Genomic DNA, 122,514 nt, shown 5'->3' with positions numbered 1-122,514 from the left:
TCCAATGATTATTTACACTTTTAAATGTATAGATAAGAAATATATTAATTATCAGATGCCTGGAGAACGATGAGACACACGTTTTTAATTTTCACTGAATGTTTTTCTCAACCAGTGCCAACTTCTCAAATACTTTCTCCCTTCAAATCTAAAAAACCCTAAACAAATGTCTTCTTTTCTTGAGAAATGTTGGCCATAAAATGAGAATTTTCCACCATGCTTTTATGATAGGCACATAACAGACACCAGATAAATGCCAAATTTAATTCTTTTTTCTTATACATACTTTATTCTCCAGCATTTCCATCAGATGTTAAATTTTTATTATTTTTAATAAAAACTAGCATGTGAATAAAGACTGTGTGTACACAGAGGCAGGTACACATCTTCAACATGAATTCGTTTAAAAATTCGTTTAAAAATTCATTTAAAAAAGTGCTATTTCGTCATATTGAGATAAAAATCCAGCTGGTGTCAGATTTCTTCATCGTCATTTGCAACAAAAGTAACACCGTACCTTTGTTCTTTACAATTTCTACTTAGGTTATCTCATTTAATCGGTATCCTTTTAGTTGTAAATGACTGGATCTTTCTTTAAGAGGTAGTAAGCGGGGCGCCTGGGTGGCTCAGTCGGTTGGGCGGCCGACTTCGGCTCAGGTCATGATCTCGCGGTCCGTCCATTCATGCTCTGTCTCTGTCTCAAAAATAAAATAAATGTTAAAAAAAAAAATTAAAAAAAAAAAAAGAGGTAGTAAGCTTGCTGCAATTGCATTCCACCGGGATGAGCGAGTATACAGACTGGATGCTGATAGGATACTCAAGAGTTGTGTCAAGGGCAACTCAGTAGATTGGGCAAAGCTGTGCAGAATGCCTGCAGACCTTTGACACACATAGAGCATATTCCTGCTACACAAATGCTCTATTTCACCTTTTTTCAATTACTTAGTAATTTTTTTTTTTTTTTTTTATCTCCGAGTGTGGGAAGACAACTGAGAACAAGATGCTGTCCTTGTCCTTCAGGAATTTACAATCTACACGGGGGAGACAAAACATACACATGAAAAGTTAAAAAAACTGCTCAAGACTAAACTAACTGATCAAGGCATTAATCAAAGCGAAGTCATGGTATGTAAATCATTTTGACTACGAGAGAAAATTCAGAGGTGAGTGATATCCTTTGGGCTGGAGTAACCAGGAAGGGTTTTATAGATTTATCAGAGGAGATGGAATAGGAGTTATATCTTTTGAAATATCAGCAAAAGGACAGATTTTTTAAAAACTCAAACTGCCTAAGAATTAATGATGGAATTTAAGTTTTCCAACTTGTGACTCCACAGATCTCTTTCCAAAAGCAATCACCATTACTATTTGTCTTCTGTGTCTTTCCAATACATTTAACTACTTTTAAATTGCTTCTGAATTGATTTTTTTTTTAAATTTATTTATTTTGAGAGAGCGAGAGAGCAGGGGAGGGCCAGAGAGAGAGAGAGAAAGGGAAAGAGAACCCCACGCAGGCTCCATGCCGTCAGCACAGACCCCAATGTGGGGCTTGAACCCATGGACCGTGAGATCATGACGGGAGCTCAAACCAAGAGTCAGATGCTTAACCGCCTGAGCCACCTAGATGCCCCTGAATTGATTTTGCAATATCTATCCACATAAAAATAAGACTCAATACAATTTATACAATAGGGACCTACTGTTAGGTCTGTCTTGAGGTACCCCAGTGGATTTCCAAGCTGGTTGTTGCCACGACAATCTCTGCTCCATCTGCCTTTAGTTTCTGTCTTGACCCACTTTAGTTTAGATGCATTTCTGGCAGAGGGGACAGTAGGCATGCTCCCACTTCTAAGCCCTTTGGGGACATCATTGTAGTCAGGTTTCCCCTCCTCCCCTTTCCTCAATCCCAGAGGTCCTGAAAAGCTCCCTACAGGGAAGAGTTAGGAACCCAGATTTTGACACTTCGGAGAGATGGTCTAATGTAGACCTCAAGCATATTACCCATTTACTTAATGTACCCCAAAGCACCTGACTCCCATATTGGGAGCAGATTCTTCTGGAATCCCAGCCACCCTTGCTTTTGTTTCTACTCCTACTCACCCACGTGGACACCCAAGTGCACATCCGGGTCACAAAGGAGAAAATATTTGTGTGACCCAGGGTAGCTTTTTTTAAGTTATTTCATATTAAAACTGTTGGCTTGTGTCAGCAGGAAGAAGAACCAAAAATCAAACACAGCCTTCCTACTTCTAAATGGAACAGCCTTTGCCCTAGACTATCCTCCCTGCTGTCTCTGGGAAGTGGAAATAGAAATCTTAGGAGGTGGAACAGCTCCACCAATTGGCTTCCCGGGTCTGCTTCACAAGCTAATTTTTAAAAGGGGTGACTATAGCTGTCCCTAAACTGACAATGGTAGAATCCACCCTGGAGGTAAACTTGTGAAGAATTTCTGCCGAGTACGTTCATCTTAGCACAAACAGAAAGGAAGAAATGATAACGACTATTGACTTTCCTTCCACTTCAAAGCCCTATGCTCTTCATGGTCATATTTATTTTATTGAATCACCACGTAACTATTTTTATTTAAAAAAAATTTTTTTTAACGTTTTTTTTTTTTTTTTTTTAACGTTTATTTATTTTTGGGACAGAGAGAGACAGAGCATGAACGGGGGAGGGGCAGAGAGAGAGGGAGACACAGAATTGGAAACAGGCTCCAGGCTCTGAGCCATCAGCCCAGAGCCTGATGCGGGGCTCGAACTCACGGACCGCGAGATCATGACCTGGCTGAAGTCGGACGCTTAACCAACTGCGCCACCCAGGCGCCCCTTTAACGTTTATTTTTGAGACAGAGAGAGAGAGCATGAACAGGGGAGGGGCAGAGAGAGAGGGAGACACAGAATCTGAAGCAGGCTCCAGGTTCTGAGCTGTCAGCACAGAGCCCGACGCGGGGCTCGAACTCACAGACCACGAGATCATGACCTGAGCCGAAGTCGGACGCTTAACTGACCGAGCCACCCAGGCGCCCCATGACGTAACTATTTTTAAAGAGCCATCATTGCAGGTTAATTCCACTTGTCAAAGCTCACAGATTGGGAACACAGCAGCATTCAAAACTACAATTTGCTTAACTCCAGGGCTTCCATATTGGAGGAGGTGGTAGAAATGAACATCTTGATGGTCTGGAAAACCTGCAGGACACAGAGAATGGCCAACTATCTCTCCAAGTCCGTTTGAAGGCACGCTCTTCAGGGAAGCTTTCATTTCTGAAAAGAAAGAGTATGCTTCAAAACTCTTGCTGTTGAAAATGGTCACCTGGCCTGTTAGAAAACAGATGTGTACTACCAAGTGTCTCTTTCCTCGTTTGTCTTGAGCTCCCCGTTGAAGCCACAAAGTAAGGATGGAGGGGGATGAGTGCGGGCCACGGAGCCAAGAAAACTGAGTTCCGGTCTTGCTCTGGCACCAACTACCCGTGTAAGACCTGTTCCTCTTCGTCTTTGGCTCTGTGGTGCTCCCCGCCAAACGTAGTAGGTGCTTAATAAATACTTGATGTGATTAGCTGGGTTCAATGTTTCAGCATAGGCTTGGGTGTCCGTAGGGTACAAGCGACAAGATTACTGAAGTGCAGACACCCACCCACCAGCCTTGGACAGCCAGCAGCTTAGGGCCTTGTATCGCACATGTGCGAAGTTGGAGCCTAAGAACATCGCCTCATCAGTGGAGAATTGAAGAGGAAGGGAAGATAACCCAGCAATTAGGGAGCATCGTGCTAAGCGCTTATCTTTTAGACTTCGCAAGGATCTTTTAGAGCATGCATGACTAGCACCATTTTTAACGAAGACAGAACCAAGATTCCGGTTCTACCTAAATACCTGGCATCCCTTACCCTGGCTCCTAAACCCCGTAAAAATCCCCTCCTTGGGCTTATTTACATCTCGGACCCCGCCCCGTTTACCACCACGAGGGCCCCGCCCACTCGTTCGCCTCTGGGCGGGCCCAGGGTGGGTCGGGTCCTCGGGCTTCTGCGGACCCGTTTTCTGCCCCATCTCGTCCTGTCCCCGAGGCGGACCCCGGGCCCCCTCAAAAGATGAGCACGTGTCCACTCCCGGCTTGAGTACGGAAGGTGGACTAGGCGGCGGCCCCCACAGGCCCCACCCAATGGCGCTGGCAGGAGACCGGGGAGGGGCCCCGGGCCCAGGCGATGAGTGAGGGGTGGTCGGCAGCTCGGCGGGTTCCGTGCCTTCCCTTCCCCTGCTCATCTCTCCCCTCCCCTTCTCTTCCCAGAGCCTCGTGGGAATCGCGCCCCAGACGTAGTCAACCGAAACCGCGGGCGTCCCACTCCGCCTCATCGTCGGCCGCCCGGCAGCCCTCCCGCCCGGCCGCGCCTCGCCTCACGCTCTACGGGGGAGGCGGGACCAATCAGCGAGCGACGTCTCCCTTCCGATTCGAGGCCCCCGACGCGCGGCTCACACCCCGAGCACCGCGCGCGCTGATTGGCTGCGCGCGCCGCCGGTCCGGCCGGGAGGGCGGGGCGGCCAAAGGGAAAGAAGGTGGGGAGGTAGTGGCCCGCGACTCTCCGAACCCCGCTCGCGCCCCGACCCTTCCCGGGTGCTCGGCCTCCTTCCTTCCCTCCTCCGCTCACCCCGTCTTCCGTGCGCGCCGAGCGCTGCGCTCGGCCGGCGTGCCTCGCGCCCTAACGGGCGGCCGGGGGCGCCAATCAGCGGGCGGCAGGGTGCCAGCCCCGGGGCTGCGCCGGCGAATCGGCGGGGCTCGCGGCCCGGGGTGGGAGGCGGGTCTACCGCGCGGCCGCGGCGGCGGCGGAGCAGCTCCCAGCCAGCAGCCAGCGAGCGCCGAGCGAGCCGCCCGGAGGTGGGTGCGCCGCGCCGCTGCGGCCGGCGGCGGAGGGCGCAGGGCGGAAGCGGAGGTGGGCCGGCGGGAGCGGCGGGGGAGGGCTTGGCCGTCCGGGCGGCCCGAGGGGTGGGGGATGCGGACGGGCGCGCGCCTGAGGGGAGGAGGGGCGGCGGCGGCGGCGGCGGGACGCGCGTCCCCACCCCCTCCCTCCGGCGGGCGGTGGCCGAGCCCGCGCCCCCTCCCCGCGCGCCGGGCCGCGGGCCGGGCAGTGGCTGGGGGGCGGGGCGGGCCGGGCGGCCGCGAGAGTGTTTTCAGTTCCGCCTCCAATCGCCCCTTCCCCTCTCCCCGCCAGCCCCTCATCCCATTCGGAAGAGGAAGGAACAAAAGGTCCCGGACCCCCGGCTCTGACGGGGCGGGACCCGGAGCCTCGGCGCGCAGGTAAAGCGGCGGCGCCCGGCGGGCCCTCGGGGCTAGGGGTGTGTTTGTGTCGGGCTCGGGTCGGCGAGGCTCGCCGCGTCACATGGCCGCGGGGGCTGGGGGCCGGGGTGTGGCGGGGCCGGACGGCCCGGAGGGGAAGGGGTCGGTGCCCGAGCTGCTCCTCCGGGAGCTGGGGCCGGCCGGGGCCCGTCCCCTCCGCCGCGAACGCGCTTGGTAGTTTGTGGTTCTGATTTTCAAAGCCGGAGGGACGGAGCTCTCGTTTCGGGAGTTGTTGGCAAGCCGTGTTAGGAGCGTGCGATACTTCGCTTCCACTTTCCTCCCCCCGCCCTCGCCCCGTAACCTTTGTTAACCATTATAGTCCCGGGGTTCTGAATTGCTTGTGTGTACTCTCACAAGCACGCACACAGCTGATACTCTGCCGAGATCCTTCTGCATTCACTTGTGAAAGTTGCTCTGCGAGCGGAGCCCATTAGTTTTTATCACACGCCTTTAGGAAAGCACGCTAATTGATTCGCGTATTTCAAACTTGGTTTACAAATTGCAACTCTGTTTTGTTTTCTCTTGGGGGATACTGTCCTTGGGTTGGGTACTTTGGGCTTTTACTTAACCTTTTTGTGGTTATGGTTTCCTTTTGATCCCAAACAAAAGGAAAACAATACCTAGGTTGGTTTTGTTGTTCCTTCCTCTTGACCCCTTGAAAGTTAAATACTACCGGTTTCTTGTCAATTAAACCTTTAATTAGAAAGGCATCTCCAGGTGAAACGAGTTTGGAAGCATTTTTCCATCAAAATCGTGTCTTGTTTGTTACAGTTTGGAGTGTCCTAAATTTTGTTTTAAACTTCTGAAGTAACACATGTAAAGTAACTGTTAATGGATAAATAGGTGGCCACACAAACTTAACTTGGGAGTAATTACATCTTTCAAAAGTGCTCCTTGAAATTTGAATTAATTTATAGAATTCTTCATAATTCTGTAATCTTTGTTCCTTTTCATTTTTTTCCTGGTTTTATATGAATTGAACCTGTATCACTGATCGTAAGGATGTTTTTCCTTGAGCCACATAAGAATTAATTTGCTATTACTCTGAAAATACATTTGCTTTTCTAGTTTTGACCCCCTTTAAAATGTTTTCTTTAGATAGAAATGTAAGTTAAGTAGTTAAATGAAGTTTGAAGAGTTTTAATGTAAATACATAAATATGTGAAGCAGATATAACAGAGATGGGAGACATAATGTAAAATAGATTTCATAAATGTATACTAGTTTGAGGATTTTTCTCATTTGCTTTAAAAAACCATACAGGATATTGGAGGAATTTTCTCAACCAGAAGTTTATTTAGCAAACATTTATATTAAATTTGAAAAGTAACACTGATTTTTGTTTTCAAAGTTCCTTAATTTTTGCCATAAAATTAGTCGTGGTAATAAATAAGAATATGTTGAGTCTAAGTGCTCACTTAGTACTCTTAATGTTAAAATTGAGTTTAAAGTAGTTCATTGGCAAGTTTTAATCAATGTGATTGGAAATATCCATTTCTGGGCTTGTTTAGTAAGAAATTGCTCTCAGAACTTTGCTTTTATGCATTGTAGTTGTGTCTTCTAAAGTGCTTTTACATTGTAGGTGTTCAGCAAAAGTTTGCTTTTTCATGGTTGTAACTTACCTGTGCCTAGCCGAAAGTGATCAAATCTACACAATCTGTAAGGTTCGTGTAATAATAGTCCTGTAAGAAACCATGAGGGGTAATTTCCTGTTGTTTGTGGCTTGTCAGGCCTGGTATGTGTTTTAACTAAGTAGGAATTTGGGGTTGGTTTTGTATATTTCAGCAGTCACTCTTTAATAGGAGCAAAGGTTATTTCTACTTCAAGATGGCAAAAGGTCCCCTTTTCATTTTCATATTGTGAATATTAGAATCATATTGTTAGCATGTTCACGTTGGGGGGAGATATGTGGCTGCATAGCCTGCTGATCAAAGACCCATTTATTAAGTTTTTGTATTTAGGTGATATTTTCAGTTTTGGCTCTTATAAATGCCTGAATGCTCTCCTTATTCTATTGGTTTTGTACTTTAGGACTCCAAAGGCCTTGTTTTAGAACAGCTTTTTTTATACAGGTGTTTTTGTAATGCTTATAAAAGCTGTATTTGGCGCAGTCCGGCAGATGGGGGCTCATTCATGTTCTTGGGACGAGAGTCATTTTTAGAGGGTGGAGAGGGGCATGTCTTTTAGATCCCTTGTCTTTTGATGGGAGGAGAGGAACCGTTGTTAAGCTTTTAGTTTTTGTGAGATGAAAGCTGTTTTCCACTAAGTATTGCAAGGGTATGTCAGAAGTGAGAAATCCAAAGATTTCAAAACCAATTCAGGAGAGGTTATACATTTATTCAACAAATAACTTGTATTTATTGAACAAGTAGCATTTATTCAACAAGTAAAACAGGCTTTGCTGTGTGTCAGGCCCTGGACTCGGCAATAGAGTAACAGGGAACAAGTATACCCCTGTTCCTTAATGGAATTAGAAAAGTAGAAACTCCTTCTATCTCCTGCCTTGTCCTCCAGTCTTCAGAGTAAGGAAATCACTTTATTGTACAAATTGAGGGAGCTTGCGATATGTTACTGAGCCAGTTTCTAAAGTATGCTTGCATTGCATGCTTTACTGTAGAGGACATTACCAGGGAAGACAAGTGTTAACTCATAGTGTCACTGGGAACAGTCTGTAGTTTGGGGAGGAGCTTGTCATCAGTTTTTCACTATCTATACAACTGAGGATGTGGCCAGTGTTTCAGAAACACATCTGTTGCTGAACAGGTGAACACTTACAGAGCTAAACTTCCTTCGGCCTTAGTTTGACTATCCATTGCCCTTTAGTTATAGAAAGTGGCTGGAGAAAGGAAGCAAACCTGCATCAGACACATTCCAGTGAAAGAATTGGAAATAAAGTGCAAAGACAATGACCGACATCGAGAATAAGGATTGGGCTATAATCTCATGTAGTAGGACGGCCATGGGTTGTGGCATCAGAGAGACAGGCTAATAGTTGGTTTCTCAGTTACTATGTTGGGCAAATTGCTTAACTCCTGAGCCTTGTTTTTCTGGCTGAAAATGATTGTAAGGATACCTGCCTCTTCAGGTTATTACGAGGATTAAATGATTGTGGTTGAAGTACCTAGAACATTGCCTCAGACATAGGGTCCTCCCAGGTGATCTGTTGCTCTCTTGTAGCTTTCTTTTTTCTTTTCTTTTCTTTTCTTGAGTTTATTTTGAGAGAGTGAGAGGGGAAGCACAAGTTGGGTAGGGGCAGAAAGACTTCCAAGCAGGCTCCACCCTATCAGTGCAGAGCCCGACATGGGACTTGAACTCATGAACCCGGAGATCATGACCTTAGTGAGGTGAGATCAAGAGTTGGGCCCTTAACCAACTGAGCCACCCAGGCGCCATGTCTTCTGGTTGTAGCTTTCAGCAGTTCTTTTTAAGCTAAAGTTCTAGTGATAGGAGAGCCATCGAGACCCTTAATCGGAACCTGTTGGCATTTATTTCAGGTGTTTCTAACAAAGTTATCTAGCTTCTAAACCCACAGTAGATTAGAAACAAGTAGATTGTGAGTAATGTGGGAGGTTAAGAGGAGTTGGGGGGGGTGGTGGGGTAGGAGGATGGGGAACTGTTTTAGCCTATGTGTGTCTGGAAAGAAAAAAAACAGATAACAGCCTGGTGAGGATAATAGAGATAATCTACAGGACACAAAACAAATATTCAGAGCCTAACTAGCATGTCTGGGACCATTCAGTGCAGGACCAGACCTGAAAGCGTAGTAATGAATGTTCATCAATTAGCTTAAGCCATGTTTGGGAAAATCTTTTTAAGAGTGCAGTAATCTACATAATATGCTTTAGATTGTCATTTGGGATGATTAGCAAATATTCTTAAAGGGGTAGAACATTGTGCCATATAGAATGACTTGTTTTGTGAAAGATCCACAGGACCTACTATGAGCAAGATGTTTTTCATTTGTTTTGCTATTTAGAGCTCCACTGTTCGTGACTGAGAAGCCTTTCATGCTAGGCCAGTAGTAAAGAAAGGTGATCTAAGTGCTGTAGCACCCCATGCCACCCCCTTTTTTTGGAGTAGGTCATTCCTTGTCAGTCTGCAGGGGTGTCAGCTAAAACATTTCACTCAGGCTTCAAGATGGTGTGCTAGAGATTCCGAGGACTGAACAAGTATGGACAGTTGGCTAGCCTGTCTGTTGAGGGCTTCTTGCCTCTTATGTGTGACTTTGACCCAGTATTTAGCCTTAATAATTTTTTTTTTAGATTATTCTCCTTCCTACCCGGGAAGAGTTACTTTCTAAATCTACTCCGTTAAATGCTAATTGGTGACCTTGTAACACATAGCCTTAGCCTTTTTTTTTTTTTTTTCCCAGTAGTACACAAGTAATTCAATGTTACTCATTTAAAAATGAGTTTGAGGCTTATGGCTTGTCTCTGATCAATTTTGATCATTATTCCAGATTGTTATAATTGCAATGTATTCAATTAGGGCATATTTCAGTGCTGATTCTAGCTAGTCATGTCAAGGATAGCCCTCAGCTTCAGTTTCTGTAATTTCATGTGGGGAGAATATAATTTTGCCAAGCTAGATGGATTTAGACACTGCCTTTGATTTGGCCAGATAGCCAGAAATATTAAGCTAATTCTGTGACTTACATTCTAGAGTACACAGGGTGTACATTCCTCTTAGATGTAACTGAGCCACAGTAATAGGGCTGGTGCCTGGTAATTTAGATCTCTTTAAGTTTGGGCTCTTAAGAAAACAGAGATCCTAGTGAGTGACTTTAATCCCATTAAAATTTGTGAGTTTATTTCATTGTAATATGAAATGGTCACTAATTCTTCTAGCTAGTCCTGTGATTTTTCTTTTTCTTTCTTTCTTTCTTTCTTTCTTTTTTTTTTCTTTTTTTTTTTTTAGTCCTGTAATTTTTCAAAATCTGGAATTACTTTGGCCTGAGGATGAGAGCAGCGGAAAGTAAGTGTAGACTTTAGTTGCTATCTGTTCAGTACTTGTGCCCAGTTTGCGTCTGAAAACCTGCATTTCCTTAAATCTGGTGTCCTCCTAACTCCCTTCCATTTTGGGGGAGGGCATAGTTTCAGGCTTAATGTGTTCAGTTGATAAGGAAGAATAATCTTGGGGGGAGCCATTGGAAGTCCATCAAGTTCGTTACCTTGATTCAAAAAAGATGCCATCTGAGCAAGTAACATGGGAAATCTGTGATCTTGTAATTTGCCTGTGTCTAAGGTAAAGTGCATTTTCATATGCTGCTTCAGCTCTTCCAAAAATTCTATAAAGAGATAATGGTTAGGGGCGCCTGGGTGGCTCAGTCAGTTGAGCATCCTCCTTCTGCTCAGGTCATAATCTCGCGGTTTGTGAGTTCGGGCCCCCACGTTGGGCTCTCTGCTGACAGCTCGGAGCCTGTAGCCTGCTTCAGATTCTGTGTCTCCCTCTCTCTCTGCCCCCTCGTCTGCTCATACTGTGTCTCTGTCTCTCAAAAATAAATAAATGTTAAAAAAAAAAAAAAAAGATAATGGTTAAACTTTTGTGAATATTAAGGAAATGCTCTATTTTAATCTCATGCTTCTTTACAAAATATGGGGAGGCGAATCTGATTTGCAAAGTTCACAGAATAAACTCCTGATAAATGCTACAATGGAAGCAGGGCCGTGAGCTTTCTCCCTTGATTTGAATGACCTATGGAAACTTTTTTGTTGACTAGAGATGTTCTATCTGTGGCAGTGAATGCAAATTTTCCATGCTTAGACCAGCCTTTTACTTCACAGACAGGTGGTTAGGCAGTAGTTCATGTAAACTGGCCATTTAAACTTTTATTTATAAACTGTTTTAAGTATCAGAGGGTTCAGCTTTGGTCTGAGGTTTGTACGTCATTTCTGCTTTGAGCCAGTAGTTTTCAGACTTAACACGTGCACGCTCGCGTGCGCACGTACACACACCCACCCACCCCTGTATCCGCACAACAGCACCCAGAACGTACAAAACGTTATGCAGAATCTCAAAATGTAAGGGGGATGGGCGGTTGCGGAAGTCCTGCCTGCTCAGTTGTCCTCTCCCGGGGGGGGGGGGGGGGGGGGGGGGGGGGGAACCTGTGAAGCTCCCCCTGAGGACTGATAGATCGCGGAGAAAAACCTTGGCTGTAGACCCGAACTAATATGGTAGACACTAGCCACAGGTGGCTGCTTAGCACTTGAACTGTGACTGCAGTAACCGAGGAAATAAATGTTAAATTTAATTTTAATAGAAAGTTTTGTTGAACAAGCCTACTGCAGACTTTGCTTTGATTGCACTTGCACACCCTGAGGACTGTAAGCGGCTGCTTCAGCAGGTCAAGACTCTGGGAGTTGGAAGGGCATTTGGAGTACTGAATCTTCATGCTGATTTGAGTCTGGGCCAGTGTGGTCTTCTAATAGTTGGATATATATATATATATATATATATATATATATATATATATTTTTTTTTTTTTTTTTTTTTTAATCTGGGAATGATAAACCAGCATGTAATTTTATGTTTACAAGCTGCTTATAGACGTATAGATTCCATACAACTCTTTCAAGGAGAAAGGAATAGAACTCCAAGAATAGGTAGTCTCTTTACACAGCAGTCCGTATGTAATGTGGCCTTTCACTGAGCTAATGACCTGCTTTCAGGGTTAAATTCATGCTCTCACTTTAGGTTTTAACAGTCCATAAAATTGAACACATGAATGTTTTCTATTTGCTTTCATTTAAAAGACACCCATCGTTCTCTAGTGGGGCCACCTTATGTTTCCAATGGCAGGGTCTTTCCTTCCTGGCTTACAACTTTGGAAAAGAGCATAGTTACAGTGAGAATTGAGAAGTCTGTTTTTCAATGAGTTGTTGTCTATCTTTATATATATATTTTTAATACTTTTTTTATCCTCATTTCTTTGACTAAAACCATTGTCAAAATTCAGGTCATTAGTTGTTTTTTGTTTTTTGTTTTTGTCTACCTGTGTAGCACATGTTTGAACAGGATTGCCAAAAATCTTATGGTGATTTTGTACTCTTTCTGGAAGGACCTTAGGTGTTTGAGACAGCACTATTACATTTGAAGTATTTTATGTTGAAAAATCTAGCTTTCTTTTGAAATAAAAATTCATGTAGGTATTTGGGGAATATTTTGTATTTGTAATTTGAAGATATTTGAAACCTACATTTGCTTTCTATATTTAATCACTTCCTTTGTTCTACACTTGAACCTTGGAAACGTTTTTTGCCACTCTTTCATATTCGCTTCCTACCTCCCTTTCAGAAGTTACCAGTGAATTCTGAACAGCCAAGTTTAGCAGTCTTTTTTAGTTATCATACTACTTTTTCCAGTGTTTGTCATTATTGACTAAACTCTTCTTTACTTAGATTTCTTAAAATCACACAGACATGCCAAAGCAGACACAGATTAGGCCCATTCCACCTGCTATAAATGTTGAATTAGATGTAAGAGATTTCCTTGGGTATATATGTTTTTTCTCTTATGTATATAGTTGATCTAGAGAGGGAGGGGGAAAGGAAGGGAGGAGAGGGAGAGAGATGTTTCCAGGTACCAGAAACTTGGAAATCAGTCAGTGTTCAGGAAAAGCTGACTTTGGGGAGTTTACTAACGAATCCAGTTGCTAGGGATGAAGTTGTAATGATATGACTCTGGGAACTATGTGCTAAGTGTGTGTGTGTGTGTGTGTGTGTGTGTGTGTATAAAAACTACTTCAGTATCATTCAAGTATCTGGCCTCTGGGAAAAACAAGCCTCAACGCTCTCTATGAAGAAACTAGAAAAACACTAGTCTTTATAGATGAACTTACATATCACATGAAGACCAAACATGGTAAATAAAAAGATACCAGCTAGATGTAGAATGAGGAGCTTTTAAGATAGGTAATACATTATTACCATTCAAAATTCAAAAGGTGCAAAAGGATATATGGTGAAAAGTCTCTTTCTGAGCCTGTCCCTTGCCACCCAGTTGCCTTTCCAAAGGCTAGTAACGTTACTAGGTTTTTGTGTAATGTTCCAGTAATTCTGTCCATATATGAGCAACTTTGTGCATATATTACTTTTTAGGACAAAGGGTCACGTATTTTATATAATCATCTTATAGATTATTCCATGTCAGTACATAATGAGTACCCATTTACTTTGGTTTCAGAGTATTATTTTGTATGGGTGCTGTAGTGTATTTGACCAGTCTTCTGTTGACGGACATTTAGGTTATTTCCAGTCTCAGGGTATTAAAAACAGTGTCGCAACAAATAAACTTAGTTTATTCATCATTTTACACATACATGAGGTAGGTTTCTAGAAGTGGGTCAAAGGAGATCTACGTTTATGTATTTATTCTATGGAATGGACTTTATTCATGTTTTTGAGTAGGTAGTACATGAATATGGTGCAAAATTCAAAAGGAACAAAATAGTAAATCATGAAAAGTAAGTCTCCCTGAAAACTCCCACCTCCTACTCCCCAGTTCTACTTTCCAGAAAGGGAACCACTGTTATGAGCTTCTTTCTGGTGTATCATTCTAGAGCTGCTGTGTCCCAACATGTGGCCACCGAGCACTTGGAATATAGCGAGTCAGAACTGAGATGGGCAGCAAGTGGAAAATACACAGGAGATTTATAACATTTAGAACAAAAAATAGAATGTAAAGTATTTTACTTTTTAGTACTGATTGTGCATTGAAATAGTAATTTTGGATATAGTGGGATTAAATTATTAAATTATTTAAATGATTAATTTTATATTTTTACTTTAGTTTTTTAATGTGGCTAGTAGAAAATTTACAATTACGTGTGGATGGCATCCTATTTCTGTTGGGCAGCCCTGGTCTAAAGAAATTGCACGTGTATACAGACACGTATGAATACATGAGAATTTCTCAGGCAGTTTTTTTCTTTTGCATTGTAGTCTGTGGGAGCAGAAATCTCTTGCTAAGGTGACGGTTAAAAGAGAGGTATCGGAGGGGCGCCTGGGTGGCGTAGTCGGTTAAGCGTCCGACTTCAGCCAGGTCACGATCTCGCGGTCCGTGAGTTCGAGCCCCGCGTCGGGCTCTGGGCTGATGGCTCGGAGCCTGGAGCCTGTTTCGGATTCTGTGTCTCCCTCTCTCTCTGCCCCTCCCCCGTTCATGCTCTGTCTCTCTCTGTCCCAAAAATAAATAAAAAACGTTGAAAAAAAAGAAAAAAAAAATTAAAAAAAAAAAAAAGAGGTATCGGGTGGTTCTTTACTGTATCATTTACTCTTAATCATTTACGATGACCATTGTGGGTCTCATCACAACGCTTCCATTGACTTTTATGATGTTTGTGCACTTTGGAGAGAAGCCTGGCATTATTCTTGGCTGTATATTTTTGAACTTGCTCCAGTTGCATTGGTTGCCTGTATACCTAGGACACAGCAGTCATCCTGGGATCCCTCTTCATTCTTGGTCATCTTATGAGGTTCCTTCACCTTTTTTCTTTGTTAGATCCCTTATTCTTTTGGCTCTCCTTCCTTTTAATGAAACATGTCTGTCAAGACTCTCCTTGAGAGAGAACGTATTGGGTAAATATCTGGAGATGTTACATGTCGAAAATACCTTTATTCTACCCTGGTTGGGTAATAGAATTCTCGGTTGGAAGTAGTCCCCCTGCCCCGAATTATGAAGGCATTGCTCTGTTGACCTCACTTACACTGTTACTCTTGAGAAAACCAAAGCTGTTGTGATTCTTTTTAAAATAACTTGTTGTTTCTGCCAGGAGACTTCAGACTTTTCTTTGTCATTAGCATTCTGAAGTTTCACAGCCACCAACCTGGATGTATGTGGATGTGTTCTTTCCTATTGTCCTGAGGTCTTGATTGGCCCTTTAGGTCTTTCGGTTCAGGGAGTATTTCTTGATTTCTTTGATTGACCCCTGCCCCGCTGTTATCTCTAATGTCTTTCTGAAGTCCTCTTTGGACATTGGACCTCCTGAATTAAGTCCTTCAGTGCTCTTCACTTTTTCTACTATTTTTCATCCTACTGTTGTACTTTCTGGATTTCCTCTACCTTTCCATCCCTTCTATTGATGTCTGCCCTTTCTGCTGTCAAGAACTCTCAGGCTATCCAAAGCTCTTTAATTTTTTTAATGTTTCTTTTATAAAACATGCTGCACTTGCTTCAGGGTTGCTCTTGTCTTCCCTCGTTTCTCTAGCTATGTTGATGATTTTTACAATGATTTCCTCTCTCTGTATGGTCTCAAATTTCTTGAGTTGCGTTTTTCAGGTTTGGGCCATTTTTTCCTCAGATAATGAGAGTCATCCTTGATTACGAAGGTAGGGGTCCAAAAAGCCGATTGAAAACTGAGCCTGTGGGTGAGGCTTGTCTCCTTTCAGTTTCAGTGTAATCTGTGTGGGCTGTTTGTTGGTAAACTCTCAGTATTAGTATCTGTACGTCTTTTCTCCTCGGTCGGGTCAGGCACCCCAGAGAAGAGTCTTGATCTGACTAAATGGTAAAGGTTTGGCTGCTAGTATTTTGGGAGCCAGAACCCAGTGGAGGAAGGGATTGGGAGTCTGCGTTCAGCATGCAGTGTACTCGCGTTCATTTACTCCCTCTCTTTTCCCAGTGATCCCCAGGCCATCTCCTAGTCCAGTGAGACTGTTTTACTTTCTGCTGAGAATAAACATTTAGTCTTCTAGAGAGGGAGAGGAACAGGAACAGGTACTTAGTGACATAGATAGAGTTGGAGAGCAGATCTCAGGATCTAATTGCTTCTCAGATATCTCTCACCCAATCCTGCCTTTTTCATCTCCCCTCTCAGAGCCCTCAATTTTTGCTGTGACTAGTGCTGTCTTTTACTTAACCCTTTGAGGATTCTGCTGTGAAAATCAGGATGTTTCCCCATACCTCGCTTAGAGTTAGTAGAGTTAGTAGTCTCTGATCTGTTCATCCATTCATTTTCCAGTTATCAAAATTTTACTTGCTTTCTTTTTTACCCTTCTCTGCATGAGAGTGTCTTTTTCTAATTCCTTTATTATGGTTTTTTAGTAAGCTGTGTTTTCACCTGCAACTTACTGATGAAAGTTTTCCATTAAATTTTTAAGGGTATCTCCCCACCCTTCCCCCACCAAAAGATTTGGAATTGAAGGTATAACTCCAAATGAGGATGAGGGAGTGGAAATGAAGAAATTTGATCATTCCAACAGAAGGCAAAAAAGGAGGAAAAAGCAAAGAAAATGCAGAAGAATTACAAAACACAAAATAAGACGATAGAAAATTGGCCCAGGTATTTTAATAAAGCTTGCTGGTTAAAGGACAGTGGCAACTTAAAAAAAAAAAAAAAAAATTCAAATGCTTTTTATTAGTAGACACAACTAAAAGTATGATGACATAGTTTCAAAGTAAAGGAATAAAAAATATACACTAGGCGTTAGAATTTATGTCTGAATCCATTTTGGTCTGCTGTAACAATTCTATAGACTTGGGTGGCTTATAAAAACAAATTTATTTCTCACAGATCTGGAGGCTTGAAGTCCACGTTCAGGGCACCAGCAGATTTGGTGTCTGGTGGGGACCTGCTTCCTACTTCTTAGACCGCTGTCTTTGCTGTACCCTCATCTGGTGGAAGGGAACAAGGGGATTCCTAGGGTTTTGGTTTTTTTTCCCCCCAGGGCTTATTTTATAAGGACACTAATCACATTCACGAGGAAATGTTTGTTACTAAAGAACTAAAGATTAATGCGTTAACTATACAATGTGATGAGTTAGGAAAAGGAAGGAAATAAAGTTGAGAAACATTAATGAAAAAAAAAGTTATAATCGGATCGACTGAACCAAAGGTGCCAAGTTGAAAAGACTACGTTTGCCAAGATTGATAGAGGAGGAAAAAAAGGCACAAATGCATTAGAAATCAAAAGGGGATATGACTACAGACAAATTGAGATTTTAAAGCTGAGAACACTGTGAACAGCTTTTTGCCTTTAAATTTGAAAACAGAATGCACAATTTCTTGTAAAATAAATTACTAAAATTGGCTTAAGAATAAGAAACTTGACTAGATTATAATTTAAAAACTTAAATTAGACAACTACCTACACCAAAATAAAATTAAATAAAAACCCAAAACCAAGAAACCAAACCCCAAGTGAAAACCCCAGATGGGCAAGTTGTATAGAACATACAAAGAATCCATGATTTCAGTCTTACACGAAATGTTATAGGAAATAACAGAAAACATCATTTTGTTAGGCTACTGCAATCTAGATACCCCTGATGGGACGAATGTACTAGGCAAAGGGAAATGAATAGGCCACATCTCACTAATGAACATGGCAATACACATTTTAGGTAAAATATTAGTATTTGCTTAAAACAAAAAACCATAGCTAGTCAGGGTGTGTCACAGGAATGTAAAGATGATTAAACATAAGAAAACCCATAAATGAAATCACATCAAAGGAAAAAAGCCAAATGATAATCTTGATGGGTGAAGGGGAAAACAGCATATGATTAAATTCTGTACTGATTCTTAGAAAACTAGGAGTATAAGAGAACTTGCTTAATTTGAGCAAAGGGTGTTGGTTAAAAAAAAAAAACAGAAGTGTACATATGACATGATTCCATTTATATGAATTTCTAGAACCGGCACAATTACTTCGATAGAAATCAGATCAGTAACGGGTGAGGAGGGTAAATTGAAAAGGGACACAAGAAAACTTGATGAGATGGTGGAAATGGTTCTATATCTTGATTAGGATGCTGGTTATGTGGATGTATATATTTGTCAGAACTCCTCAAACTATACATTTAGCATCTGTGCATTTCATTGTATGCAAACTAAGCCTCAATAAAGTTGATTTTTAAAGCTAATACATAAATACCCTGCATTTCTATATACCAGCGACAATTTAAATTTTAAAAAGTCACCATTTAAAATGGCAACACAAATTGTAAAATACCTAGGAAAAAATAAAGCCAAAATGTGTGGGACCTTAATGGAGAAAATTTTAAGGCTCATATAATTATAGGGAGATGTATATACTTGTGTTTATGAATGGAAGACACTATTATATATGTCAGTTTTCTTTCTCGTATATTTGGTGTCATTCCAATTAAAATCCCAGGAGGTGAAAGAAGTCACTTTCTCCAATATCAAGAAAAATACTTTCACTTTAGTAGTTAAGACATGATGGTATTTGCCTTAAATATAGATTAATGGAAAAAAAAAAGAAAAGGACCCAGAAACACAAGTAGCATTGTAACTGCTAAGGAAGATTCAATATATAGTACTTGTATACTTGGTTATCTTTGTTGGGGAGGGAAAGATCCCTACCTCACAACATACGCCAAAATACGCAAAGCAAAACTTGAGACTTTATACCTCACAACATACACCAAAATACGCAAAGCAAAACTTGAGACTTTATGACTTTTAAAAGATGACAACATATGGAGGGATTTTTAAGAAGATACCCACGTAGGGGCACCTGTGTGGCTCAGTTTGTTGAGCATCCGACTTCAGCTCAGGTCATGATCTCGTATTTCGTGATTTCAAGTCCCACGTTGAGCTCTGCTCACAGACCGCTCAGAGCCTGGAGCCTGCTTCGGATTCTGTGTTTCCCTTTCTCTCTGTCCCTCCGCTGCTCGCTCGCTCTCGTGCTCTCTCTCTCTCTCTTTCTCTCTCAAACGTTAAAAAAAAAAAAAACCCACTTCATTTAAAAAAAAAAAAAGATACCCATTTATATGTAATATTTAAAATATTGATTAAATTTGAGCACATTAAAGTGAAATCTTAGTATAAAAAGCCACCAAAAGTCACTTGCTGAGTGAAGAGATGTGGCAAGTGTAATTAACAAAAGGTTGTTATCCAGACTCTATAAATCAATCCCGTGATTTAAGAAAAAGGTGGTGAGTATGAACAAATGATTCAAAGGAATTGAATCCTGAAAAGTCAATAAACATGAAAATATCCTGAGACTTCTTAGTAGTCAGGGAAGTGCAAAACATCAGCAACCCTCCGTGTCACACCCATCCTTTTGGCAAAAGTTCCAAGGGACTAAATAATGTCAAATGTTGGTGACGTGGGGCTAAAGAGGAACTCCTACTTCCCTGGTGGGAATGACAGTTGCTAGAACCCTGTTGACAGTATTCGTAGAGTCTGTGTGCATGGCCTCCTCTGCAGCCTTTCTGCTCCTCGGCATATGTCCCAAGGCAGTGGCTTTCGTATGTTTTTTACAGACCCTCTTGGAAAATGTATCTTACGTGTGATAAAAACAATTAAAATATTAAAATAATTAAGTGTACTGTTTTCTATTTTATTGTCTCTACTTTTTATACTTAATTTTTGTCTATTTTTTCTTTTGCTTTTTAAAAGGAATTTTTCAGAACCAACCAAATTGATTTCACGTTCACCAGTGGTTCACGACACTCAATTTAGAGAAATAGCAGAGGGTGACATACAGTAAAATGTCTGTTTTAATTGAGAGAGACTGATGTATTTCTCACTGCAGGTCTGCTCTTTTGATCAAGAAGTTTGAAAGTTTCTGCCCCTGAACAGCTCTCACATACGTGTAAGAAGGTATACAGACTACTCCTGGCAGCTTGTAAGAGTGGAGAATTGGAAACGATCTAAATAGGAATCAAAAGGAGAATGGACAGCTGTAATAGTGACACAGTGGCATGCTCTATGACAGCTGAAATGAGTGAGCTAGAGTTCAGGATTATATATGTATCAATGTGGATAGTAATAGTGCAAAAAGCAAAGTGACATGAGCGGTATTAATGTGTCATAGAAATTTATAAAATATGCAAGAATTTAGGGGTACAGTATGTACCCAAACCATTTAAGTGACAACAGGGGAAAATCAGGATGACGATGATCTCTGAGAAGCAAGGAGGAGGGGAATGGAAGTGGAAAGGGGTAGCTAGGGGGATTTGAGCTCTATCCATCTAGCATGTCTTATTTCTTCTATCTGGTCAGAATACCCCAGAATGCTAAGAGATGACAGAGCTGGGTGGGAGGCCCAAGGGTGTTTCCATATATTTTTGGTATGACTGAAATATTTAATTTTTTAGATAAGACACCCATTCACAATGAAACCCAAGATACTTGGAAGAATAAACAAATTAAACAAGATGTGTGAGACCTTTCCGGAGAAAATTCTGCAACTTACTGATGGATCATAAGTTCAAAATAAATAGAAATATCTCATTTGCATAAATAAGGATACTCAATATTATAAACATGTTGGTTCTCCACAAAGTGATGTAATCACAATCCTGTGGGACTTCACAAACTAAAGATAACTAACGTACGTTTGAAAAAGGAGAGAGGGACTCACCCTGCAGATGATCAGCTTCCTAGAGAGGGGAAGGAAGTAAAACATTGGGATTCTGGTGTAGGTGTGAACAAGTACAATAAATAGAATACAAAGCCTGCAGTCAGACGTTGGTTTCTAGGGATTTGCTTTGTGACAAGAGCCACGTGGATTATTAAAGGAAAGGTAAACTAACGGCCCTGATAAAGTAGGCTGTCCTTACAGGAGATGTTTGGTCATTATCTCACGCCTTAACCAAAAGCAAATTCTTGGTATGTTGGAAACTTAAACGTGAAAAGCAGTACTAAAACATCCACAAGAATATCTAGGGAGGGATATCTTTACATCAGGGGCCTTCACGCCTCAGATTCCTCATTCGTGAGCGATGGTAGGATGCTTAGAATTGAGTTAATGCTTAATTACCTGATTCCGAGACTAACCTATTGTGTCATAGAGTAAGCACTAGGTGCTTGGGGGCAGAAAGGAATTTCTTTAGAAAGAAGCAAAGTGTGTCCTAAAAGAGTCTAAAGTAAAAATTTGTGTACTCTAGAAGACAGTATAAGAAAATGAGAAAACATTCTCAGGATTTGGAGGTTTTTTAAAATCTATATTATGTGAGCAGGTTTATATCAGAATAAAAACAATAAGCAAAGAGCAGCGTTGAGGGCTCAAAGAAATGAACTATAGTTTAATAAAATATGTAGAGAGTCCTATTTGTAAAACTATGTTATACAGTGATTAATAACTTGAAGGCTTTATTTTTGAGTTCAGGATAATCAGACCTTTTACTTAACTGAAACTTTCCAGTGAGTAATCTTCGAATCCTAGTTTTACTGATCTATCACTTGATAAGGTTTCTTATTGAGCTGTACAGATAAAGCCTTCCTGTTGTAATGAATCCTGCTTTGTAAGTCTCACTTATTGCTGGAATTAGGAACAGAATTAGTATCTGAACTTGTTTTTCACTTCTTGCAGATGTTGAAAAAAAAATCTAATTTCAGTACAGAGCTCGCTGCCACACTATGGAAGGAAATCTGTATATTCCGTAAATGACTCATTTTTCAATAACTTGATCATAAATCTAGTTTTCTTATTCCGTTTTGTCTTCAACTTGGAGCACATTGACATGGATACCTTGTAAAAACCTAAATTCAGTCTGTTAACATTTCATTTCAAGACTGTTGGCTAAATATATCTTAGCTATTTAAAACGTGCAACCGGTTGAAATGTATTATCAGCATTACTGAAAAATATTTTACCGAATACTTTAAAAATTCTCTGGAGATAATTAGCCAGGTGTCAGCCAGCCCTGGTTACAAAGACATGACGACTGAAGGCTGTTAACGTTCGGTGGTTACATTGTTCCAAAGTGCTCATAACTGTTTTTCTAAGACATGGGACGCCGAGATTGTGTGGTTCTACTAGGCCATGAGGTCTCACAGATGACCCAGAATAGGCTTAAACTTTTCGGGTATTTATTCCCATGAAGAAATAAAACTAGAACGGTTTCACAGAAAACTTTTAGATTCCCAAGAATCCATCTGACCTCAGAAACATTTCTCCCAAAAGAAGTGTTTCTGTTACTACCTGTTACTACCACTGGGAATCCCTTTCAGTTTTGCTGATGATACAGTTTAATTTTTATTCATTTTCTTAGGCTGAATTCTCATAAGTGGATTAACCAAGTTCAAGTGGATTAACCTTGAACCAAAGGTATAGATCCTTTCGGACAAATTCTTGTTATATTTTGTTTGTTCTATCAGTTTTTCACAAGGAACAGGGACCCCCCCCCATGGAACTCAAGAGTTTTGTTCTAAGGATAAAATGGGTGTGGGGCTGGGACGGACCCGGAGAGTCTTCAGAAACCGACCCTCGAGACTGGCTGCATCTGCTTTTTTCAGCAGGGACGGTTGTCTGCCTTGCTTGGGCACACTCTTGTCTGTGTGCTGACTACCCTCTCCTGAGCCTCTGCGGTCTTCGGTGCTGCCTTCTGGTCACGTGGGGGGCACGGTGACTTACACTAAGGCCTGTGTAGTAGTGACCCCGTAAACCGTAGCCTTCAGACTTGCTTCTCTTTCTGGGTTCCAGACAGCGACTCGTGTGCCACTACACGCTCTTCAGTTTGGTTGGTCAGTGGCAGTTGTCTGAGTCCTCCTTTTCCGGGGAATGTCCTCATCGGGGTGGTGAATTGTCTTGGAAATACCTGAAGGAGGAGACTCTCTTTGGCTCTGTGCTCTGGGCTGGCCTTCCCCTCCCCTGCGGCGTGCCTACCACATTGTTTCCTTCTACCCCGTGTTGTAGCGATACCTACGGATTTTGTAACTCCTGGAAACTCTTTGGAAACATGCTGAACTTTCTGCCTGATGTTCTCTCTCTCCTCTTAGGCTTCTGCTCTGGTGTCCCTTCTGTGATCCCTCTCCCTTCTGAAGGTTGAATTAATCAGCATGTTCTCTGTGCTCCAAAAAGACTATGTCACATGGGTCTGAGGTTTACACAGCTGGCTCCCCTTTAGCATGCTTTGTGGCAGAGGAGGAATTCAGCAGAAGCCACAGATAGGCAGGTATACCTTTGGCTGCCCGGTAGTCCCAAACATCTGCTTCGGTGGATTATTACATGTGTTTGATGGAATTTTGTGTGTTTGCTTTATTTTTCAAGTTGTAGTTTTGTGTACTGGCTTGCTTATTTATGGGTAGTATATAGAGTCAACCACTGTAGACAGCTTAACCGTGCTACTCAAGTTCTCGCTGTGCTTTACTTACCTTACAAATCCCTAGCTCTGGGCAAACCTCACCTTCTCACCATGTCTGCTGTATTGCTAAAGAAAGTCACAGAATCCTGCTTATTGGCTCCCTTCACATTTTTAGTGTCTAAACCACAGCTGGACTTTGAAGAGTGCCAGGGCAGCATTGTTACATGGTTCCAGGAGATGTCCCTAAAGAAATGTACCCATTGGCCGGATAAATTTATGAAACGTGGCATATGGTATTGGCTCTTCTGGGAGACCCTTGGGACAGTGTCCTGAATTGGGGCTGGGGGCCTTAACCTCATTAATTTTTCTTCCCCTTTGAGGGAATGAGTAGGATTATTTATTAGGTTGTGACCATTATTTTCTAGCAAACTGTCCCAAGGCCCAAGTGTCTTCAGTTGGAAGACCATTTTGAGAATGGTCTTTTGAGAATCCAAAGTCCTTTTTTGAGAATTCTGTTTCTTTTTTTTAGCAAATGTATAGCTTTATCACAGCAACCTTACCACCATGCAGATTCCATGCAGTTTTCCATGGAGACAGTCATATCACCAGAGAATATGCTTCTTTCTTTCCAGTCTTTTATTTTATTTTATTTTATTTTATTTTATTTTATTTTATTTTATTTATTTTTGTCTCTTGCCTTACTGGGCTGGCGAGAACATCCAGGGCTTTATTAAATAGAAGTGGCAACAGTGGACGTCCTTGTCTTCTTTCCAGTCATAAGGAAAAGGGATTTAATGTTTCATCATTACATATGTTGCGAACTCTAGGTTTTTCATAGATGTCCTTTTTCAGAATAAAGAACTTCTTCCTCTTTTCTATTTCCAGTTTGCTGAAACTTTTTAATTGCGGATGGATATTAAATTAACATACCAAATGCTTTCTTTTTTTCTGCATCAGTTAAGAGAATCGTAAAGTTTTTCTTTTTTATTACAATAAATGAGGTGCTTTATTTGTTTATTATTTTACCGTTGAGCCAGTTTTGCTCCGTGCGGTAAACCCTGCATTGTAATGATGTGTTACCTTTTCTGTATGTATAACCGTATGTGACTTGCTGATATTTGTTACAGATTTCCCCATCTAGGAACAGCAGACCTTTGCTTTGTGTTAGTTCAGGATCTTGAGTCCCAGGCCAGTTTCTTGCTCCTGTGCCAGTGTCCGATAGCTTTTTCTTCTCCTTATTTCTCAGCATCAGTGTATCCTTGTCTGGGACTGGTGGTGACAGTGTTTCCTGCCTTCTTGTAGCACTAGACTGTGGTTATCGTTACAGGGGGAAAGGCTGGTGTGTGTGTAGCAGGTGGGCAAGTAGGTTCTGCCCCGTCCCCCAATAGTACCATGGCTTTTGCTCTGCTCTTCCCCTTGAGGCATGCTCTTTCCCTGGGCCCTAGGTGTGGGGGGTTTTCCTGATTCTCTCCTCCTAGTTGAAGGCTTTTGTTTCATTTGAGATGCTGCCAAGGCGGAAGAGCTCTCTCCCATCTTTTGCCCCATGCGAGTCTTTTTCAAGAGATCTCAGTTGAAGCCCTTGGAGAAGAGCTTATGAATGAGTGCAGGTTCCCCTTCTGTCTGGATCTTCAGTGAAGTTTTAGCTGTCATCCTAGCTGACACTCAGCCTTTATCTTTACTTCTGTCTTTAACATTCAGCCCGTTGACTGTGACTGTTTCCTTTGCACTTGTGGGTTGATATCTGCCATCATTTCCAATAAGTTCTTGACCATTATCTCTTCATGTATTTTTTTTCTGTCCCATTTTCTCTTTCATCTCCTTCTGGGACTCCAGTTAAACTCTAGTTAGTAGATATTTGGTCTCAGATATTCAGGGTTTTGCTTCCCCCCCCCCCCCCCCTTCTTTGATTTTCAATTTGGGTACTGTTTGGCCTGTTTTCAAGTTCACTGTTCATTACTGTCTTTTATTAAATTCATTTAAAGGAATCTTTAATTTCTGTTACTGTAGTTTTCATTTCTAACATTTCCCTGTGATTGTTTCTTTTCTAGCTTTAGTTCTGTAATGAAGTTCCCCGTTTCTTTAGTGTTTTTGTCATAGCCATTTTAGTCTATTTGATAATCCTAACATCTGGGCCCTGTCTAATCTGATTATATTAATAAATTCATCTTTTGCCTGTGGTTTGCTATTCCCTGGATCTTCTAATTTTTTTTTTTTAAGTTTATTTTTGAGAGAGAGAGAGAGAGTGTATGGGAGCAGGGGAGGGGCAGAGGGAGAGGGGGAGAGAGAATCCCAAGCAGACTCTGCACTGTCAGCGTGGAGCCTGATGTGGGGCTCCATACCACAACTGCAAGATCATGACCTGAGCTGAAGTCAAGAGCCAGACACTTAGCCACCGAGGCTAAGAGCCGACTGGGCCACCCAGGCACCCCTGTATCTTGTAATTTTTTACCGAAAGCTGAATATTTATGCAAAAACAGTACGGATTGAAGTAAATACTCTTTACTTCCAGAAAACTGCCTATTATTTCTCATGTTAGTTTAAGAGACAGTGAGGTTAAATCCAGAAGCTGTGTTGTCGGGCTAGTTCAGGGTTTTTTGCAACTTTAGTTTGTTCCAGTGTTTTGAGAGCAGGATTGAGACTTGACCTTCTGCAAGATTTGTTGTCTGAGTGTGATTTCAGTTATCTCTTTGTGCTTTATATATGAGCCTTCAGCTTTCTTGAACCTTGGGTGATTTCTCTGCTTTACAGCCCAATTGTCTGTCCCTTAGTCATTCTGGAGTTCTTTTTGCTCTCGTCCTGCCCCAGGCTTTTGTGCGTGGCGAGATATCTCCGTGCTGGTAACACCATTTCTTTTAGCAGTCCTTCCCCTGGTAGTTCAGTGTCCCGAGTATCTGGGTGGAACTTTTGGCCTTAGCTCTCCTGTCTCACCTCGGCCCTTGGCAGCTGAACGTCTGAAATCTCTGGGGTTGATTTCTCTCCTTTCTGTCCATTCTTTCCCCCTCCTTGTCAGAGGACAGATTACTTGCATTTGAGGGTATCTCTCAGCTTTCCAGGCCCGTCTCCCAGCCTTCAGCATAATTTGGCAAGCCTGCAGTGGGGCCCAGTGGGAGTGAGTGGCTGGGTGGTACAGGTTTGCTCTGTGAAATCCTTGGAATTTTTGTAGATCTTGTCAGCACACATGTTGCTGTTAAAATTTATGAAAGGGTAAGTTGGTTTCTCCTTACCCTCCTCTGTGGTGGGATGATTCCTCCTTAGCCACTCCACCAGGAAGGAAACCATTGCAGGGGGGGGGGGGTGCTCTCTTTCACGGCTCAACACTTTCTGGAATTTAGTTCCACTTAGGTGGAACTTTTTTTTTTTTTTTTTTGCATCCTGAGCTTTGACAGGTTCAGAAAAACCATGATTTTGTAGCTTTTATCTGGCTTGTTTTGCTTGTTAAGGTGAAAATGATCGTCTGTTGTCATTTCTTCATCCTGATTAGAAGTGGGGCTCCTCCGAAGGAATACTTTTACTGTGTAGCCTGGCAAATACCTGATCAAGTGTGCCGCCATCATTCTAGCTGGTTTTCTGTAGATGTTTCTTAGAGCTACGTTTCTAAATCTTCATTCTTCTCAAGTCCCAAGTCTCCAGTTCTGTCCTCAAGTGGTAAATGATCTTGTCTCTTATTTTGAGATTAAAGTCATCCGCATTAAAATTTAATTATGGGGCTTATGAGGAGTGTGGGGAGAATTTATGGCAGGTGCAGAGAAAAACTAAGCACATGACAAACTGAGATAAGAAAGAGTTGTACAAAAAGGGAAACATGATTATATAGTAGTTTACTACCGGTCTCATCAGGTGCTAAACTCCTTTGGGAGATAATTGTTAAGGCTGGAGGAAAGTGAGTGGTTGTGGTGTAAATCCTCACGTTCTGTAATCGGTAGATAATACCACCCTGGATGTTTCAGGGGATACCATCATGAGCCTATTACTTGAGATATAAATAGCAAGAATAAGAGGTAAAGATTTTGAGGAATTGTACCTCAGTGTGAGAAGAGGAAATGTATTTGATTTTAGTCACGACGCATATTGTTACTTAGACAAAAATGAAAAAATATTTTTACAAAGAGGCCTAATCGAAAGTCTTCTTAAGGGATGGTAAAAGTGAACCAGACCTTGTCTTCACAGACCCTGTTTACCTTTATTTTCTAATTCTTGTTGGTTTACTTCACACTTGATGCCTTTTCCCTTCTTACAACTTTAGGTTTTACTTTGTGATACTATGACGTTTTGTTTTTTTAAGTTTGTTTCTACCGTTCATTTAAAGTAGTAAAGACCTTTTCGTAGGAGAAAAAGATCACTTCTGAAAGTCCCTGATCTGATTTTCTGCCTCCTTTTCACGTTCGCTTTAGATACAACATTGAAATTATTACTGGAGTTTGAAGTTAGCCTCTAAACCATCCTTTCCGTATCTCTTCTAGGTTAGATAGAGAAGCGTCTTTTCTCAGTGTGGGTTGCGGTCTTTGGTAAGAGCATGTCGTCCATCTTGCCCTTCACTCCGCCAGTCGTGAAGAGACTGCTGGGATGGAAGAAATCAGCCGGTGGCTCTGGAGGAGCGGGTGGAGGAGAGCAGAACGGACAAGAAGAAAAGTGGTGTGAGAAAGCGGTTAAAAGTTTGGTGAAGAAGCTAAAGAAAACAGGACGATTAGATGAGCTTGAGAAAGCCATCACCACTCAGAATTGTAATACTAAATGTGTTACCATACCAAGGTAAGTGTCGTTAGAGCAGAAGTTCGATGGTCACACTGTTAAATTGCTTAGAGGAATCCGAAGGAACGTCACTGAAATTGTGTTACCTTCAAGTCCCCTGTAAATCGTGATTTTATTAAACGATGACAGCTATCTTTAACCTGTCATTTCAGTTTTGTGTGACTAGTTAAGACTGGTTTATTTTACAGATCTTTTTCTTGAACAATGAGGTTTGACCAAGCAAAATAAAATACTTAGTTGTAGTGTTTCAATCTTCACTGCGTTCATTGCCTAAATGCTTCACTGTAGCTTATCCTCGTGTCTGATTGAATGACATTTGAATAAAGAGTCAGAAAGCTTTTTCTCTCACTAGCGCAGCAGTGACTGACCGTTTTCTCTCCCCTTGGTCAAAAATTTGGTCAGTAAAGAGTTAACGGAAGCTGCTAACACAGTGATGAATTTTACTTCCATAATTTTTGCTTGAGTTGCAGCATGGCTTCTTAGAACGGTCTAGGAGGCAGCTTCTTAGATGTCTAGGGAGTCCAAACCTCACTCAGAGACCTACCTGCCTCTCGTACTGGAAGGGCCTGTTACCTAAGAGGGTGAAGTTTTATTAGCGTAAATCTAATTACTCGATAAGTACCACTGTCAGAAATACTGTTTCTTTAACAGAGAGGGTGTTTTTTAAGTGTTTCACTACACTCGTATGCCTTGCAGGGTTTGGGGAGTGGCAGCATACAGCATTTTCTAAAATGACTTGTGGCAGTGTCCTACGTGTAGGCTAGCATGAATAACGTGACCTCATTCTACTTCACAGGTTTCCCGTGAGCTGTGTGTGGCAAATGCAGTCAAATGCTTGTTGATAATAGATCCCAGTAACACCAGCCTCTCTACTTGCAGAATCTAACAGTAGGATGTTTCCTGCCTTATTTAGTCGATTAATTACCCGTTTCTTTTACTTTACCTGTTTCATGTATATCTTCCAAAGAGTCACTCTTTTGGTTTATGCTTCTGAGTGCCTGCTGAGTGCAGGGCACTGTTTCTGGACCCATGGGGATACGATACAGTATGACCAAAACAAAGTTCCTTCTCTTCTGAGGGATAGGTCCACGCAGAAAGCAAGTGGACAAATTGCACAACTTGACACGGTAGTGAGTGCAAAGAAGACAATGACTGAGGGATAAAAAGGCTGCTTTTGATTGGCTTGTGAGCCTCAAACCGGGCTTTGAGAAGTAGCATCTAGCTGGAGGAAGAGTCTTCTGGGAGAGGAAGGAGCCAGTGTAAAGACACCCAGCTGAGAAATAGCTGATTGTATTGGAGGATTTAAAAGGAGCCCTGTGGAAATGAAGGAATACAAAATGAGTACAAGACGTAGAAGGGGTCAGATTATATAGGGCATTGTAAGGCACGGTGGAAGTGTGGAGTTTAGTCTAAATACAACAGAAAGCAAATGAGGACTTTGAAGCCTGGTTTTTAATTTAAAGTGTGTGTGTGTGTGTGTGTGTGTGTGTGTGAGAGAGAGAGAGAGTGTGTGTGTGAGTGATTGGACAGTGGGTCTGGAAGGAAGGAGATCAAGAGGCTAGTAAAGTGGTCTAAATTCGAGATGCTGGCGGCTGAACTGGCATGGTGGCTGTGCCGATACGTGAAGTGGACAGATTTGGATGGAGTAGACCTGAAGGGACTTGGTAATGAATTGGCTGAGGGTAATTAGCCAGTTAGGACAAGTCAAGCTACATTTGTTAATTTTTCATCATATGGTGTCTGGTATTTGAGTTCAGTAAACATTTATTAAACAACCCACTACGTGTGTGATAGGCTCTTCCTCACCGGAGTAAAAATTCAGTCTTTGCTTTTGAGTTGTTTCTAGAAAGGGGGATAAACTTGACAAAATAAAGAAGATAATCTCATGAGGTGTCATAGGTGTTAAGAAAGATGTTTGCTCAGGGAGTTATGTCCAGAGGGGAGGAATTTTGCCTACTCTGCAGCTTGTGGAAGTTTCCTTCTGGACTAGCATCGGTGCCAGAGTTGAATCTTGATGGGTGTAAGGGAGGGATTTAGTCAAGAGAGGCCCGGTTTGTCCAGAGTGGCACTGTGGTCTTGAGAGGGACGGTAAGGGGGCTCTAGTTGAAGGATTTTGCGCCAACTAGTGAGTGTCCTGGGAGGCTCTAGATCGGGGGTGGGATGTGGTTGGGCTGAGGCTGTGTGAACCTGAACCTGCACCTGAACCTGAACCTGAGTGGGTGAGGGTGGAGTCGCCGAAGAGTCTTAGCACAGCATCGGGCTGCGGTGAGGAGAATGCTCGTGACACTGTCAGGAGTGGAGGCAGGGAGGCTGGTGAGTAGGTTCTCTTCCTCCTCCAAGGGAGCGTGTGTGCGGGAAGACCTGGCGCCATGGTTTTGTGCGCCATCACTGGAGGCTGAAGTGGCCGGTGTGGGGCAGTCTTGACAGGGCCGAGCCTGAGTAGAGCTCGCGCAGTCCCTTCCTTTCAGGAGATACGGTGGGTGGTAAGCTGGTGATTGAAATTGATTGAAATGTGTGGGGAGGTCACCTTGGAATTCTTTTCCTATTTCCCATTCTTCTTTTGATAGCCTCTTTGAAAGATCCTTCTAGGGTTCTTCTAGGGTTTATCATCATTAAAAAAAAACATTTATTTTACTCTTTTACCTGAATAGTGAAAGTGGAGTGGTGGTGGTTCATTGTCCTGTCTCTTTTACTGTCCAGAGTTCTTTGAAGCTCACAAATTTGACGTGTCTAATTTGGTGGCTTTTGGTTTTTGCTTTTGGAAGACATGTAGATTTGTTAATATCGGTTGTTGTCATCAAGAAGTCTAAGTTTCTAATACTGTGCTTTGGTTTCGTGTATTTTATAGAGTTTGCCTCATTTTTTAGTAGTAGAACACTTCGGTTGTATCAGATTATTAGCTATTTCTTAACGAAGTGTCCTTAAACGTTCAGGCAACTCTTTATTTATCTAGACTGTAATGTTTGAGGAATAGGAGTGAGAAAGTTCTATTATGGATAAATCCAAACCATAGTTTAGGCAGAATTATTGAAAATACGACACAAAATGGTTTTACCGTGTAAGTTGATGTACTTAAAATTGCAAGGAAATTGTTAACAAAAACATGAAGGTTTTACAAGCCTAAAAATACCAACAAGTTCCTCTGATGAACAGGAAAGAAATCCCTTAATTTTTAAAAACAGCAAATGTTTTCTGTTAAGATACCTGTTTTGTTGACTGTTCATACTTTTCCCCCTCGACCCCTCTTCTTTTAAAGTTAGAGTGGACCAAAGTTAGGGCGGAAACCGTCCTGGCTTCATGTCCCTCCCACCCCTCACGCAATTACTCTGCCTCCATGGCTTTGTCTCTGGAGGGATAGAAGCTGTGGTTAGGTATATATGTCACTGCCTCTTCCCTGTTGTTGAAGGTGGTGGTACAAAGCGATTCATTGGTAGAACGTCACCTTCCCAAGCTGCAAGGAGCTGAATAGTATAAAAGTAAAGTTTTGTGAGGTTTTTATATCTCAAACACTTTTGAGACCAAGGAATGGAAGACAACTCTGTTGTAAAATTAGAATGGCATTTGCTATTTGGGTAATGAATCAATCAGAAGAAGAAAAAAAAAAAAAAAGGCTTCCAATGCATATTCTCTACAATAAAGCAAAATCTAAACTGCTGTAGGGTTGGGAACTCTGAAGTTGAAGGAAAGGGGCTGTGAGGTCTAAAAGGGCCATTTTATAATATCCATTATATGTAAATGTGTAGGAATGAAGAATTCATTTTCATAGATGTGCGTTATAAGGCTTTCCTACGGTGGTGCTTTGACCATATAATCACATTTTTGATCTGTCATCCTAAGAAAATAGGAATATGGTCAGAGGTTGCTGGTGTTCGTTACAGTTTTGTTGGTAATAGCAAAGAATTAGAAAAATCCCAATCCTGATCCTTCATTTTCTTACCTCTGGTTGTAAAGGAAACTTACCAACCCATTTTTATACCAGAATTGAACATGAACAGTACAAGAAAGTTTATTATACCAGTGTTACTTATAAAAACAGTTGCAAAAATTGTAAATAAATATCAGAAACTAGAGTTATTGGGACGCCTGCGTGGCTCAGTTGGTTAAGCGTTCAACTTTGGCTCAGGTCATGATCTTGCGGTTTGTGGGTTCCGGCCCCGTATCAGGCTCTGTGGTGACAGCCCGGAGCCTGAGCCTGCTTGGGATTCTGTGTCTCTCTCCCTTTCTGTCCCCCCGCCCCCACCTCAAAAATAAGTAAACATTAAAAGAAAAAAGTAGGGTTACTAAAAACAAAATCACAAAATCATGACTAGGAAAGGTTTATTGCAGGAAGGCAAATACGATTCAACTGCAGGAAACCTATTAATATGAGATACTCCACAGTCATATTTAAGACTACTCTGGGGCACCTGGGTGGCTCAGTTGGTTAAGTGTCCAACTCTGTTTTGGTTCAGGTCATGATCTCATGGTTTGTGAGATCAAGCCCTGCGTTGGGCTCTGCACTGACAGCATGGAACCTGCTTGGGATTCTCTCTCTCTCTGTCTCTCTCTCTCTCTCTCTGTCCCTTTCCCCTCTCACACACATGCACACTCTCTCTCTAAATAAATAAATAAATAAATATTAAAAAAAAAAAAAGAATAACTCTGATCATCTTGATGGATCTAGAAAGAGATTTTTATCAAATTCTGTATTTATTCATGTTAACAAATTAGAAATAGGAATTTCCTTAACTTGATAAAGCATACTTGTAAAAGTGTTAACACTTAACCATGAATCTTTAGAGAGAATGTACCAAATTATATGGATACTCTAAAAAAAGGAATGTCCTATAATCTTTTCCTAATATTTATATATAAAAGTGTGTTTTATTTTTATAGCCAGCACAATGAAATGTTTAAATAGGACTTTTGGGCAATACATAAACTATTTACTCTTTTTTAGCCCTTAGAAGTCAATTTTTCTGTTAAAGGGTAATTGTATTTTTATTTTGTTAACAGTCTTTAGAAACATTTATATCTGTATTTTCCTTCAAAAAGTATGTTTCTTAAAAACAAAAAGTATGTTCCTAAAAAACAAAATATAAGGTGTACATGATTCAGAATTCACCCCTGTATGATAGGGTGGGAAAGGTCTCCCCTACTCAAGTGTCCCCATCTCCTCACCCACTTTCCCTCTTCAGAAATCATTGTATTACTGGCTCTCCTGTATCCTTCCAGGATAATGTGTTTCTTTTTAATGCTGTTATTGATTTTTGGTTTTGTTTTCCATCTTCTAAAGTTGTAAACATCAGAGTACTTTAAAGTAAATGTGGATTGTCAACTTTGATTTCTAACTTCGTATTCCTACCCTTTTACTTCTCTGTATAACCCAGGAAGAATTTTTAAAGAGCAGTCTTTTGAACCCGAGCAATGGGTTCTTCTTAAACTAGTTCTTCAGTTCTTCTTAAACTAGTTCCTTTTAATTTTTTAGAAGAGAGTAAGAATAACCCTCTTTCCCTCGTTCATACATAAGATATATGCAACTTGCCAGCGCGCGCGCGCGCGCGCGCCTGTGTGTGTGTATCAGCCATAATATGTGTGAGAGAACTCTGAATTTGAAGTCTGGTAACCCACTGAGTCGGCTTCAGTACTAGATGAATGTGGATCCTGAGGCATGTGACTTACTTTTTACTGTTTCTTCACCTGTGAAAAGGGGTGGTAGATACTACCTGAGTACTTCCTCAGTACTATTTTTGGGTCCTTTGAAATAATGTGAGTTTGGTTTGTGAATTGTGAAACACTGTAACCACATGAATGTGATTTATTTGTGATATTCACATATAATCCGCGTCTTCATTTTCCTTCCATTTTTTTCTAAGAGGACTTTACACTAAGTTGTAGACATTAACTTGTATTGTCTATACTTAGACGAAGTTTCTGCCAGGTGACATTGCATTATGTATAATTTAGTTTATTCACACTATAGCATTTAGTCGTAAAATCAATCAGTCAGAACAATGAAGCTTTTCATAGATGCGAATTAGAACTTGGAAATTATGGGTAATAGCTACCTTTTATCAGCCTCAGCATCCAATTTGTCATTTTCTATGTGTTCTGTGTCTAAGTTGTGAAAGCACTTCTGATGAGGTGCAGGGTCCTGTGAAACGCAGTTGGAAATATGCTTTGCCTAGACCCTGCGCCTTTATCCGGTACCTATGTTTACAGTTAGGAGTTTTGAGGGAGCTCCTGCTGCGGGACACTGGTATTCAGAGCTCTTTTGTGTACATGATATATTCTCACATGGACATTTTTATCACTTACCTTATCAGGGAAAACAGCCACCTGCTCTGGGACTTTTGTCTCTCCATAAAATCACTGAGTTGCACCCAGACTAATTAACGTCTGTAAATATAACATTTAACACCTGATGCAATAAGCATTCTCTCCACTTGTTTTTTGTCCCATTAATGTAATGGCTTGGCTTTAAAGAATACATTGATCAACCTGGCTAAAATAATAGGCATTTAAGAAATTACAACCACCTTTGGTTTTGCCGGCATCCTTGGTCTGTTTCCAGTTGTACCTGGAGCCGTTCCAGCTTTGCTCAGACCATTTCTGTGTTACTAACCACATTCTGGGAGGATTGTAATTATTGGGGATGTTTAACCATACTGTTTACTCCTTCTCTTTCCTGTCCTGTGGTAGAGTGTTTCCAGGCTGATGTGATCCCCACTAGTGGTACACAAGAAAACGTACGACCATCTAAGGGACCTGAAATAGAAAGCACCACACATGGACTGTGGAGATGGAAAATAATAGTAAAACGCCAGTTTAGGATATCCTGCAATCTTGTTTTAAATCCTCTCTGGTACTTGGGCTCAAACGACTAGATGCCACATATTTCTTATGCTCTGTTCTTTTCGTTCTTTTTTTTTTTCTTTTGTTTTCCCTTTTTCAGTTTGGATACTCTGTTGACCTGACTTTGTGTTTACTGATCCTGTTTTATGCTGTGTTTATTAGTCTGCTGTTAAACACATTTAATAAGTTCTTAATTTAAAATACCTTATTTTTCTGTTTTATTATATGTTCCTTTGATATTGTAAATTCCAACTCTCATTTGAAATTCTTCATCCATTTCTGTTTTTCTTAATCTTTAATATTATTTATAATTTTTAATTTTTTTTTTTTTGAGAGAGAGAGAGAGAGAGAGTGTGCAAGTGCACATGAGATCATAACCAGAGCTGAAGTCGGATGCTTAACCAACTGAGCCACCCGAGCGCCCCTGTATTATTTATAGTAGTTATTTTAAAGTTTGTTTGCCAGCTCTAATATCTGGATCATCTCTCGGTCTGCTTTCATCATTGTCTGTTCATTCTTGTGATTATTACATTTTCCGGCCTTTTACGTGCCGTGTAATTTTGACCGTGTGCCATATATTGCATGTCAGGGCATTATAGGTGCTGCAAATGATGGTTTTCACAAAAAGTATTTGACCTTTCCTATGTCAGGTGGATGGAGGGGCTGATCGCTTTAATCTGATCGGGGTTGAGCAGGGTTGGGGCTCAGTTGCCATTTATTTGGATTCAGTCTAGCACTGGCTCATACCTTTTCTTTGAATAGTGCTCTCCTGGGATTTTCATTGAAAGCCTGGCAGGTCTCTGTCACCTACTCCCTCCATCACTGCGGGAGATTCACATCTTTCTTCCATGGTTTGAGTTTGGCTAATGAGCCTCCTATTGATTGCATCTTTAAAATCTGGCAGACATCTTTGAGGGAGGAGAATCCTGTGACTGTCCAAAGTTCTGTTATTCAGTAGAGTTTCTCTTCCCAGACCGAGCCTGACCCTTACCCTATTCCTGGAATCTGCAGATGAGCCCTGGGAAGGGAATGGCTCACAGTCCTCAGCTCACTTAGATGGGTTTCTTCTTACAACTTTAGTTCCTCCCGATCTCGTTACTTCAGTAGCTTTCCAATGTCTTTGCACAATTTTTTGTGGTTGTGGTTATCTTTTTCCCCCTAGTTGTCGCAACAGTAACATTAGCCTTCTGTGACCTGCTTATATCTTAACTGGAAGTAGAATTGTAACAGTATGTTCAAATGAGAATTCTTTGGTATGTTTTCAGAGACTCCCAATCTGAGATCAATAGATTGGAAGTAACCTACGTTCAAAACTGAGGTGCTATCTACCATTCAGTTGTAGGACTTGCGCAAGGGGTTCCATGAGACAGGTGTTGCTCTGGTTAACCCATCACTCATCTCTAGGCGATATTCAAAAAATGCAGGAGCTTGTAAGAGGGATCCCATATGAGAACTTCTTTGGAGAGAATAGTAAGTGCTGTGGCATTCCCCCTTTCTTTCATCCATATTGAGAGACTTCAGGGCAACTCACTCCTTTGACTTACTGAGGTTTGGGAAATAGACTGGTACCTGACTTCCTCCTGAAAATGGCCAACCAAGTGGGAGACCAGAGGGAGCTGCCTCTGCATCAGTAGAGTGAAGAGTAGGCCCAGTGAGAACGGCCTGCATGTTCAGGGTTTGATGGATCAGAGATGCGTGAGTTTTCCCAGGGTCCACGTAGACTTTACTAAGGTAGTGGAAGTTGTCTGGAAGTGATCAAGAGGCCCAGCCTGGAGAGTCAGAGTGACCCGGGCAGATGGGCCGGGGAAGTGCCTGCACTAGGAACTAGCCGCAGGTAAGAGGCAGCCCTGGGTTTCTGACCTTCGAGGGACCTGACCACCACGTTACCATCACATCAGATTTCAGTCTGATCAGCCCCATGAGACTGTTCCCTTTTCCTCAAAAATTCCCTCTTCCTGCTGCTACGGGGCCCTTAACAACGACAGCTGGGGAGTCCCGGAGGAGGTGGAGTTAGCAAAATTGGTAGGATGAAGTTTTCACTCAGATCGGGGTAAAACGTTAGTTTATGAAAAGAGATCTGTTGTTACTCCATGTATCTGGGTATGACTACAACAGCCCCGGGTTCTTTCTGAACTGTCATGCAGGAGCGGGGAGAGCAGACGGACGAAGGTTTGTTGGGGGTGAAACGATGTGAGAGAGGGCGGAGTCCACCTAGTCTGGCTTGTCAGGCAAGCGCTCTATGTTCTTGTGGTGAACACTTGGGAATACAAGTTTAGTGGTGCTGGCGATGGGTAGAATGTATGAGGAGAATGGAGGGGCATTATATGCCATTCGCACAACACATAAAACGTCTTTTCCAAACACAGAATATTTGACCATGATACCAGTCAGCTTATCCAATGAGGCTTTATTTCCAAAGAGACTGTGTTATTATGATGCAAATTTTCTTCTTTCACCATCTGCCCCCCTCCCCAAACAGTTAGATTAGTCTTTCAGAATCCAACTTTAGCTCTGCTTTTGGGTGGTTATGGGAAGCCCTGTGCAGTGGTGGTCTTCAGGCTCTTCGAAAATTGAGATCCTGAATAATGTTTACATTAGAACAGAAATATGTAAGACTTTTGACTAACCCCCTCACCCTGTGCCTTTTTCTTTTCTGAATTTGGTTTATTTGTAATGGCTTTATATGTCTGTAAGAGGATATAATTTCTCCCTGATTTGATTTATTCCCAAGTTTGCCAGGCCAGTGCCAGAGGGGGTGAAGGGAGGCTATATTTGTGTTCAGGACAGTGTGAAAGTTCAGAAGTAGATACCGAACAAAAATTTATGATGCAAAATAATTTAAGTAACTAGAAAGAACTTTTTCCTCATAGTTTTTATGTGATGGCTTGTATAGTTTGCATTAACACTTATAAATAATACATTTATCTTTATATATTACCTACGCATTTTAACTTCTACATGTAAAAGCATATTGTCAACTTCAAAGTGTGATACAAATGTGACTTGATTTTTATTTTGTAGAATGCTAATTTTTTTAATTGTCAAATTAAAAAAGCTTTCTTTACAACCGAATACAAGCATCACAAAAATGTATGACTTAGAGAGTTGAGTTTTTACAGAATTCTATTCTGTATTGCAATCCTCGTTTTATGCATTTAATCTTTTAAAAGATTGGAATGGTATGTACTTACATCTTCTGTTGGGATTTTTTTTTTGTCATTTATGATACTTTTTTAAATTGTTAAAAACAACATATATATTAAAATGAATTTCGAAAATCCATCAGCTACATTATTTAAATGAATACTTCTGAGCCCATTTTATCGTCAGTTTTTTTTTTTTAAGTGAAAAGTTTGTTTTTGGATGAACTTGAAATATGTGAGCGACTATTTTTAGAATTGATATTTAAATCAATTGTAGGGACTTCTGTGGTGGGGACTGTTTTCTTTGTGTGGGAGACGGTTTTCAAAGGCAGTTGAAACATCTGGCAGAGTCTCAAAGTAGTGTTCTAAACATAACATTTAGAGGTAAAGGTGAAGTAATTTTCCAGTCCTTACCTGGTCCTTCTTCTAAGAAGAGCGCTACCAAAACCAGAGAAGAAGAGTATCAACTTTGATTCTAAGGATTCTTTTGTCTCCTTCTCTTTTGATTTGTGAGTGGCTGTGCCCATTTACTTGTCTAAAGAATTCTTTTTTCTTGAGAAAGTAACTCTTGGAGTGAAATGTCTAGTTTTTATAATTAAGGATAATCTACTAATGTTTTCCTTCTCTGGGATACTGTACCAAAGTTGTTGTTATTTTAGTTTTGTCTTGCTATGTTTTTATTACTTCTTTTTAATAACTATATAAGAAGCAGACTAGCGTCGATAATTAAGAATACAACTGGCTGTCTGGCATGTTCCTTTTTCTTGGTGCTTCTGTTGCCTCCTTTGTCCAGCGGGGTTAACAGGGCCTAATTCGTGGGTTGTTGGAAGCTTAAGTGATATATGTGCCAGGTCTTCATGCTGATATGTACATTGTAAAATGACATCTCTGAAGTGCTGACATCAGGAAGCCATAAATGTAAACGTGTAGCTGTCTAATAAAAAAGCTTTGTGATACATGTAGTAAAACTTGATAGAATTGATGGATCAGAATCACAAATCCGCACTTATAGTGGAGAGTTCAGTTAGGACAAAAAAAAAAAAATCAGTAAAGACACAGAAGATCTAAGTTACACTATTAACTACTGACTTGATATTTGTAGACTACTGAATCTAATATCGGTGTGATGCACCATCTTCTCAAGTGCTCATGGTAACCTCACCAGAAAGACTGTTTGCAGGGCACAAGTCTCAGTAAGTTTTGAAAGATTGAAATCGACAGACTATATTCTCTGCCAACAACAGAATGAAATTAGGAATCAATACTGATAAAACATCTATTAAAATATGGAGATTAAACAACACAGTTCTTTGACCGATGGGTTATTTAGAAGAAAACCCTGAGAGAAGTTAGAATATAATTCAAATTAAATGATAATGAAATTACAGCATATCTGTTATGTGGGATGCCGCTGAAACAGTGCTTAAAGGGAAATTTCTAGCTTTAAATAACTACTAGAAAAGTTACCTAAGACTTTATCTAAGAAAGTATAAAAAAAGGTCAAAGAACATGGAGAGTAAGTAGAAGGGAAAGATAATAAAAACAAGAAATTGGTGACTAGAAAAGGGACAGAATTAATTATCAACACCAAAAGCTGGTTCTGTAGAAAGATCAAAAGTTGGCAACCCCCTCTTTGACTAATGACGAGAAAGACTAGAGAGGCCATGAACATAAATTACCTGTTGGAAATGAGAGGGGTATCTTTCTGCTACGTCCTACAGACATTTTTAAAAGCACAGTATGCATACACTTTAGTAAATAACTTTATGCTATTAAATTTGTATGGTCAACTTCCTTAAAAAATGTTACCCCAGCTGATGGAAGAAGAAATGGAAAATTTGGGTAGCCTTATATCAATTAAAGAAACTGAATTCGTAATCGAAATCTTTATCACAAAGAAAACTCCTGGTATAGGTGGTTTTACTGGTAATTTCAAACACTGGAGCAAGAAATAACCTCAGTCTTGCAGGAACTCAGAAAAAAAGTTATTTTATGAGGCCATCATAACCCCGGTGCCAAAACCTGACAGATATGGTGCCGCCATAGTTAAGAAAGAAGAAAATTGATAGATTAATATTTGTCAGGAATATAGATGGAAAAAAACCACAAAATACACTCCAGCAATATATAAAAAGAATACATCATGGGTGAGATGTATCCCCAAAACGCAAAGTTGATTTCTAAATTTCAAAAATTAGTGTAATTCACTGCACTAACAAAGGATCAAAAACCTATCACCTCACTTGGTAAAAAGTAATTGACAGAATTCATCCATTCATGATAAACACCCCCACCAAACTAAAATGTAAAGAGTTTTCCTCAGTCTGATAAAGGTCATTGAAGAAAAACTGACAGCTAAGAATACACTTAATCATAAAGTAGAGTTTTTTCCCAAGATCAGAAACAGGACAAGGATGTCCACTCTTGTGTTTTCATTTCATTTCATTATTTTAGTGGAGGACCTAGCCAGTGGAATATGAAATGGAAAAGGCATGAAGATCTGAAAGATTGGGTCACAACTCTTGTATTTTATAGATGACATGATTATGTAAGAAGCCTTTTAAAAGGAATCTGTTTAAAAAACAGCTACTGAAGCAGATGAGTAAATTTAGCAAGGCTGCACTTTACAGGTCCCATGTATAAAAATCAATCTTTTTCGTAAATATTAATAGCAAACAAATGGAAGTGATGTTAAAACAATGCTATGAATAGTTGCAGACTTAAAAGTAGTATCATTAAAAATTAAAATACACTTTTTTTAAAAGACACAAGATCTCTACACTGAAATTTCAAAACCCTGAGGGAAATTAAAGACAAATTGAGAATTCTTGTATAGGCAGGTATACTTTTACCAGAACGACACTCCCTCAGATAACAATTAGAAACTGCACAAGATAAAAAGAAAAACATAAGGCACTAGAAAGTAAACAAAAATAGACATATTTTGGAGGGGATTTGACTCTTATAAGAACGGGTGAATTTTCTGTTTTTAATAAGCTTTTTATATCCATGCAGAATGTGCAGGATAGCCAAATGTCGATCGAAAACCCGCTGTGTTTTTTGTGGTTTTTTTTTTTGTTTTTTGTTTTTTGTTTTGGTCCTGAAAAACCAGAGGTCAGAGTTTGGAACAACCACAATGACTGAAGAGTAAGGGGAGAATCCTAGCGAGGAGAAAGCTACGGAACAGAGCAAGAATCCCCGATTCTGCTTAAGAACTTCACCGGAATCACTAGGCTGACCCTTAAACCCTCACATATGTGGGGTAGACTTAGTGCAGCCTAGCTAATGGTAAAAAATTGATTTGACTTATTCAAAGACATAATTTGCAGTTTGAGTGCAAACAAATTACTGCCTGCTGGAACAAAACCAGGTAAGACTTACTGGAGAAATAAAACAGAATCTAGCATCTTTATCACACCGGTAACAGTGTCCAGCATACGGTCCCAAATTACTCAACATATGAAGAACAAAGAAAATGTGATGTTGTTTCAACAGGAAACCGGCGGAGACCAGCTCTGAGATGACCTACATGTTGGAATTGACAGACATATTTATGAGTTGGAACACTCAGTAACATTGTCAGTTTCTTCCAATTTAGTGTGATTCAAATTCATCTCCTAAAAAAGGTGTTTTTGTTTTTGTGGAAATGTAGAAACTTACCCTAGCGTTTACATAGAAATGCACAGGGGCCTAGAATATTCAAAGCAATCATGAAAAAGAAAAACCAAGGACTTAAGGACTTAAATTCTCTTACTTCAAGACTTTCCATGAAGCCACAGTAATCAGTACAGGGTGGTTCTGGCATAAAAACATAGATAAATGGGATAGCATAGATAACTCCAAAGAGAAACATGGTTATTTGATTTTTGCAAAATGCCACAGCATTCTATGCCAACGTATAATGCTGGAAGAACTGGATATCCATATGGAAGAATGAACTTTGACCCCACCCATACACCATTCAAAAAATCAGTTCTAGATGGATCATAGTTCTCATCTAAAAGCTTCTACTGGAAAATATATTTGAGTTGGGGATAGGCAAAGGTTAGTGTGATTTTTTTTTTTTTTTTTTTTTTTTTTAAGGGTATAGAAAGCTGTGGGAGGAATTTGATAAATTAGTCTTCAGTAGTAAAGGGATCTCAAAAAAAACACTGTTAAATGAATAAGCAAATCACAAAGTAGAACAAAATATTTGAGAAACATATTTCTGACAAGAGGATTGTATCCAGAATTTATAAAGAATTTCTGTAACTCAACAGTAAAAAAAAAAAAAAAAAGATAAAAACCTAATTTTGAAAATGGGCAAAAGATTCAGCTTACTTCACCAAAGAAGATATACAAAGGGCCAGTAAACCAGTGGAAAGTGCAATATTGTTAATCATCAGGAAAGTGAAAATTGAAACATTCTGAAATACCACTGCAGAACCACCAGAATGGTTGTAATTAAGTCAACTGGCCACACCAAATGTTGGTGAGGCTGTGGACCAACCAGAAACTCATAGACTGAAGGAGGGAATATAAAATGGTACTACCCACTTGGGAGGAATGGTCTGGTAGTTTCTTCTAAAACTAAACACACATCTACCCAGTGACCTCTAAGAATTTCACTTCTAGATATTTACTCAAGACAAAGCACATGTCCACAAAAAGGCACATACTAATTTGAATGTTCATAGCAACTTTATTCATAATATCCCGGATCTGGCAGCAAGTCCGAACCATCAGTAAAAAATGACTTAAAAAATTGTTTATGTAATGAAAAACTCAGCACCAAAAGAGTAGACTGCTGTCACATGGGTGAATCTCAAAATCATTAATGCTGAGTCAGAAAAGACAGATCTAAAGGAGAATATACTGTATGATTCCATATATAAAAGTTCTGGAAGAGATTAAAGCTATGGCAAAAAATATCCACAGATCGATGATTGCCTCTGAGGATGCTAAAGGGGATGGCAGGGAATGACTGATAAAAGAGCCTGAGGGATTTTCTGGATGGATGTTCTTGACAGGGTTGAGGGTTAACCCATTTATGCAATTGATAAAACAAGATGGCACTCTTAAGATGAGTTTCACGTTACATAAATATTACCTCAAAAAAGCCCACAAGGGAGCAATGAATTCTAGTTAACGTATGCATGTTTAAGTGTCTAGATTTGAAATATCTGCAACTTAATTTTTAATATATCAAAAAATAAGATGGGTTGATAAATAGAGGGGCAAGGACCGAGGACAGCCCAGAACTGTTGTTGGAGTTTTCCAGGGAAGTAATGGGCAATGCCAGGTAGGTATGCTGAGTGAGATTAGGATTGGATAGTTTGAATAGTTTTGGCAGGCTCTGGACTGTAGGGCTCATTCCTAGCTGTCCAGTACCTAGCCCTGGGGTGATTTAGGGCAGGAGGAATAGTGGCATGATGTGTGAGAGTTTGAAAGAACAGTTATGGGTATGGGCCCTGGAATGGTTAATTTTTATGTAAGAGAGGTGCACTCACTAGAGAGTCTCTTGTTACCTCTAAGAGTTAGCCCTGTAATTAGCAGCTTCCCCATCAAGGCTCCCAATGCCAGGGTATTAATACAGAAAATAAGAAAATACAGTCAATACATAGTCCTCTAAAAGATTGAGGTTGTTCATTTATACCATCATCGTGCAGAAATGTGTACCATGAAAAATTTAGGCTCTTAAGCCAGCCAGGGATGGATGTAAGTCCTGGTTCTTATTTCAATAGCTCTGTGACCTTTTGGCTTATTTAACTGTTCACAATTTTTTATTTGAAAAATAATGGTGATGTTAACTTTATAGGGTTGATAGGAGTATAAATCAGATAGTATATGTAAAGTACTTTGAATATGCCAGGTACATAGTAGTACTTAAAATAAGTGTTGGTAATGTTTTAAGTTTTCTGTAGCCAATGAAAATTTCTTAATTGTTTACTTGGACCTTTCGCTGATTTGTTAAGGACAAGAGTGTTCCTAATGCTCCTTTCTTGGTGATAGAAGGAAGGCAAAAGACCTATCTGGAGGTAGGCATTTTCTTTTTTTCTGTTTCTCAGCTCTTAGCTGTATAGTGATGATGACGTACACAGAGAGGTATAGCATGTGTAATTATAGACGCTTTATTTAAAAAAAAAATTTTTTTTTAACTTTTTTAGTTTATTTTAGAGAGAGAGCATGAGTTGGGGAGGGGCAGAGAGAGGGAAACGCAGAATCCGAAGCAGGCTCCAGACTCTGAGCCGTCAGCACAAAACCCGACACGGGGCTCGAACACACAGACTGGATGCAAGTTCATGACCTATATGAAATGAAAGGGGTGTTGTAAGTAGAAATAATTATGGATGGGTAGTTTCAGATTTTTCCGTGGAAGTCCGTATTTCATGAGTACATCTGTAAACAAGAGCTGGAGCCTCGAGTGAAGTTTCTTTTGTTGATCTCATACTCCTAATTTGTTACCCCCTTTAATGTCACTCAGTGTGTTCAGCATGCCTTGTAGCATGTCCACTATGACATCCTGGATTCTTCCTCTTGATTGGTAGAAGAAATACACTCTTTAGGCAAGAAGGTAATGAAAAATAATAAATTGGTAAAACAGTGAGGTTTATTGCTTTTGACAGTGGTAGTTGAGCTGCGTCAGTAAATCATGCAAATAAGGCAAGAACAGTAATACTTCATGGTATATGAATCAATAAATATACACGTCCTTAATACAGTATGTTAATTAACAAACATAATGTCTTTTGGAACCAAAGTGGTAAATTGTTAACAGAGATGTGCACCTAAAATACTTCTGCATGTATATAGTTGGTAAATTGTACACTAGATTTCAATTTTTAACTTCAGTTTTCAAAGGCTGGTTTATTCTTAGGTGAAGAAAAGCTTCAGTGTGTTAATTTTACTGATATTTACTGTAAAAGTTTACTAGGGAATTCTGGGAATTTCTGCCAGGTTTACTAACAAGTAAACCTAGCTAATCTGGCTGTTCTGTAATCAGTGATACATTGTATGTCACACGACTTTTTTGGCACTTTAGCGTCCTGATGATTTTAATAACTTTTCCAACCTATTTTTTTTTAATTCAATCTGTATAAGCAGGAAGTTCACACAGGTGATAGGGGATAATCTGCCGTTAAGAAATTGTGTTGCATACGAAGGACTGCAGGACTTGCATGAGATTCTCACATGGGCACGCTTGCTCATCTGTGTATTGATGCAGGGACAGCATTGTAGATAATTTACGGTCTATTACATCCAATTTCAACATAGTTTGCAACAGTCTATGTTAATTGCTTTAGTGAACAACATCAAACTTTGGTCAGGCAGAATTTATCTGAGATGTTCATGTTTTTAGCCACTTAGCTTGGTATTTTTTAATACTTAAGAGTTTTTAGAGTGTCTTGAAGTCAGATGGTCGAATAAATTAAGGAAATGTTGAGGGCATGTGTCTGGGATAGTGCTGTCATAATGATAATAAAATTGTATACTTTTTTGGGGTATATGACTTCAAGTCGGTTTATTAGTTTAGCATTCTCGGATCTATCCTGTATTATTATTATTATTACTCCTAAATAGTTTAATGTTGTGCCAGTAGATGCTTTTCACATTCAGGTACTGTACAGACATTTCTTGTGGCTTCCCTTAATATTGTTTAAATATGTAGAAACAGAATGTAGTGTAAATTTAAGCCTATCAAAGAAGGCTTACGTATACCGAGCTCTGTAACCAAGAAAATTCTGATGTCTGTTCAATGAATGATGCTATTTTTCTGTTGACACTGGTTTTCTGTTTCCATTGTGGTTGTGGTGCCGCACGCCACCCGTGACTAAAGTTCTCAGGAGGTCAGTGTACTGCCACGTGCCCAGTGTTGCTAAATTCTCCTACTTCTTTTCTCTACAACTGCTGTGAAACATAATTTAAGTAGCACACACCCCGATACCATTTGGCCTTTCTGGTGTGATGTCATCATTTGCACGTTAAGTTGATCTATTTACCCTTGGTGCTGAGGTGCTTGTAACAGATCCAAACCCAGACGTTGAGGTGATAAAGCAATAAAGACTGGGGCTTATCCTGGTGACCCATATCCCAGGGTATGTGGATATGGAAGTTACTATTATCTCAGAATAAAAATGTAACTTAAAAAGTTACTGTGGGAACCAGACACACCCTTGCAAGTACTGTAGTTGAGATGCCCCGGTATCCGTAGGCTTTAGTCCTAGAAATGCTGATGTAAGTTGGTATTAAAGTAAAAGCTTAGAAAGCTCTTGGTAGAGTGAGAGCGTTGTTTGGTAAGATGTGGACTAGAATCCTGGCCCTGTCTCTTGTTAGGTGTATAACCTTGTTCTTTTATTTTCCCTCTGAGGCTGAGTTTTTTTTTTTTTTTTAATTTAAAATGAAATGGCAATACATAGCTTGCAGGTTATTATAAGGTCCATAATATTAAAAGTCTTACCTGTGCCTGACATGCAGTAGCTAACTCAGGAAGGTAATTGTTAGTCCATATTTCATGGATTCCAAGATGACCATGTTTTCGCCTTGGGATGGATCTTGTAAGTAAAATTAGAAGAGTTTTTTCTTTTTCACGTAACACAAAATAATGTATTTTAAATAGGTGACATTCTAGATTTATTGAAATAGGGAATGTGTAAAAGATCTTTTATGTAGTTGTTACCGTCAGTGCTATTTCTTTAACATTTTTCCTGCATTTGTTTCTTTTCACATTTTTATAGGAACTGTCTATACTTGCAATTACAAGTTGCCACTCCTTATTAACAAACTGAAAATCCGAGAGAGCCATTTTTCTGCACTGTTACTTAAAATAGATGTCTTAGTATGATTAGGAGTTTGGTGATCCAGTTTTTAATTTTTTTGTTTTTTTAATGTTTTTTTATTTTTGAGAGAGAGACAGAGCGTGAGCAGGGGAGGGACAGAGAGAGAGGGAGACACACAATCCAAAGCAGCTCCAGGCTCTGAGCTGTCAGAGCGGGGCTCAAACTCACAAACCACGAGATCATGACCTGAGCCGAAGTCTGATGCTCAGACTGAGCCACACAGGCACCCCTGTGATCCAGTTTTTATGCTATAAAAATACTGATTTAGTCACCAGTACCTTGTGACTAGCTGGTAGGTACGCAGAGATCTTTGGGAGCTCAGGGTCTTATGGGCAAAATAACATGTGGTTATAAAGAACCAATGTTTAAGGAAGAGGGGGTGATTGAAACTTGCCTGACTTAATCCCCTAGACTCCGGTTGGTCTTAAAAATTGACCTGGTTTGGTAGGCAAACCGAAAGAATTAATAGTGAAGACAAAAGGAGGCTAGGAAGGGGCTGTTGATATAAATGCATGTAGAAGAAAATGGGTTCCAAAGGTCCATGTTAGAGAGAGAAGACATTGTGCCAGAAGAGAATCAACAGGGCTCCAGCTGGCACTTTATCATCTCCTGCAGCGATGCCCAAAGTGAGCTGAAATGACACAGAATAGGAAATAACAATCTGTACTTACGCTTAGTTAACTAAGGTTAGAAGCAGATCTTTTTATAGAAATGTCAAGATGACTTGACTTGCATTTAATTCTGTGGCAGTATTTTCTTTTGTTTCATTTGTTTCATCATAAAAGACAATATATTCAGTGGTTTAAAAATTCATATACATTTATACATACACATACATGCATGCATACCTACAAACAGCAAACATTGAAAAGCCTTCCTTCTCACCTCAGATAACCTCTGTTCGTGTGTGTGTGTGTGTGTGTGTTTCCTGTATGTGTACACAAAAACTTACAGATATTTCTATTTGTCCTTTTCTTTTTTTTTTTAACAGATACTATACATACTGTATTTGCTTTTTTGCACTTAATATGTATGATATTTTAGAGAGTTTTCCCTGTCAGTTCAGAGGGAGCTTTATCATATACTAAATTACTGTATGAATATTTGTGTGTTGCTACTTTCCATTTTGAGTTTCATTGAGTTCTTTTGGGATTTTTCTTCGGTTTGTTGTTGTTTTTGTAGGTTCAGTTTTCGAATGGCAAAGTACATAAATCATAAGTGCTAAATAAGATTAGATTTGACAAATGCATGTACAGGGTATCAAGATAAAGAATATTTTCATCACCCAGAACATTCTTTCATACTCTTTCCCAGTGGTTTTTCTGAGGCAACCACTATTTGAATTTTTTTTTTTTTTTTTTTTTCTTTCAGTTTGGTTTTTTCCCCCCCTTCTAGAACTTCATGTGAATGGAATCATTCAGTGTCTAGTCTTTTATGTTCATCTTCTTTCAGCCAACTAAGTCTTCCTGAGATAAATATATCTCATCCATGTTGTATCAGTAATTCTTTTTCAGGATTGTTTTGCTATTCGAGATCCTTTGCACTTCTGATCAGCTTGTCAATTGTTATAAAAGTATCTTGCTGAAATCGTGATTGGGATGGATTTGAAAAAACATAGACCAATATTATCAGGAAATTAGGGAAAATAGACATCTTAATATTGGGTCATTTGATCTTTAGAGACAGGGTAGGTCTTTGTATACTTAGGTTTCTTTAAAGTTTTTAGATGTTAGTGTACAGGCCTTATATATCTTGCATTAAACCTTTTGTCTAAATATTTTGGTTTTTGACACTATCATAAATGGAATTAAATTTTTTAATTTTCAAATTGTTTATTGCTAGCATATAGAAATATAATGGATTTTTATAAGTTGCCCTTATATTCTGTAGCATTGCTAAGTTTACTAATGAGTTCTAGAAGTTGCTTCAGAGATTTTCTATATAAATAATTATATTATTGTCCACAAAAGCAGGGTTTCTGTTCCAACTTTCTTGAGATTATTGTCATATAACATGTAAGTTTAAGGTTTACAGTGTGATAGTTTGATGCACATTTACTGCAAAATGATTACCTCAATAAAGTTAGTTAACACTTCCATCCCCTCACATTACCTTTTTTTGTGGAGGGAGAGAGAACTTTGTAAGATCTGTTCTCTTAACAGTTTTCCAATATATAGTACAGTATTGTTAAGTATAGTCACCATGCTGTACATTAGATCCGCAGAATTTATTCATCTTATAGCTGAAAGTTTGTATCCTTTGACCAGCATATCCCCATTTTTCCCACTCTCCAGCCCCTGGTAACCAACATTCTGCTGTTTCTTTGAATTTGGCTTTAAAAAAAAGTGGTTTTATTTCTTCCCTTCCAGTATTTTGTTTTTACTTTTTCTTGCCATATTGCACTGGCTAAGACCTCCAGTACAGTGCTGATTAGAACTATATCATTGTTGATTATGTCATTCAAGTATTTCTTCCTTCTAACATAGTTTTTAAGCAGTAAGTTTCCCTTTAATCATTACTTTAGATTTAGCACCCCCTCTCCAATTTCTTATACTGTAGATTCATTGTCATGTATTTTCTAATTTATTTTGTGATTTCTTCTTTGACCCATGGGTTATTTAGAAGTGTGTTGTTAATTTCCAAATTAATTGACCCTTCAAAAATTTTTTTGAAAGAGCGAGTGTGCAGCAAGCAGGGGAGGGGCAGAGGGAGAGAAGGGAGAGAATTTTACACAGGCTCCACACCCAGCATGGAGCCCAACTTGGGACTCAGTCTCATGACTGTGAGATCACCACCTGAGCCAAAGTCAAGAGTCAGCTGCTTAACCAACTGAGCCACCTCCGTGCCCCTAATTGACCTTTTTTTTATGGCCCTAGCATACAATCTCTTTTTCTTATTGTTCCCTGTACACTTGAAAAGGATCCTGTACATGTCACTTAGATCAAATGGTTGGTTGATAGGATTGTGCAGCTCTTCTGTGATATATGGCTTTTTTTTTTTTTTTTTTTTTTTTTCTTTTTGGCAGCCTATCCAAAGAGTTACTGAAATTTCTGATTGTCGATGTGTTCATTTCTTCCTTTAGGTCTGTTAGTTTTTGCTTCATGCATTTTAAAACTGTATTTATATTTGTATTTGTATTTATATTTATTTAGAGAGGGCACAAGTAGGGGGAGGGGCAGAGAGAGAGAGAGAGAGAGAGAGAGAGAGAGAGAGAATACCAAGCAGGCTCCACTCTGCCAGTGCAGAGCCCAGTCTGGGGCTCAAACCCATGAAGCCATGAGATCATGACCTGAGCCAAAACCAAGTCGGACACTTAACTGACTGAGCCACCCAGGCGCCCCTAACACTGTATTCTTAGATGCACATAGGATTGTTAATGTCTTCTTATGAATTGACCTTATTATGAAATATGTTATCTCTGATAATATTCTTAGTGTTAAAGTCTTATATTTCTGATATTATGTTTTATTAAGCTTATTGCTTGCATGAATTGTGTATTTCCATTCTGATATTTTCAGCTTAATGGTATACATCTTTTTTGTAGATGTTTTATATCTTGTACTCATTCTGACAAGTGTCTGCTGCTTATTGGAATATGTGGTGTATTTATGTATTGTTACTGATGTGGTTGGATTTACCCTTTTACCCATTACACTTTATTCTTTGTTTTCTATTATCATCTGGTCGTCTTTTCTTCCTTCCTTTGAGGTTAATTATTTTTTAGTGTTTCATGTTAATTTTCTATATGCATTTTTTCTCTGTCTCTTCCCCTTTTCAGGGGCAAGGGTTGCTTTCTCAATGACAGTATGAATCCTTAGCTTTGTGACAGTATAGCTGTTTTTAACACGTCCTTTTGTTTCTGTTGCTGTTGTCCTACAAATTGCATCCACATACTTTTAGAGTTACAATTTTTGCTGTAACCAGTCATCTCCTTTTTGTAGGAATTAAGAGAAAAATAATTGTCTTTTACATTTTCCTGCATACTTAATACTTTCTAGTTATCTTAATTTTTCTCAGTGATTGAGAGTTTTCATCTGTTGCTGTTTCTCTTTATCCTGAAGAACTTTCCTTTAGCATTTCTTTGGGCAAAGTCTGCTACAAATGAGATCTCAATTTTTGTTTACTTGAACATATTTTTGTTTTGGCTTACTATACGAAGGATATTTTTATGGGGTATAGATTTTAGGTTGAGTTTGTTTTTCCGTTCAACTCTTTAAAGATGTCCCATTGTCTTTTGGTTTCTGTTTCTGATGAGAAATTGTTACTCATGTGCTCATGGCTCTGTGTATGTGGATTGTTCTACTCCAGCTGCTGTCAGAGTTAAAGCCAGATACTGTTTCAAGGTGGTAAAAACAGATTTTATTCAGTAATCACAATGGTAGGAGAAGAGCTGAGCTCAGGTTTGATTTGCACAGAGGTGACTGGGAGAATAGGAGAGTAGGCAGCAGGAATGAATAGAGGCTTGAACGGAGTTAGGGAACTGAAAAGTTACCAAAAAAAAAAAAAAAAAAAATGGGTTAGTGGGTTGGTTGGTCAGTGTCAATGTGGCCGTCTGTGTCTGCTAAATGGCATTTCTCAAGTTAGGCTTCTACCCTCTCTCTGAGGGTAGCCTGGGATACAGAGGCCTTGTCCTTTCTGGTGACTGATTACATTTCAAAGGAATGGATTTCAGGTGCTTGAGAAAGACACTCCTGAGTTGTAGGAGACACATAATACATCTCAAAGAGACAGGAAAAGGATTGACAAGTGCGAGTTTTTAAAATAAATGCTCTAAGGAAAGGAAGTCAGGGGCCTATGGACAAGTGTTGGTTGGAACAAACGGTAACTTCTTTTGGCCGCCTTGACCTTTTCCAAACAGGAGCTCAAAAGGGTCTGGGTCCTATGAGGGACTTGGCCTTAGGCTCCTAAAAGCCATGCTAGAGCTTAGTTAAGTGTCTTAGTGCAGGAGTTTAGATGGAGTACTTGTGCCCAGAGTTTTGTAATTCTTACCACTTTGAAGATTTTCTTTTTATCTTTTAAGTATTTCGACAGTGATGTGCCCAAGTGTGATTTTCTTTGTAGTTAAACTGCTTGTTATTCACTGAATTTCTTAGAAGTATCAGTTTAATTTTTCACTGAAGTTGAAGATGTTTTAGGCATTACCATTTCAGATATTTTTTTCCGGTTTTTCATGTTTCCTCTCAGAACTGCACATGTTATTGAGACTATCCTTTTTGTTATTCAGTCTTTTTTATTTTGGTTCTTCTGCTTTGACAATTTCTATTGACTCATCTTCAAATTGACTGATTGTTGTGTCTTCTCCAACCATCAGGTTCATTTTTTATTTTTGATTTTGTAGTTTTCAGTTCTAGAATTGCCTTTTGATTCATTTTGATAGTTTTCATCACCAACCGAGATTCCTGTCTGTTCATTAAGTCTGTGAACATGTTCACAGTAGTTACTTTAAAATCCTGGTCTTTTAGGATTTTGAGGATCTATTTCTATTGGCTATTCTTTCTCTTGACTAGGGGTAACATTTTCCTATTTCTTCATATGTTTAGTAATTTGTGCTTTTTATACAGGATATTTGGGATGAAATACTGTAGAGACTAAATTCTGTTATCTTCCTCTGAAGAGTTTTGATTTTTGTTCTAGCAGATAGTTTTGGTCGGCCTCATAGTCCAAACTGTCTGCCTCTGATGTAAAAGCAACAGTTGAGATTTTAGCACTTGGTGTTTCCGGACTTCCAAATGCAGGTTTTCGGCAGGCCACATAGTCTCCCCCACGTATATAGTTGACAAATCAGTCGAGGATTTGGGCAGAGTTCACATTCATATTTTGATCCCCCCCCCCCCGCATGACTCCTTCTTTATAGGATTTTTCCTCTTCTTTTTTCAGCCTCTCTGGCAGCCCCAGATCCATTCTCTGATTATTTGTGCAAGTCAGTAAAACTGTGGTTTTCTGCTTAAGGTCTAGTTGCCCTGCCTAGCTTAGACTGTGGGGCTATCCTTGGATACAGGGCCACATAAATGCATCTCATTCACTTTCCCCTCTTGCAAAGGTTTGACTTCCCTTTGATGTTGTCCTTTTGGTCCCTCTCCACCATTTTCAAATGGTTGATTTTATTATATTTTGTTCAGAGGCTGTCATTATTGTCTGAAGGAGGGTTTGCCTAATTAAGGCTACTCTACAGACAGAACCTCTATTTTGTTTTCTTCGTGTACTCTTTTGCTAATTGTGTACAGTTTCCATTGAGAATTTATATTGTGTTTCAGAGTTCTCTACTCTTCTTTGTTAAAGGTTTCCTGATCATTCTTACTTATTTTGGTATGTTATATTTGGAGTAATTTTGTCTGAGCTTTTTACTGAGATTGTATCAAATAATAAATTCGGCAGAATTGATGTCACTATGATGTTGTCTTCCTGAATAGGAAGATATGCGTTTTTCTCTTTGCTTCGTTTCCTTTGTGTTCTTCAGTAATAATGAAAATGTTTCTTTGTATAGTTTTGCCACATTTGTACTTACATTTATTCCAGGTGCTTTTGTGTTTTGTTATAAATTGATGCTTTTAAAAAATACTTTTTCTTATATAAACAAGCAAAAATTTTGCTAGCTAGAAGGAAATTTATTATTTTTAAGTAAACCTTCCAATTGTGGAGAGAGATGTTACCATAAACAGTAGAACTGAGGCTTAACTATACCTTAATATGCAAGTTGGAAAGTGGCAGAGTTAGGCTTGGGATCTAGGTTGGCCTGCCTGTTGATTGATTGCATGTTCTGAACATAATGTTGATTATTTTCTGATTTATTTCAAGGCTTGAATAAACGCACAACTTAAGCTTTTCTCTCTTTTAGATTCTGGTTCTCTGTCAGTGTCAGAATTACTTTAGTGAAATCTTCATTCTACTCTCATAGGAGCAGAGTTGCCTCTGAATCTAATCTCTTGTTAATAATTTTCCTTGGATTATTTTCAAAGGCTGAAGAGTAAGCTGTATACCTTTCCTTCTGAGGTTTAAATTCAGATTCGTAACACTCTAGAATGTAGGTGATTTTGTTCGTGATTTAAGCTACATGGTGCTATATGTTCTCAGTAGACACTTGATAAATATCTTAGAAGAACCATGTGTGGTCATGGGTTTTATTTATAGTCAGTACGTCTTGGGGGGGAAAAGATTAAATCATTTTCCAGTTTCTTGGCTTTTTCTGACTTTTGTCTTTTGGAAAATGAAAGATCGATTTCTGAAGCCTGCAAAGCGAGAGAATCTGTTAAGTATCTTAAAAGGGTGCTGGGGAGTATCAAAAAATGCATTTGTAAAAGCCAACCAGTATAGTTGCTGTGGCCCCCAAGGCATGGCCTGAAAAGTGTCTGGAGGCCCTGGGAGAGGCCCTGGAGCCCTGGAGCCACAGGATGTGTGTTTTCGGGCCACAGGAAGGCGGCACTTCTCACCATTGTCCTTTGAAATGTTGATTCATTAGCTCTTTAGCAGTGTGTGCACCTGGAGTTTAATCAGTTGTTTGATTTTACTTTCAAATACTGTTTTGAAACGATTCTTCCTCCTCTTTGAAATTTTGATGATTTTGTAATATGAGAGAAATGGAGTTTGAGTTTGTTTCAGAAATTACCTTTTGACTCTGATTGTAAAAGTACAGCTTCTGACCTGAGACACGTTGACAGGCACAAGTTCCCATTCCAGGCTGCCTTTGAAGGTCTCCTTCCCTCCTCCCACAGATAAGAAGTTACTTTGAAATTGTGGCAGGGAAAATAGGGAGAATTATCTCTGGGCATGCCGATGTTCTGGAAGGAGATGTGGAAGAAAAAGTTTGAGACCTTTCTGGTCTGTGTCTTTCAGGTGCATTGACTTTTGAAAACGAGACACAGCACATCTTTTATATCCGTCCTGCCATTTTAGAATTTGGTACTTTGACATATCCTCACAGCAGTTTCTCAGAACTTTTAAGGTGGTTATGCTCTGTTAGAATGACTTCAAAATGCACTTCCTTCTCCATCGTAGCAATAAGAGAGCAGTAATAACTTCCAGTAGAACTGAACGTGTGAGTTTCTCAAACAAATGTGAAAATATTAACTTTGGGTATGTATCTAATTTAAGTGAAATTTTTCCTGTATTAAAAAGACCAGTCGACATCCATTTTTAGCTAAGTTTTTAAACTAGATTATAGAACGACGCACTGTTAGTAAGGCTGATGGCATAGGTGTTAGATCTTTTGCTGTGAGTAGTGGAAATTGGAAGGGGCATTATAGGTATGATTTCATTAAGCTAGAGAGCATTGGTGTTCACATTTTTAAAACATAATCATAACTTATCTGGAGTCACATGTTCCATTTTATTGGCTTCCTTCATATAGAAAATATAGAAACCAGCACTAAAAGCCCGTGAAAAAGTGAAGCAATGTATATATATTTTCTGGGTGAAGGAAGTATTCTGTACATTTTCCATGTTTTACATCATGGTATTTTGAATAACCATGCTTCCATGTTCACATCAATTTTTTGTTTTTCAATTTATGCACAGCACTTGCTCTGAAATTTGGGGACTGAGTACACCAAATACGATAGATCAGTGGGATACAGCAGGCCTTTACAGCTTCTCTGAACAAACCAGGTGAATATTCTGCCCTCTATGGAATCCTAGCAATCTTGGGGCGGGGGGGCTGTTTTGGAAGACCTGTAAGGGGTTGCTCAGTATCATTTTGCCTAGGATGTTTCCTTAATGTAAATAAGGCATGGCATTTAAAATACCTGCTTGCCAGTATTAATGATATATTAAATGTGTCAGCTGCTGTTTTGATCAATGAAATTCTACTTTTGAATCTTCTTTAAATTACTGCATCCCCTAAAGAATAGGAACTTCGATAATAACTATATTCTCATTTGATTTTGAGACTAGATTATAATCTGTTGTTGGCCTAATTTTCAAGTAGATACCTAACCAGTTTTTGCTAAATTTCTTGCTATCATCTAAACTCATCTTTTTTATACTAATAAGTACGTAGTTATTTACCAAGCCCCTCCTATCACAATTCATGCTAGGCTAACTCATTTTTATGTTCTCTTTTTTTTTAAAGTCACCTTATTCTCTTTTTGAGCATTTTGGTATATGTCCATTTCATCTCATCATACTCATCACCATCTGCATTTATGTGTGAGCTGTAGGAATATACCTCGGTCCTCAAAACAGTCACAACTGGGTAATGAGTTACATTAGATTGAGTAAGTTACTTTACATCATTGTTGGTACTTCCCATTCTTCACACTAGTTCCTTTTTTTTGATAACTCAGTCACCTACAGTATCAATGCCCTTCAAAGCATCCCTAAATAAGAGTTTGATTTACTCAAGATAGAAGTTGACAAAAAGTTTTTCGAGCAGACTCTATGATCCTTTTTTTAAAAAACTCAATTTCTTCCCAAGTGGTTAGCCATTCATTGACATCTGAGTCATTTATGTAGCCTATTTATGAGAAACATCTGTAGTGTGGTGCTGCTTGCTTTTATATCCGACCCATTAAATAGTACATTTTTCTTCCTTGTACTCACTAAAACTAACTAAATGTCTGTCATTCCTTTCTTTATGCTCTTACTGTATTAATTTAGCCCAGTCAGCTGCGCCTGTTTTTTTTTTTTAAAGTTCCCACGTTTCTTTCCCCTTGCTTCTCGACAGGTCTCTGGATGGCCGTCTGCAAGTGTCTCATCGAAAAGGACTGCCACATGTGATATATTGCCGATTGTGGCGTTGGCCTGACCTTCACAGTCACCATGAACTCAAAGCCATTGAAAACTGCGAATATGCTTTCAATCTTAAAAAGGATGAAGTATGTGTAAACCCTTACCACTACCAGAGAGTTGAAACACCAGGTAGAAAAATTAGATTTGTTTCCTTGTTTTAAATTAAATGCTTGAACTTAAGTAAATGAGGCACTGCTATGTAATTGCCCCTGGGAAGTTTTGGTGTAAAATTGCAATAAATCACCTGAAATTTAGTGTATTATTTGGTAATAATTAAAACTACTTTTAAAACGTTTTAAATGTGGGAAAATAAACTTGAGAGGATAAGAGATGTCAGTTTCTTGGGATAGCATACTCTTTGACCTCAAAATTACATATCCAGAAAATTCTTTTTTTTTGTAATGTTTATTTTTTTTGAGAGAGAGAGAGTGTGCATGCATGGGATTATGAGGGAGGGAGGGGCAGGGAGAGAGAGAGAGGGAGACACAGAATCTGAAGCAGGCTCCAGGCTCTGAGCTGTCAGCACAGAGCCTGACGCAGGGCTCGAACCCATGAACTGTGAGATCATGACCTGAGCTGAAGTCTGATGCTTAACTGACTGAGCCACCCAGGAGCCCCTATTCAGGAAGTTCTAATCTCCGGATTCACAGTCTGGTTGGAACTAAACTGATACACCTCTCTACCTGTCTGCTGCCTGAGCTGTTTTCAGTCATTGTATTCTTTAGTATTTTCTTTGAAGTACTTTAATGGTATCATCTGTATCTAAGCAGATTGTGAAATCCACAGCAAGACTTTTAGTTAACTTAGTTAGCTGCATACTTGAAAATTTTTAAATTTTCAATTTCAGTACAGCTATGTTTCTAGAAATGGCCTAAATCTGACTTCACAGATTTTCCTGCAACTTTTCCAATGGGGATATATGAACTCTTACGGTAATGTTATAGCATTATCAGAATGTCCTTGTTCCTCAAAGTACAGGATAAATTGAAACTTGGAAATTTAGATTCTGGACTCCATGGCAAATTAAAACCAGTCAGATTTGTCAATTTCTTAGGAACTAATATAAGGCTAAATTGATGGACCCTAAATTTTTAAAAACTAAGCAGGCTACTTCCTTTTGTGTGTGTGTGAATTTTTTTAATAAAGGTCTGGTCTGTCCCCCTTCCCTGGTGCCCATCCTGTGCTCTTTGCCATTAACCTGGGTTCCTTTTACTCTTTCAGTTTTGCCTCCGGTATTGGTGCCACGGCACACCGAGATCCTGACCGAACTGCCTCCCCTGGATGATTATACCCACTCCATTCCAGAAAACACTAATTTCCCAGCGGGAATTGAGCCACAGAGTAATTACATCCCAGGTATTTTCACCTTCTGAATCTCCTGAAAATTGGGATAGATAAACAGATTTTGTTCATAAACATTCACATACTAGTAAATTGTGATTTGACTTAAAAAAAAATGCTTCTGGATTTTGAATAGAAAAATCTGCTTTGTTGGTTGATTATTTTGTGAAATGTATAAGCCTCGTACTTTAAACACTTTTGTCTGGAGAAAAGTTTTACTTTATATTTCATTTTCTTTTGCAGTGGCTTTAATCAAAGTACTGTGAGAAGCAGAAAAGAAAAGATCTTAGTAAGTTTGTCTTAGTTGTTGAAGCTAAGAGAGATGCAGAATGTAAGCAAAATAACTTGTTCAGGAAAAAGGTATTCCTGAAGCAAGTGTAACTAAAAACCACCCAAATAAGCATTTTCATAGATAGCTTGATAATGTTAAAGAGAAATGTACTATGCCTATAGAAGATAAAATATTTGAGTTCCTACAGATGTAGCAACACTGCTGTATTGAAAATCATAAATCCTCTAATTCGGTTCTTTTTCATCTGGGCCCCAGTCACCTCTGCTGGGAAGTGAATGAATTTAACTACATGGTTCTCAAATCCTGCTCAGATTATTGTAGTACGTGATCTAATAATACGCCACAACGCACTTTTAGTTTTCACTGTTCTTTTAGGAGAACAACTAATATTTTCTTACTTTCTTACTTTGTGTTTCCCTTTTTTGTTTTTTGGGGTCCCCCCCCCCAGCAGAAATTAAAGGTACCATATTCAAATGGGGATGAAGCTATCCATTGGATATTTTAATGTCTCATTTTTTTTCTCCTTTTGTAACAGCGTCTCCATTCCACTCTTATTTTCAGTATACAACAGAAAATACATAAGGAAGTTAGTTTCCAGTACATTTAAAAAAAGATCTCTTTAATATGTCTCATGGAAGAAATGCTTGTTCGTTGACAATTTAAAGACATAAAAAGGATTTTTAAAAATAGCTAAATTTAAGGTAGAAAGTGTTTCCCGATTGTTTTAATGTGCATAATTTTTTTTTTTTACAATTATTTTGTTCCAGAAGAGGGCTTAAGACTGCTTTTTAGGTTGCTAGGAGACACGCTTTTTGAGAAGTTAGGAGGGCAGGGCCTAGAGCCGGGTGGAATGCGAGGACCAGCAGGGGAGGGCAGGACTGAAACAGGTCACTCGCCGGGAAGACTTGGCCGGACATGGTTGTGTGTGGTGTGGGGGGCACATTTTAAGTCTTTGATGTGGGAATTTGTATTATTCAACAATACTAGGAAACCGAGACGTAAGCATACAGTCTTGTAAGACACCTACCCGGTAATTATTTGGAAGGCTGTTAATCAAAACGGTTAGTGGTTTTTCCTTGTGGAGATGCTTGGGTTTATTTTCCTTTCTTTCTTTGTTTAGATTTGGTTTATTTTACAAAGTAGCAAATCAAAAGTGGATCACACCTATTTGCCTCTCTGCACAATGGGGCTTTACCCAGGTCCAGCTGGCAGTGAAAGTTAAGGGTTCACTTTTTGTTCCACTTCAAAGGAAATTTTAGTATTTTCTCCAAAATGATAATAGCTGTATTATTTATTATTTTATACATAATAATGGAGAAAAGCAAAACAGGATAAAGTATTTAAAAGTTCTGTATTTCTTCCTGTTTAGACCTTTGAGACATGGATGGGTAAACTGGCAAAGCGTAGCTCTGTGTAATTTTATCAGCTTTAACCTTGAAGGTAGTGCATATTGATGTGCATTATCTTATTTTTGTGTTCTTTATTGCTTGAGCATTTGAAGGTATTTTATTTTGAGAATTTCATCAGTAACACTTTTAGGGTATTGACACTTAATGAAGAGTTTGAAACTTCAGATTTGCAGTTAGCGTGTTGAAGGGAGAGCGTAAAGGGTTAAACAAAGAAGCCCTTTAACCCCCATTTTCTCCCTCTCCCTTTTGATAATTACATTATCTTGAATTGCTTAAAACTATCCAGGCATCTAAATGTTAAACTGTTGATAATCCCTTAAACTTAGTTTTCCTCCTTGAAATTATAATTGGTAAAATTATAGAAATGTATTTATCTTACACGAAGCCTATTCAGCTCTTCAGATGCCTCCTGAATGTAAACATCTTGTTCATAAAGCATCTTGGAAATGGCACATTAGAAGCTTACTTTTCTTACCTTCAGCGAGTATTTTACCTCAGGTTTGTGCAGTAGTCTGTTTGGATTTAAATTTCTGCTTCAAACACTCAGGATTTACTGGTTAGAAATCCCTGGAGAAGTATACTTTGTAGGTGAAACTCAAGCGAGACCAGGCCTGAACCATATTACCCTATTTTACCCATAGAACCTAATGTGAGCCCGTAGTACTTTGTAATCTGAAATTTCATACGTGTGGTGGGTCCTTTAATCACCTCTTAGGTGTCACCCATCGATGATGGCCATTAGTTTAAAAAAAAAAAAAAATTGTAGGTACTAATGTCTTTGAAGCATACTGATTCAGTACTGAGGCATCTTTGAAGTTCTATTTTTGGCTCTTGCCCCATAAAATATACATATGGGAATGAGCCAGATATGTAAATAATAGCTAAGAAAATATGCCTAGAGAGCTTGATCATATTACAAGTAGGCTTTAAGGATTCACCTATAAGATTTGGATCAAAACCTGAATTTTAAGCCCTTGGTACCAAATATTGCTTTTTATAATAATGTTATATAATATTCAGAGTGATTCTTTAGTTATCTTTAGTAGTAGGACAAAGGTGGTGAGATGAAATTGCAACTGTGCTTGATTTGTTCTGAACTTTTGTAGAAACGCCACCTCCTGGATATATCAGTGAGGATGGAGAAACGAGTGATCAACAGTTGAACCAAAGTATGGATACAGGTAAACCTCACCTTTCCAAATCCCTCAACAGTGAGATAATATGTTTTTGTCCTGTTTGGAATCCACAAGAAATATTTACAGCTCTTTTTTTTTTTTTTTTTTTTTTTTTTTTTTTTTTTTAATGTTTACTTTTGAGAGAGAAACAGAGCACAGGTGGGGGAGGGGCAGAGAAAAAGGGAGACCCAGAATTTGAAGCAGGCTTCAGGCTCTGAGTCATCAGCACAGAGCCCGATGAGGGGCTTGAACTCATGAATAGTGAGATCCCAACCTGAGCCGAAGTTGGATGCTTAACCAACTGAGCCACCCAGGTGCCCCTTATTTTTAACTCTTAAATTTAGAGAAGTTGGGATATGCATCAAAAAAAGAACCTTCTATATTGATATAATCATATTTGAACCATTGAAGGGAGGGCCCTCTTGTCAATGAAAAATTAACACATGCTGCTGTGCAGAATAATTGTTACCGGTTTCTCTCCTAGATTAAATGAAAATTTAGAAACCCTCAAATACTTTTCTTTTTAAGTATTCTGTACTTCTGTTTAAAGTTTTAGTTACCCGATGAAAAAACGTGTTTGTGATGAAAAACCATAATGAACCCAGTAACAGATTTTCTGAGGAATTTGCAGATGGGGGATGAGGATCAGCTTTTCAGTACTCCATTTTTTTTTCTAAAGTTTTTAAAATGTTTATTTTTGAGAGTGAGCGAGCATGAGTGGGGGAGGGGCAGAGCGAGGGAGACAGAATTCGAAGCAGGCTCCAAGGTCTGAGCTGTCAGCACAGAGCCCGAAGTGGGGCACAAACTCATGAACTGTGAGACTGTGACCTGAGCCAAAGTTGGACACTTACCCGACTGAGCCACCCAGGTGTCCCATTGTGCTCCTTTAACTTAATAGTGAGTTCTGAATGATAGTAGGTTGTTTACACAAAACACCTTGTACCTGACCAGATTCAGTTAATTCTTAATTTTTAGCTCTCCGCTCCAGATGCAGTGGAGAAAAAGTTTCAGCATGTAATAAATATTACATGTCAAAGCCTTAAAACAGTTCTTCTGCAATAAAATGTATAATCCATCAGAACTAATTAGGTTGCCAGTGAGGTAGTTGTGGTGACATGGGAATTGTCTGATTTCCTCTGTTTCTCCCTGTCTGCAGTCTTAAGGATTGGATACTTTAGTATCACAGCCTGTCAAATTACACCATCAGTTTTTCTACACAGTTTATACTAAAGCATTCTGTAGTTATGATAATCTAAGTTATTTTTACATGAATTAGCATTGACGGGAGTGGGGGGCTGGGGACTGGCTTTCACAATGATTCTGTTGTTCACATCTTTCCATTATTTAGACTCCCAGATGAAGAAGCTTCTCCTGTAGCAGATCATACTTGTAACTGTTCAGAGTAGTAGATAACCAAGAAATGTAGATAATCTAATGACCACTGGAAAGAACAGTGCATCTTAATGCACACTGTCTTACTGCACACGTTATTTGGCTTTCCAAATACATCTTCCTGTCACGCCTGTATGCCAAAGATCTGTATTCTTGAACCGGTCGTGTTCCTTTTTGCCCCATGATGGACAACTGCCACTGTGACATTTAAAAGTGAATGCCAGGAAAAGGTGCTCAACATCATTAGTCATCAGGGACATGCAAATCAACAGCACGGTGCCATACCACTTCACACCATTACATTGGCTAAATCAGAAAGAGACGATAACAAGTGTTGGTGGGGATTCGGACAAGTCGGGAGTCTTCATTTGTTGCTGGTGAGAATGTAAAGTGGTTTGGTTGCTTGGGAAAAGTTTGTTGTTCTTTAAAGAGTTAAATATAGAATAACAATATGACCCAGCAATTTCACTCCTAGGTATATACCCAAGAAAATTGAAAACACGTCCACACTAAACTTGTGCACAAATGTTCACTTAGGTATTACCCATAGTAGTGCAAAAGTGGAGGCCACCCAATTGTCCATCAAATGATGAATGGATAAATTAAATGAGGTGTGTCTGTATGGTGAAATATTATTCAACCGTATAAAAGAATGATGTACTGATCCATGGTACAACGAAGATGAACCTTGGAAGCGTTATATTAAGTGAAAGAAGCAAGACACAGAAGGTCACAAGGATTCCAGTGAGTGCATGAATCCCTATTTGATCATAGGGCTGACACAGGGGAGGCGCCATGAGGTGCAGATAATCATTGGTTATGATAAAGGTCCAGTTTGAGAAGGAGAGAAGAAGTGAAATCAACTACAACGGATTCAGTGTTTCGGGGTCTTGCTTTGAACCGAGGCTAATATTTCTAATTCCGTTACAGTGGGGAGATGGTACTTTTTCCAAATGATACGTGTAAGTTATTTCTCGTAATGACGGTGTACATACTTGATTCATGAGGTGTTAAAAGTTGGTTCAACCACCAGGCTTCTACCCACTATCTACTCCTCTCTCAGCACTGTAGTGAGTTCTGACTGACGCAGGACCCCAATTTAGAGCAAAATTGAACTCTCTTTAAACTCTGGTTTTTTAGAATTGTGGGAGTTTTCTAGATACTTCCTAGATTTCTAACTTAATTCTGTTACGGCCCAAAAGAACATGCACGATTTCAGTCTTTGGAAATTTACTAAAATTGTTTCATGCCACAGTGTGGCTTATTTGTAGAGATAAGAGTTTCATGTATAATTGAAAAGAAGGTCTGTTCTGCACATGTGATGTTCTCTACGTCATTTAGGGCATGCTCAGTGGTGGTGTTTAGATCTTCCTAATCCCCTCTCATTTTTCTCTACTTGTACTGTCAGTAATGGAGAGGAGCATTAATGTCTCCAACTCAGATATTGGATTTGCCCTTCTCTGCCTGTAGGCCTGTCAGTTTTTGCTTCATGTATTTTGAATCTCAGTCATTGACAGGTGCACATTTAAAATTATTATGTCCTTCTGATGAATTTGGCCCTCATTATAAAACGTGTCTCCTGTTAACATCACCATTTCTTATTTATTTCATTGGTTGTATGGTAGATTTTTCATCCTTTGAGTTTGTTTGTATCGTTGTGTTTAAAATGTGTCCCTTGTGGACAGCATTGTATGCCCTACTCTGTCAGTCTTTGTCTTTTAATTGGAATATTTAGTCTCTTTTTATTTCATGTAATTATTGCTGTCATTGGGTTTGGGTTACCAGTTTGCTGTTTGTTTTCTATTTGTTCCATCTGTTTTTTGTTCCTCTGTTTATAATTTGCCTGCCTTCTTTCAAATTCATCAAACATATTTATGTTTGAATCCATTCTATTCACTCTCTTGACTTGTTAACAGTAGCACTTAGTAGTATTCTCTCAGTGTTCTAGCGATTACAGTGCCAGTTGGGTCACCTTCTCCTTAGATTGTTAAGTTGTAATACTTTACAGCTTCCTGTGCAGTGTAAGCATTTTACAACACTAATTCCATTCACCTACCTCTGTTATTTGTGCTTCTGTCGTCCTTTATTTTACTTACACGTGTGTATAATCCCCGAAGGGTGTTATTTTTGCTTTAGACTTTGAGGTGGTGGTTTCTTTAAAGGGTTAAAAAGTAACTTTTTGTGTTTACCTACATATTTGCCATCTCTGCCCGCCCTTCCATTTCCCCGGACACTTGTCCAGTCGTTTTGGTGCCGTTTGTTGAAGAGACATTTCTTTCTCCTGTTGATTCACCTTGGCACCTTTGTTGGGAGTCAAGTGGTGTATAAGAGGGTCTAACTTTTGGTCTGCCGTTAAGCCAATTCAGTGAATTCATTTCAGGTCATCTATTTTTCAGTTCTACAGTTTCCAGTTGAAAGTCTTCATCTGGTAATTCCAGTATCTGCTTCACATGTAGGTCTGCTTCTGTTGTCTTTTATCTTTTCATTAAGGGTCAGTCTTTCCTGCTACCTTGTATGTCTCATGTGTTCTTTTAATTGGATGCTGAAATAATACGAGAGAGTCCCGTAGATCACATTCTCCCTTGGAAAGCATTCCCCTTTTCTCTCTCTGGTTGCTAAGTTGAGGAGCTGATCTCTTCCACACGATTAGGAGTTGAGTTGGATGCATGATGATTTAATGTTTTAATCAAATCAGATCACCACAGGCTTGAAAGTAGGGGCAGCCTCCTCCCTCGGCAGGTTTTCAGTTAGGAGTGTGGCAAGACTGCAGGACCTCTCTCGCTACTTTCCAGCCCCGCCCACAACTCCCCCTGCTACCCTGTCCTCAGCCAAAGACCTGTGGGTTAACACTGACTGGCGAAGAGGACTACGTCCGTGCTTGGGCTTTCAGATTCCATTTGCCTGTGCGTGGCCATTAAAATGTTACTTGGTTTTTCCTTTGGCAGGCCCAGTCCTGTGTGTGTCTGTGTCCCGACTTGGCGGGTGCTCTCAGTGATGAAAATGGTTCCTACTCTCTGCTTACATAGGAAGACTTCATCCGCCTCTGTAAACTAGTTCACTTAGGCTTCATAAATAGATCTCCAGCTTTTTGGTAGCTCTAAAGAAAAATATAATTTTTTGTGTGTTTTCAGTATTTTCTTCTGGTTAATTTAGGATCCAGGGTTTTTCTCCATCTTCTACATTCTAATTATAAGGGAAACCCTGTAGAAGTTATTAATAAAACAAAAGAAAAGCACCTTTATTCTCATCATAAACAGAATTCATTCTCATTGAAAATTTGAAAATGCATATAACATAATAAAGAAGCACATTTTTGAGCTGGAATTGACATATTACAAGTGTCTTTTTTCTTTTCTTGCCTATCTAATGTCTCTACCATTTCGTGTCAAATACAGGAGAATATTTTACAGATGAACTTATGCTGCAACATTTGGAATTCTGCAAGTGGGTGTTCATTATAAAAAATTAAAGATAGGTTAAAAAAAGAAAATACAGACATTCCATGTAATTTACATCATCCAGCAATAATTATTCTCTTAATTTTAAAAGGTTCAGTGTTTACAGAGAATAAAAATAAAACAACATTGCAGTGAACGTCATAAAAAAAGAGCTAAAAAGTGAGAGAAATATGCACCTAGGATGTCAGATTCTAGACACCTCATTCTTGACTGCTGCACTAGACTTCTCTGGGCTGGTTTCATGACATAGGGAGAAATGAGACTAATGGCTGAGCTACGACTTGCTTGGTAATGAGGTGTAGAGCTAAGGTTGAAGGAGTTACCCCAACATGATTCCCAGTTTCCTGAAAGGTTTGTGAAAGTGATTGGTCTGTATTCAGTAAATTAGGTCCTTTTAAAGCTTGCTTTTCAGCAGGTGTGGTATAAAAACAAAAGAGTAGATAATTTTAGTTCTTCAGGGTTTTCACTGTAATATAAAAGCAAAGACATTCAGGTGAAATGGCCTTAAGACCTTTAACTGTCCTTTTGTATATGCCGTTTGAAAGAATAATTCTATTTTTGTTGTTTCATTTGAGATCTGTTCATTTATGGTTGACTAATACACTTGAACTTACTAATGTATCTTCAGCCGTTAATTTTGCTCAAGAAATCCAAACTAATACTCCTCCAAAGAAATTGCAAGATAACCCTGAACATGTAATTCATCTCATACCAAATGAATTCCATTTGGAGCAAACACTTAAATGTTAAAGATGAAACCCTCTAAGTTTTAGTACGTGACACTGAGGAATTTCCTAAATAATCTGAACGAGAAATACACAAGGTTTAAAACCATCAGAGACAATGTCGACAAGTTTAAATAAATAAATAAATAAAATTTAAAATGTTACTACCACACACCTATGAGAATGGCCAGAATCCAGACACTGGTGACGCCAAACGCTGGTGACAGTGTGGAGCACCAGGAACTCTCATTCACGGCTGGTGGGAATGCAAAATGGGACAACCCCTTTGGAAGACACATTGTGGCAGCCTCTTACAAAGCTAAACATACTCTTACCTTATGATCCAGCAGTCCCGCTCCATGGTGTTTCCCAAAAGAGTTCAAAATGTAGGGACACACAGAAACATGCATATGGATGTGTATAGCAGCTTTATTCACAATTGCCAGAACTTGGAAACAACTAAGGTTCTTCAGTAGGCGAATGGATAAACAGACTGGTACATCCAGAGAAAGGAGTATTACACAGCGCTAAAAAGTAATGGGCTACCAAGTCATGAAAAGACGTAGAGGAACCTTAAATTCGCAATGCAAGTGAAAGAACCCAAAGTGTAAAGGCTACATACTTTATGATTGCAACTCCATGACGTTCTGGAAAAGGGAGAACTGTAGAGACAAGAAAAAGATAGGTGATATCTAAGGGGCTCGTGGGGAAGAAGAGATGAATAGACAGAGCCCAGGGGATTTTTATTTTTTAGGATATTACATGGTGACTATATGTTATATTCTTGTTAAAACCCATAGAATGTACAACTCCAACAATGAAGCCCTAGTGTAAACTGTGGGCTTTGGGTGATAACGGTGTGTCGGTGTCATTTCCTTGATGGCAACGAGTGAGCCATTGTGCGAGGTACTCGTTGCAGAGGAGTTTGTCCGTGTGTGTGTACATGGGTATATGGGAGTTCTTTGTACTTTCATTGTACTCACTTTTGCTGTGAGCCTACTGCTCTAAAAAAGTAATGTCTGATTTAAAAAATTAATGTTACCTTGCAAGCTATGTCAAAAGAAACCAGAAATGTGGGGAAATAGTTGCAAATGAATGACCAGTCTTAATAACTGATTTCAAAGTTCATTTATTTTTTCTAAAGTTTATTTACTTAGAGCGCATGCACATGGGGGCTGGGGGAGTACAGAGAGAGAGGGAGAGAGAGAATCCCAAGCAGGCTCCTCTCTGTGCAGAGCCCGACGCAGGGCTTGATCGCACAGATTGGGAAATTATGATCTGAACCCAAATCAAGAGTCGGATGCTTAAGCCGACTGAGCCACCTGGGTGCCCCTGATTTTGAAATTTAAAACCACTTACAAATCAAGAAGAAACAGATGGTAGGTAATAGGAAAATGGACAAAAGTACACGAACGTGCTATTTGTAACAAAAATGAAACAAGAAAATAGAGTAGCCTCTTTAACCCTATCAGGTAGGCAGGTGTCAGAAGGTAGAGGCACAGAATGAAGATACTCTGGCTCGTAATTTGTGGGGCCAGTCGTTTGGGGAGGTACTTTGGCACCTGTAAAAATGTAATCCGCGTTCTTTTTGATCTAAAATTTCCTCATTGAAAAATGTATCCTACAACTACAGGCAAACTTGTATGCAGAGATACACAAGTATTCCTCTAGATGCCTCGGCTTCCAGTACTACTAGAAACCACTGCCTGAATACTGAAGATTCTTACTCTCGTTACTGGAAGTCACAGACTTCAGTAGCAGTGTGAATATATGAGTAGCTAATCGGCTAATTATCCGTTAATCTGCATCTTTAAAAAAAGTTTCTAATAAATCGTTAGCTTATGTTAACATTTACACATTTTACGAGTGATTACAGTGAGCCATTCTTTCTAGATCTGGTCGCTTTTGATAAGTGACAAGTAGTTAATAGAGGAATCAATAGCTGAAAGATAAGAATACTTGGGCAGTTTCTTCCATTTCTCATGGTAGCTTTGTTTATTTTATACCAGCTTCAGGAAACGGTGAGTTTTAGTTCATTGTTCTAAATATATTTTGACCTTTCTTAGTTGGACCTGTTGTGACTTGCCAGCAGATTTTTCAAACTGAAGAACAAAAAAAGAACTCAGGAACTTAATTTTTTGTTTGGGAAGATGGTTCTGTCTTCAGAAAAATAATTGTCACCTGTTCTCTATTTTTGGTTCATCGGTTTCTTTGGGGGTTGCCATCTCACCTGTTGCTGCCTGGTATTTTGTCCTGGTTATAATGGCGTGGGGGAGGGGAGACCTGCGCGAGGCTGGGGTCTTCCCTGTCTTATTCTGCATCTGCACTGTTGCTGTGTTGCTTGAAGTGTGGGGGCTGTGGGTCGTGCTTTTTAGCATAACTTTCCCCAAACGTGAAGAGAAGATGACCAGAAAACACAACATATTCTGTAATTGTAAGATTGCTTAACAGCGTTTACGACAAATGCGCTTTTAAAATCTGGTTTTTTTCTTCTGTGTTTGTGTATTTTATGTATCTGTGCCCCCTCTCCTTATTGCCTTGATTAGGTTTAACCTGTTTGCCTAAAACAGGAAGAAATGGATAATTTTCTAAGAAAATGTAATTTACCAAAACTGACTCAAGAAAATAGAGCTATCTTAACTGAACTTTCATGGAAGGAAAAGAGAAATGTCTTAGGGTAAACCCTAGAAAATTGTTAGCTACAGACAATTTTACACAGGCATTCTTTCAAACTATTAAAAATGCTTTATTACAATGCTATGTAAACTGTTACAGAGCTTAAAAAAGACATAAAGCTTCTAGATTGTCTCCATGAGGCAGTATAACATTGCAGTTAGAATGTAAATCCGCAGACCAGTATTGTTTGAGATTATTGATGCAAAAATGCTAAATAAGGAATTTTATCTCTCATCCCCAAATCACCATCCTACTTAATGGGAAAATATTAGAAGTATCCCCTGAAGGTTAAGAGTAAGTCAGGAATATCCAACTGTCACAACTGTTTTATCGAAGTGTGACATATCCCAAAATGATTCACGAATTAAAACACATGATCGTTTTTAAAAATTCTGCTTAATCAAAATTAGGAAGAGTCAGTCTTAAGACAGATGACCAAATATTTATAAGCCATATCATAAAAGGACTGATATCCCTAGTACATAAAGACCCTTTTATAAATCAGTGAGGGTGATCAACACCACTGTAGGAACATGAGCAAAAGAAGAGACTGTTCACAGAAAGGAAATGCAATATAAAAAAGTTTAATAAAGCTGTTCCATGTCACTTATGAGAGAAATACAAATTAGAACTCTACTTGTTAAAACCATGTTTTCACCTGTCAGTGATAACACATCAGCATCCTCTTCACCATTTATGTTGCCACCGGAATGTAAACTGGTACCACCTCTATAGATGACAGTTTTGGCAAAATCTATCAAAATTATGGATGTATAACCCTTTGACCTGGCAGTTTCTCTTAAGAGAATGATATGATTGGAAGTATGCAAGATGTACAAGATTAGTCATTGCAATCTTGGCTCATAAATCAGAAGATCGAAAATAGTCTGAGTATCCGTCAATATGGGATCATAATACACCAATAATGTAAGATTATGCAGCTTATGTTGAGAGAGAGAGAGAAGGAGGAAGGGAGAGCAATAAATAAGGAAACATCAACATCCTTGATAAAGTTTGGTAGTGAGAAAGCAAAGTTCAGAATGGTTACCATTTGTGAATAAAAATCAGGGTGGAAGGGCACCAAACAGTATATATTTGCTTGTGTGGCTCATAGACTGTTTCTGGAAAGGTACACAAGGAACTGGCAACACTGGATGTCTTTGGGAAGGAGAACTGGGTGGCTAGAAGCTAGGGCTGTTCATACGCTTGTACCTTTTATATATTGAAGCCTCCAAAATTAAATTCACATATTGCAGCTGCCTATTTTGAATTGTTAGGATGTAAACTATCTGTATTATTTGTGATAGTTACAACCAGATGCAACCAGTTTTAACAATTATTTGGTCAGAAGTTCTGGAAGTACTTGCAGATCTGTTACAAAATTGACTCCTTTTGTTTCAGGATCTCCAGCAGAACTGTCTCCTACTACTCTTTCCCCTGTTAATCATAGTTTGGGTAAGTGGCAAATACTTCCTCTCCCCCACACCCTCCCCCCTCCCCCCCCCACCTTTTATAATATTCCGTTAATCAAATGTCTTCTCTGAAAATTATTTTTCGTATACATGAGAAACAGATCTCAATGGATAATCAAATGATTGTTCAAATTAGTGCTTTTTAAAAATGATAATTTGCCTTAATACTATTAAAACTCAGTACTATTAAAACCTCAATACTATTAAAACTTTTAATACTATTAAAACAGTATCAAACCGAATAAATCTTTCTATCCATGGAAATCATATTCTTTATGGAAAGTTTTATGATATATTATGGCTAGATTTATATGGGTATGTTTATTTTATGATATTTTGTAATAGCAATTACTAATATAAAAAGGTGTGTGTCTGTATATATACACAGACACACAGTCACAAATATGCATGGGGTATGGAAGATTGTGTGTGTGTGTACATTGTGTAGTTTATCCTTGGCCTTCGTTTTACCTCAGTATTTCCCAATTTCTCTGCAGTTTCTACACATTAGGAGTTTATTCTACAAAATGTTCATGATACTCCTTGGGTCTTTTAATCAAAATTACAGAAGTTAAATTCATGTGGTCCATGAAATATGTAGATTCTTTTGATTCTATATTCTGTTTCTACTTACATGCCTTTTGTGTTTTATTACTTTCTGTTTCTTGTATATGCATGGGTTTTCTATTTGTGTAACTAGGGTAACTCACCGAGAATCTCATGTTAAAATAGACAATGTCAAAAATACGTCGTATTTTGTGTTCCATGATTATGATAGAATTTTTCTTCTTGTGGCGTTTGACTCAGTCCTTGCTCCAGCTTTATTCCACTTTATCCTACGAAAAATTAGTTTTATTATGTAAGTTGATTTACTTTACCCGCGATGGTTTTATATTTGAACAGGAACTAGGGTAAAACTACTAGTAGAACATGACCCCCCAGAAAGTCTAAAAAAGATGTTTGAAGATTAGATGACCGAATGAGATGGGGGAAATTTGAAACATTGAAAATCTGGTATGATCTAATGGAGACTGGAGTCTGTGGTGTAGATGTTAAGTCTGCTTCCTGAGCTGCAGCCAGTTTAGGCTGGCATAGAGCACGTACAGATATCTGATGATATTCAATCTTTTCTTGGCTTGAACTGTTCACACAACATTTCTTGCTTTTATGGGTTTGGTTTTTTTCCCCAGATTTGCAGCCAGTTACTTACTCAGAACCTGCATTTTGGTGTTCAATAGCATATTATGAATTAAACCAGAGGGTTGGAGAGACCTTCCACGCATCACAGCCCTCACTCACTGTAGACGGTTTCACAGATCCATCCAATTCAGAGAGGTTCTGCCTAGGGTTGCTCTCCAACGTCAACCGAAATGCCACCGTAGAAATGACAAGAAGACATATAGGTATGTGTTTTTACCTTCTGTCAAGAACCAGTGCCGTATACTCATAATGTGAGCATCGTGCAGTTTGCCACAGCAGAAGATTGTGTGCAGAAACGCCTGCCTTCTCTCTTGTCAGTGTGAGTGCACAGCTTCGCTGCTTTAATAGATCCGCAGACTCTGACCTTCGGCTTCTCTTTATTTGGCACCCTTGGTTCCGGGAAGTCCTTCAATAAATGCATGTTAAAATTACTTTGCTGCACCTCCACCAGCCATAAATGTGTCCTGTTCAGATTTTCGAATTACAATTTTAACAAACCATGACTTTTTTCCAGTCCCCTAGTGTTTCCCCCTTCAGGGAATTAATATACTAAATAATTAAATCTGCTCACCCTTAATCTAAAACAAGATACTTTATTTTATTATTAAAAAATTTTTTTAGTGTTTATTTTTGAAAGAGAGACAGAGTGCGAGTGGGGGTGGGGGAGGGAAGAGAGAGAGGGAGACACAGAAACCAAAGCAGGTTCCAGGCTCTGAGCTGTCAGCACAGAGCCCGATGCGGGGCTCGAACCCGTGAACCTTGAAATCATGACCTGAGCTGAAGTTGGACACTCAACCGACTGAGCCACCCAGGTGCCCCCGAAGCAGGATATTATAAATAAGAACTACTGTTTAGTACATAGGTCAAAAAATAGTTCAGAGGCTCTCAAAATGTGGTAGTCCCAGACACCCTTTCAGCAACTTCGTGAGGTCAAAACTTCTTTCATAATGGTACTAAGATGCTATTTGCCTTTTTTTCACTCTCATTCACTCATGAATGTACAGTGAAATATTCCAGAAGCTACAAGGCATGTGATTTTGCAAGAGATTACATGTAGAATCTGATAAGAATCCAACTTTCTTCTCTTAAGCCAGACATTAGAGAGATTTGCAAAAATGTAAAACATTGCTGTTCTCACTAATTGGGGGGGGGGGGCGGGGAGAGGAAATAGTTATTTTTCATAAACATGTTATTTATATTAGTATTTAATAGATGTATTATTTAGAACTTTAAATGAATTATAAATTTTTTTGAATCTCAGTTTTAATATCTAATGTGCTAAGTTTCCATAGATGCAATCCACATAAACAGCAACTCTTTGAGTCCCCAGTATTTTTTTTGGCAATGAGGTAGAAAAAGTTTGACTAATATAACTGAACATAGTTCTCATTTCCTTAAAGTAACCTCTTTTAACAATAGTTTGCTTCAGTTTCTAATGAATTAACTCTGACCTCTTGTGAGAAATAATGCTGGTCACTAAAGAGCGAGTATCATTCTGCAAACGTGCTGTAACTTAAAGAGGTCTGTTAATGTTGCTTTGTGTGGAATTTCTCAAATCTTGCTTGATGTATAAATTTTGTGTAATCTTAGGTGTCTTGTGGGTAAGGAAGGCTTCTGACTACCCACCCTACGTTAACTAAAATAATTCTGGTTTTGCCTGTGTTTTAGTTGGGGTTCTGCATAAAAATTCAACAGGTTTCCTCTACTGTATTTCCTTCTCTACATAATTTTAGGTTGCCGCAATTATTGGATCTTTTTACTTTCAATTTCTAACTTATTGGGTGGTTTTGATGAGAGGCTATAGCTTGGAAAATCTCTGCTTTTTGGATTTAATCTTTTCCTGATGGTCAAGTGTACGTCTGGTTGTTTTACAAATATTCTGTGGTCACAAGAGCAGGGCATCAGGTTCTGTGTTTATGTATTAAATGTTTTCTTAGTTTTCATTTGCTGTGTAACATGTTACCACACGCTTGCCAGCCTGAAACAACACGGATTTATGATCTCACAGTGTCTGCAGGTCAGGAGTCCAGGCATGGGTTAGGAGTCTCCTCAGGATCTTACGAGGGGAAATCATGGCATTGACTTTGTCCTGTCCTCCTCTGGAGCTTGGAGGGCCTCTTCCAAGCTCACATGATTGTCACAGGGTTCACTTCCTTCAAGTTACAGCAGCGAGGTCTTCATTTCCTGCAGACTGACAGCTAGAAGCTGTTCTCAGCAAGTGGGAGTCCCCTCCATTCCTTGCCTCGCGGGGCCCTCTCGCTCACACTTTGAATCACTTTCACCAGGGACAGCCCCGTCCTTTTTAAGGGCTGGCACCTGATTAAGTCAGGCCTGCCAAAAGAGGACCTCCCTTTCTTGAGGTCAGCAGATTTGAGACCTTAATTACATCCGAGAAATTCCTTAATGGCAGCACCTAGATTCGTGTTTGACTGAATAATAGAAAAGATGTCTGCACACCAGGAGTGAGAATCTTAGGTGCTGTCTGAGATCTCTACCTTTCACAGTTGGTTTTTTAAATCCTTCTGTCTCTAATATTTTGTGTGTATTTGTCCGATTCTGAAAAAAGTATATTAAAATCTTCCAGCATAATTTTTTCTCCCCTAGTTCTGCTTATCTACCTAGGGATTTGGTGGTCACCTTAATATAATTGTAAAAATGGCAAATGACACTAACTTCTTGATGATTTTATTCACTTTTTTCTTAACCTTAGTGGCATCTTTAAGGAAATACCGTCTATTATGACGAAGGCGTATTTATCCAAACAGTTAATTCCTTTAGACTTAACTCCGTTTATTTTACGTGTTTTAAAATAATATATAATTTGTATGGAATTCTTTACATGTACTTTTTTACATCGTTGACGTACTTTTGACAAGCGTGTATTTTTTCAAATCAATAAAATCATTGTTAAAAAATACTTGGAAAAATACAGAGTGGTATGTTTCAATGTTAGACCTCAGAAAAGCATTGCTATGGAAAAGGTTATCAAAATACCTTCTATCATTTTAATCCTCCTCCAAGAAGACTCTCCCAAAGTCATACTGAAACAGGAGATGTTATGAAACTAATCCCATATGTATTTTGTTTTAGGAAGAGGAGTACGCTTATATTACATAGGTGGAGAAGTTTTTGCAGAGTGCCTAAGCGATAGTGCAATCTTTGTGCAGAGCCCCAACTGTAATCAGAGATACGGCTGGCACCCGGCAACAGTGTGTAAAATCCCACCAGGTATGGATGCGTCTGTGTCAGCAGACCTGTTGTGTCAGCTCGCTGAGCTTCTCTAGTTGCTAGTAATTTTAGGAATCAGGAGATGATTGGCATCCTTGCATTTTAAGATCTGTAGCCCCTTTAAAATTATTTTCTTGATCATGATATTCTTTTCACACAGTATTTTTTTTTTTTTTTTTACTTTTTTCAATCGTAGGCTGTAATCTGAAGATCTTCAACAACCAGGAATTTGCTGCTCTTCTGGCTCAGTCTGTCAATCAGGGTTTTGAAGCCGTGTATCAACTAACTAGAATGTGCACCATAAGAATGAGTTTTGTGAAAGGGTGGGGAGCAGAATACCGGTATGAAATACATATTCAGTTCTTCAGTTTCCACAATGTTTGATTCTTTTCTCCCCCATTCTTTGTGTCTTCTGGAGTTCACACGGATCTATTTTCCTTAAGGTTATGGAGTCAGCAGAGCATATGCAAAATCACAAAAGGGAGTTGGAGGTCTCTACGTTCAAAACTACTGCCAGTTCCTATGCTGGCAGTGTAGAAGACAGAATTAGAACCTGTGCAGACATGCGCTGTAACGTAATGCAGGGTGTTAAATACCATAAAAGGGGTATATTTGAAGGCTATGTCAGTACATGGAAGGAGAGGCGCTTTCACTGAGGCTCTGGGAAGGCTTCTTCTGATAGAGATGCCACATGGTCTGGATTCGGAAAGATGCGTAGGATTTCAGTTAGGGGTTGAAGGGTTGGGCCACAGTGATCCTGGCAACAGAATCCAGTTCCGTGTCAACTGGAGTATGGAAGGTAAAGGAGAAGGCGGCTGGACAGACAAGTTGACCAGTTGAATATAAGGTTAAGAGGTAGAACTTTATTCAGTAATAGAAGGGGGTACTTGTTAGGGGCCAGGCACTGTGCTGTGTTTTTTGTTTTTGTTTTTTAATTTTATTTATTTATTTATTATATGATTTATTGTCAGGTTAGCTAACACCTAGTGTATACGGTGTGCTCTTAGCTTCAGGAGTAGATTCCCGTGATTCATCACTTACTTTATAAAACACCCAGTGCTCATCCCAACAAATGCCCTCCTCGATGCCCATCTCCACACACACCCGTTCCCCGACCCCCGCCACTCCCTTGATCCTCAGTTTGTTCTCTGTATTTAAATGTCTCTTACGGTTTGGCTCCCTCCCTGTTTGGAACTATATATTTATATTTATATTTATATTTATATAAATATTTTTCCCCTTCCCCATGGTCTTGTCCTCTGTTTTAAATAATGCAATATCTCACTCATTTCAGCATGGCTAAGAATTAACTGTTTCTGTTCCCTTTTTTTTTTTTTTTTTTTTTTTTAATAAGGTTGGAAAAAGTGGTTCAAACGAATGCTTATTTGGAAACAGGCTTAGAAAAGATTTGATGATTTGCCCAGGGATGCACTGTAAGTGGCGGAGACGGGGGACCTGACGAAAGCTCTCCTTGACTTTTAGCCCCCTCTCCGAGGGTAGTAGTAACAGTCACGTAATTGAGTTTTACAAAGGCTAATGTGTCAGCAGGGGATAAGATAGATTAAGTTATTACCAAATTAAACAGTGGATTGAATTCCACATCAGAGAAAGCAAAGACTTCCTCAGCATAGTTAAGGCTAGAATTTTAAGTAAAATACTTAGCCTTTCTGCCGCTCATACTCCTCACTCTCTGAATGCCTGCGTATGAAAATACTCATATAGTGTAGTAATAGTATTCCTGTTTCGTCCAGTAGTTTGGGCCCTTCTTCAGAATGTATTTCATTTCATTTGGACCTGATTCTGTGTCTTGAACAAATTTTGGGAGGTGTGTGCCTCTTGGGATCATGAGACTTGAGATCGGCTGGTCAAATGCTTTTATAAGAAATATATAGTGTGTTATATGTTTATATCCTAGAATGAAGACTTGTCATTATTTTGTCCAAGTTCTATTGGTAGAATAACTAATTTTGTGACTTTTCTCTTGTTTTAATCATTTCCCTTTTGACATATGATGCCTTTAAAGAATGCCGAGTTCCTTTTTGCCTTGGACTTAAATTGACCTGAGTTGATATTAAAATTTAAATTTAAATGGTTACTATCTGATACCAGGCTTTTAGGTCACACATTTTTTTCTTCAAAAGATTAGAATATTACAGAACATGGGAGCAGAAATTTAGCGGAATTCAATGTGAACTGTAGAGCTCAGGGAGAATTCCACATATGTCCGTAGGTCTCCTGCTAACCACAGCTTTAATTGGTGGAGAGAGGTACTGCCCTTCATGCATGGCGGACTCTGCCGTTCATTAACTCAGAGAGAATTTAAAATCTGTAATTATGAGAAGCAGTAACACACAGTATGTTTTTATTTGCGTAAAGTCCGATAGATCTACCTTGGGTAATAAAGTAGTTTCCTTTAACATTTCCTTTAACAATAATGTCAAATACTCCTATCTGTGAACTATTGGCAGTTACCAGGAACCTTTTATCCTTATTGACAGTGGAGCTGAGGAGGTAGAGCTAATGGTTACATTTCTAAAACTACCTTTCAGTTTCTTAAAATGCCAGCATGTTTGCCAACATTAAAAAAAAAAAAAAATCAGGAATTATCGTGAACAGGAAATACAGATGTGCAAAGAATTGATACTTAATTGAGAAATATACCTGAGTTCAGTGGATTGATACTGAAGTGAGTAAATAGGGGGATAAAGAAGTTCTCGGGTGCATTTCTGTGCCCACATACGTATAGTGACAACCTTCTTAAACCTACTTATTTCCCATTCAGTGACCCGGATTAAGAATTATTCCCTAAGGTTAAACTAATCTAGTAATGAATGATCTGATTCAAAACAAACTGAGAAATACCTAGAAGTCCACAAATGACGGGATCAAAATTAAAAGGGATCCTGGCAAAATCCTGCAGAATGCCTGATCTGAGGGAGAGATAGAAGGCAGGGGAAACTTTATGTGAAGAACAACAGAGAACAGAGGGGAAAATGAAGAAGGGTCAGTCTTGCCTCTGCCTCATGGATAACGTGAGTGAACTTGTGAAATGTGCCAGTGCAGTTTTAGGCTGCATCGACCAAAATGTAGTATCTAAGTCAAAATAAGACACTGAGTCTGTGCAGATCAGATTTGAGACTGTTGTATTGTGTTCCGTGTGTCATGTTTTAGGAATGATCACATATCAGCATGTCTTAGTGTACGTCTCAGGCCCTGAGACAAGGATTCAAATGCAAGGAGTTTATTCAGGAAATGGAGGAAACACTGGTAAGGAAGGAGGAAGTAGGGAAGTGAGGTAGGGGAGGGAAGGCGGCCAATACCATTATTAAGCCATCTACTATATTGGGTGGGTCATTAGAGCTTTTTCTGCCAGGGAAACTTGGGAAATAGTAATGAACGTACAGAATTATCTGACCCAGAAGGAAAGGAAACTGGACATTTAAATGCCAACCCCCCTGTCATTGGTTGAGGGCTGCTCCAGGGAGGTTAGTTTCCTAGCACTTGCGGTCTGATACACGTGTGGCCAGAGCAGAGAAGTTCTCAGGCACCGAAATTCAGATACATGCAATTGGAAGTTGGCTAGAGAACACTGAAAAATCCCAAGGTGCTAGTGGGGCACTGACACCATCTGCTACAGAAAACCACATCCTTTGAAATACAGTTTTAAATTCATTGAGCATGTGTCGCTTGGAGATGAAGAGTTGATAATGGCCTTTTCCCATGTTTGAAGGGCTGTCATGCTAAGAAGCAAGCAGACTCACCAACTTACTGTATATAATAAATAAGAACTAAAATCAGTATGTGCAAGTGACAGAGTGTCATTGAACAATTTGTTATTCCCAGAGTCTCCCATTATGTCGAGGTACTAGAGGTGTTTCTTATTAAAAGCCTACATGATGTTTCTAACAGGGATGTTTTTCTTTGGCTTTGTCAGGGAAAAGCTGAACTCCAACTCTTAACATTCTATGATAAGCTTAGGTCAGAATTCTGTTTTGTTCTGGTATACTTGAAATTTGAGCCCTGTTCCATTTAGACTTTCTTTGGTATTTGAATATCCTCTGTTCTATGGTTGAATAGTAAGTAAGGTATATTCTGGTTTGCTTGGGGGCAGTCTGGTTGGAGTCTCTTGTCCTAGCATGATTATTAATAGTGACTACATTCACTCTTTTTTTTTTAAATATTTATTTATTTTTTAGAGTTAGAGAGAGAGAGAGTGAGAGCGCGTGCGCACAAGAGGGGGAGGGGCAGAGAGAGAGAGGGAAACAGAATCTGAAGCAGGCTCCAGGCTCTGAGCTGTCAGTGCAGAGCCCGACTCAGGGCTCGAACCCACTGTGAGATCATGACCTGAGCAGAAGTTGGATGCTTGACCAACTGAGCCACCCAAGCACCCCTGATTTCCTCTTAAAGGTGTCTCATTTTGGATGGTAAATAGTCAGGTCACCCTCCTAATTTTAATCTGAAGAGAAAAAGATGTTTTTGTTCATCTCTTTAAAAGCAAAAATAAATAAATAAAATAAAAAGTCATTAGAAGTATTTTGTTAGACTTTGAGGATTAAATCGTCTTCAAAGTAATCGCTATCCAGACTGAATGCTTGTTCAAAAGGATGTAGGTTTTAGTGTATACAGCCTTTTAATTTATCTGAATTCTTAATGCATGTAGCTAACTAAACATAGCCATGTTCTTTTCATTTCATAATTATTTTCTTGTATTCTCTTAAATAGAAGGCAGACGGTAACAAGCACTCCTTGCTGGATCGAACTTCATCTGAATGGGCCTCTGCAGTGGTTGGACAAAGTGTTAACTCAGATGGGATCCCCTTCAGTGCGTTGTTCAAGCATGTCCTAAAGCCTCGGCACCAGTCAAGCGCCATCAAAAGACTTAACGTAACAACTCTTCTGTCATAGTATTTGTGTGTGGTCCCCACGGACTGTTTACTGTCCAAAAATTCCAGAGAGAAAACAGCACTTGAGGCCTCGTCAATTAAAGCACCTTGTGGAATCGGTTTCCTATATTCGAATATTAGATGGGAAAATTAGTGTCTAGAAATACCCTCCCATAAAGGAGAAAGAGAAGATTTTAAAGACTTGACTGATGTCTTGTTGGGCCTAAAACTGAGTGTCCCAAAGGTTTATTAATAACAGTAGTAGTTATGTGTACAGGTAATGTATCATGATCCAGTATCACAGTATTGTGCTGTTTATATACATTTTTAGTTTGCAGAAATTAGGTGTGTGTGTGCTGCTTCTTGATTTAGGCAAGCCTTTATAAAGTTACAGTACCTAATCTGTTATTCCCACTTCTCCGTTATTTTTGTGTGTCTTTTTTAATATATAATATATATCAAGATTTTCAAATTATCATTTAGAAGCAGATTTCCCTTGTAGAAAAACTAATTTTTCTGCCTTTTACCAAAAATAAACTCTTGGGGGAAGAAAAGTGGATTAACTTTTGAAATCCTTGACCTTAATGTGTTCAGTGGGTCTTAAACAGTCATTCTTTTTGTGTTACTTACTGCTAAATCTCACTGTAACGAAACTTTGCAGAGAATCTTCCCAGACCTCTTCTCCATCCCCGCTTTTGCCCTGATACCAGAACTGTGTAGCATGACATCCATCACTGAAATGGTGGCACTGATACTGCCAGCACCAGTTAATTCTGGGGCACAGTGCGAATTCATATGGAATAAACCCCTCCGTCTCGCAGCGAATTTCAACGGATAGTAATTGACTTGCGTAACCAAGCAGTCTGGTGATTTATCCTTGCACCTCATAAAAACGCAAATGGCAGTATAATTGTTTTCAGGGATATGCTACAGTTATTTCACTATATTTATCCTTTTTTTTTTTTTTTTTTTTTTTTAAAGCCAGTCTCTAGATACAAACACTCTTTTTTAAAAGCTATTTTAAAATACTTCAATAGCAGACCTAGGGCTCTTTGAGTTTCGTGTGATTTAGTTACCAGGTTGTATTATGAAATGGACCTTTTTGTAAATGTAATTGCTTCTGCACAATACCCACAAAAGTGATGCTGAGGTATGATCAGCAGATAAGGGCCATTTGTTTTTAAAGTATGTTGTATTAAATTTATAAAGTGTTATTTTACCTAATTGTGAATTGAGAATTTTAAAAATTGGGGGAGAAGCAGTTTAGCAAGCTTTTTTAGCTTATAATTACCTACAGTCAGAGGTGTTCTTAACTAATCCTGAAAATGTGGTTGACTATTATACCCGCTGACGTTTTATGCTCTGCCATGAGAGGAGGTTCCAGACGCTCTGTTCGTAGTCCATGCAGCAGCAGATAATCCTTACGTCTAATGTTAAGTCTGCAGTTTAAACAGTTCTTGTTTGCGTCTCTTTAGAAGTGGGAAACAGCCACTCCTGACCCCCTTCTAGTAAATTTTCATATTTTTGAAGATAGACACCTTTGGTACTTGTTCTTTGAAACCATATTTAGCTGTCTCTGTAGGTATCCTTTTCAGGACTCTCAGTATTTGATTGTTTTCTATTAGATATTCCCCCATTTTCCTGTATTTGTGTGTACACGTATGTGTTCATGTAAACCTGGTATGGTAATTTTTTATTCTTTCAACGAATACTTACTGTTCACCTGTTACGTGTGCCAGGAACTCTCTTTGCCTTGGGTAAAGGTGAACAAGACAAATCTAGTCCCTGCCTTGGCTGAGACATCAGTTACTGTGACCCTTAATGAGCTTATTTGTCTATGAAGGAGATAAACAGGGTACTGTGGTAGAGCATGGCAGGGAAGGCTTCTCTAAGGAAGTGATGCTCGAGCTGACATTTGATGTGAGAAGGGAGTAAGCCATGGTGGGGAGCCAGGGAGATCGGCCTTCCTGGCCAAGAGAACGACGTCAAATGCAAAGGCTCATTTTGAAGGAAACTCACTATTAAGTATTAATGCTTATGTAGAAGTCTCTGCACAGATCCAAACTCGAGGATCAGAAGGGTTCTATAATTTGTAAGAGTTGAGGGTGGCCTTACTTTGTGATAGATGGCTTCGTGTGTTCAGGTATGACCACTGTCAGGCCGGCTGGAGATAACCCAGACCAACCTCTGCCCCTTTGGAAGAGTTGGGCTTACTTGAGAACTTGGGGTGATGTTGGAGAGCAGTTCCAGGGACAGAGAACAACCTTGAAAGTGGTAGAAGGTCCTGGTAATCAGCTGCTCGTGCCAGCTCTAGCGTCTCAGGAGTGATGACATCTCTGCAACCGTGTTGGGATTCTTCTCTGCAACATTAAACTGAGACTCAGCTCTTTGGAAATACCTGTAGTACTGGGACCTTGCACCTGTCGGGCAGTTGACTCTGTTGGCGTTCGATGACTTTACGTGCTTTTTAAGGAGATGCTGTGTTTACATTCTGTTTTGTCTGCTGCGGCCTAATTTTTGTTGGTTCCCTGCCCCCCCTCCCCTCATTGGGGTTGTTTTCATTCTTCTGAGTGATAAGTTCTCCTGTCTGTTGAATTTTGTCTTTATTTAAGTTAGCAACATTATTTAGAATTCCCCCTCCACAGCGCCGGTAATTTTCTCTGTTTCACATGAGAACTGAGTGAACATATTTTCTGTCACATTTCTAAGATGGATGGTGGTTTGCACAGCAGAGTCCATAGAGAGACGTTGTAGGGAATCAGAGGCTGGTGACGTTCCCACTGACTTTGGTTTAACCAGTGGCAGCTTCGTTTTTATCCTATAATGGAGTTCTATTATAGATTTCTTTTTAAAAAAGAGTTTTACTGCTTTAAAAAAAAAGTTGAAAAGTCTGTGTAAGCACTGTTTAGGATTAGAACACATGACTGGACTTCGGCCCACTTTTTTGGAACAACCCTACCTGTGTTCTTTTCTCCTACTTCAGGGAACCTTCCTGATTTGGTTTGAGCTACGCCAGTTATACTAATTATACAGTATGCTATCCATTAATTCCGTAAACATTTACTGATGTCTGCTCTTTATCCAGCCACGGTGGAAGGTGCTCAGTAGTGAAAAGATGACTGGGATTTAGTCCTGGCCCTCAAGCTGTGGAGTTATTACTCCTTCTCTCAGGACCTGCCACTTTGCCAGAAGGAAAACTGCCTAATTTTTCTCAAAAGCTAAATATTTGTATTCTGTACTCTTAATTCTGTATCCCAAGTATATAATTGCAAATTGTTTAATACCTAGTTTGTTTGTTTAACTTTAAACCATATCCAACTTTGCTTGATTCTTCTGCCTTTAAATGTGTCCGATTTTCTCCTTTGTTAAAATTACTTTAATTTCAGTTTATTTGTGCCTTTTAGGTCAGTTTTAATGAAGACTAAGACACTGAAGGTGAAGAACAATCAGTCTGGTCTCTTGCTAATTGAAATCAAGGAAAGGATTATATATACCCAGTTGGTTTCTCTACCTCTTCCAAAAGATGTCCAAATATACCTTTAAGATCTGTCTCCCCACCCCCCCCCACCCCCGCAAAAATGCTTTTGAGCATTTATTCAGTAATCAGCACCCTCCCCAGTCTGGTTGATGGTGAGTTATAAAGTAACGCAAGAGAATGTTCACTTTGCTTAAAATTTGCCTTTATGTCCACTTGCTTTCATGGCTATACATGATAATTTCACAGACTGCCCCCTTCCACACCATCTCCTCTGTCTCTGTAGATAACTAGGTAGTCTGTGGACGTAAGCAACATGTGATCTTTTCTCTTACTCTGATCCAACTCACCAGTGTTTAGACGTGACAAATTTTTGCCCAGTTTCTTTCCTTCATGAGCTTTACTCTGCTAAATTCTTGATAATTCATCAACTGAATTGTATCCTTCCTCCCTTTCTCATGACAGAACGTATCCCTAGTGGTCTTGCTGGCTGCCCTCTTGCCAACCATGTTTTATCTGCAGACATCAGAATGTTTCTCTCCATTGACCTTTACTAAAGACCAAAAACGATGGTGCTTTTCATACCCAGGGTCCTAATTCACCATGAAGGTTGATGTTGTTCCAGTTGGTCAATCACTTAAATCTTAACAGATGGCTGAGAAATTCTCTCCAGTTAAATGTCTTTGTGACTAGTAAATAGCATGAATTACAGATTCTATTTTAAATTATGTTTAGGATTAGGAGCTTTTCCAGCAGTTGCAGCCAATGATTTTCCTCTAACACCAGCCCATTTCCACCTTGGAGCGTATTGGGTTGTTGTTAGTACGATCAAGAGTAATGACGATAGTGAGTGGTCTCTAGAGGTGGTCAGAATCCTACTGTTGAGTTCCTTTTATGTCTTTTCAAGCTTTCATGAATATTTTATGTGTTCAGACTACCTTTTATGTGTGGGGATTGAGGGACAAATCATCTCTTGGAGTGGAATTCCTGTGTTTGGAGCCTCAACCAGGAAACGTCAGCTATACTAGATATAGACAGCCTCATGATAGCCTTTATGGTAAGAACTTGTCTAATTTCTTGAATAATTTCTTGTAATTTTTTGAATAGGAACGGTTTTATCTTGGATATTATAGCTAACTTTATATATAGCATAACTGCCTTAAATCTTTTTAGTAGGAAATAAATTCTATCGTGTGTGTGTATGGATTTATAGATACATACACACTCCTAGGAAAACCTTAACAGTAGGGGTCATATATCTGCTTACATTTTAGCATCACGGAGTAATTCTGTTGTTTAAATCTCAGATCTCACTGAGAGTTCCTTAATTTGCTTGCAGACATTTTCTTTTCAGACCTTCGGAGTAATTTATTTATTCTGCCAGAGTCCTGATTGGCGGTTTGGTTAGTATGCCATTTTTAGGCAGCTTGATAATGAAGAATCATAACTGGAATTCTTTAACATCAAGTAAAACTACGATAGACACCCATTGATTAAATTATTATACGTCAAGTGGTCTCTGGAAGGTACTAGAGTAGGGTTAACTTTTTTTTTTTAAGTGTCAGATTGCCATCCTCTGTTTTCGTCTTAGCTTAAGATTGCTGAGCTGCTTAAGATACCTGGGAGGTAGCACTACCAAGTTAAGTTCTCCTGTAGTTAAGGGCAGCCTGAAGGTGGTTCAGACCTGACTTTCTTAGCTGTGCTCAACAGAAATGGATTTTCCGAAGTTCTTTGGGTCATCTCTGATTCACAGACTCCTGACCAGAGTGTGTTAGCCTAAGTTAACTTCAGTGTCCATTGGTTTGCTGCCATGAGATCTGTAATAGACCACACATTTCAAGCACTGGTGGAGACAGAAGGGCCCTTGAAGAATAATGCTGCTGTTGATGGGAGTGAGAAGGATTCGTTAGCACCACACAAAGGACGTATAGATTTTTCTCCAAAAAAAATCCTGCAAAATCATCTTCTCCTACCCTTCAAAAAAAAAAAAAAAAAAAAAGAAAGAAAGAAAGCTCTTTGTTTCTCCAGAATGTTCAGTGAGAAGTTAAGGATTTACTTCCTATTTCTAATTAAAGATGATCATTTATTGAACCATGAAATCCATAATATACTGATATAAGAACAAAAGTGAAGTCTTAGACCTCGAAAAATACTTCATTATGTATTTTGCGTTTCACACTCCACTTTTCTTCTTTCTCTCTGTGGCTTTAAAGCTTTTGGCTATTTTACACTGTTAGTCACTAGATAACTTGCCATATTTCTGGTTCTATATTAAGTTCTACCCTTTACAATGCCGTAGCAGAAAGTTGATTCTCAGCATCTGTCTGTAGGGATAGAAGTCTTACTAAAAGTCTCTTCCAAAGAGATTTTCATTTTCCTTTTTTCAGTAAGTCCCTTAAGAAATATGTCGGTCTCGTTATTCACGTTCTTGGATTGTTCAAACAAAAGAGTACATTGGTGAGAATAGGGTGCTTTTCTGGTGAATGTATGTACCTGCTTTAAGAATGTATTCATTTGTTGGTTTGTGTAACTACCATACACACAGATTAATTTAAATTGGGGGAAATCATCACATGTAGCAAGTAGGTAATCTGCATAGATTTAATTTTAAAAATCCTGTTTCTTGGCAAGACGCAGAACCCAAATTGGTCACTTTTTAGACCAACTTTACCTCAGGCTTCATTGTCGCTTTTCTGACCCTGACATTTAAGGCATAAATATTTATATCTTTTTATTAGCGATAGTGAAGCTGTGACACGAACCATTTTTACACAAGAGGGCAAAACAAGAAAAACTAGAGATTACGCCGAAAGCAGATGTGCAGTTGTTGAACTAGATCACAGCGTTGTAGGCAAAATAAAAATGTTCATATCTGAGAATACTCTTTGCCATCACTTCCCAAGGCCAGACCTTCTGGCAGAATGCTGTAAAAAGTAACAATTCCGGGCCTTTGTAATCTGGGGGGAGTATCTCCAGTTGGCAGTCTTTCCAATATATGAAGCAAGAATGTGGGAAATAGTTGGCAAAGAGTGTTTTCACCTAAAAAAAGAAAATGAAAAGACATATAAAACTGAATTATTCATTTAGCTCTGAAAATCTCAGAAAGATTCAGTGAAATACTATATAACTGGACCAAACGAGAAGAAGCTTTAGAGGATTTGTCTGAAAACAGGTTTCAAGAATGAACTTTTATACACTGACCACTAATTTGCTTAGGTACCACCAACTGTTCTTATAATGGACACTATTAAATAAAGAATCCATGGACTTCTAGGAGCTTGCCATAAGCAATGCCCTAAAAGTGTTTTTTGAGCTGATGTCCTCATAGGTAGCTTTACGATCTTGAAAATTCTTACCTTCTACCTAGGGATACGAGGGGAAGAGTGAGCGGTGTTCTCAGTGTGACCGACGGCCCTGGGACACTTGGGACTGAGGTGTTCCCTGCATACAGGACTTTCAGTTCCAAACCTGGGAAAGTCCTGGGTGCGCCGGGAAGAACTGTCACCCTAGGTGTTCTTACGACTAACCCTCACTCCCTAAAACATTGTGATGGTTACAGTTAAGTTCAGCTGCCTTAGGGCTTGTCAACATTGCTGAGACTTGGATGTGTGTCCTCCAGTCACTTACTACTGTGGACGGAACGTGAGATTCATGACAAATAACAGCAAATGGCACCAACGAGGTGGTGAGACTTCACACTTAGTAATCCAGGGAAGGTAACCAGGGGGCTAATGAAACAGAAGAGGCAACTAGATAGCTAAGTTCTTCAGAACCTGTGTGTATATGGAAGTACAAATCATGTCTTTATGGGGTTAAAGCTAATCTGAGATTTACATGTTTCACAGTAAGAGAAAACTGAGTGGTATTGTGGATTTCTCCTCGCTTGAGAGAAAATACGGCCTTGGATGCTCTAGCCTCTGCTACATTCTGCAGACTGTCCTGCTCAAGAGGCCAGAATGTAGTGTTGATTCTCAGTGACTGTTGTATTGAGATTACTAAATGCATCGGCCAATGGCAGGGGAAGAAAGTGGGTGTCCGGATCCAGACTGAGCGGTGCCCTCAGTTTTGGTAGCCCCCTACCCCTCAGGTGTTTACCAGCTAGAGCGCCAAGCACGGGAGGTGAGATTTTTCTAATACAGCATTAATTTTGTAATGCAACTATGAGGGATGCAGTCTGTCGTCGTTTCCCTGTGGTAGTCCTCGGAGCCTGCGTCCTCTGTGCACTGTGATGTAGATGGTAGGTGTGTTCTTTGTAAGCTTTAATCCTATGGTTGTCAAAAGTATGATGTGGTTCCATTTTTTTCTTTTTTAAACGATGAGCTGAGGCTTTATTGCAGCTGGTTTTCAAGTTAAAATTGTGAAATACTGATTTCCTTCCCCTCGCCCACACCAAATATTTTAGTCTATTTAAAGTACAAAAAAAAAAAAATAGTTCTACTTAAGAAAACATTGCTTAAATGTCCTGTGATTTCTGGTCAATTTTTATATATATTTGTGTGTGTCTGTATGTGCTCTCACTTTTTACCTTGTTTGCTCTCTACCTGTGTTAACAGTACTTTCACCATTGAAAGGTGAACATTTTTCCTAGCATTAAAGAAAAAAAGCCATTTGAGTTGTTTACCATGTTATTATGGGACTGATTCTTAATTGTTTTAATTGATTTTAACTTAAACTGATCTTTCTTAGAGGGGATTATATTTTGCTGTCCATGCCCTAAATTATATGGAAACAAAAAAAAATTGTGTGTGTTTCACATAATGGCAGTATGATACGAAGAGTTCATCTTTTTCTTTAAGTTTTGTATAAAAAGTTTATTCTACTCCCCTGGCAGACAGATACACACTGCTTGATATTACACCCCACAGCACACCCATAACACATATCCCCCCAGTGCCGGTAAGTTACACGGTTTAGTTTCTTTCAGAGCCTGCTTGTGCCAAATTAATGATCTCCAATAAGTATCAACTGCTGTAAACAAAACAGACAAGAAGGGGAAATTCACATTTACTCTCAAAATGTACTCCTAGCAAAAACAACAACAACAACAACAAAAACCTTTTAAGCAAGATTCCATTGAAAAAAGAGTAAGCCACAGCTTACTCATAATTATAGTGCCACAAAATAATTGAAAACGCTAAAAACTTTTTAGATGAGCCAATTCCTCTGTGCCTTGCAAGAGCTCAGCTCCTAGGATGAATCAATACTTCTGGTTAGCAGACTGCTCTCTTCAAATCATTTAAGACAGACGCACTTTAGGATGTAACAAAAGGGACTTCACAAGCGGAAGTACGTGCTTCTCTGCTTGGCATTGAACAGTCTAGGAACTAGCATGGTTGCATCAACAATCTTGAATTGGTAGAAACCTATTTAAACGAATCCTACTTAAATTGCTACTCCATGGAACTTTATAAACCATGTGAAAGGAATCTTCCAGCATTAACTACATCACTGCACTAGACGGCAGGAGAAGATCGTTTTCCATTGTCACCTCACCCTGGGAACGTTCCTGGCTCATTAACCTGTTAGTGACACTGGTTGTCTGCACTGGGAGATTTCCATAATCACCCTAGTCTCCATAATTGCACATGCTCACCAAAGGGCTGAAGAGTAGGGGAGGAGTATGTTGTATGTTTGGGCTTTATCACCATTTGGCAAATCCTTTCCCCTCCCCCCCCCCCCTTGCTTCAAAATAGATTGAAAGCCCCTTAGTTTGGGAAGCAGATCTTTTACTATCAAAATGATGTATTCCAGTGCTGTCATTTTAAGCACCTGATACATCCGAGGGTGAAGACCGTGTTCATCTGCTACTCAAGAACATACTTGTCCTGTGCAGTTGTCCAGCTTCCTTTCCTCCTCTTCATCACCATATAAAGATGAGCCCGACCTGAAAATGAATAGTTCACCAATGTAGGAATCCCAAAGAACAAAGGCATATATAAAAGCTACTTTCTGCTATGATAAATAGGTATGGGAACGTGTAGAATCGGTTTAGCTGATGGTTATTTTGTGTAAAAGCGAATGTCATGTTGGTTTGCACATAGGAAGACGACATTTCCAAAATCAACCACATTACTAGAAGGCAAGAACATTGAATCCGACTTAATGGGTAACAAGTTCAGTGATAACCAACAACAGACCAAGCCTGCCTTTAGGAAGCTGCAAACAAACCATGTGTTTCTGTGCTCCAGTGCAAGCTACGTGACCTTACGGTTGGTTATGGGATAAATGGAGTTTGAGATAGGGATTGGCCACCGCTTCTGTGTTCTGTCTTCGATAGTTTTGTTGGCTGCCTCTGCACCTACCTTAATGCTATCCAGTAATAAGATTGCTTAAAAAGTTTTGAAAGTAATTTAGGAAAGATGACCCCGGAGGAGGAAGAAGGTGCTTCTGAATGATGTGCGATAAGAGAATGGACAAAATACCGTCTAAACACAATATTCAAGGATGCGCTGAATGTGGACGGATGGAGAGGACTTGAGAAGCTGTTCGAAATGAGGTCTTGGAGCCAAACTCTTGTTTGTGACTTTGTGCACGAAAGCGGGATGTCGCAAAGGATAGGAGAATACCCAACATAACCCTGGCCAAGTATGGGCTGCTTGTTTGGGCATGGGGAGTTGAAACACGTTCGTGTGTGTGTGTGTGTGTGTGTGTGTGTGTGTGTGTGTGTGTTAACCGAAACAACTTTTTGCTCAACGTACAGCTGGAGACTATTAATCTAGAGAACCCTCTGGGATTTTATGCAGAATGTTGTGTGTATGTAGGTTTTTCTGACAAAAAGTAGCAATCATCAGAGAGGCCTTAACCACTGCCCAACAGGAATTCTCCATTGAGATCCCCTGTCTTGAACTTAAGCTAGAGTTTAGTCTGATTTTAAGTCTTGTTCAAGTTTTATTCATGAGCTACCTTATCTCTAGACTATATTTGATCACACTTTCAAATATACATGCCATGTAAATAAGATTTTAATGCTAATGATGACCTTCTAAATGATTGCAGTTTTTAAGTATGTTTGGGCTGCGGTGGCTAAAAACAAAGATTTAAACAAGCCTAGCTTAACATCTGGAATAAAAGTATTCTAGGTTGCCTTTTTATATTGAGAATACTTTCATATTGAAAAAACAGATGAGGTGTCTTCGTTTTACCCAAGAACCACAAACTACATCGTTCCAACTTTTAAATCAAAATCTTGAATAATAGCATGTGGTAGCACCACATTTTGAAAACGTACTTAGTTGATCACAAACACGTTTTCTAAGGAATTGAGTTTTATAGAGATAATTGAATGCTTTCATCTGTAACGGAATTAGCGGCCTGCAAACCACTGTGGTTTCTTCCTATGCTCTGAAGTTGTCAAAGGGGACTTTTCCACTGCAAGATTCTTGTATAAAGGAAGTACGCAGCAGAGGAAATTCAGTTTTTAAACTCAAATGACAACCACTGACAAAATGTTACACTCTAAAAGCTTAACTACTTTTAAACTAAAGCATCTCTTACCATTTCAGTATCCAGGTGCTTAAATTTTACATACATATGAAATCAAATATGTTAATAAAGTCAAGCTAGATTTGGCAAACTAAATTTGGAGTTTCTAGCAACGTCTGTACAATTTCCCTCGTGGTGCAGTCCTCATCTGCCAATGTCAGCTTCTTTCTCCTCTGTGTCCCGTCCCCCCCCCCCTTTCCCGTTCTGCCCCTAAAACCTCCTGTACATAAGCCCCCAGAAAACTGCCTTATCTTACAATATGTAATGGATTTGTTTGTATGTTTTGTAAGGCCTGAAATCACAAACAGGGGTGATGTCCTAGGATCTGGCCTGTTACTACATTCTTTAAGAGACTGCCTTTGAAAATTGGTGCATTTGTTATGTTTCCGCTATTCCCTAATTTATATTTACGCAGGGTATTTTTCCCTAATTAGTATTCCCACCAAGCAACAGCTGATCTTCATATATACAATTTACATATTTAGTGATTGGCTGAAGAAGAGGGAGGTTGAACGTAAAATCCTTTAAGATAAAACTGGGAAATAGGGGATCTATATGATTTAGTCTCAGGTCGTCTGGGTGTTTCTCAGCTGGGAATAGCATTATCCTAAGGGCCATTGAGGCAACAAGAATGCTGAGTAAGGGTGAAATGCTGTCATGGTCAAATACTTCAGTTATCTTGGATGATGGAATAAAAACTCACTTGTGTTCTTTAAACAAACTTTTTCTGTCTTTGATGACTTTGGACAGAGTACCGTTCTGCTAGTTTGAAGCCTTGGTGATCATTTCTGATGTAATGGGAAATGGCACTAGGTCTTGGGTTTGGGCCCTGACTCTGCCAATTAATGGTGACATTAGATAAATCATGTCATCAGACTGCCTCGCGTTTCTCGTTTCCTCAGATTCCCTGAAGTGAGGAAGTGACTTTTCAGAGTGCCTATGGGGATTAGCCCAAAGTGGGTGCTCGGTGATAGATGACTGAATCTTCATGGTGTGCAGGAGAGGGGAGGGTAACTGTGAGGTCTCTACTCCTGGATCCTTCTTCTCTCGGAAAAGTTGGGAGACATGTCACACTCCGAGGTGTCAAGCGAGGCAATTCTTTCTTGCCACCCAAGTGATGCGTAACAACCCCAAAAGTCCAGTGACGTGCAGCAGTAAACATTTATTTAGTTTAGGAGTTTGATCAGTGATTCGGGGCCGGGCATCTGGGCACTTCTTCTGGTCTTGCCTGGCTCACCTCAAGGCAAGTCGGCCCTGCCTGGGGCAACTCAGCCCTTCTATGTTCCTGTCCTCCATCAGCCGGCCCAGGCATGTTTGTGTGGAGGTGGCCGAGGGCAGCACCAGCACCCAAGGCCACAAAGCCCCTTTCAGGTCTGCCTCCTTTATGCTGACCAGCATTCCCCAGAAGCAAGCCACAGGGCTAAGCTCAGAGCAGAAAGTCACCACGGAGTGAAATGGCAAGGGGTTGGGGGTGGGGGGGTGGGGGGGGCGGAGACAAGGAAGGATGAAGAACTGGGGCCCTAAATGCACACTCCACCACACCCATGCTTCGTGTTGTCGGATGGGTCTGTTTGTTTGCCAGTGAGGACTGGAACACGTGGAGAAGCTGAAGAGATCCCAAGCCGGGGTCTGTTTGGTTCAAGTGTGTTTTCATTCCCAGAGCATGCAGTAGACGCCTGTTCTCACGTACACCATGAAGGGGAGTTAAAACCAAGGGAATGTGTTCTCTGTCCGCTCTTGTAGGTTCATCGTCGCCGCTGCTCCCGCCGTTATCACATGACTGGAATTCACACCCGCTCAACTCTGAGCCTTGCTTGTGCAGAGCTAGAAGAATCCACCTCACAAATGAGGTAACAGGAAGCATTCAGTTAAGAAGAAATGTTAATGATAAACATTTACATTCATTAGTGCCACTTCCAAGACATTTGTGGGACTTAAATGTGGTGATGCAGTCTGCACCCCTGCTGTACGTACTGCACGGTGGCCGTTTTGGAAGCATGGAGTGCTTCCGGGGAGCTTCACCAAGACTAATGCTTTAGCAAAGATCTGCTTGACTGATCGCGGTATGCTGTAACCGACACAAATCTTTAAAAAGAACACTGCAATCATCTGTGGCCCGTTTCTATATTGCAAGTATCAAACATTGTCTGGGGAGGCTGAGTCCCTGCGATGCAGGAAGTTAGGAAGTGAGCTTCTCTTTGGTGGTACAGCTGTGCTGGGTAGCCCTCGAAAGTAAAGTTGACCTCAGCCTTCAGCTTTTGTGTGTCCAGCATTTATTTACCACGGTTTCTCAGAGCACTGAGTACATTTCTCCTTGAATATATATTTAAATGGGCGCCCCTTCCCCACACTCATTTAATGGTCACACAACTCCCTTTGATTACCACGTTCATGTAAATACACCAAAGTTTTTTTGTAGTCTTACTGGCAACCCGGTGAATGGGACTTTTTAACATCTTTGTTGTCTCTAATATACCCATTTTTATGAAATACAGAACTGCCTAACAAAAACCTCACTCAGATCATAACAATCCGAGAAAAACACTGGTGTATGTTTTTTCCATTCTTTACTTTGGATGTGTATATATATTTAACAGGAAATGTTTGGAGCTTCTCTAACAGCATAGTTAGAGCTATTGAAAGTCGTTGAGAAAAATCTTAAAATACATCAACCCATTCAGCAAGCCATAGTGGACGTTTAATATAATTTCTTTTTACTTGCTTTGAGGAACACAAAAGATCTGTGTTGGTTTACTTAAAACTTGGGCTTTGAAATTAAATACAAACATTTTGGACATCCTTTTCATGCACGATTTTTTTTTTTTTTTTATGTATCTAAATTGAGCTTCTACTTTGATTAGTGGATTTTTGGCAGCAAATATCCCTTTATCTTAAATATCCTAAAATTGTGCAGTGGAACCAAAGAATTTTAGTGATCAGCTATCAATAAGCGTTCAATTATAATGAGTATAGAAAGTGTATTGGACATACAGATTATTCAAGATGTCAAGTGAATCAGTAATGTTACATTAAAACATTTGCGATTACTTGTTAATGTTTTGATAAATTGCTTAGGCAATTATTAAGTCAAGATCTGTCTTTTTTCCAACTTATAAGTGTGTTCAGAAATACTATACATTTCACATATAATCTGAAAAGATGGTGAGATGCTTTGGGTATTTTTTTTTTTAAGCTACATGGTTATATAAGAACATTTTTTTCATAAAAAAACCACAACTTCTGAACAATACATAGGTACAGTTGAAAAAAAATTATATTTCTTTCCATTCCAGCCCATCTCTACTGCCTTCCCTGAAGAATTTTTGGTATTTTGGTATTTTGGGTCTTTACTAAATGTGGAATGGAAGCTAAAATTTTCAAAGGAAGCTGAACTTGTCTCCGGGTTCTGAGAAGCCCCACCGTGTCTTTACCATCTCTTAGGTGACCCCCTGTGATTCCCACCGTGACTCTCCAAAGCCTTTCTCCTCACCACCGCGCCCTGCTCAGAGGAAAAGGTGTCTTATGGCAGGGCTCAGCCCTGTGCTCTGAGACCTAGTTAGTTCTGCACGGCTTGTCTAGAGTGCTCCCAATCAGACATTCCTTCTCAGATTTTCATTCCAGGTGCCCCTTTGCCCACAGCCTCCACTTTAAAAGACAACAGGAAGATGAAGACAAAGTTCCCTTGCAACCTGCATGAGTACTTCCTGTCTCATCTGTGTGTAGTCAAGTGGATTGAGACTAGCAGATCCCAGCCAGCTCCGGTTCCTGTCCCAGCTCCCCACTGCACTCACCTGCACTTGCCATGGTTGCCCTCGGGCACTGCCCTGGTCTTTTCCCTCAGACCCAGAGGAAGGGATATCTTGTCCCGGGCTGATGCTCGCATCAGTGCTTGTGCTTCCCATATTGGAGTCACAAGGAAAGCTGTTAAAATGCTGCTTCCTTACCCCGCACCCCTCCCCTCTCCCCAAGGATTCTGACTGTGTAGGCCTGGAATTGAAACACTGGGATCTGCATTTTTAGAAAGCCCGAAGCGATTGTCAGCCGGCAAACCACTGCGTTAGACCACGTTCCCTGTGGGCTTTCAGACCTTGCTCCTTTCCCACCTCCCACACGTTCAGACTCAGACTGTGCAAACAAAGCTGTAGTTTCTTCATTCCATACCACTAATTTAAAATCTCTCGGGAGCCCCATCAAGCCTTGGGAGGGGGTGGGAAGAGGTGGATGGCCTTAAACTTGCAAATCAGAGATAACTCCTTCTCTTAGTCTGTCTCCGGCTTCAGACTGCCTCCTTAGAATAAATGCTCAGCTTCGCCGAGCCTCCCTTCTCTTTTCCTCCCCGAGACGGCATCTAACAGATGGGAGAGGAGAGGTTATGAAAGTGGGTCCTCCAAGGCTTGCGCGCAGGTCCTTGGACAGTCTTGCTGCGGTCTCTGTCATTGGCCTCTGTCAGTGCTGAATCTGCTGGGTGATGTAAGTGACTCCCTGGCTTTTGCTCACATACGTGTTGGCGTTGTCCTGCTGTTGACCACAGCTCTGCCATCACCTCTGGTCTCACGGTCTTCACCTTCAACGGCCTCCATTTTCCAACACTAAGACTGTTTATCGGCGTGGCCTTTGGGGGTGGGGGATGGGGGAGGAGGTGGGAACTTGGGGATATCCTGAACATCCTGCTTAAGCTTTGGGGAGCCGGCAGTATTTTCTCCGACTAGCTAGACAGCTCCCTCTACCATTGGTGAGCCAGTGCCTCTGTGCTGCTTGGGTGTGTCTCAGGCACAAGGAGCGCTTCTCTTGAGTGCTTGCCGCCTTGCCCAGGCTGTGCCTGGAAGAGCAGCCCGCGAGCCCACCATGTAGCTTCCGTCTCACCCTCCATCCCTACCGCTCTGCCCCCCACGCACCTGGGGTTTGACCCCAGGAATGAAGACACAGTCACACGTGTTCTTAACTTCCTTGCAACCTACTCTTCCTTTCTGAATCTCTCTCCTTGCCTTAGGAGTCATTCTACTTTCTCCCTAACAAAGGGGCTCTCCTTAGATCTCATAGGGGCTAAGTTCCTCCTGTCTGTGGCTTAGAGTAAAATTGCCCGTAGAGCCGTCCAAACTTTACCTTTAGTATGGGAATGGGGCCCTTAGAATTTGACGCTCCCCTTTCATCCTCCATAAAACCTGACTTTCAAGACTCCTTATCATCTTTCTAGAGATGCCAGAGAAGAACAAAACCATAAAAGACCCTAAGGGTCACAGCTAAATAGTAACTGTTAACTACCCGAGTACACATCCTTTCCTTTCCTGCCATTGCTAATCTTCATGGCCTAGCTTTAGTGGAAAGACTACAGATGGGGGAGACAGCCACAAGGAAAATGGGGTCTGTAAGGTTCTCAAAGTATTGGCCCAACAGAGACATGCTCGCCCTGGACCTGCTCTTTCGAACTTCAGTGTTCGCCTGTTCCGTTCTTCCTTAGAGCCTTGAACATCCTTCTGTTGATGGCTGGCTGTAACCCTAGTCGTTCTGCAAAGCCTGCTTCAGATACCACCCCCACCACAGACCTTTCCCCTTTCTTCCCTCACTCTGTTGCCCCTTGTGAGCACTCTCTTCAGAATTTGTTTATACCAGTGAGAGAGCCTTCATCACATTCTAAGTAGGCCTGTACGTGCCTGACATTTAACTAAATCGTGAGCTCCTTTCTGCCTTGGAAAGCTCTCTGGCCTTCCAAATTTATCCGTTCTTCAAGACCCAGCTGGGGATCCTGGGGGACACTGTCAGGGGCACCTAAGAAAGGAAACTTGGCGGTGAGTATGCATGTACAGGGGGCCTTTAGGAAGAGTGGTTTAGATTCGATTGTACCTCTTACGTTAAAGCTCCGTAAGAGCAGAGGCTAAAATCGGTTTTCCCCAAACGTTTCTTTTTTTATATATGCTACATCTTCGCGTCCATTCCAGCATTTCCAGCAGTGCCTTATGCATAACAGGCAGGCAGTGAATATTTTTGATCAACTGACAGGTGCTCAGAAAACCTAGCCCGATTGATTTTCTTGTGATGCCTTCCTTTCCTGAGAGCCCATTAATTTTTAAGTTGTTTTCCTCGAAATGTTGGTATACTTCCCCCAACCCCACTTTTTTTTTTTTTTTTTTTGCCTTCCGCGGGATCCCATCCTGATGAGCTGCTCTCATTTTCTCTTTTGTGATCACAGGTTTTGGCAAGCCTTAAAATGTGCATTTGGGGTGGGAGCGGTGTAGAGAGACAGGATTGGAGACCAACCCATTTTAGCTCATGCAAGTGAAGTGGTCCCTGAAGGGCGCAGAAGCGTGTCTGTGAATTTCAGAGATAGCTTCTTTCACAGCCGTGTAGGCTGCCTGATGGGGGAGGCCATAAGCTCTGTGGTTGTCACCCTGTCCCCAAAAGCCAGATAGACAGCAAGTAGTTCTTACCTTCTTTATCGTACATTTGGGCCTGGGGACTAGAGGTTAGACAGGTCTCAGCTGAAGCTGTGGGTACTGCTGAGGGATCCTGACGAACACCCCTCGGTGCTCCAGTCCTTGGGGGATGGTAGTGCTCATTCCGAAGGAAAAACCTCTGAGTCAGTAATTACTGTCTTCAGAGAACGAGGCAGGCGCAGAAGTTGTTTGGGCATGAGAAAGCCGTGATTCGCATCCCCCGACTCACGTGCAAGGAAGACGGTGCTGAGCGCAGATGATGGTGCGAGAGTCTCACGGTTCAGCCATGGCTGCTATTGCTGATACATGGGGTTATTTTATGTACATTTCGAAATCAAATATATTGGTGGGTCAACTTGTCTTTTCAAAATACTGATTTTGTGCCTAGCACTCTGGGTCTTCCGGGAGAAAGGCACTACCTGCTTGGGAGGGTCTTGATATGCCGTCGTGGATGTAGCCAATACAGGTTATAAAGCAGTGTGGAATCAGAAGATCGAAAGCACAGGCTGGGGCACAAAGTGCCATAGGGTCTCAGCAGGAGTAATGAAGGTGGACTGCCGTAGGCAGAGAGGGTGTGGCATTTGACCTTGAGAACACAGCAGAGGCACGGTGGGGATGTGAGCCATGGAGGAAGGTGGGTGCAGGGGTGAGTGGTAGAGAAGAGGGAGGAGTGGAAAAGAAGAAAGCCCAAGAGGTTCTGGAATGAACAGGGACATGGCTTGAATGGTGGCCACTTTGTTTCTTTTTATGTATATGCACTTTGGAATTTTCTTGGTTCCTCGTATTCCTGGGTCAGGCACCTTCTTTCTAGGATAAGAAGCCATCCCACACACCCTGATTACCTGACCATAGTATTTTCGAGTGGCTCCTCTGTGACTTTGCTCAGATGAACTGGTCTGGGTGGCCGGGATGACAGGAGCCCTCTGACTTCATGTCTGCAAGGGTATGTGTTTCCAGTATATAATTAGCAGCACTTAACAGACTGTATCAGCCCTCTTTAGGATGGCTTTTGGCAAATGGGATAGAACTCTATTACACATTTAAATTACACTCAGTCTTCTCTTTGAAAGGTTTCCTGCAGCAAGCCCACTCCTCTCCATGTTCAAGTGTATCTCAGACCTTGAGTCAAAAGGAAGTAGGTAGCTTGTTCTCTTGGGTTGAAGAATTAAGAAGAAATCTCCACCCAAATAACAGGTATGTGGCGGGGGAAAAAATAACATCCCTCTCAATGTTTAATCATCAGGCCAGGAGAGGGCCAGGGAAGTGCTTGGTAATGGGGAAACCTCAGAAGATTTAAAGAGAATTACAGCCCAGACAAGGCTGAACGTTGGATGCCATCCAACAAAGCTCTTAAAAGATGGGAGTCACTGCCCTGTTCTTGAGCTCTGACCTGGAGGGAAGAGGAGTCTGGGAGACCTGGCACAGACACAAGAGTGCTTCATTATCTTTCTGCTTCTGGGTCCTCTTTAGCTCCCTGGGAAGGGGGGCCAGGGGTGGGCTGTTCTTCATGAGTGCACATATCTATACCTGCTAGTCTCATGTGCAATCCCCTGCGGGTTTCCTCAACCTCTGCCCAGTTCAGTTTCCAGACTGGAGGGATGATACAACGCCACTCCCAACCCCACTGATCCTGCCGGCCTCTGACCTGGAAAGCTGTGACATCCCTTTATGACCAACTGACATCTACCATATGCTTTAGGGAACTGGATAAAGGCAAAGGTGGGGATCTGGGGCCAACTAGGGAGAGTAGACTGCCTATGTTCATCGTCGTGCAGAACTTCACCCCACAGACCGTCTCCCACAGAGGTGCCAGAAGCATTACCGAGACTCTTCCATGAGCACTGCCTTTGACTCCTTTCATCATGTGGGTCAGTGGGCAGACTGTTGGAAATAGCTATAAATCACTGGGTTGATTCCCATAGAAGGTGCTGTTTACCGTTAGCAGTAAAAGTGGCACTGAAGCAATGAAACTGGTTTTCCTTGTGGTTTGTCAATTGATTCTGATATCAATTCTTAGAAGTCCAGAAATATTTCAAACAAACCAAGGTTCACTGAGATATGTAGATAGCCTTGGGTGTAACCAGTGTTCCAGGCACTATACTATACTACTAAGCACTATGCTATACTAAGGGCTTTACATACATCATTTCCCTGAATCCCTACAACACTCCTAGTAATGTTCCCATTTCACTGATGGGGAAACTGAATCACACACAGATCAAATGTCTTGCTCAGGGCCACTTAGCTGGTAAGTGCTAGAGTAGGGATTTGAGTCCAGGATTTTTTGAAAGCAGAGCTTAAGCCCTCAATCCTGACACTGCATTGCCTTTCTCTACAATGAAGGGCATCTCTCATTGGAAAATAATAGAATAGATCCGTTAATTTAAGAACTTTTACTCAAGTCACATTTCCTATGTGCCATGAGGTCAGAGGCGGTCTTCTCTTTTGTGCCCCTATGGAGCTGTGCAGAAATAGAGGCTCAACCAGGTTGAGCAACTCCCCCAAAGTCAGCTGGTTTTAAGTGGCAGACCAGGGATTTGAGCTAGAAGCTTCCTGGCTCTGCTCAGCCCCTTTACCACCATCTGGGGGGATGTGGCTCCTATCTTCATGGGAAGGAAGGAGGATCAGCTGAGTTTTCCTCCTGTCACCACCCCTTCCCCGTCTCCTTAGTCTTGCCCACTGTTCCACCAGCCTTCCCTGCTCTGTAGGGTCATCTCCCTTGGGGAGATGGAGCTGGTTGGTGATCAGAACAGCCTCAAGTTCAGGGTGGAGGATGGGCACAGCTTTGTACAGAGAAGGAAGAAGCAACACCTATGTGGTTTCTACTCTTTCTGGACAAAGCCCCCCTTTGGGCTGTTGTATTTGGGGCACTCTCTATGGTGAGTCTTAGGTTCTCTTCCCAGGCTATAGCTGATAGAAGAAGAACACCAGGACTAACAGGTAACGATTGTAAAAGTGCTTCACAAACTAGAAAGGGGCCGTAAAGTTTAAAAACGTAGATAATGCTATTTATTCATTTGTTCCTTCATGTATTCATTTTTCCAGATTGAGCCGTCTTGAGATTACCTCTTTTGGGGTATGCTACCGCCACAGATTTATTCAGGGAATATCAGATACAAATTATCTGAGGCAATATATCACAAACACATTGTGAAGGATGGGTGGAAATGTTGCATTAGAGCACTGTGTTGGTTGTGATTTTGCACAGCACATTGAGCTATGCATTGCTAATGGGAGCTATGCATTGCTCATATGCACATGAGCATATGCACATGAGGTATGCATTGCTAAACATGTCATGGGAGGTCACTGAACGTATTGTGGTGCATTATCAATAAAGCCTTTAGTTATGTATATTCGCCTGTGTTACTTGGTGACCCACCCTGTACAAAGCACTGAACAAAGGAAAGGGGCGGTAGAGCCCAGAGCCCAAGCTGCTGTGAGCACACAGGGAGTTATTTCCACCTTGAGGTCTGTGGCTTCTTACTTGCCTGCCCCCAGGTCTATCCATGCAACTTTTCTTCATGGTGTCAGTGAGGTCAAAGTACACGGTGTCATGGGATCAAAGGGTTGTCCACGCATGAACAAGATAGAGTCTATACAAGAAGGCTCCCAGAGTACAAAAGCTTAGCTAAATCCCAAGACCCCTCTAGCCAGCAACACCCCAGGAAGGGTGGAGAGATATTTGATATCCTTGGAGTTAGGTGAAAGCCTGTCCCAGAAAAAAACCCTCCTGTCTGCCTGCCAAGTGACTGTCATTTCCATAATTAGTCATTCTTGTTAGTGGCTCCCAAAGTCTCTGGTTCACATGCTCATATTTATGGGCTGGGGCAGGGTTAATCCACTGATTTCTTAGTTTATTATTAGGATAAGAATGAATAGAATGGGAAGCATAAAACTAACATAGGTCTAGAGACCTATGTCCTATTCTGGGAGCCTTGGAGGACAGTGGTGGTATAGTAGGGAGTGCCCTAGCACCTGTGCCCAGTGGATCTGAAAGGAAACAGCTTGAAAAGCCTGCCCCATATGCTTTTCACCCAGAGCAATGATTGTAAAACAAACATCCCATTACCAGTGCAAGGTGGAGTTGTTACTCATTATATCAGTTAGCAAAAAGGACTCAAAGTAATGGGGACATGGGATGGGCAAATTTTGAGCCTGATGGGTGGAAGAGGATGTTGGTGGGCATATGAGAGAGAGGCTAGGGGTCTAAAGGGTCACCCTGAAAGGTCATTTGGGTGGAGACACTGTGATAGTAGTCCTTGAGAGAGTTTAGTGCTGTGTGTGTGTGCATGCACACATGTGTGGAGGGAGGATCTCCGAGAAGGAATGATGGCATAATTGGCTTTCAAGGCAGGAGTGGGAAGCAGGAAAGAAAGGAAGACTAAGGAGAAAAGACCCTAGAGTTCACAGAACCCGTGCCGCTTCCCATAGGTTAACAGGGAGGGCCAGTGGAAAGGTGGAGTCCTGGAGAGTGGGACAGGAGGCAGGTGGGATTTGGTTTCAAGACTATAATAACTAGAAATGACTCGGTACTGCGTTGGAACCCAGGAGACCTAAGGTCTCATACCCACTTGTCACTAATAGCTATTTGGTCTTGGCAAGACCCTTCTCCTCTCTGGGCCTGACATAGGCATGTTACTGGTATGGTTTCTTCTTCGACATTTAAAAAAAAAATTAATTTATTTATTTTGAGGCAGAGAGCTTGAGCGAGTGTGGAGGGGCTGAGGGAGAGAGGGAGAGAGAGAATCCCAAGCTGTCAGTGCAGAACCTGAGGCGGGACTTGAACTCACAGCTGTGAGATCATGACCTGAGCCAAAGTCAATGCTTAACCGACTCAGCCACCCAGGCACCCCCTTCAGACATATTCTTGAGAGAAAGCAGCACACAGACGTTCTGGAGCAGAAAGGGTTCAGATGGCCATGGAGGACACACTACTTTTCACATGGCCACCCAGGCTCAGTCACCAACAGCTTTCTGCCAAAATACACAACCTGAATCTAATGGTAAACAGTTGAAAAACTCCAGTTTGGAGACATTCTAGGAAATAATTATTAGCAAGAAGGTAGAAGACTAAGTAAGATAAAGACAGAGAGGTAAAAATGAGTCTTGAAGACTATTTTAAAGGTCTTTGTGGGGTTTTAGGCAAATAAGCCTGAAAGCCAGTGATGGGTTTTGAGCTGAGAGTGGCATATCGGTATAGAGGCAAGGATAGAAGCCATGTGAAATAACCCAGGCAGGAGACATTGAGGACTTGGACCAGGGTGATCATGATAGAGGTGGTGAGAAGTGATTTTATTATATGGTATTTCAAACATTTATAAACACAGAATAGAATAACAGATAACCATATACCCATCACCTAGATGCAACAGTTACCATCTCATGGCTGATTTTGTTTCATTTATATTCCTCCCCACTTTCCCTTTCCATTTTCTTTGTATGCAATTATCAGATGTTTTATTTCATTCTGGATATGCATTCCAGAATTTACTGGCAAATTGGATGTGGAATGTGAGGGGAAAAGAGCATGGACGTCTCCAAAGTTTGCTGTGAAGGATGGAGGTACCATTTGCTGAGATGGGAAGACTGTACATGGAGGAATTTTGTGAAGGAAATGATCAAGAGATTCTGTTCATGTATAGTTTGAAATTCCTATTTGACATTACAGAAACTGTTGGATATACAAGTCTGGATATCAAGGAGAGATTGGGGTGTAGATATAAATTTGAGAGTTGTCAGATGATAGCTAGTATCTAAAGCCAAAAGATTGAACCTCCAGCCTCTGGTAATCACAGAGTAGCTTCTCTCAGACCAACTCTTGTGCTGATGATAATAACAACTCTGGAGGCATGGGAGAGCGACCTCAAGCAAACAGCTACTGGAGGAGATTCAACCCTTTAGAGAAGTGAAACACACTAAATGAGACCCACGTTTATACAACTGTTTTCCTAAGGGTGTTCACTGGCCCACACAATACACAGTGGAAGAACTCAAGCAGAGTTCTTGCTGGCTGAGGCTTCTAGAGAAGCTGGAAATTGAGGACGAAAGGGGGAGTTATAGGGCAGGGAGCCCTGTAATATGTATAGAAACTTTTCTCAAGTCCTTTCCTGACTGCTTAACTGTGCATGCGGGGCTCAGAACTCCAGGTGCCTCAAGGAAAGCAACAGCTGGAAAGGTGATAGAGCAGAACTGAGCAGAAATTTCAGCTTCTCATTGCACTCAAGTTAGTGGGGGCCTTGGTTTCAGACTTTCTGTGGAAAGTCCAGAAAGCCCATGATTTAGGAGTAAAGATATATCCTGGGACTGAGATTCATTCTACAACTAAGGACAAAAGTGAAATAAACCCACTCTTCATTTCTGTACTGTAATAGGTACTAAAACTAGGCCATCTCAGGTTTAAGATGATCTGCTAGTAATTTAACAGCTTGTTAGAATAACATACAATATTCTTCAGAGGAAGATAACAGAATCTAGAGCCTTATAATAAATTCATCATGATGTCTAATATACAATCCAGAATTACAAGAAATTTTTAAAAATAGGAAGATGTAACCCATAGTCGAAGAAAAAGTCAACAGAAGCAGACACAGATATAACACAGATATTGGAATCAGCAGATAAGGTCTCTAAAATAAATGTGATAAGTCTTTTGAATTAATGGATTAATCAGTAACAAGATAAGAAATTTAAGGATTAATAGGAAAACTCTCAAAAGGAACCAGATGGAAACCCTAGAACTGGATTATATAATATATGCAATAAAAAATTCAGAAGATTGGAGGTGCCTGGGTGGCCCAGTCGGTTAAGTGTCTGGCTCTTGATTTTGGCTCAGGTCATGATCTTGAGGTTGGTGGGATTGAGCCCAGTGTCGGGCTCTGCCCTGGCAGCATGGAGCCTGCTTGGGATTTTCTGTCTCCCTCTCTCTCTACCCCTCCCCTGCTCACTCTCTCTTTCTCTCTCTCTAAATAAATAAATAAGCATTTTTTAAAATTAAAAAAGTTGGATACAACTGTGTACTTGAAGACAAGCCAATATCCAAATGAAGCACCCAGAGAAAAAGATACTGAAAAAAAAATGAAGATAGTCTCAATGACCTGTATCAAAAAGTGTGACTTTCATGTTATTGGAATTGCACAAGGAGAAAAGAGAGAATAGGACAGAAAAACATTTGAAGAAATGGTAGCCAACATTTTCCAAGTTTTCTCAAAAATAGCAACCCACAAATCCAGAAATATCCGTGAATCCAAAGCAAGCTTTGAAAAAAAAGTACTAAATACACAAACTGCTAAACCAACATACTAAATATAGGGGAGGGGGGGGGCAGATCTTAAAAATAGCAAGAGAAAAAAACATTCATCGCATACAGGGGCATGACATTAGGAATGATGACTGACTCCTCATCAGAAAAATCAGTTACTAGACAACGAATGGATCTTTAGGGTGCTGAAAGAAAAAGCCCTTGTCAACCTAGAATTCTATATCCTGCAAAAGTATGTCTCCAAAAAGGATACAAAATAAAGACATTTTCTGATAAACAAAAGCTGAATTTGTTGCCAGCAGACCCACACAAGAAAAGAGACTTAAGGAAGTTCTTCAGGCTGAGAGAAAATGATACCAGAATGGAAATTGTACCAGGTAGAAAGGGATGAAGAATTCTGGATGGGCAAGTATGAGGGTGTCTTCTTGGTCTGCCATAACGGAATACCCACAGACTGGGTGGCTTAAACAATATAAATTTATTTCGCACGTTTCTGGAGGCTGAGAAGTCCAACATCAAGGTGCCAGCAGGGTCAGGTTCTGGTGAGCGTTCTCTTCGTGGCTTGCAGATGGCCACCTTCTTGTCGTATCCTCACATGGCAGAAAGAGAGGGCTGTGGCCTTTTCTTCTTCTCATAAGGTCACTAATCCCATCATGAAGGTTCTATACTCATTACCTAATCACCTCCCAAGGCCCCCCCCCTCCAGATACCACCACATTGGGGATTAGAGCTTCAACATATGAATTTGGATGGTGGGGAGGGATACATGCATTCAGTCCACAGCAGTGGATAAATATAAAGTCATGGGACGGATGATATCTCCAAGGAAGTGGTATGAATAGAGAGAGAAGAGGTAAAAGGACCCAGCTTCTGGGTAGTCCTTTCTCAAGAGGTTGGGAAAATGAGGAGGAACCAGCAAAGGACACTGATGGGTAGCTGCCTGAAAGGAAACAGGAAAACTAAGTGAATATGGTGGTGGGGGAAGTGAATGGTCAACCCGTCAATTGTTGTGCTGATGTGAGGTCACGTTAGGTGAGGACGGAGAAGTCATCACTGGGTTTAGCATCCTGGAGGCCAGTGATGTGTATGACAGGAGTTTATCTGGTGCAGTGATGGGAATGAAGGCCTGATCAGAATGAGTTTAAAACAGAGAAGTTTAACAACGGAAAAAAGAAGAATAGTGTCAGTAGTAGCCCGCACTCTATGCTCCCTTCCAGGTGAGGATTAAATGGTAAAATGCATGTAACATGCCTGGCCCACAGCAACGGCCTACAATTACCTGGTTCTTTCTCTATCTCTCTCTAGAAGGAGGCCAACACTGACCTGTCCCTGCAATAGAATGGACCACCTCTGTGGTGTTGAGGGGGAAAGTACCAGAGTTCTATTGTGACCATTCCTGTCTCTAAGGCCCTTACCCAAGGACCCCAAGCTCTGGCTGATTGTGGGGTCTTGTGGTGCACTGCTAGAACACTGCTGAAATCTGGGACACTGTCCCACCATATTAGATGTGAACCCGGGAGAGAGGTCCATAAAACCATATCCAAAGTGCCAGCTCCCCAACCCCATGTTACCATGGATGGACTTCTACTCAGCTTGGCTGCTGGCAGGATTCTCCTGCCTGGGTCCTCTTTCTCCCTGCCCAGTGGCCTAGATGGCAGTGATTCAATTAGAATGCTGTTGGCTGAAAAGAACAGACACTCCATTCAAAATAGCCTCGGTAGTAAAGAAGCTTAATGTCTCACAAAATAGAAGTCTCAAAACATCCTAGGCCCCGTGTTGCATGAGAGTGAGTTATTTCCTGTCTCTGCTATCTCCCCCATGGGTTCATTCACACATTCCTTTATCCAACAAATATTTGTTGGGGGCCTACTGTATGCCGAGCACTGCTCTAGGGGCTAGGACTACATCAATGTACAGATGTGCATACAATGTACATCAATGAACGGAACAAATAAGACATCTGCTTGTGGCATTTACATTCTCTTTTGGGGAGAGAGATGAGAGGAAAAAAGGGGGGCACGTATGATACACAATATGGAAATAAGTCAGGCAGGGGTCTATAAAGTGACAGCAGTTGTCAAAAGTCTATTTTATATAGAATGGTGAGGGAAGACCTCTCTGATACAGGGACTCCCTCGCAGAGACTTGTGGAAGCAAGCCATGTGGGTCTCTGGGGGAAGAACATTCCAGGCTGAGGGGAAAGCCAGTACAAAGTGCTCCTGTGGGAGTTGCTTAGTGAGTTTGGGGGCATCGGGATGGCTGAGGTACAAACCTGGAGGGACGGAGAGGCAGTAGCAATGCACCAGATCACACAGGCCTTTGTAGGTTTTGGAGGGTGCACTGGGTTTTACTCTGCGACGGAAGCCTTGGAGGATTAGGGGAAGAAAATACCTTGATTTAACTTGGCCTTGAAGAATCACTCCATCCTGGAGGAGGACAACGACAGAAGCAAGGAGCCCGGTTACGGGATGTGGAGTCAAGGAACACTCCTAGTTTTTGACCTCAATGACTCGAGGAATGGAGCCACCAACAACTGAGGCAACAGCGAACACAACCACGGAGGTAGGAGCAGTGGGTTTGGGTGTTAAAAATCAAGACTTTGGTTTGGGACATGTTTAATTTTGTCCAAATGGAGCTGTTGGTCGCGTAGCTGCCGCATATGTGTATCTGAAGTTCAGGGGCGACGATGGGCCCAGAGAGGTCAGTGGAGAGATTATCAGGATGCAGGCAGTGCTCAATGCCGAGTGTCTGTGAGCCCACCGAGGAAGTGAGTATGGACGGAAAGGAGGTATGAGGATCAAGTCTTGGATTCTCTGACATTTAAGAGTCGGATTAACTGTGTGGGGTGGGGTGGGTGCGGTGGAGGGGGGCCAAGGGAGAAGGGCGGTTGAGGAATTGGAGACAGAGCAGAGCAACAGTTTGTAGGAATTTTGCATATACAAGAGCAGGTGCGAGGTGGGAGCTGGAGAGGGGGTAGGGTCAAGGGAGTGTTTCAGGATGAAGGTGAAGCCTCATGTTTGACTCTAAGGAGAATGGTCCAGCAGAGAGGGGAAAATGGGGGGGTGGTGTCAGGGAGACAGAGAGGTATTCAGGAGTTGGGGACATCTAGTGAACAAGCAGAAGAGTCTCTGGATGGAAACACAGAAGGCTCAGATCTGGGGAGAGGAGAGAAGGCAGAGTTGGTCGCTTTGGTGCTGGAAGTATTGAGAGGTTTCTTCTGGTTGCTTCTGTCTCTTCTGTGAATTAAGGACAGTCATTGGCTAGAGTGGAATTGTGTGTAGCAGGGAGCTTGGGCATTTGAGAAGGGTGGGAAAGGCATCAAATAGAGGTAGGGGTGGGGGGGGGGGACCGAATGGATGGGCCAGATGGAGCCCATTCTAGGTGAATGGCATGCCCTACAAGAGAGGCTGTGTGCCCACCTGTTTGGTAGACTGCATTATTTTGCGAAAATATTCATGAGCACTCCGGGGGCCGGAGGGGAGAACTCTATTTTCCTGCCCTAAGGACACTGGGCTTGGCCAGAAGACTTGCACAGATCAGTGAATTAGGAAGGGAGGTGATGTGTGTCCCTTCGAAGCAGAAGCTCTGTGACATCGGGTGTGTTCACCATGTTCCCTTTTCTCTCGACCCCGAGGCTGGCCCTATCCCAGACAGAGGCTGCTCCATCAACCTGGACTGGAGAGAGGACCATGGGCGAGAGCCACCTGCGGCTCACCTGTCCTCTCTGAGTGGAAAGTGAGCCTCTGCCATGGCGGGGCCCTGAGGCCTGGGGGATGTTTGTGACGGTAGCGTGACCGGGGCTCACTGATACAGCCTGTTTGTGTGCTTCTCTCCAGCTCTGTTCCCTGGCCGAGTGCAGGAGCGGAGACGATAGACTCTTGATTTCCCCAGCACTGGGATTTTGCTAGAGAGGCATGACAGAGGGGGCAAGGGACGAGGAGACCAAGGGAGTGTTTAATGAGGCTGAGGCTGGGCGGGAAGGGAAGGAAGAGAGACGCCAGATTCATCCTGAGGTTCTTTACTATACTTATAGCTTCAGGAAGGCTGCCAGAGACAATTGGGAGGAAATCTTTCCTTCTCATGTCCCCGAGGAGAATTGTCCCTGTGCCCAGTTGGAACTTCTGGCAACACGGAGAGTCGTCAAGCTTTCTCTTTGCAAGGGCTCATTTTAATTTTCTTTCCAGCAGAGCCCCTGCTGCAGCCATTCCTGGTACCCACGTTTGTTTTGTCCTTTTGAGCTTGAGATTGGAGACTGAGAGAGAGAGACAGAGACAGAGAGAGACAGAGAGAGAGAGAACACATGCTCCTTCCTGTCCAGTCAGACATTTTGGAAGCTGGGCAGGCGGGAACCCGGCCTGCCCAACTCTCAGTTGATGTTTTCCTTACACATGGTAGCAGCAAGGGTCTAGAAGGCTTCCATCCTCATGACCCGCCCCCACCCCCCTTCTCCTTATTAGAGAAGCCAGATGAGCCTACAGCCATGGGCCCTGCCCACAGACACGATCTGCAAGTTCTGGCACCAGCCTTCAGGCCCTCTGCCCAGCCAGCTCTGGGGAACAGCGGCAGTCCTGCCCGGATGACTCTCCCAGCCACCCACCCTTCTGGCCAAAGACACTGGACAAGAGCCCACATGTTTCACGCTCCTCCTCAGCCTCCATTTGGGCACCAGCATTTAAAAGAGGCTACAGGACGGAAGATGGGAATGTCCAGACAGGCCCCACTTCCCAGGATCGTAGGGGTACGTGCCTCAGCTGGGCCAAGCCACCCCCCCTCGGCCAGGCATTTCTTCCACAGGAATCTGGTCTCACTCCAGACAGACGCTGTGGGCCTGCCCGGCACCCTCATCTGCCCTTGGCAAAACTCCCCCTGAAGGCAGGGGCACGGCAGGGACGACCCCACAGCCATGGGTAGGGAGGGGCAGGCTCGAAGAACGAGGGTGTGTTTTACAGAGGGAAAGCTGGCCCTCAGCGAAGGGAAGTGGCCTCATGCCACGGGGTCTGGTGCTCTTTCCACCATGTCTCAGCCCCGGGGAGAGGGCCCTGTGCGCCCAGTGTCGTGTTAGCTCGCGGCCTTAGCCAAGCCACGCTGACTCTTCAGGCCTTTTCCCTGTGACACCTGCCTCAGCCGACTGGTAGGCCTTGCCCAGGGCTCCGGGCTGGGCTCTCTCAGGGCATGCTGGCACACCGGGGGATGGGGGGTCAGGGGAGGCTGCTGCATAGAGCAGGCCAGTGGGGGTGGGGGGCCACCCCTACCAGACTTCTGCGCGGTTTCCCAGGCTCTCGTAAAGGAGGGAGGCTCCTTTTGTATTTTATAAAAAGCAAGCGTGCCATTTGCTCAGTGACCCCAAATATCACCTCAGGTGCCTTTGAACAAACTCTGTGTGCGCTCGGGTGAGTCGCTTCTCTCCGCCTCAGTTTCCTCATGGGTTTTTGCCTTCAGCGGTCAACCGCGGTGACTCGAGAGGGCAGGACACCGGGCCTGGCTCAGAGGGGCCCCACTCTGCCACACGGGGGGAGTGCCAAGTGGGGGGTCTGGCGGTCGGAGAGGGTCAGTGGGCAGAACTGATACCGGTGCCTGCCAGAGACAGTGAGTCACCACCCTGGGGCTCTGGGCAAGTCGGGCAAGCCAGCCTCAGTTTTCCCAGGTGTAAAATGGGTGGCAGGCCATTTTCTCCCGTGGGAGGGCCCGGAGGGCTATAATTACAGCAGGGTGTGTAAAGTCCTGGGAGCCCATGATGGGCGTCCTGAGGAAACCGGTGGGATGGCCATGGGCCTCAACTGGTGAGGGGAATTGAGAAATCCCTTTAGAAGAAAGCGCACTGAGTGGGGGGAGGGACGGTGAATGGCAAGCCAGGGAGAAGGCTCTGGTGCCCTTGGGAAGCCATCTTAGCACACACCCAAACCCTCTCTCAGAATGCAATCAAGTTGTTGCTTCTGTTCATACCAAAAGGGCCTTTTTAAAATACAATTAGGCTCTGTTTTATTATGTGTGACAGACGAGGCCATTAACCATTCCGACTATTAAATCAGACTTCATTAAAAAAAATGGAAGTAACTGTAAATTGCCTTGGGTCACGATCGTTTGGAGCGGAGACATTGCAAAGAAAACCATTAGGGAGCTGTCTACCATCAAGAAGTTAATCAATCTGACACCTCTCGGTGGGGCGTGTGCACCCGAGGAAGGGCTGCTCGCTCGCCTCTCCCCAGAGCCGGGCTCCTGGGGCCGGGAGCGGGGGCCCGACCTCTCTGCTCTCCAGAGGAGAGCCAGGACCCAGGCACCGAAAAGAACCTGAAAATGTGGGGGAAAGGGAATTTCTTTTTCCCAGAGAGGTTTTGTTGGTTTTCTTTGCTGAAAAATTATCTAAATATATCAAATGTGATATCGAGTCATACATAATACATTTTTTTTAATGTGTTTGCACCAAAAAGTGACTTTAGAGCTATAAGGAGCAGTGCTATATATAAGATAATGTGTCTCCCCTACATCCCAAAGTTGGGTGGGGTGACGTCTATGGACTTGCTGGTTGTCAGAGTTTGTGTCTCTTCACAAGGCCTCCAGAGCCTGATGTTGGCTGTGGATGGGTCCTGAGGGGAAGGCGCCTGTGTTGGGGTGAATCTTGGCCCCCTCTCCTGTGTGGGGGTGGGAAGGAACGGGGCTACAAGAGACCAGAGGAGACCCAGCCCCTGCGCCTCCTCTGCCCGCCCAGGCTCCGCTTAGCCTGGAGAGACCCAAACCCCAGTGCCCTCCAAAGGGGAGCAGGGCCTGGCCTGGGACAGAGGGCTCCCAAAGAGGGCCCCCGGGCAGGGTGGGTGGCAGAGTTGTGTCTGGGGCAAGTGGCCAGCCTTGAGATGGCACCAGGCAAGGGGCGGGCCCAGGATACTCAAGGCCGATCCAGACAGAGGGGAGGGGTAGGCTTGCCGGGGACGTGGGCCTGTCTACACAGGGGTTTCCCGGCTGGATATTTAGTCCAAGTCCATCTTGGTCGTGTCGGGGGAGTGTGCCCATCCGGGAAGCTGTCAGCTGCTCAGAGCTTGCTCTGGTGCCTTCCTTCTGGCTCTTTCCTCCTTCCCGTCACCCTGCTGAACAAGAGGCATGGGACCCACTGGGCAGGAGCTCTCCTTCCTTCTGGTGTGGTCTGGGGGCCTTCAGAGGCCCGCACAGAGCGTGTCTCCTCCATGAAGCCTCCCAGGCTCTACCTGGGCTGTACCTCTGTGCTTGGGACCCTCTGGCCCCCTGAATTTCCTCCCCCTGCTGGCACTGACAGCTGTTAAATCAAGTAGTTCTTTGCCAATACGTCTCCCTCCCAGGCTCCGTCTCTCTGTTCCAGCACGCCCCGCCCTTCCTTGTCTTCTGCTGAACTGCTCTAGACAATTCCCTACAGCCCAGGGACATGGCTCGGACCCTCAGGACCCTTCAGGACCCGTCCCACGTACTTCTCTGGCCTTCTTGGCCGCAGCTCTGCTCCAAGCTCTTAGCACTTGGGCTATGGCTCTTTCCAGTCTCCCTAACTCTGTAGCAGCCATTCCCTATGTCTGACTGTCCTCTCTTCCCCCCCCCCCCCCCCCCCACTCCCGGGGAAATCCTACTCCTGCTGTAAAGCCCAGCCATAGGCCACCTCCACCTGGAAGCCCTTCTCAGATCTGCCAGGGTTGATGAGTCACGCTGCCCTCTCTGCCTCCCTCCCTCCCTCCCTTCCTTCTTTCAACAAAGAGGCACCAAGCAGCTTCTGTGCCAAGCCCTGTAGCGGGAGCTGAGAACTCCAAGGTGAACAGAACAAGGTCTCTTCCTTCACGGAACTGGCATTCTGGGTGAGATAATCAATCAGTGTAAGCCTAGGAGGTGGGAATAAGTGCCTTGAAGAAACATAAGGCAGGGTCAGGGGACAGGACAGGGGGCGATGGGGTGTGGTCAGGGAAGGCCTCCGGCACTGAGGATTTTGGGCAGCACCTGAAGGCAGTGGGGGAGCAGATATCCATCCGCACAGAGTGGGACATGCTCTGTGTTCCCACAGCACAGCCCCGGGCCCGGGGCGGCTCTGGGGCCTGCTTTGTATCGTGCTGCCGCAAGCCAGAGCCATTCAAACTTCTGCTTCCTCTGGCCTTGGGAGCCACTCGTGGGCAAGGACTGTCTCATCGCTCCCTGAATCTACGCCGGAGCCCAGCCCGGCATCGGGCACAAGAGGGCAATTGCCACGTGCCCGCAGAGTGGTGGGACGAATGGCTGTATGACACAAGAGGAGTTGAATGAATTTCTGGCCTCGTGTGGGGCACCGCAGTGTGTGTCTCCAGGCATCCACTAATGCTCCCGTGCCCCAGGACAAGATGACAGGGTGCTCCCTTCCCAGGAGCTCCATCCTGGGACTTCCTTCTCTTGCATGAGAGGCTGACCACCCAGAACGTCTCAGGAGCCCCACGCGGCTATTTCCTCCTGCTGCTCGCCGGGGGCCCACACACCCTGGAGATCGGCACTGTTGCCAACCGTGGTGATTTCAGTCCTTCTGTTTTTCCTTCCTGGAGACCAGGACCTTCCTGAAGTCCGTCCGTGCAGAGCTCCTCCCAGGCGCTCCTCGGGGGCGGGGAGCCCGAGCCGTTTCCTCCACAGGCTGCTCCCTGGGGAGGAGTGAGTCACCAGACCTGTCTCTGTCCGTCTGCAGAGGGATAGAGGCTGCGGTGAGGCGCTGGGGGCAGGGGCCTGGCTTCCAGGGGGTGGGGGTCCCCACTCGTGTTGCTTTTGGCCCTTTGCTCATGGCTCAATAAAAAGCAGAGTTCTGTTCTAACTTGGAGCACGTCTAAGTGATGGCCCAAGCCTGGCAGGCCTCTGGTTTTCTCTGGCAGGGAAGGACCTTTTCACAGCTTTCTGCCCGGGGAGGGCCTCTGTCTTTGGAGGAAAAAGACTTCCTGCTCATACCTGCTGTGGCTGGTTAACAATGAGACACCAGGAGAGGGCGCCCGAGGACCGGTCAGAGCTCTCATCCTGGGGTCCCTCCTGCTACTCAGCCCCCAGCCCCAGCCTTTCCGTCCCCTGTCCCTCGGACCCAAACCCGCAACTCCCAGAGCCCTGACGAGCGAGCGAGCGGGCCGGATGATTGGCTCCTGGGGCAACGGCCTTTAACAAGCCAAGTCATCTTTGCAATCATGTCTCCCCCCTGGACGCCTGTGTTCTTGACCTGGTAAGTGGGGATTAAAAAGAAGAATGAAAAGAACCACCACCCCGTCTTGCCAACCTCATGGAACATGAGGCTGTGTGAAGCTCCAAGCAGCTGAGGCTGGAAGGCCTGGCTTAGAAAACGCAGGGTACTATGCAGGTACAGGCTGGTGGCTATTTTTTCTTTTCCCCAAGAAATACAATGCCAGCCTGGGGAGAGACAGCCAGTTAAGGGAAATATATAACCCTTTACAAGGGCAGATAATGAAAGATATTTCCGTCAAGGTGAATTTTCTTTAGCAATAACAAAAAGTCAAGAGCTCAGTATTAGCAGTTAACCAAAAACTGTCACCCAACTTTTTTTCCTCTGCCGTATTACAGAAACACACAGTTTACGGAAAAAGAGAATAGGGAGAATGTTTACTTGTGAAATAAACGGAAGACGGCAAATTACTGAAATACTGCATCAAGCCTACCATTAGCAGCCACTGTATTCTTTGATTTCTCCAGTTTGGAATTACGGCGTTTTCACACAGCCACTGCCAAGCGCGGGAACGTCCGTGACTCCAGGGGCCTAGTCCTGACTCAGTTCTGACCCTGTCTCTGGTTCAGAGGTGGCCTTCAGCTCTGAGGACACGGGTCCTCTTTGGTGTCACTGTGACTTTCACCTTGAGCGCAGTGATGCGTTACTTCGCAGCTCCCTGGTCCTGCAACATCAGCGAGCGGCCGCGACTTCAGAGTTTGAAACAAGAATTAAAATCCGCATCCAGGAAGTGGTAACTGAGGAAGGGACCGTCCTGCGGGGTTTCTTTAACACGTCCAGCCCTCATTCCCCGCGACCCTTGCGAGCAGACTTCACTCTCCTCAACTGTCCTTTTGTGTCCTTCCATTGCGAGTGTCCGATTGTCTAGTGTCCTGCCCCCAGAAGAGGCAAGAGCAGCCATCAGCTGGGCCCTGGCCTGTGAACCTTCCAGCCTGCAACCCCCACCCCGCCCCCCGCCCCACCAGACTCCCCCCTTCCCTCCTGTAACCGTAGACGATGGGTCCCTTGGAGGCTCACTCCGCTGGTGCCCTGGCCGCGCCCTGCGTCTTGATGTCTCCTTCTCTCTCGGATCAAAATGCTCCAGTCTTTCCCATCCCCTCAACTGCCCACCTTCTGCTCTCATTCCCAGTCGGGGGTGTCCACACATCCTCCTGCCTTCTCTCACCTTTCCTGATCCTCGGTTCACTCCGGGGAGATTCCTGACACTGAACCTGCTCTTTAGGCACTGTCTTTGCAGGGGTCACCAACGGCCTCCATGTTGTTAAGCCCATCCGGCCCAACTGAACACCCATCCGACTTGCCCCCTGAGTCCCTAACAGGCCAGTTTCCGTCTTGATCCTTCTTGAGTCCCTCCCTCTGGTGAACGTCAGGGACCCCTTTCTACTGGTAGCCTTTCTTCCTTCTGTTTCCTTTGCAGGATTTTCCGCACTCCCCCATCTGACTGCTTTAAACGCTGGAGGTCTTCAAGGCTCTGTGTTGCATCCTTGTTTTCCTTTGAATCTTTTTAGTCTAGAAAATTTCAAACATAGACGAAAATCGAGAGAACAGGGTAATGAACCCTTGGGTACGCACCGCCCATCTTCAACAATTGCCAATTTAAGACATAAATATTCATAATATTCATCCTTGCCCTGGTTTACTCGTAGGTAAACCCCATGCTACACATTATTTTACATGTAAACATTTTGGTATGTTTGTCTAAAAGATAAGGACTCTCCAAACATAGGCTTGATATCGCTAACGCACTTCATGTTTATTTAACAATAACTAGTTAGGTTGTTGGGTTCTCTCTCCTTCGGAATCTCATTTACATCCATGGTCTTAAGCAACCTGCATAGGCCACTGACTCCCAGGCTTAAATCTTCAATCCAGACCTTTCTTTCAGCTCCAAAACCCTATTTCTAATTCTCTATTTGACATTTCCACAGGCCGGGCTTGGAGGCACCTCAGGTTTAACGTGTCCCGAGTAGAGTTCATAATTTTCACCCTAACTCTGTTCCTCCTCTGAGCAACGCTGTCTTGGTATACAGCCTTGGTCTCCAACCAGGCGCCCACACCAGGAGCCTAGGCGTTGTCCTTCACACCTCCTTCACCCTCACCCCCTCATCCAACCCATCACCAGGTCCTGTGAATTCTTCCAGCAAAATATACTGACAATCCATTCACTTCTCTCCGCATAGCCGTGCGCCGAGCCCCCACCGCCCGCCCCCACCTGCAGGGCACAAACCTCTTGGTGGCTTTGCCTCTTTCACTTGTGCCCTCTGCTGAGTCTCCGTTACTCACACAGCAAGTGCATGCTGGGTAGGAGAATGTCAGAATAACTAACAGTCCGGCCAGTTAGTAAATGATCACTGCCCTGAGCCACTCCCCACCTCAGGGCTCCACCCCCATCCCAGCCACCAACCTCCTTCCATGGCCAAGCAAGGGACCTCAGTGACCTTGCTGCGATCGGAGGCTATGTGCTCAAATACTTAAAAACTTCACATGGTATTAGGATGACATAAGACTTCAGGTACCTTCTCTAGTGAGATTCAAGGGAAAATCCAGGAACTTCCGTGCCTCTACCCTCCAACAGCCAGAATTATATATTGACAGTATGTACATAGCCCTATCTTGGAGGGGAGAGGTGGTAGTGATGGGAGGGGAGGGGAGAGGAACTTTTGGGGTGCTGGTGACTTTCTACCCTAGATCTGGGTGGTGATTACACCAAGGCATTCACTTTATGAAAATTCATTGGTCTGAGCACTTACAACTGTATACTTTTCTACCGTTCTGTTCAATTTCAATAGAGTTCACTTAAAAAATAGCACCCAGAATTTCCCTGTGGTTGCTGCTCAAGAGGGGAGCAGTCTCTTGATCTTACTGTTTCTCTTGTTCACATTCTCTCCAGAAGGTTCCTGCACCGTCACGGGCTCCCGTGCCATCACTGAGGCGCTTTGTCTGTCTTCCCACCCCATGGGTCACCACCAGGGGTGCTGAGCTGATGATCGGTGAATGATGGGGTGGAACACAGGCCTCTTGTCTCTTACGTTTGCCCTTCAGCCTCCACAAGATCAACAATTCCAGGCTATTCAAGCAATGGGCAGTATCTTTCTCAGGGGCTAGGAGAGTTTCTGGAGTTACTGAGAGCCAGGCCAAAGATTTAAGTTCAGGTCCTTCTGCACTGCCCCTTGAACCTCACCAGGAGAGTTACCTAAAGATTCAGGCCATTAAAATCAAACCATGAAAAGATTCTTGATCTCACAGCTAGTAAGTGGAAATTCACATTCAAATCCCAGGGAGTCACCATTTCATACCCATTAGCTTGGTAAAAATTCCGAAGTCTGATAATACTAAGTGTAGGCAAGGATGCGGTGAGTTCAAACGTTTACAAGCGGGAGTATAAATTGGAGAGCACTTTCAAGAGAAGTTTGGCAATACTCAAAAGAGCCAAAGATGCCCCTGCCTCCCTGACCCAGGCATCTCCACTTGTAGGTCTATACCACGGGGGAGCATGGGAGCCTTATCACTAGGAGAATCTTCTTTTTTTTTTTAACGCTTATTTTATTTTTGAGAGACAGAGAGAGCACCAGCAGAGGAGGGGCACACACACACACACACACACACACACACACACACAGAGAATCCGAAGCAGGCTGCAGGCTCCGAGCTGCCAGCACAGAGCCCAAAGTGGGGCTCGAACTCGTGACCCGTGAGATCCTGACCTGAGCCGAAGTCACATGCTTAACCAACTGAGCCACTCAGGTGCCCCTGTTGTCCCATTTCTTAGAAGTAAAAATCTGAGGTAAATATGGTGTATTGGTAACTTTGATAAAGCCAAATAGCAAAAGGGGTTTTATGGTCTATCCTTGTCTGGATGTCTGATGTTTTCCAATAAAATCAAGTAATGGAAAAAGTTACTTAGACCTCTCCAAGGACGGAGGGCGGGGGGGAGGGCATGAAGGATTCGTCCCTCTCCAAATGCCTCACCTGACCCAGTTTGGTCTTTGCTCCCCAGGACCTCCCCCTCTTCTTCAAGGAGCTTAGTTGGAAAACTCTAAAGCACGAAGTGGAAATTTCCACACGTCTCCCAGGCTGAGCCTGTCAGTGGAGTCCTTTCCTCAGCCCCACATCCCACCCTGAGCCCTTTGGCGCCCCCCAATGCAAGCAGCCGCGGTGTTTGGGAGCCAGACTGGCTGGGTCTGAATGTGGGCTCCCCCAGCTACCTGTCTGCGGGGCCTGGGACAAGTCACTCCAGGTCTCTGTGTCATAGGATGGAGGGAGACAGCTGGAGAGGGTTCCCTTTCTGCACCAAGGGTTTCGGGGAAACATGGGTAAGCTGGCCACCTGAGCTCTCTGCCGAGTTCTCCAGAATGGTCACAAACCCCGGGCACCTCCAGGCTCCTGCCCCTAGGAGGTGTTACGGCCACATCTCTGTGGCCCTCATGGCCTGAAGACACCACACGGGTCCCTTCCATCCTGTCTGCTTTCTCTGCCCCTAAGTACTTTCACGTGCGTGGCCTTCTGCAATGCGTGTCAGACTTGCTGAGATGGGAACGGGGTCCTTGCAGATGTGATGGTTAAGATGGGTGGGCCCTTATCCAATACGGCCTGTGTCCTTATAAAAAGGGGAGACGGGGAGACAGGTGCACAGGGAGAGAACACCATGTGACGGGGACATCAGCTATCAGAGCGATGTGATTACGAGCCAAGGAAGGCCAAGGAAGCTTCAGCAGCGTCGCGGAACAGACTCCCTCACAGCCCTCAGAAAGAGCCGACCTTGGTAACATCTTGATCTTGAACTTCCAGCACCCAGAACTGAGAGACCATGCATTTCTGTTGCTTCTGCACCCCATCTGTGGTGCTTCTTATGGCAGCCCTCGCAAACGAATCCAGGGACTGATGTTAACCACTTTACGACGGAGGAACTGAGGACCCCCCCGAGAACCGTCAAGGTCACGCAGGTACTGAGAAAACTGAGCTAGCACTTGATTCCTCTGACACTGTCCCAGGGCGTTTGACAGTTTATACGAGGCAATCAGTGATTTCATCAGGGGCTGGGAATAAAAACTTGTTGCGATTTATTCTTCCATTAAGCGTGACCAGTTACAACTGCTTTCTGGGTGGTCTGTTCTGAGCTTGATCTAGATGGTATTTGGGGAAAACAATGCTCTCACTTATCACCTGCGTAAGATCATATAACAAGCCAAATGAATGTCATGGGACCCATCGTAAAGACTGCAGCCTTCAGACACGCTATCAGCATGCTGGGTAATTAGAACGAGTCTGGCATGTTAGGCAGCTTAATTTACGGTACCTTTGGCATTTTGGCACAGCCTTGGCCTTCTGATCCAGGCGTCCTTTTCTGCTTTATATCCTTGGGTGTGGATGATTCTCAACTTCTTTCCTTGGGAGCAACCCTCCCCCCCCCCCCCCCTTTCTCCCTGCAACTCTGCTAAGCCGGTTCCCACACCGTGCTGTCAGCCTGCCAGGGGAGTTTTGGAGTGCGTGGAGGTGGGAAGGGCAGTGGCCATCGGTGTGGAGGACTGCAACACATATTTCCATCGATCGTTGTGTGGCCTTGGCCAAGCCAGCCCCCCTTCTGGGCTCTGGTTTTCCCACCAGTCAACAGAGGGGCTTGGACAGGAAGGTTTGCTCTTGCCAAACTGGGAGGAGCTTGGAGATCTGCAAAGAAGATAGAGGAGGCCAAGAGCGGGGCTGGCTCACCAGCTATTTTTGGTGTTCAAAACTCCCATGAAAGTGGTGGGTTTTTCTCCATCATGAGCCTGAGCAGGACATCCGGAGGTTGGGCATCTGTCAGCTCAGCTTGGTCCTCTAATTTTGCCCATGCTCACCGGACCCTCTTGGGTGAAAAAGGCAGGAAACATGAATTAATTCTAATTTGTACAATGTAATTGGTAAGGAACTCTTCCAATAGACGTCTTTTATTAAAAGACATCTTTGATTCTGAAAACGTGGAGAACAAGGGGGCTGGCGGGCCCCAGACGGCTGTCCGCTCTAAACGCCTGTGATCCCAGTCCTACACCGGACTGGTGCCCTCAGGCTCAGCGGTCCAGGTGGCGGGAGCCCAGCATCTGTGACCCGTCTCTGATGTTCTCGACAGCTGTGTCCCGTAACTTCCCCCCCTCCCCTGGTCATGCCACATCCTCTCTCTTCAGGTTGTAATTGAGGGTCGTATGCTCTGGAAGGGTTTCCAGCCCCAGCTGGTTGCCAGTTGCTGAGATCATCCTTGGCCGTGTTTGTGTACCTCTCCACGTTGAGAATGACTCTCGAATATGTCTTCGTGTTACATGTGGCACCCCTTCGCTGCAAGACGTGCAACTCCTTGAGTATCGGGACGGGGCTGTTGACAGCCCGTAACTGGATCTGGGGCCATGGATTCTTCCAGCCTCTGGCCAAGACCTCTGCCTCTGGCACTGTGGCATCAGCTTCCGTGAGGAAGGGTCTCGGGGGGAGTGAATCGGTGATGGTCAGTGCAGCTAGTGAGGGGCCGAGTCGGAAAACAAACCCAGGCCTGGCTGATTTGGTAAGCAGTGTTCCCTTGTCTGTAATGATGTCATATGCCACACCACAGCCCATCTAGCTCAGGGGGACTGGGGGTGATGGACTCAGGGGGCAGGACCGGCTTTAGTGGGGCTTAATGACAACATATAACCTTTGTGGGGCAAGAGAAGTGCTTTCCTGAGCTCCTAAGGCATCCAGAGGAACAGCAGGGTCAAGGCCGGCTTTAGAGGCCGGTGGGGAGGTCTGCTTAAGGTCTGGGCGTGGCTGATGCGGGTGGTCCACCTGAGGTGACTCCCAGAGGCTCACTGGTGCAGCGTGGAGAATCAAGATCACAGGGAGTGCTGTTGTCTATCCATTTCCTTCTTTTCCTCTAATGATAGAATTCCCTCCCTTTTTTTGAAGTTGGGCACGTCGCTGCCCTGCCTGAGGGCTACTTTCCCCCAACTCTCTGGCGATGTGACTAAGTTCTAGCCAGTGGGTTGCAAGCAGTAGTGAGGAAGTTTTCTTAAAGAGAAGGAATGTTCCTTTACCTTCCCCTTTCCTTCTCGCGGCAATCTGGAAAGCAGACGTGATGGCTGGTGTTGGAGCAGCAAACTTGGCCTTGAAGTGACCTCGTAAACCTGAGGGGACCACAGCATGGAAGGTGCCGCTTCACGACACTGTGGAGTGTTATACTAACCAGAGTCCACCTATCTCTGGATTTGTGGGTGAGACACATAAATTTCTTTTCCTTTTTTTAATTTTTAAGCTTATTTATTTATTTTGAGAGACAGAGAGAGATCGGGGGAGGTGCAGAGAGAGAGGGAGAGAGAGAGAATCCCAAGCAGGCTCTACAGAGTACAGAGACTGTCATGGGGCTTGAACCCGCGAACCGTGAGATCATGACCTGAGCCGAAACCAAGAGTCAGGCATTTAACCCACTGAGCCACCCAGGCGCCCCAGAAATAAGTTTCCATTTTGCTGAAGCCGTGGTTCCTGTGGGGTTTCTGTCTCCTTATCCCAAATTCCAGAGAAAACTTAATTCTTTTGTTTTTTCTTTTTTTTTCCAGTTTTTCTTTCTTTCTTTCTCTTTCTTTCTTTCTTTCTTTTTTTTTTGGTAATTCTTCTGATTACCTTTTGGTGCTGGTCTGTCCTGAACGCCTCTCTCACACTTGCTAAATCTCCCCTGTTTCATCGAAGAGAACAGAGCTCGCTGAGGCCCAGAGCCTCTGGCAGGAACTAGCATCTAGATGTAATTTACTGACATTGTTTTGTTTCTATGGTATTTATTTTTAGGTTACCATCTACTTAAGGTAGGTGATACCCTTTTCCATTTACAATAGTGACGTGAGGTCACTTTCCTTTTAAAATAATTTGCTTAAGCAAAAACAATTGAATTGATTTAACAGACATTAAGTGACTAAGAGTACAGTTTATGGCTATGATGGCAGAATCGAGGAGGTTATGACGATGGCAGAATCGAGGAGGTTATGGCTACAATGGCAGAATCGAGGAGGTGGCTGGAAGCTGATTAAAGCTGGGGAAATACGGGTGTCGCTTGTGCTTTTTTAGAAAGGATTTCTTCCTTCAGTATCTTATGGTTTTTGTTTTTGATGATTCACAGTATTCTCGTAGTAGAACTACCTAATCCTTGAGGGCAATAATTTGGTAAATACTCCCACGGACCAAGCATGATAGGTAAGAGTATGAGCACTGAAGCCAAACTTTCTGCGCTCAATACTTTGCTCCTGCAATGATCAGCTGTGTGACCTGGGGCAGGCAACTGTACGTCTCTGTGCTCGACATCTCACCTGTACGATGGAGCTGATGATAGCATGCAAGGCACTGAACTGGGTAGCTGACATCCATTAAGCGTGCAACAAATGGCCGCTGTTATTCCTGATGCTATGTCTGACTTGAGCACATCAGGAAGTCCGTGTTGAAGGCTTTATACTAAGCCCTTGGGTATCGAGTAACTCTGTCCTGATGCTCAAGAAGTTTTACATCTTATTTTTTTTAAGTCAAAAAAAATGTCATTTATTTTGAGAAAGAGATAGAGAGCAGCTGGGGGAGGGGTCAAGAGAGAGGGAGACAGAATCTAAAGCAGGCTCTGAGTTGTCAGTGGCCTTGAACCCATGAATGGAGAGTTCCTGACTTGAGCCGAAGTCAAGAGTTGGAGGCTTCACCAACAGAGCCTCCCAGGCGCCCCAAGAAGTTTTACATCTTGAAGATTTCCCCCAGTTTTTCTACTAACATTCTGTTCCAGCTCTCGTCCAGGATACCACACTGCATTGATCTTCACATTCACCTTATTTACCTCTCTTCTGTAACGGTTCCCCATTTTTTCCTTGTCTTTAATGATC

The 122,514-nt window shown here is 41.9% G+C and overlaps 1 protein-coding gene and 1 long non-coding RNA gene across 8 annotated transcripts; both read left to right on the top strand.

The window, feature by feature from the left end:
• The first annotated feature begins 4,751 nt into the window (after nucleotides 1–4,751).
• Nucleotides 4,752–93,043, top strand: SMAD2 (SMAD family member 2). Of its 7 annotated transcripts, none has more exons than XM_060613788.3 (12): nucleotides 4,752–4,866; nucleotides 5,201–5,286; nucleotides 27,777–28,065; nucleotides 55,370–55,459; nucleotides 56,517–56,710; nucleotides 57,803–57,937; nucleotides 60,730–60,804; nucleotides 70,451–70,504; nucleotides 71,712–71,924; nucleotides 74,812–74,949; nucleotides 75,146–75,290; nucleotides 79,672–87,919. In XM_060613788.3, the coding sequence occupies exons 3-12, from the start codon at nucleotides 27,830–27,832 to the stop codon at nucleotides 79,793–79,795; spliced, it is 1,404 nt and encodes a 467-aa protein (XP_060469771.1). In that variant the 5' UTR covers nucleotides 4,752–4,866; nucleotides 5,201–5,286; nucleotides 27,777–27,829; the 3' UTR covers nucleotides 79,796–87,919. The 7 variants fall into 7 exon arrangements, with proteins under 7 accessions (XP_060469771.1, XP_078291393.1, XP_060469772.1 ...); XM_078435266.2 differs by having other exon boundaries at nucleotides 4,810–4,921; XM_078435267.2 differs by lacking the exon at nucleotides 55,370–55,459 and having other exon boundaries at nucleotides 79,672–93,043.
• LOC145712994 (uncharacterized) lies at nucleotides 11,820–20,092 on the top strand. Its single transcript, XR_014135892.1, has 2 exons — nucleotides 11,820–14,310; nucleotides 14,563–20,092. It is a non-coding gene; the product is annotated as an uncharacterized LOC145712994 (long non-coding RNA).
• Nucleotides 93,044–122,514: the final 29,471 nt, after the last annotated feature.

The sequence above is a fragment of the Panthera onca genome, chromosome D3 (genome assembly GCF_046562875.1).
Source record: "Panthera onca isolate mPanOnc1 chromosome D3, mPanOnc1 haplotype 2, whole genome shotgun sequence".
NCBI lineage: Eukaryota > Metazoa > Chordata > Mammalia > Carnivora > Felidae > Panthera > Panthera onca.
Note: the sequence above shows the minus strand (reverse complement) of the source record. Positions and strands in the feature narration are given on the sequence as shown.

Excerpts from the sequence above, each read along its gene's own strand:
- SMAD2 (XM_060613789.3), top strand. The coding sequence starts at position 27,830 with ATGTCGTCCATCTTGCCCTTCACTCCGCCAGTCGTGAAGAGACTGCTG. Across the intron at positions 55,460-56,516 it reads AGCTTCTCTGAACAAACCAG|GTCTCTGGATGGCCGTCTGC; the intron begins GTGAATATTCTG and ends GCTTCTCGACAG. Across the intron at positions 57,938-60,729 it reads ACAGAGTAATTACATCCCAG|AAACGCCACCTCCTGGATAT; the intron begins GTATTTTCACCT and ends GAACTTTTGTAG.